General features: G+C 45.0%; 3 protein-coding genes across 6 annotated transcripts; all 3 read left to right on the top strand.

Moving 5' to 3' along the window:
* Positions 1-33952: 33952 nt before the first annotated feature.
* Positions 33953-67110, top strand: syt3 (synaptotagmin III). The gene is made up of 11 exons (XM_038988653.1): positions 33953-34100; positions 45031-45417; positions 45956-46070; positions 49361-49365; positions 50372-50585; positions 53840-53966; positions 54557-54775; positions 57461-57581; positions 58530-58701; positions 66403-66532; positions 67024-67110. The coding sequence occupies exons 1-11, from the start codon at positions 33953-33955 to the stop codon at positions 67108-67110; spliced, it is 1725 nt and encodes a 574-aa protein (XP_038844581.1).
* Positions 67111-73483: 6373 nt separating this feature from the next.
* On the top strand, positions 73484-88613 carry LOC120040330 (mediator of RNA polymerase II transcription subunit 25-like). 4 transcript variants are annotated; one of them, XM_038985531.1, is made up of 19 exons: positions 73484-73627; positions 76264-76391; positions 76484-76529; positions 76646-76770; positions 76871-76969; positions 78536-78656; positions 78787-78943; positions 79034-79161; positions 79271-79346; positions 79633-79907; positions 80037-80135; positions 81152-81234; positions 81358-81415; positions 81514-81621; positions 81955-82128; positions 84595-84708; positions 87067-87231; positions 87458-87578; positions 88084-88613. In XM_038985531.1, exons 2-19 carry the CDS (start codon positions 76267-76269, stop codon positions 88188-88190), a joined length of 2181 nt encoding a protein of 726 aa, XP_038841459.1. In that variant the 5' UTR covers positions 73484-73627; positions 76264-76266; the 3' UTR covers positions 88191-88613. The 4 variants fall into 4 exon arrangements, with proteins under 4 accessions (XP_038841459.1, XP_038841464.1, XP_038841452.1 ...); XM_038985536.1 differs by having other exon boundaries at positions 81149-81234; positions 87461-87578; XM_038985524.1 differs by having other exon boundaries at positions 81149-81234.
* Positions 88614-122245: 33632 nt separating this feature from the next.
* Positions 122246-126113, top strand: LOC120044654 (leucine-rich repeat-containing protein 4B-like). The gene is made up of 2 exons (XM_038989328.1): positions 122246-122491; positions 124158-126113. The coding sequence occupies exons 1-2, from the start codon at positions 122246-122248 to the stop codon at positions 126111-126113; spliced, it is 2202 nt and encodes a 733-aa protein (XP_038845256.1).
* Positions 126114-144179: the final 18066 nt, after the last annotated feature.

Here is a 144179-nt window from a genome sequence, read left to right as displayed (position 1 = left end):
ATGGCTAAATGTACAGTATATGTGTAACGAGCATTACCGAAGGTGGCTCCCCTTCCTGTTCGAGTGGCGCTCGGCGGTCGTCGTCGCCGGTCTACTAGCTGCCACCGATCCCTTTTTCCCTTTTCGTTTGGTTTTGTCTAATTGTTTTCACCTGTTCATTGTTTGGTTGTTAGGGTGGTGCTATTTAAGTTCGTTTAGCCCGCTTCTGTTTGTGCGGGCTTGTCTTTCTGTTTTTGTATGAGGTTGTTCGTATTATTGGGGTTTTCCACTGTCTGGATTTATTTTTTCCAGTGTGTACTGTATTCGAGTGGATTTTACGCCAATGTTTTGACGTTACCAGTTGTACTTCTGGTTGGACATTAAAGTGTGGTTTTTCCCCCATATCTTTGCTCTCTGCGCCTGACTCCTCACACATTTTCCTCATCGATCGTAACAGAAGCCCGCACCTCCCAAATGGAGTCAGCAGGAGCAGCGACCACCCCTCTCCCCACGATGGAGGAGAGAGTCCTTCATCACACGTCCATCCTCCATCGCATCGGATCAGCTATGGATCAAATGATGGAGAGGATGGATCGTTGGGAGAGGAGTGGTCTCCCTACTACCCCACCTACCCTCCCTCCAGCAACTATACCATCTCCTCCAGCGGGATCCGGTGCCAGCGCTTTGCGTATTACGCCTCCGAGTCAGTACGATGGAGCGGCGGCGGGGTGCCAGCGATTCCTGCTACAACTAGATCTGTACCTGGCCACCGTTCGACCAGCTCCCTCGGACGAAGAGAGCGTGAGTGTCCTCGTCTCTTGCCTGACGGGTAGAGCCCTAGAGTGGGCCAATGCGGTCTGGAACGGGCCCGACTCAGCGAGGGGCCACTACCCAGAGTTCACCCGCCGTTTTCGGGCCGTGTTCGATCACCCTCCAGATGGCCGAGCGGCGGGTGAGAGATTGTTCTATCTCCGGCAGGGGACGAGGAGCGCGCAGGACTTCGCGCTGGATTTCCGGACCTTGGCCGCTGGAGCAGGGTGGAACGACAGGGCCCTGATAGACCATTACAGGTGTAGCCTGAGAGAGGACGTCCGCAGGGAGCTGGCTTGTCGGGACACTACGCTCAGCTTGGATGAACTAATAGACATGTCGATCCGGTTAGACCATCTGCTAGCTGCTCGCGGACGTTCTGAAAGGGTCCTGTCAGTTCCACCTCCTGACCCTCCTGCTCCCATCCCGATGGAGCTAGGAGGGGCAGCATCTAGGGAGATCGGAGGAGGAGGCTCCTCCTGTACCAGTTGTGGCCGAAGAGGGCACACTTCCGGTCGGTGCTGGAGGAGTCCATCTGGGAATCGAGAGGGCAGGCAGAACACTCCTCGGTCACCTCAGGTGAGTCAGCACCACACTCTCCCAGAGCTTCCTGTTGGTCACATGTTTTTGTTAATATGTTTCCTTAAATTTTTTCCCTCTCTCCAGCATAAGGCGCTAGTCGATTCAGGCGCAGCTGGGAACTTTATAGATCGCGGACTCGCTCAGAAGTTGAGGATTCCGTTAGTTAAGGTAGAACCCCCTTTCCCTGTGCACTCCTTAGATAGTCGACCATTAGGGTCAGGGCTGGTCAGGGAGGCCACGATTCCTTTGGAGATGATTACGCAGGGGAATCATAAGGAGCGGATTAGTCTGTTCCTTATCGATTCACCTGCGTTTCCGGTGGTGCTGGGGATTCCCTGGCTGGCTATTCACAATCCGAAGATTTCGTGGAAACAGGGAGCTCTACAGGGGTGGTCTGATGAGTGTTCAGGCAGGTGTGTAGGAGTTTCCATCGGTGCGACAACGGTGGAGAGTCCAGACCAGGTTTCCACCGTGCGCATTCCCGCTGAGTATGCCGATTTGGCTATCGCTTTCAGTAAAAAGAAGGCGACCCAATTACCACCCCATAGACAGGGGGATTGCGTGATAAACCTCCAGGTAAACGCTGCACTACCCAGGAGTCATGTGTATCCTTTGTCCCAGGAGGAGACGTTGGCTATGGAGACATATGTCACGGAAGCTCTTGGACAGGGATTCATTCGGCCCTCCATGTCACCCGTCTCCTCGAGTTTCTTTTTTGTGAAGAAAAAGGATGGTGGGTTGCGTCCGTGTATTGATTATCGAGGTCTCAATTCCATCACGGTGGGTTTTAGTTACCCACTACCTCTCATCGCTACGGCGATGGAATCATTCCACGGAGCACGGTTCTTCACGAAACTGGACCTCAGGAGCGCGTATAATCTGGTGCGTATTCGGGGGGGAGATGAGTGGAAAACCGCGTTTAGTACCACATCGGGTCATTATGAGTACCTCGTCATGCCGTACGGGTTAAAGAATGCTCCAGCTGTCTTTCAATCCTTTGTTGACGAGATTCTCAGAGAATCTGCACGGACCTGCACGGACAGGGTGTGGTGGTGTATATTGATGATATTTTGATCTACTCCGCTACACGAGCCGCGCATGTGTCTCTGGTGCGCAAGGTTCTTGGGCGACTGCTGGAGAATGACCTGTACGTGAAGGCGGAGAAATGTGAGTTTTCCAAACAAGCCGTTTCCTTCCTGGGTTATCGCATTTCCAGCTCGGGGGTGGTAATGGAGGGTGACCGCGTAAAAGCCGTGCGTAATTGGCCGACTCCGACCACGGTAAAGGAGGTGCAGCGGTTCTTAGGGTTTGCCAATTACTACCGGAGGTTTATCCGGGGTTTTGGTCAGGTAGCAGCTCCTATTACCTCACTGCTGAAGGGAGTCATCTCGTCGCCGGTCTACTAGCTGCCACCGATCCCTTTTTCCTTTTCGTTTGGTTTTGTCTAATTGTTTTCACCTGTTCATTGTTTGGTTGTTAGGGTGGTGCTATTTAAGTTCGTTTAGCCCGCTTCTGTTTGTGCGGGCTTGTCTTTCTGTTTTTGTATGAGGTTGTTCGTATTATTGGGGTTTTCCACTGTCTGGATTTATTTTTTCCAGTGTGTACTGTATTCGAGTGGATTTTACGCCAATGTTTTGACGTTACCAGTTGTACTTCTGGTTGGACATTAAAGTGTGGTTTTTCCCCCATATCTTTGCTCTCTGCGCCTGACTCCTCACACATTTTCCTCATCGATCGTAACAATATGTGTGTGTGTGTTTGAGTGTGCGTGTGTGAATGTGTGTATACAAGTGCTTGCAGCCGTGTGTGTGTGTGTGTGTGTGTGTGTGTGTGTGAATACCATCGGCCTGGGTGTTGAACAGGGCTCTGGAGCATGTTTATGGTGCCACATCAGTGGAGTTGTCATTCTGAGTGACAGTCAGACACAGACATCTCTGGCTCCCAAGTGTGTATCACAGACTGTCAGAGCAGAGTGGAGTAGAGCAGAGTGGAGTAGAGCAGAGTGGAGTAGAGCGAGGCATCCTGGACCTAGTTCAGGTCAAGCTCTTCTCTTCATCTGCCTGTGATGTCACCTCTCTCAGCCAGATGGGAAGTGACATCACCATATGGTCAGAATTCAAACACACCACCCATGGCTCTGGATGTTGATGATTCTGTATTCAAAGGACTGCACATAGTAAGTGGCACAGCAGTGAAACAAACAGATGGTATCATTGTAATGTGATATGGAATTCAACAGAAATAAAGGTTATGTATTACAGGTAAAACATAAATGGAACGTCTACTGTATATCTAGAACCATGCCATGATTTGTATGCCACATAGTTTAACATCTGTTGATTGGTCAAAATGATACCTCACCTGTATGGGGTCATGTGAGTAGGAAGGATGGCTCAAAATGGCCGTGGTGGTGTGAGGAAACAATTAATTAAATGTGTTTAAAACTTTGAAAGTAAAATAGTTGAGTAATTGTGCTGTAAAAACCTGATCCTTTGAATTATCTTCCTGGGAAAATGTAATCACTGGACTACTCTCATCACCAAGGACTTCCTGATTGTGTTGATTGACTCTCCTGCATTTCCTGTTGGATTTTAATTTCTATTTTTGTGAAATTACTCTCATTTTGGTTTGTGACCTTTGAACTCTGGACTACTGAATTGACAGATGGCTAGATATAGTAGATAGATTGTTGGCCCTCTCCACACTCCCTCACTGTTTCATTATGAAGGCAAGCAAACATGCATTATTAGCTTGTGTGTCGTGATGGTTTAGACTTGCACAAATACAGTGTGATAGAAACACAACCTAATGATGCCACTCTGAGGGGGGAAAGACGCTTAAAGGGATAGTTCATCCAACTGACGAATTCACCTCATCTTACCTCATCTTAAGGGTGCATAGTAGTCCATGGAACCGTAGAGTCAGCTACCCCAAGGTTACCTTCACCTTGTAGGGATTCAGTTTCTAAGTTCCTGGTTGTCCGACACCCTTGCTATCCAATAAGCTTACCTCTGAGTCTTCATTTGGCCAATCAGAGCACAGCTTATTATCAGCTTGGATGCACCTACCTCCTATTCCACAGAGATAGAATTCAGCAATTTATATTCATTAAGAGAGCTAATTTTATACAGTAAGTCTAATGCCAACACATAACAATTAACACTCACTTGTTTGTCACGGCAATTATGATTGGAAACAGCTCATTTACATGCTAATGGTCCCCTGACATCCATTGAAATTGACGCCAGTGAGCTCTCAAAGACAAACCGGCCAATAGTGTCACCCATTTATCTTAGTCAGGTCAACATGTGGCCAACCACTCTTAGTACATAGTCTCTGCCCTCTGTATTTACTATGAAACAGTCATACATCACATCTCCTGCCACTCACAGCAGTCACCACGAAGACAATCAATGGAGAGAGTCAGTTTACAGTGGCTTTACCTCCGGTGTCATATGATTATATAATTTTGCTTAGAAGAGTGATTTGATCCGATCCCGCATGATCTCTTCTGTTTGTGTGGATCCTCCTTCTCTCCGTCTCTCTGTCTCTCCGTTTCTCTCTCTGTCTCGTTCAAATGAAATTCAACTACACTTAATATCCTACACACACCAAGGTAGAAAGATGCACATGCACCCATGCAGACTCATCTGCAGTTCACCAGGCAGCCAACAGAGGGGGCTAAAGGATCAGATTGGCAGCATACAGCAGGCCTTTCTCAAGGAGAAATATGCTCACTGGTGTAGCAGCATATTAGGAAAATGTCTTTATTCCCTCATGTTTCATGTTGTGACAAGCAGAACTTTAGGTTGCCATGGAGAGAGCTGCTGGAAAAAAACATAATTAAAAGCCCTGGAACTGGTGTTAGTCTGACTCAGTGCATGTCTGTCTGCAGATGAATGAGAATGCAAGATGTTTCCTTGAAGGCAAATCGAAAGAATATTGTGTGTATGCATAATGTTCATATAATGCTGAGTGTATGTTAAAGGGAGATGGGAGTATGTCGATTATGCTGTGTTACTCATATGTCTTCTTTGATACAATTCAGTCTAGCAGGGTAAGGTACATAGAAAGTGTGTGCGTGCGTGTGTGTGTGTGGCTGTTGTGTGTCGGTGGGTATCCCTATGTAAACACAGACCGGTGTGTGTAGAAATGACTCACCATCCCTGTTAGAAAGACACAGGGTAGAGGAGCAGATGAGCGTTCTCCCAGCTTGTCAGTCACACAGCACTCCCAGATGGGCTCTCACAACCTCCCCTGGTCTCTCTCAGATACACAAACAACTCCAGGGGAGAACCTCAATCCCCCTTACGGCCCACAGGGAGATGAAACTCCCAATCCCCCCTGCGGCCCACAGGGAGATGAAACCCCCAGACCCTCCTACGGCCCACAGGGAGATGAAACCCCCAATCCCCCCTACGGACCACAGGGAGATGAAACTCCCAATCCCCCCTACGGCCCACAGGGAGATGAAACCCCCAGACCCTCCTACGGCCCACAGGGAGATGAAACCCCCAGACCCCCCTGCGGCCCACAGGGAGATTAAACTCCCAATCCCCCCTACGGCCCACAGGGAGATGAAACCCCCAGACCCCCCTGCGGCCCACAGGGAGATGAAACCCCCAATCCCCCCTGCGGCCCACAGGGAGATTAAACTCCCAATCCCCCCTACGGCCCACAGGGAGATGAAACCCCCAATCCCCCCTACGGACCACAGGGAGATTAAACTCCCAATCCCCCCTACGGCCCACAGGGAGATGAAACCCCCAGACCCCCCTGCGGCCCACAGGGAGATGAAACCCCCAATCCCCCCTACGGCCCACAGGGAGATGAAACTCCCAATCCCCCCTACGGCCCACAGGGAGATGAAACCCCCAGACCCTCCTACGGCCCACAGGGAGATGAAACCCCCAGACCCCCCTGCGGCCCACAGGGAGATGAAACCCCCAATCCCCCCTGCGGACCACAGGGAGATGAAACCCCCAATCCCCCCTGCGGACCACAGGGAGATGAAACCCCCAATCCCCCCTGCGGCCCACAGGGAGATGGGGGAGAACCCCAACTCCCTGTTATAGGCCAAGGGAGGATTAACACCAGGGTTGAACATACAGGGCTTGCTGGTAGCTACAGGAAAGGGCAGGGCTGAGTCAGCCAGCCTCAGGAGGGAGGACTAGGGGGCGGGCGAGAGGACCAGAAGGTGGGGAAGAGGACCAGGGGGCGAGCGAGAGGACCAGAAGGTGGGGAAGAGGACCAGGGGGCGAGCGAGAGGACCAGAAGGTGGGGAAGAGGACCAGGGGGTGAGCGAGAGGACCAGAAGGTGGGGAAGAGGACCAGAAGGTGGGGAAGAGGACCAGGGGGCGGGCGAGAGGACCAGAAGGTGGGGAAGAGGACCAGAAGGTGGGGAAGAGGACCAGTAGGTGGGGATGAGGACCAGAAGGTGGGGAAGAGGACCAGAAGGTGGGGAAGAGGACCAGGGGGCGGGCGAGAGAAGCAGAAGGTGGGGAAGAGGACCAGGGGGCGGGCAAGAGGACCAGAAGGTGGGGAAGAGGACCAGAATGTGGGGAAGAGGGCCTGCTCACACAAGAGGGTCAGCTCAGGAGAAAGGGGGGAGGGCTCTCTGGCTCGCTTGGCCTCTGTGTGCATCAATTTTTCATTTTAAATTGCCCAAAAATAATGAGCAATCAAGAAGATGGTTATTCTAGCATTTCAATTAGCCTAATTAAAGAGAGGGCAGCAGGCCACTGAATAGAATGGCTAACAGTACTGTGTGTGCAGTACGTCTGTGTGTGTGTGTGTGTGTGTGTGTGTGTGTGTGTGTGTGTAGTACGTCTGTGTGTGTGTGTGTGAGTGTGTGTGTGTGTGTGTGTGTGTGTGTCTGTGGACGTGTTTAATTCTACAAGAATAGTAAAATAACAGAAATTGGACCAACTGGGGACATTTTGTTAGTCCCCACAAAGCCAACTGCTATTTATAGGGGGTTAACGTTTAGAATTTGTTATGCTGGTGAATGAGGACCCAAAAGCGACGTAATAGTAACAGAGTCTTTATTCCAGTAATAAACAAATAATGATTCTCCTGGATATTATCAATGGTCAATCCAAAACAGGAACTGAAATCCTCTCGTCAATAGAGAGGAACGACTGGAGACGCGACCACAGACTGCAGGTCGCTTCAGGAAGGCACTGGCCGTAGCTGACATAGACACCTGCTCACACGCAGCATCTGAAGAAGGCAAAGAACACGACAGGGCGGAACAAGGACACAGGAACAGCAAACATCAAACAAGAATCCGACAAGGACAGAAGCGGAAAACAGAGGGAGAAATAGGGACTCTAATCAGAGGGCAAAATAGGGGACAGGTGTGAAAGAGTAAATGAGGTCGTTAGGAGAATGAGAAACAGCTGGGAGCAGGAACGGAACGATAGAGAGAGAGAAAGAGGGAAAGAACCTAATAAGACCAGCAGAGGGAAGCACAGGGACAAGACATGATGAAAGACAAAACATGACAGTACCCCCCCACTCACCGAGCGCCTCCTGGCGCACTCGAGGAGGAACCCTGGCGGCAACGAAGAAAATCATCAATCAACGAACGGTCCAGCACGTCCCGAGATGGAACCCAACTCCTCTCCTCAGGACCGTAACCCTCCCAATCCACTAAGTACTGGTGACCACGTCCCCGAGAACGCATGTCCATGATCTTTCGTACCTTGTAAATAGGAGCGCCCTCGACAAGGACGGGGGGGGGGGGGGGAAGACGAACGGGGGCGCGAAGAAAAGGCTTGACACAAGAGACATGGAAGACAGGGTGGACGCGACGAAGATGTCGCGGAAGAAGCAGTCGCACAGCGACAGGATTGACGACCTGAGAGACACGGAACGGACCAATGAACCGCGGAGTCAACTTGCGAGAAGCTGTCGTAAGGGGAAGGTTACGAGTGGAAAGCCACACTCTCTGACCGCGACAATACCTAGGACTCCTAATCCTACGTCTATTGGCGGCTCTCACAGTCTGCGCCCTGTAACGGCAAAGTGCAGACCTGACCCTCCTCCAGGTGCGCTCACAACGTTGGACAAAAGCCTGAGCGGAGGGAACGCTGGACTCGGCGAGCTGGGACGAGAACAGAGGAGGCTGGTACCCAAGACTACTCTGAAACGGAGATAGCCCGGTAGCAGACGAAGGAAGCGAGTTGTGAGCGTACTCAGCCCAGGGGAGCTGTTCTGCCCAAGACGCAGGGTTTCGAAACGAAAGGCTGCGTAATATGCGACCAATCGACTGATTGGCCCTTTCTGCTTGACCGTTAGACTGGGGATGAAACCCGGAAGAGAGACTGACAGAAGCACCAATCAAACGACAGAACTCCCTCCAAAACTGTGACGTGAATTGCGGACCTCTGTCTGAAACGGCGTCTAACGGGAGGCCATGAATTCTGAACACATTCTCAATGATGATTTGTGCCGTCTCCTTAGCGGAAGGAAGCTTAGCGAGGGGAATGAAATGTGCCGCCTTAGAGAACCTATCGATAACCGTAAGAATCACAGTCTTCCCCGCAGACGAAGGCAGACCGGTAATAAAGTCTAAGGCGATGTGAGACCATGGTCGAGAAGGAATGGGAAGCGGTCTGAGACGACCGGCAGGAGGAGAGTTACCTGACTTAGTCTGCGCGCAGTCCGAACAAGCAGCCACGAAACGGCGCGTGTCCCGCTCCTGAGTAGGCCACCAAAACCGCTGGCGAATAGAAGCAAGCGTACCCCGAACGCCGGGATGGCCAGCTAACTTGGCAGAGTGAGCCCACTGAAGAACAGCCAGACGAGTAGAGACAGGAACGAACAGAAGGTTACTAGGACAAGCGCGCGGCGACGCAGTGTGAGTGAGTGCTTGCTTTACCTGTCTCTCAATTCCCCAGACAGTCAACCCGACAACACGCCCTTCAGGGAGAATCCCCTCGGGGTCGGTAGAAGCCACAGAAGAACTAAAGAGACGGGATAAGGCATCAGGCTTGGTGTTCTTATTTCCCGGACGATAGGAAATCACGAACTCGAAACGAGCGAAAAACAACGCCCAACGAGCCTGACGTGCATTAAGTCGTTTGGCAGAACGGATGTACTCAAGGTTCTTATGGTCAGTCCAAACGACAAAAGGAACGGTCGCCCCCTCCAACCACTGTCGCCATTCGCCTATGGCTAAGCGGATGGCGAGCAGTTCGCGGTTACCCACATCATAGTTGCGTTCCGATGGCGACAGGCGATGAGAAAAGTAAGCGCAAGGATGGACCTTATCGTCAGACTGGAAGCGCTGAGACAGAATGGCTCCCACGCCCACCTCTGAAGCGTCAACCTCGACAATGAATTGTTTAGTGACGTCAGGAGTAACAAGGATAGGGGCGGATGTAAAACGCTTCTTGAGGAGATCAAAAGCTCCCTGGGCGGAACCGGACCACTTAAAGCAAGTCTTGACAGAAGTCAGAGCTGTGAGAGGGGCAGCCACTTGACCGAAATTACGAATGAAACGCCGATAGAAATTAGCGAAACCGAGAAAGCGCTGCAACTCGACACGTGACTTAGGAACGGGCCAATCGCTGACAGCCTGGACCTTAGCGGGATCCATCTGAATGCCTTCAGCGGAAATAACAGAACCGAGAAATGTGACAGAGGAGACATGAAAGGCGCACTTCTCAGCCTTCACGTAGAGACAATTCTCTAAAAGGCGCTGGAGTACACGTCGAACGTGCTGAACATGAATCTCGAGTGACGGTGAAAAAATCAGGATATCGTCAAGGTAAACGAAAACAAAAATGTTCAGCATGTCTCTCAGTACATCATTAACTAATGCCTGAAAGACAGCTGGAGCATTAGCGAGACCGAACGGCAGAACCCGGTATTCAAAATGCCCTAACGGAGTATTAAACGCCGTTTTCCACTCGTCCCCCTCTCTGATGCGTACGAGATGGTAAGCGTTACGAAGGTCCAACTTAGTAAAGAACCTGGCTCCCTGCAAAATCTCGAAGGCCGACGACATAAGGGGAAGCGGATAACGATTCTTAACCGTTATGTCATTCAGCCCTCGATAATCCACGCAGGGGCGCAGAGTACCGTCCTTCTTCTTAACAAAGAAAAATCCCGCTCCGGCGGGAGAGGAAGAAGGCACCACGGTACCGGCGTTGAGAGAAACAGACAGATAATCCTCGAGAGCCTTACGTTCGGGAGCCGACAGAGAGTATAGTCTACCCCGAGGGGGAGTGGTCCCCGGAAGGAGATCAATACAACAATCATACGACCGGTGAGGAGGAAGGGAGCTGGCTCTGGACCGACTGAAGACCGTGCGCAGATCATGATATTCCTCCGGCACTCCTGTCAAATCACCAGGTTCCTCCTGAGTAGAGGGGACAGAAGACACAGGAGGGATAGCAGACATTAAACACTTCACATGACAAGAAACGTTCCAGGATAGGATAGAATTACTAGACCAATCAATAGAAGGATTATGACATACTAGCCAGGGATGACCCAAAACAACAGGTGTAAAAGGTGAACGAAAAATCAAAAAGGAAATGGTCTCACTGTGGTTACCAGATACTGTGAGGGTTAAAGGTAGTGTCTCACATCTGATACTGGGGAGAAGACTACCATCTAAGGCGAACATGGGCGTGGGCTTCCCTAACTGTCTGAGAGGAATGTCATGTTTCCGAGCCCATGCTTCGTCCATAAAACAACCCTCAGCCCCAGAGTCTATCAAGGCACTGCAGGAAGCAGCTGAACCGGTCCAGCGTAGATGGACCGACAAGGTAGTACAGGATCTTGATGGAGAGACAGGAGTAGTAGCGCTCACCAGTAGCCCTCCGCTTACTGATGAGCTCTGGCTTTTACTGGACATGACATGACAAAATGTCCCGCAGAACCGCAATAGAGGCAAAGGCGGTTGGTGATTCTCCGTTCCCTCTCCTTAGTCGAGATGCGAATACCTCCCAGCTGCATGGGCTCAGTCTCTGAGCCGGTGGGAGGAGATGGTTGAGATGCGGAGAGGGGAAACACCGTTAACGCGAGCTCTCTTCCACGAGCTCGGTGACGAAGATCTACCCGTCGTTCTATGCGGATGGCGAGTGCAATCAAAGAGTCCACGCTGGAAGGAACCTCCCGGGAGAGAATCTCATCCTTAACCTCAGCGTGAAGTCCCTCCAGAAAACGAGCGAGCAACGCCGGCTCGTTCCAGTCACTGGAGGCAGCAAGAGTGCGAAACTCTATAGAGTAATCCGTTATGGATCGATCACCTTGACATAGGGAAGCCAGGGCCCTGGAAGCCTCCTTCCCAAAAACTGAACGATCAAAAACCCGTATCATCTCCTCTTTAAAGTTCTGATAATCGTTAGAACACTCAGCCCTTGCCTCCCAGATAGCTGTGCCCCACTCCCGAGCCCGACCAGTAAGGAGTGATATGACGTAAGCGATCCGAGCTCTCTCTCTTGAGTACGTGTTGGGCTGGAGAGAGAACACAATATCACACTGGGTGAGAAAGGAGCGACACTCAGTGGGCTGCCCAGAGTAACATGGTGGGTTATTAACCCTAGGTTCCGGAGACTCGGAAGACCAGGAAGTAGCTGGTGGCACGAGATGAAGACTCTGAAACTGTCCAGAGAGATCGGAAACCTGAGCGGCCAGGGTCTCAACGGCATGACGAGCAGCAAACAATTCCTGCTCGTGTCTGCCGAGCATTGCTCCCTGGAACTCGACGGCGGTGTTGAGAGAATCCATAGTCGCTGGGTCCATCTTGGTCGGATTCTTCTGTTATGCTGGTGAATGAGGACCCAAAAGCGACGTAATAGTAACAGAGTCTTTATTCCAGTAATAAACAAATAATGATTCTCCTGGATATTATCAATGGTCAATCCAAAACAGGAACTGAAATCCTCTCGTCAATAGAGAGGAACGACTGGAGACGCGACCACAGACTGCAGGTCGCTTCAGGAAGGCACTGGCCGTAGCTGACATAGACACCTGCTCACACGCAGCATCTGAAGAAGGCAAAGAACACGACAGGGCGGAACAAGGACACAGGAACAGCAAACATCAAACAAGAATCCGACAAGGACAGAAGCGGAAAACAGAGGGAGAAATAGGGACTCTAATCAGAGGGCAAAATAGGGGACAGGTGTGAAAGAGTAAATGAGGTCGTTAGGAGAATGAGAAACAGCTGGGAGCAGGAACGGAACGATAGAGAGAGAGAAAGAGGGAAAGAACCTAATAAGACCAGCAGAGGGAAGCACAGGGACAAGACATGATGAAAGACAAAACATGACAGAATTAGTGTTAGAATTAGTGTTAGGGTTAGAATTATGTTTAGGAGCTAGGGATAGGATTAGGGTTAGGGTTAACGTTAGGGTTAGGGTAAGGGTATGGGTTAGGGGTTAGGTAAAATTTTGAATGGGACTGAATTGTGCTTCCCCACAAGGTTAGTTATACAAGACTGTGTGTGGGTGTGTGTGTACATATATACACATGTGTGTGTGTGTGTGTGTCTACGTGTGCGTCAGTGTGTTTGAAATACTCTCTGAGGGATTGAATTCCTGCATCACCAGTCAGATTGAGAAATGAACCCCTTTCTCCCCAAATCTCTCCCTCCATTCATAGCCCAGAACGTAAGTTATAACCTCAATACCAACACCAGATTCCAGAACAGATCCTGCCTTCACTCCAGTTTAACAAACACCATTTACCTCAATCTGTTGCTGATCCTAGAACAGTTAGTTGATAACATCCTGTTTCTCTCTACACCAGACTGAGCCCCAGTAAGGCTCAGGCAGCCATGCAGAAGAGGCTGGCAGTGAGAGAGTGAACTGTAACTTCAGCACCTCGTCTGCTCTGACAGTGAGAGAGTGAACTGTAACTTCAGCACCTCGTCTGCTCTGACAGTGAGAGAGTGAACTGTAACTTCAGCACCTCGTCTGCTCTGACAGTGAGAGAGTGAACTGTAACTTCAGCACCTCGTCTGCTCTGACAGTGAGAGAGTGAACTGTAACTTCAGCACCTCGTCTGCTCTGACAGTGAGAGAGTGAACTGTAACTTCAGCATCTCGTCTGCTCTGTCAGTGAGAGAGTGAACTGTAACTTCAGCACCTCGTCTGCTCTGACAGTGAGAGAGTGAACTGTAACTTCAGCACCTCGTCTGCTCTGACAGTGAGAGAGTGAACTGTAACTTCAGCACCTCGTCTGCTCTGACAGTGAGAGAGTGAACTGTAACTTCAGCACCTCGTCTGCTCTGACAGTGAGAGAGTGAACTGTAACTTCAGCACCTCGTCTGCTCTGACAGTGAGAGAGTGAACTGTAACTTCAGCACCTCGTCTGCTCTGACAGTGAGAGAGTGAACTGTAACTTCAGCACCTCGTCTGCTCTGTCAGTGAGAGAGTTAACTGTAACTTCAGCACCTCGTCTGCTCTGACAGTGAGAGAGTGAACTGTAACTTCAGCACCTCGTCTGCTCTGACAGTGAGAGAGTGAACTGTAACTTCAGCACCTCGTCTGCTCTGACAGTGAGAGAGTGAACTGTAACTTCAGCACCTCGTCTGCTCTGACAGTGAGAGAGTGAACTGTAACTTCAGCACCTCGTCTGCTCTGTCAGTGAGAGAGTTAACTGTAACTTCAGCACCTCGTCTGCTCTGACAGTGAGAGCCAGATGGTCATGTAGAACACTCACAGTGACATGAGCGAACACAGCTCCCTCTGCTGGAGCTCCCTCACACACACAGACACACATGAACGCAAGGACTCACACGCGCGTGCGAGAAGCACACACACACGCACGCATGCATGCACACACTCATTAACATAAATGCAAATGGTACACGCACTAACACATTTCCTACAGCTTTCTTTCCACGGTTCCCTGGTCGTTTCTTCTTTCATTAGTCACCCCTTTCATCCTCTCTCTCTCCCTCTCCCTCTCCCTCTCCCTCTCTCCTCATGTCCCTGTGCTCCTCGTTTCAGTCTGCTGGTCAGAGTTAATTGGCTGCTGTCTAATTGCTGCTCATTAGCTTGAGTAACCAAACATTTAAAACAGCAACAAATCCTCCTCTTTCTCTCTCTCTCTCTCTCTCTTTCGCTCTCTCTGAGTGTTTTATTCCCAGTCCCCCAATTCCCCCTCTTTCATTCTGTCTGTCTTCCTCCACATAGCCCCCCGTTTGTTTATGTGTTCATCCCCGGCCTGTTTTTCTGCCACACCCCTCATAGACAAAAACACACACGCACGCCGTGCGCGCACACGCACCCATATTCCCTCTCTTCCGTTCCCTCCCCCTACCCTGTTGGCATTTTGTCAGGGTCTGTTTGTTTCGGTTGCCCTCAGTCTCCCCCACCACCGTATACCCTCTTTAATCTGTTTTAGAAAAACCTCAGAGCAGAGTGCTTTACTGGCATGGCAGTCAAATCCATACAGAAAGAGTGCATAAAATGGACATCTCAACCGCGGAGCAGTTTAGCCAAAGTGACGTGATATATAGAGCATACTGTATCACCGTGGAGGAAAAACACCTCTATCAACAGAAAGACTGCTGCTGCCACTGCTACTGTGGGTGTCTCTAGGGGATGAGACGTGTGTGTAGAGAAATATGATTTTGATTACACAATCTCACAGACACACACACACACACACACACATGCACGCACATGTGCCCAGGCACACACCTACTCACACATGCAAACATCCAGGAATCTGAACCTACGATAATGAGTGTGATAATGAAGTTTGGGCATTGGTTTGGAATGCGCTAAATTACAAGTTAGGAGTCTGTTCTGTCCTAAGGACTGGTCATAGAGCTTCACTGGCCTCTCTCTTGCCAGTCTTCAAACACGTCTGTCAGGGACACGTCACAGACCCACACATGATGAGTCATTTACGTTTCCTTCCATTTAACACCTTCATTTGAAAATGTACATCTATATTTCTAATGTGACTTTAATGATGACATATGGCTTCTAATGACATGAAGGAATGAGAAAGTAAAGACCAGGTACAGAGATGGATAGAATGGAAGGATGAAGGAAGAAAGAGGCAGAGAAAGAAGATAAACAGGGACAGAGATGGATAGAATGGAAGGATGAAGGAAGAAAGAGGCAGAGAAAGAAGATAAACAGGGACAGAGATGGATAGAATGGAAGGATGAAGGAAGAAAGAGGCAGAGAAAGAAGATAAACAGGGACAGAGATAGATAGAATGGAAGGATGAAGGAAGAAAGAGGCAGAGAAAGAAGATAAACAGGGACAGAGATGGATAGAATGGAAGGATGAAGGAAGAAAGAGGCAGAGAAAGAAGATAAACAGGGACAGAGATGGATAGAATGGAAGGATGAAGGAAGAAAGAGGCAGAGAAAGAAGATAAACAGGGACAGAGATGGATAGAATGGAAGGATGAAGGAAGAAAGAGGCAGAGAAAGAAGATAAACAGGGACAGAGATGGATAGAATGGAAGGATGAAGGAAGAAAGAGGCAGAGAAAGAAGATAAACAGGGAGAGAGATGGATAGAATGGAAGGATGAAGGAAGAAAGAGGCAGAGAAAGAAGATAAACAGGGACAGAGATGGATAGAATGGAAGGATGAAGGAAGAAAGAGGCAGAGAAAGAAGATAAACAGGGACAGAGATGGATAGAATGGAAGGATGAAGGAAGAAAGAGGCAGAGAAAGAAGATAAACAGGGACAGAGATGGATAGAATGGAAGGATGAAGGAAGAAAGAGGCAGAGAAAGAAGATAAACAGGTACAGAGATGGATAGAATGGAAGGATGAAGGAAGAAAGAGGCAGAGAGAAAGAAGATAAACAGGGACAGAGATGGATAGAATGGAAGGATGAAGGAAGAAAGAGGCAGAGAAAGAAGATAAACAGGGACAGAGATGGATAGAATGGAAGGATGAAGGAAGAAAGAGGCAGAGAAAGAAGATAAACAGGGACAGAGATGGATAGAATGGAAGGATGAAGGAAGAAAGAGGCAGAGAAAGAAGATAAACAGGGACAGAGATGGATAGAATGGAAGGATGAAGGAAGAAAGAGGCAGAGAAAGAAGATAAACAGGGACAGAGATGGATAGAATGGAAGGATGAAGGAAGAAAGAGGCAGAGAAAGAAGATAAACAGGGACAGAGATGGATAGAATGGAAGGATGAAGGAAGAAAGAGGCAGAGAAAGAAGATAAACAGGGAGAGAGATGGATAGAATGGAAGGATGAAGGAAGAAAGAGGCAGAGAAAGAAGATAAACAGGGACAGAGATGGATAGAATGGAAGGATGAAGGAAGAAAGAGGCAGAGAAAGAAGATAAACAGGGAGAGAGATGGATAGAATGGAAGGATGAAGGAAGAAAGAGGCAGAGAAAGAAGATAAACAGGGAGAGAGATGGATAGAATGGAAGGATGAAGGAAGAAAGAGGCAGGGAAAGAAGATAAACAGGGACAGAGATGGATAGAATGGAAGGATGAAGGAAGAAAGAGGCAGAGAAAGAAGATAAACAGGGACAGAGAGAGTAAAGGGGGTGACGACTAAATAGAGAGAACAGAATAGAGGGAAAGGGAGTAGGAGGCAGAGGGGGGAGTCAAATCAAGGAAATGAAAAGCAAGGGAAGGAGAAAGAGAGGTGTGGGCGACTCGCCCCGAGAGACGGTAGTCATGGTAACATATGAAAATGAAGGGATGAAAGATGAATAGAGACTTTTGGTAAGAGAGGGCAAATACATAAAAACATAGCTGCTAATTAAATGTCACACTAAAAGTAAATGCAGAGCAGTTACTACACGAACACAGATTCAAAGGATGGTGATGACTCTCCCTCTCTCCTATCTCCCTCTCTCCTATCTCTTTATATGGTGGCATGTCTGACCTGTAGTCAGCTGGGGTCCCACACCATCTAGGGTCAAGGGGACAGGGTCAGGGATCAACATGACAGATCCCTCCCAAATCTTGAATATGTCAATAAACAGATCTTGAGAAAAGGAATTAACAGGATAGATCCTTAAAGTCGAGTGTGTATGTGCGGGTGTGAGATCAATAAGGCCAGTATTTCATGGTAAGTGTGTGTTTGTGTGCGTGTGCTCTTAAAGGGGAAGATACAGTAAGTGTCATGTCAGTGCTTGTTCTAAAAGCGACACAGTCTCAGTTTAGACAGTGGCTGCTGCTGTAGGCCAGGCTCTTCTCAATCCCATTTTCCTCCAACATGTTCTCTTCTACTCCACTTGTCCTCTTCCTATCTCACTTTTATATCCACTCTGTCTGTCTGTTTCTGACCTGTCCTTTCACATTCTGTCTCTCTCCTCCCCTCTCTCACACTGTATCATCCCTGTCCTCTTTCATCCTCTCTCAGCCTCTCTCTCGCTCTGTGCTCTGCAGTGACAGTTAACAGAGGCAGCTGTTTACCGTCATTTATACATCAGTCATCCCTCGCTCTGGGGGTTCTCCCCTCGGACACTCTCTCTCTCCATCCACCATCACCCTCTTTTCCTCTCTGTGATCAGATGATCAGGAGAGAAGTAATTATGACTTATTATGACTGTCTGTGATCAGATGATCAGGAGAAGCAATTATGACTTATTATGACTGTCTGTGATCAGATGATCAGGAGGGAAGTAATTATGACTTATTATGACTGTCTGTGATCAGATGATCAGGAGAGAAGTAATTATGACTTATTATGACTGTCTGTGATCAGATGATCAGGAGATAAGTAATTATGACTTATTATGACTGTCTGTGATCAGATGATCAGGAGAAGCAATTATGACTTATTAGGACTGTCTGTGATCAGATGATCAGGAGAGAAGTAATTATGACTTATTATGACTGTCTGTAATCAGATGATCAGGAGAGAAGTATTATGACTTATTATGACTGTCTGTGATCAGATGATCAGGAGAAGTAATGATGACTTATTATGACTGTCTGGGATCAGATGATCAGGAGGGAAGTTATGATGACTTATTATGACTGTCTGTGATCAGATGATCAGGAGAGAAGTAATTATGACTTATTATGACTGTCTGTGATCAGATGATCAGGAGAGAAGTAATTATGACTTATTATGACTGTCTGTGATCACTTGGAAGTATTATTTCCACACATATAATTATGGTAGAAATTTGAGAATTGCCCTGTTAATACTAGAATATTTACTGTACATAACATAGGATATCAGTATGTCCAGTAAGATGCTATTACTCAGCTATTTTCAGCTATAGTGATCAAGGAGGGTTATCATTATCAGTGTTAGTCAAGCCAAAGTCTCTTGTCCCAAAAACAACCATCCTCATTGAGGTGTATCTACATAAAGTCACACAGCATCATATCTCATGTCAGCCCAAGAAGTTGGCATGTTCCTTCAGTCCATCAGCCATGCATGGCTCCTGGCTGAGTATTCAGATTATTTGACCTAAAAAACATTATGTCCCTTGATAGCTTGCAATGCTGAGAAGTGCTTAAAATCCCTATATCGACTGTAGGCTGGGCCATCCTAGATTAAAGCAGACCTTATAAAGCCTGGCCTACACTATATTTCAACTACCTGTATCAATAATGTGTAGATACATGTATTTGAGACAGCAGGCATTGCCATCTAGGCAGCTTCTACGGGCCTAGTCCAGCCAAAGGACAAGGCAGTTGTAATTTTATACAGTAAACACATTTAAACACATAAATGAAATCAAGAGGAAAGGGTAATCATAAATACAATGCAGCCTACAATTAACACGGTAGATAGTAACCCCATAATATGCCTACCATGAATAACTTGCAGATGAGAGAGATGACTTGACTTACTACAGAACTTGAAATGGCCGGTAGCCTACATAATGAGGCGTAGTCACTCACAGCCTCAAATTATGCGACGTCTAAACTCATTCTAGTAAGATCTCATGGGCTGCCCACGGGTTGACAAAGATTAGCAACGCCACATATAGGCTACAATGGAATGCTTCCCACTACAGTTGCCAACATTGCTACAGTTTTCAATTATTTTGGTTTTGGTGTTGTGTCACGTCGTTAGATAGACCTACAGTACACACACGAAGGGAAATTATATTATCACGAAACCATGATTTGATCCTAACGAGGTGCTGCGCGCTATAACTCGTCCGGACACCATGGCACATACGCCGTGCCCCTTTGGCGGTGGGCCGAGCCACAGTGGTCTGTCCCCATCGCACCACGCGTCTCCTCGCCTCCAGCAATACCCCCTCTCCTCCTTACACACTGCCTCTACCTTCCCCTCCCATCCCCGGGCTCTGCTCGGCTCTCTCTCCCCTCTCTACCACACATATACATCAGTATGTCTTTAGCACGGGTAGCGCTATACAGTCAGCGAGCAGAGAGGGAGCCCGTTTAGTATTCCGAGCACAGGGGAAAGAGAGGGAGGGAGGGGAGAGTGAAATAGAAAGAAAAAACGAGGGTGAGAAGACAGAAAACACATTCCAAGACAAGAAAATAGGAAAGAATGAGAGGGGAGCGGAGAGATAGCATATTGTACATTTCTCCCTCTCAGTCTACCCCTCCACCTTATTCTTCCAGCCCAGGTGCAGTATTTGAGCCCATTTTCCTGTCTTGGGGTAGAGGGCGGAATGTTGATTTTTAACGCGTCGCATCTGAAAAATAGGCTTGTGTTTGGATGAAAAGGGCAGGTAGGAGAGAGAGCAGTCTCGGATACAACATAGAGGTATGATGATATTTCATTGTTGTCATATTAATACACGACTATGTGTCGTTATATAGGTTAGGCTACTCACCATAATATCCTGTGTGATCTTGTGTCACGTATGTGTTATAGTCTATACTGTAGCTATGTGCCACCTAACTGACTGTATGTCTGTCCGGTTCAAAGAGACATTTTATGCATATTTTGTGCAGTGATGTGCGAATGTAATCTATTCTAATTTAATGTATAGCCCATTGGTTTGAGCGTTATGGCATGCATATAGTAGCCTATGTATCTAGCCTATGTATCTCTCGCGCAAGTGGGCATAGCATGTGTGGGTTTATATGTCTGTCGGGATGTAAGCCATTGCTCTCAGATAAATCCAACTTTTGAATGCATGTATAGGTGTATAGGGCGAAACACACACACACACACACACACACACACACACACACACACACACACACACACACACACACACACACACACACACACACACACAGCATGAGTAAGACAGGGGAAACATGTAGGAGCTGAAACGAGTGTTATTCCCCTCCATCCACACCCCTTTCACCCCACCCCACCCCTCTCTCCTCTCCCTTCTCCCCTCTGCCCCATCAAATGCACAGTGGCTCTGGCTTTATGAGATAGACTTCCATAATTATGCAAATATGAATACGCTCATATGTAACCAAAGTCACAAGGATAGTCTAGATCAGGGGTGTCAAACTCATTCCACGGAGGGCCTAGTGTCTGCAGGTTTTTGGTTTTTCCTTTCAATAAAGCCCTAGACAACCAGGTGTGGGGAGTTCCTAACTAATTAGTGATGTTAATTCATCAATCAAGTACAAGGGAGGAGCGAAAACCCGCAGACACTCGGCCCCCCGTGGAATGAGTTTGACACCTGTGGTCTAGATGGCTCACTTACTTTGACGTAAATGTAAGTGAAGTATGAAGCGAGGGCTATCCACGTGCTCTGTGTGGGTGATGATAATGTTGCCCATCTGAGTATTGGACGAGTGAGCTGCTCTGCATATATGGATGTGCAGCTTCTTCCACCGGCTCTAGTCTGCACAGGAAGAGAGCGGAACCAGTATCCCAGGGTTCCTCACTGGCCTCTCGCTCAGCTTGGTGCTCGCGCTGCGTTTCCTGTGTGATGTTATAGATAATTTAGACACTCGCGGGAGCAGGCCTGGAGCAGCAGAGAGCCCTGCATGCAGCACAGCAGACTTCAGTGTGTGTGTGTGTGTGTGTGTGTGTGTGTGTGTGTGTGTGTGTGTGTGTGTGTGTGTGTGTGTGTGTGTGTGTGTGTGTGTTTGTGTGTGTGTGTGTGTGTGTGTGTGTGTGTGTGTGTGTGTGTGTGTGTGTATTTATGTGATGATGTATGGACATAAACAGAATATTGAAACCTCCAACGTCGGATAGTTGTACTAAAAGCTTGCCTATGGGCTGTTACAGGCCAGCCCAGTCAACCAGTCAGCCCAGTCAACCAGTCAGCCCAGTCAACTAGTCAATAGACATTAATACAAGGTCTTCAATCTTGGCCTTGTATTTCTAGTGCCATCTCACAGCCAAACATGGGAGGCAGTCCTCTTTTGTAGCGGTAAAGGTATTTGGTAGTATCTATTTACCCTAGTGCATCAGTTTGACACAGTTGGATGAGCAGAGAGCACAGATGATATTGGCCCAGACAGACATGATGCTGTGATGCACTGGCCTCGATAGGTAGGAAGTGATGCAAAGGCCCATGCCAGTGCTAGTGAGCGAAGGTCATGACCTCTGTGTGAGTCATGGAGGGCCCTGCATCCAGTGACTTCATGTCTTAAAGGATGAGTCTTGAGGTCGGAAGTGATAGTGCGCTTATAACACAAGTCCATGGAACACAGTAGAACAGACAGCACAGAACTGAGGAGAGGATGGTAGAGTAGAGGAGAGGATGGTAGAGTAGAGGAGAGGAGAGGATGGTAGAGTAGAGGAGAGGATGGTAGAGTAGAGGATGGTAGAGTAGAGGAGAGTAGAGGATGGTAGAGTAGAGGAGAGGATGGTAGAGGAGAGGAGAGGATGGTAGAGTAGAGGAGAGGATGGTAGAGGAGAGGAGAGGATGGTAGAGTAGAGGAGAGGATGGTAGAGAAGAGGAGAGGATGGTAGAGTAGAGGATGGTAGAGTAGAGGAGAGGATGGTAGAGAAGAGGAGAGGATGGTAGAGGAGAGGAGAGGATGGTAGAGTAGAGGAGAGGATGGTAGAGTAGAGGAGAGGATGGTAGAGTAGAGGAGAGGATGGTAGAGGAGAGGAGAGGATGGTAGAGGAGAGGATGGTAGAGAAGAGGAGAGGATGGTAGAGTAGAGTAGAGGATGGTAGAGGAGAGGAGAGGATGGTAGAGTAGAGGAGAGGATGGTAGAGTAGAGAAGAGGATGGTAGAGGAGAGGAGAGTATGGTAGAGGAGAGGACGATAGAGAAGAGGAGAGGATGGTAGAGGAGAGGAGGATGGTAGAGTAGAGGAGAGGATGGTAGAGTAGAGGAGAGGATGGTAGAGTAGAGGAGAGGATGGTAGAGTAGAGGATGGTAGAGTAGAGAAGAGGATGGTAGAGTAGAGGAGAGGATGGTAGAGGAGAGGAGAGGATGGTAGAGGAGAGGAGAGGATGGTAGAGGAGAGGATGGTAGAGAAGAGGAGAGGATGGTAGAGTAGAGGAGAGGATGGTAGAGGAGAGGATGGTAAGAGAAGAGAGGATGGTAGAGTAGAGGAGAGGATGGTAGAGGAGAGGAGAGGATGGTAGAGGAGAGTAGAGGATGGTAGAGGAGAGGAGAGGATGGTAGAGGAGAGGAGAGGATGGTAGAGGAGAGGAGAGGATGGTAGAGGAGAAAGAGGATGGTAGAGGTAGAGGAAGATGGAAGAGAGAGGATGGTAGAGTAGAGGAGAGGATGGTAGAGTAGAGGATGGTAGAGTAGAGGATGGTAGAGTAGAGTAGAGGATGGTAGAGTAGAGGAGAGGATGGTAGAGTAGAGGAGAGGATGGTAGAGGAGAGGAGAGGATGGTAGAGGAGAGGAGAGGATGGTAGAGTAGAGTAGAGGATGGTAGAGTAGAGTAGAGGATGGTAGAGTAGAGGATGGTAGAGTAGAGTAGAGGATGGTAGAGTAGAGGAGAGGATGGTAGAGTAGAGTAGAGGATAAGAAGAGAGGATGGTAGTAGAGGAGAGGATGGTAGAGTAGAGAAGAGGATGGTAGAGGAGAGGAGAGTATGGTAGAGGAGAGGATGGTAGAGAAGAGGAGAGGATGGTAGAGAAGAGGAGAGGATGGTAGAGAAGAGGAGAGAATGGTAGAGTAGAGGAGAGGATGGTAGAGTAGAGGATGGTAGAGGAGAGGAGAGGATGGTAGAGTAGAGAAGAGGATGGTAGAGTAGAGAAGAGGATGGTAGAGGAGAGGAGAGTATGGTAGAGGAGAGGAGAGTATGGTAGAGGAGAGGAGAGTATGGTAGAGGAGAGGATGGTAGAGAAGAGGAGAGGATGGTAGAGTAGAGGAGAGGATGGTAGAGGAGAGGATGGTAGAGGAGAAGAGAGGATGGTAGAGGAGAGGACGGTAGAGTAGAGTAGAGGATGTAGAGGAGAGAGAGGATGTAGAGTAGAGGAGAGGAGGGTAGAGGGAGGAGAGAAATGGTGAGGAAGGAAGAGGAGATGGTAGAGAGAGGAGAGGATGGTAGGTAGAGGAGAGGATGGTAGAGGGAGGGAGGATGGTAGAGGAAGGAGGGATGTAGAGAGAGGAGAGGATGGTAGAGTAGAGGAGAGGATGTAGAGAGAGGAGGGGATGGTAGGGAGAAGAAGGATGGTAGAGTAAGAGGAGGATGGTAGAGGAGAGGATGGTAGAGGAGAGGAGAGGATGGTAGAGTAGAGGAGAGGATGGTAGAGAAGAGGAGAGGGTGGTAGAGTAGAGGATGGTAGAGGAGAAGAGAGGATGGTAGAGTAGAGGAGAGGAGAGGATGGTAGAGGAGAGGAGAGGATGGTAGAGTAGAGAAGAGGATGGTAGAGTAGAGTAGAGGACGGTAGAGTAGAGGACAGTAGAGTAGAGTAGAGGATGGTAGAGTAGAGGAGAAGATGGTAGAGGAGAGGAGAGGATGGTAGAGTAGAGGATGGTAGAGGAGAAGAGAGGATGGTAGAGGAGAAGAGAGGATGGTAGAGTAGAGGAGAGGATGGTAGATGAGAAGAGAGGATGGTAGAGTAGAGGAGAGGATGGTAGAGGAGAGGAGAGGATGGTAGAGTAGAGGATGGTAGAGAAGAGGAGAGGATGGTAGAGTAGAGGAGAGGATGGTAGAGGAGAGGATGGTAGAGGAGAAGAGAGGATGGTAGAGTAGAGGAGAGGATGGTAGAGGAGAGGAGAGGATGGTAGAGGAGAAGAGAGGATGGTAGAGGAGAGGAGAGGATGGTAGAGGAGAGGAGAGGATGGTAGAGGAGAGGAGAGGATGGTAGAGAGAAGAGAGGATGGTAGAGTAGAGGAGAGGATGGTAGAGGAGAGGATGGTAGAGAAGAGGAGAGGATGGTAGAGTAGAGGATGGTAGAGTAGAGGAGAGGGTGGTAGAGTAGAGGATGGTAGAGTAGAGGAGAGGATGGTAGAGTAGAGGAGAGGATGGTAGAGGAGAGGAGAGGAGAGGATGGTAGAGGAGAGGAGAGGATGGTAGAGTAGAGAAGAGGATGGTAGAGTAGAGTAGAGGACGGTAGAGTAGAGGACGGTAGAGTAGAGTAGAGGATGGTAGAGAAGAGGAGAGGATGGTAGAGAAGAGGAGAGGATGGTAGAGTAGAGGAGAGGATGGTAGGTAAGGAGGGTGGTAAGAGTAGAAGGGATGGTATAGGAGATGAGAAGTATGGTAGAGAGAGGATGGTAGAGAAGAGGAGAGGATGGTAGAGTAGAGGAGAGGATGGTAGAGGAGAGGAATGGATAGAGAGAAGAGAGGATGGTAGAGGAAGGAATGGTAGAGTAGAGTAGGGATGGTAGAGGAGATGGGAGGGGAGAGGGTGGTAGTAGGAGAGGATGGTAGGGAAAGAGAGAATGGTAGAGGAGAAGAGAGGATGGAGAGGAGAGGAGAGGATGGTAGAGTAGAGGAGAGGATGGGAGAGGAGAGGAGAGGATGGTAGAGGAGAGGAGGGTGGTAGAGGATAGGGAAGGAGGTAGAGTAGAGGAGAGGATGGTAGAGGAGGGAGGGGATGGTAGGGAGAAAGAGAGGATGGTAGAGTAGAGGGAGGATGGTAGAAGAGAGGATGGTAAGGAGAGGAGAGGTGGTAGAGTAAGGGAGGATGGTAGAAGAGGAGAGGGTGGTAGAGTAGAGGATGGTAGAAGAGGAGAGAGAGGAGTGTAGAGTAGAGTATAGGGAGAGGATGGTAGAGGAAGGAGAGGTGTGAGTAGAGAAGAGGGAGGGGTTAGAGTGGTAGAGGGGTGGTAGGAATAGAGTAGAGGAGAGGATGGTAGAGTAGAGTAGAAGATGGTAGAGGAGAGGAGAGGATGAGTAGAGTAGAGGATGGTAGAGGAGAGAGAGGTGTAGGGAGGAGAGGATGGTAGAGTAAGAGGAGGATGTAAATGGAGAGAGGGATGGTAGAGTAGAGGAGAGGTGGTAGAGGAGAGGAGAGGTGGTAGTAGAGGATGGTGAGAGAGGAGAGGTGGTAGAGTAGAGGAGAGGAGGTAGAGGAGAGATGGTAGAAGGAGAAGAGAGGAATGGTAGAGTAGGGAAGGATGGTGGGAAGAGGAGAGGATGGTAGGGAGAGGAGGGGATGGTAAAGAGGAGAAGAGAGGATGGTAGAGTAGAGGAGTAGAGTGGTGGGAGAGGATGGTAGGTAGGTAGGGATGGTGAGTAGAGGAGAGGATGGAGAGAAGAGGAGAGGGTGGTAGAGTGGGATGGTAGGGAGAAGGAGGATGGTAGAGTGAGGAGAGAGAGGATGGTAGAGGAGAGGAGGATGGTAGAGTAGAGAAGAGGATGTAGAGTAGAGTATAGGAGGTTAGAGTAGAGGAAGTAGAGTAGAGTAGATGATGGTAGAGTGAGGAGAAGGGGTAGGGAGAGGAGGGGGTAGAGTATAGGTGGTAGAGAGAGGATGGTAGAGAGAGAGAGATGGTAGAGTAGGAAGGATGGTAGAGATGAGAAGAGAGGATGGTAGAGTAGAGGAGAGGATGGTAGAGGGAGGAGAGGATGGTAGAGTAGAGGATGGTATAGAGAGAAGGAAGAGGTGGTAGAGTAGAGGAGAGGATGGTAGAAGGATAGGAGGTAGAGGAGAAGAGAGGATGGTAGAGGAGAGGGAGGATGGTAGAGGAGGGAGAGGATTGTAGAGGAGAAGAGGTGGTAGAGAGAGGAGAGGATGGGTAGAGGAGAGGAGGGATGGTAGAGAGAGAGGTGGTGAGTAGGGAGAAGAGAGGATGGAGAGTAAGGAGGTGGTAAGAGGGGATGGTAGGAAGAGGAGAGGATGGTGAGTGAGGAGGGTAGAGTGGAGAGGGTGTGAGTAGAGTGGTAGAGTAGAGTAGAGGAATGGTAGAGTAGAGGAGAGGATGGTAGAGGAGAGGAGAGGATGGTAGAGGAGAGGAGAGGATGGTAGAGAAGAGGATGGTGTAGAGGTAGAGGAGAGTAGAGGAGGTGAGTGAGTAGAGGATGGTAGAGAAGAGGAGAGATGGTAGAGAAGGAAAGGATGGTATAGTAAGGAGAGGATGGTAGTAGAGGAGAGGATGGTAGAGTGAGAAGAGGATGGTAAGGATAGGAAGAGTATGTAGAGGAAGGATGGTAGAGTAAAGGAGAGGATGGTATAGAAGAGGAGAGGATGGTAGAGTAGAGGATGGTAGAGTAGAGGAGAGGATGGGAGAGTAGAGGATGGTAGAGTGAGAGGAGATGTGGTAGAGTAGAGAAGAGGATGGTAGAGTAAGAGAGGATGGTAGAGGAGAGGAGAGTATGTAGAGGAGAGGAGAGTATGGTAGAGGAGAGGAGAGTAGGGTAGAGGAGAGGATGGTAGAGAAGAGGAGAGGATGGTAGAGTAGAGGAGAGGATGGTAGAGGAGAGGATGGTAGAGGAGAAGAGAGGATGGTAGAGGAGAGGACGGTAGAGTAGAGTAGAGGATGGTAGAGGAGAAGAGAGGGATTGGTAGAGGAGGTAGAGGAGATGGTAGAGTAGAGGAGAGGATGGTAGAGGAGAAGAGAGGATGGTAGAGTAGAGAGGAGAGGATGGTAGAGTAGAGTAGAGGATGTAGAGGAGAGGAAGAGATGTATAGGAGAGGAAGGATGGTAGAGGAGAGTAGAGGAATGTAGAGTAGAGGAGAGGATGGTAGAGGAGGGAGGGATGTAGAGGAGAGGAGAGGATGGTAGAGTAGAGTAGAGGATGGTAGAGTAGAGGATGGTAGAGTAGAGGATGGTAGAGTAGAGTAGAGGATGGTAGAGTAGAGTAGAGGATGGTAGAGTAGAGTAGAAGATGTTAGAGTAGAGTAGAGGATGGTAGAGTAGAGGAGAGGATGGTAGAGTAGAGGAGAGGATGGTAGAATAGAGGATGGTAGAGGAGAAGAGAGGATGGTAGAGTAGAGGAGAGGATGGTAGATGAGAAGAGAGGATGGTAGAGTAGAGGAGAGGATGGTAGAGGAGAGGAGAGGATGGTAGAGTAGAGGATGGTAGAGAAGAGGAGAGGATGGTAGAGTAGAGGAGAGGATGGTAGAGGAGAGGAGAGGATGGTAGAGGAGAGGATGTAGAGTAGAGGAGAGGATGGTAGAGTAGAGGATGGTAGAGTAGAGGATGGTAGAGTAGAGGAGAGGATGGTAGAGGAGAGGATGGTAGAGTAGAGGAGAGGAGAGGATGGTAGAGGAGAGGAGAGGATGGTAGAGTAGAGGAGAGGATGGTAGAGGAGAGGAGAGGATGGTAGAGTAGAGGATGGTAGAGTAGAGGAGAGGATGGTAGAGTAGAGTAGAAGATGGTAGAGTAGAGTAGAGGATGGTAGAGTAGAGGAGTAGAGTAGAGGACGGTAGAGTAGAGTAGAGGATGGTAGAGTAGAGGAGAAGATGGTAGAGGAGAGGAGAGGATGGTAGAGTAGAGTAGAGGACAGTAGAGTAGAGTAGAGTAGAGGATGGTAGAGTAGAGGACGGTAGAGTAGAGTAGAGTAGAGGATGGTAGAGTAGAGTAGAGAAGGACAGTATACCAAAGAGCTCAAGAGAAGAGAACAGAGCTGTGTTTTTTAAAGTGAGCTAGTGAAATAGAAAACTAAACAATCATATTGTTATGAAAATGCATTATATCAAATTAATCAAACACTGCATACGGTGGAATATCCTGTTGCTTTTTAAGATACTAGATGTGTAACATCATAATAGGTCATCTTTCCTCAGGAGAAAGCAAAACGTTACTGAAAAGAATGAGAGGTAGATTTGAGATGACTCTACAGGTAAAAGAAAACAAAAAGAAGAGGGAGCTAATAGAAAATAATCCCATCAGCTTCATTGAGATGCGGCTGAAACATCCCATTAGCTGTACCTCAGGGATTACCTCTCTTTGTCTCTTCTTGCATCGTGCAAATTTTCACACAACCTGTCTTTGCTCATTTACATTTTCTCTCACTCAAACACATAGGTTGTCGTTTTTCAGACAGATCGTTACTTCGAATAGCAAAGGACTTCTGTTAAAAGGTAACAGTTGCTGAGCCTGTAGAGTGAAAGTCAGCCGTGCATATGAGAAGGAGCAGATGAAATCTTCTAAACCCGTCCAAATGTTTGATTGAACTCTGAAATGAATCCAAACTGCTTAGCCCTTTGGTTGAAATTCACTGCTTCTGTTGTGGTGAAAGGAAAAGTGAAGTCCCTCAAGAAAGAGTGACGTCTGATGTGAAATAAAGTGGAATATTTCAAAGGACGTGCTGACGTTACCATAATCTCTGCATAATAGTCTCTACACAGCAGGTAATGTGATATTATACTAGTTTTGACATAATGCAAAGCTGTGATGTTGAACGTATTCTGTATGAGAGACATACTGTGTCAGGCTCAGGTGTGCTGCCTTCCTTTGAAGAGGAAACCCAGTGAATGAACTGAGATTTACGCTCCTCTCCTATGATCCCCTGTGTGTGAAATACCTGCTTTTTGGGTTTCAATGTGTCACAGTTCACACATTCAATCCTCTCCTCCTCTTCTCATCCTCTTCAGCTTTTCTTAACAAACTGGCACAACCTCAGAGATTCATCACACTCTAGAGAGAGAAGGCCCCTGAGAGCATGCCCAGAATCAGTTGTCCCCAAGCAAATACAAGCCTCACACATTATAGGCCCAAAGAAACATCTGGCCTAAAACCAGTGCTTAGGTGCACTTTCAGTCCACATCATTCATCACATGTTAAATCTGTTTAGCTGGAGGGGGTCTCTGATTGGACAGTGACATTACTAACCATCTGTTTCTTGCCATAAGATTGGGCAGTAGCCTTGGTTATCCGTCTCTGACCGTAGTGGGCGCCTGGCTGCTCTCTGCTACATGATTGGACAGTGACCTTACTAGTGCCAGATTAATGTTTTGTGATTGGAACGTGACCTTCCTGGTTCCCCAGTCCATGTTGGGTGTTTGAGCAGTGAATTTACTTGCAATGCAGCCACCATTTTGTGATTGGACAGTGACCTCACACCGCTTACCTATTCTCTGTTGTTTGATTGGACAGTGACCTTCCTGGTTGCCTAGTCTGTCTATTGTGATTGGACAGAGCACGTCCTTGGTTTTCCAGTCGCTGTAGTGCGATTGGACAGTGACCTTACTGGTTGACCGGTCTCTGTTGGTGTATTGGTTGCCTAAGGTTATTGATTTAAAACAGGGCAGCAGTCAATGGAATGTCTGTGGGAGGTTTGTCTTCCTTTGTGGCTGTGAGCGTCTCAGTATAGGGTGTTGTATGGAGGAAGAGATGAGTCTGTACGTGTCTGAAGGCATATTTATCAGTAAATAATGAGGCTCTGTAAATATTTAGCTTCTAGTAAATTGCACAGCCAGACCTTGATTACTATTGTTGCTATGTCACCAACACTGCCTCCTGCTCCACATTTTCCCATTCCTTTCTACTTACCTTTCATCTCCTCTCCCTCCTTTCATCTAATGTCCATATCGCTCCTTTCTCTCCCCTCTTTCTCATACCATCTCATTCTCTCTCACATACACATCCATACACGTTCTCTTTCTCTCCCCTCTTTCTCATACCATCTCATTCTCTCTCACATACACATCCATACACGTTCTCTTTCTCTCCCCTCTTTCTCATACCATCTCATTCTCTCTCACATACACGTTCTCTTTCTCTCCCCTCTTTCTCATACCATCTCATTCTCTCACATACACATCCATACACGTTCTCTTTCTCTCCCCTCTTTCTCATACCATCTCATTCTCTCTCACATACACATCCATACACGTTCTCTTTCTCTCCCCTCTTTCTCATACCATCTCATTCTCTCTCACATACACATCCATACACGTTCTCTTTCTCTCCCCTCTTTCTCATACCATCTCATTCTCTCTCACATACACATCCATACACGTTCTCTTTCTCTCCCCTCTTTCTCATACCATCTCATTCTCTCTCACATACACATCCATACACGTTCTCTTTCTCTCCCCTCTTTCTCATACCATCTCATTCTCTCTCACATACACATCCATACACGTTCTCTTTCTCTCCCCTCTTTCTCATACCATCTCATTCTCTCTCACATACACATTCTCTTTCTCTCCCCTCTCTTTTCCTGCCTCCCCCTGATGTTCTTGCTGGCATTTGAGAGGACCAGTTTGGTGCCAGACAGCCATTCCTCAGATTGAGATATGCTGGGTTTTAAAGTCACACTCAGAAAGATTTACTATCTCAGTCTGGATGGAGGGGAGTGGAGCGGGGATACAGACTGGGGTGTTGGGTTGGGGGTAGCGTTTTAATACGCTAATCTCAGACTCATTTTTTACAATGGAGCGAGCTGAGATGGACAGATAAATGGACCTTGTTTAGTCTGAGTTTCCTTTCTGAACCTGATCCAGACAAATTAACGGGCCTAATATGCCTATCAGAAGTTTTCAGATATAGAGAAAGAGTGTGTTTGAGAGTGAGTGAGAGAGAGAGAGATAGAGAGAGTGAGAGTGAGAGTGAGAGTGAGAGTGAGAGAGAGAGAGAGAGAGAGAGAGAGAGAGATGAGGAAGGAGAAACGGTACCAACATGTCCTGTCCTGAGTCTTGTCCTGATTGAAATGTGTCTCTTCTTAATGCTGTGATGGATTGATGGATTGATGGCCAGGGAGATAGATGGACATATAAGCAACACTTTGCCAGGGAGATAGATGGACATATAAGCAACACTTTGCCAGGGAGATAGATGGACATATAAGCAACACTTTGCCAGGGAGATAGATGGACATATAAGCAACACTTTGCTAGGGAGATAGATGGACATATAAGCAACACTTTGCTAGGGAGATATATGGACATATAAGCAACACTTTGCTAGGGAGATAGATGGACATATAAGCAACACTTTGCTAGGGAGATAGATGGACATATAAGCAACACTTTGCCAGGGAGATAGATGGACATATAAGCAACACTTTGCTAGGGAGATAGATGGACATATAAGCAACACTTTGCTAGGGAGATAGATGGACATATAATCAACACTTTGCTAGGGAGATAGATGGACATATAAGCAACACTTTGCCAGGGAGATAGATGGACATATAAGCAACACTTTGCTAGGGAGGTTGATGGACATATAAGCAACACTTTGCTAGGGAGGTTGATGGACATATAAGCAACACTTTGCTAGGGAGATAGATGGACATATAAGCAACACTTTGCTAGGGAGGTTGATGGACATATAAGCAACACTTTGCTAGGGAGATAGATGGACATATAAGCAACACTTTGCTAGGGAGGTTGATGGACATATAAGCAACACTTTGCTAGGGAGGTTGCCAGTCACTACACAAAGACTGATGCTGACATTTCACAGAACCAGAATCATCAAATGATAAATAGATGTTCCTTTGGCCGAACAGGGTTCTCATTGGACAAGTGGGCCTACCTCTCGCTGATACGAAGTCTCGTTGGACCTTCTGGCAGCAGACCCCTCACTGATGAGAAATCTTATTTGCCAGATGTGATTACAGTATGCCAGCTATTACTGTGAATGTAGACATTCATTAATGTATGTATTTTTAGACATATTTCTACCATATATCCCTGCGGACACACAGACCGTGAGAAAGGGAGAGAGCTATAGAGAAACAGAAAGTTGGGGCATTGACCTGCTTTTTGGAGACAGAATGAGTTCAAAACAAAGGGAGAATGTTAAGGAGCTCTGGAAATAGAGTTCTCTGACAAAAGGACAAAGAGGACAGAACGTCTGTCTGTCTGTGCACTGAAACACTAATAGTCCTGGGATTTGACATTCTGTGTACTACTAAGAGCATCCAAACAACAAGAGACAAATTCAATGTAATACCCTTGTGTAACCATTGTAATACAATCTCTATCACATTCTTGTGTAACCATTGTAATACAATCTCTATCACATTCTCTGTGGATTTTGTCCTTGTCCTCATTCAGTAATGTGTTGTCATTGTCTTTCAGGTGATGTTGGAGCCATTTATAAGACATTCTATGAATCTAGGTTGGAGGAAAACCAGGAAAACTACTGCATTCCATTGAATCCGCTTGGAACTACATTACCCAGAGCTGAACCGTGCTCTAAATGCTGTTAGAGCTATCCCTATCTCTGTGACATTAGAAAAAGAAGAACACAAACTATTATAAGGTTATGCATTTGTTGGAAGCATAACCAAGTGTTGTTCAGCTGTATCTTGGTGGAGAAGACATTTCAAACATGACAGGGACTCCTAGGCTTTACAAACAACTCTAATACAGGTATGTTGACATAAAACAGAAATAAAAATGTACCATAAACCAGGTTTCCATCCAACCATTAAACGCGGATGAATTACCTGACGTATAAAAAAAGTCAAGGCTGATGGAAACAGGAAATGTCCGACAGACAATTTGTTCATTCGACATGTTGGGATCTCTTTGTGTCTGTAAAATGAGTTATCTGAGAAATGGTAACGGGAACGCCTTCATGCGCAAATATTGATATAATAACCATCATATGGAAAATAAACTTGGAGTCACATGATGACCTACCACCACGACATGGAAGAGCAGGAAAGGTTTACAGACAGGTCATGAACTTCACATGGTGGTTAAGTGCACGTTGATCATGCAAATTTCCAAGAAGATAAATATCGAGGGTAGGCTATTATTTGAATTCTGGGGATATGATGATCGGTGCTTGGCTGCCAATTATCATATCAGTGAACTTGTCTAGAGAGCATGCGTCAAAACCAGATTGGCCAAGTTTGCTATTTATCGCAACAGTTTTTGTGACAAAGCCATCGGTACCCCATTTAATGTACATGTTTTATCCGGTACATGGGAACTTAACCACAAAAGTGATTTTTATCACACACAGACTTTTATCCGCAATGGGTTAGTTTGATGGAAACTCACCTCTGGTGGGAAAATGCACATATTGTTTTATGCAGATTTGAGAATATTTGCATGAAAATCTGTCACCAATTGGTACAATGATAACAGTACCTATTTATACATCGTCTTTCATCTTCTTTTTCCTAATCTTTCCCGTTCATTCCTCTCAGGAAAAGACAAAGGGGTGGGTTTGGCTCACACATTTATGGGCGTGTCAGTCATGGAGGGTCTCTGCTAGACTCCGCCTAAGTAGACAGCGCCTGACAGAGCCCCTCCCCTTATTCCTGGATTGGTCCAATCTCCACCGGCCCCACCCATTTCTCCAGACCCTCCAAGGAACGTGGCCGGATCGAACCTCTTCTCACCCAGGTGCCGTCCGTTTGGTGAGGGCGGCGAGGGCTGTGCTGTGATTGGTTGACTGCGGGTGGGAGTGCAATGCGGATTGGAGGATGTCGGGGGACTGGGATGAAGACCACCTGTGTAAGAAGGCACTCACTCTGGTGGAGGAGTTGTGCTTACACTCCTCAGCGAAGGACAGCCATGAAGCCAGCTGCCAAGACTTCGTCTACATGATGAGGGGACAGCAGCACGAAACAGGTAACAACATAGTAACATACAGTAGCATACAGGAATCATTCACATACACTAACATACAGTAACATACAGGAATCATGAACAACACACTAACATACAGTAACATACAGTAACATACAGGAATCATTAACAACACACTAACATACAGTAACATACAGGAATCATTCCCATACAGTAACATACAGGAATCATTAACAACACACTAACATACAGTAACATACAGTAACATACAGGAATCATTCACATACAGTAACATACAGTAACATACAGGAATCATTAACAACACACTAACATACAGTAACATACAGGAACATACAGGAATCATTAACAACACACTAACATACAGTAACATACAGTAACATACAGGAATCATTAACAACACACTAACATACAGTAACATACAGGAATCATTCCCATACACTAACATACAGTAACATACAGTAACATACAGGAATCATTAACAACACACTAACATACAGTAACATACAGTAACATACAGGAATCAGTAACAACACACTAACATACAGTAACATACAGTAACACACAGGAATCATTAACAACACACTAACATACAGGAACATACAGGAATCATTAACAACACACTAACATACAGGAACATACAGGAATCATTAACAACACACTAACATACAGAAACATACAGGAATCATTAACAACACACTAACATACAGTAACATACAGGAACATACAGGAATCATTAACAACACAGTAACATACAGGAACATACAGGAATCATTAACAACACACTAACATACAGTAACATACAGGAACATACAGGAATCATTAACAACACAGTAACATACAGTAACATACAGTAACACACAGGAATCATTAACAACACACTAACATACAGGAACATACAGGAATCATTAACAACACACTAACATACAGGAACATACAGGAATCATTAACAACACACTAACATACAGAAACATACAGGAATCATTAACAACACACTAACATACAGTAACATACAGGAACATACAGGAATCATTAACAACACAGTAACATACAGGAACACACAGGAATCATTAACATACAGTAACATACAGTAACATACATGAAACATTAACAACACAGTAACATACAGTAACATACAGGAATCATTAACAACACACTAACATACAGGAACATACAGGAATCATTAACAACACAGTAACATACAGTAACATACAGGAACATACAGGAATCATTAACAACACAGTAACATACAGGAACATACAGGAATCATTAACAACACACTAACATACAGGAACATACAGGAATCATTAACAACACACTAACATACAGTAACATACAGGAATCATTAACAACACACTAACATACAGTAACATACAGGAACATACAGGAATCATTAACACACTAACATACAGTAACATACATGAAACTTTAACAGCACACTAACATACAGTAACATACAGTAACATACATGAAACATTAACAACACAGTAACATACAGTAACATACAGGAATCATTAACAACACAGTAACATACAGGAACATACAGGAATCATTAACAACACAGTAACTCCAGTAACATACAGAAATCATTAACAACACACTAACATACAGTAACATACAGAAATCATTAACACACAGTAACATACAGTAACATACAGGAATCATTAACACAGTAACATACAGGAACATACAGGAATCATTAACAACACACTACCATACAGGAACATACAGGAATCATTAACAACACAGTAACTCCAGTAACATACAGAAATCATTAACACACAGTAACATACAGTAACATACAGGAATCATTAACAACACAGTAACATACAGGAATCATTAACAACACACTAACATACAGGAACATACAGGAATCATTAACAACACACTAACATACAGGAACATACAGGAATCATTAACAACACACTAACATACAGTAACATACAGGAATCATTAACAACACAGTAACATACAGTAACATACAGAAATCATTAACAACACACTAACATACAGTAACATACAGGAATCATTAACAACACAGTAACATTGTCACGATCATCTTGATGAGGAAGAGTGGACCAAGGCGCAGCGTGATACAAATACATCTTCTTTTATTAGAGAAGACGAAACACGAAACAAACACTTTTACAAATACTTAACAAAACAACAAACGACCGTGAAGCTACAAACGAAAGTGCATACACACGCTACTAACGTTAGACATAGACAATTACCCACAACAGCCTAATGCCTATGGCTGCCTTAAATATGGCTCCCAATCAGAGACAATGAAAGACAGCTGTCTCTGATTGAGAACCACTCAGGCAACCATAGACATACCTAGACACCTACACTGAACACAACCCCATAAACTCTACAAAACCCCCTATACAATACAACCACCCAAGACGAGACAAATACACACAAACATCCCCCCTGTCACACCCTGACCTATCTAAAATAATACAGAAAACAAAGATAACTAAGGCCAGGGCGTGACAAACATACAGGAACATACAGGAATCATTAACAACACACTAACATACACTAACATACAGTAACATACAGGAATCATTAACAACACAGTAACATACAGTAACATACAGTAACATACATGAATCATTAACAACACACTAACATACAGGAACATATAGGAACATACAGGAATCATTAACAACACAGTAACATACAGGAATCATTAACAACACACTAACATACAGTAACATACAGGAATCATTCCCATACACTAACATACAGTAACATACAGGAATCATTAACAACACACTAACATACAGTAACATACAGTAACATACAGGAATCAGTAACAACACACTAACATACAGTAACACACATGAATCATTAACAACACACTAACATACAGTAACATACAGGAACATACAGTAACATACAGTAACACACATGAATCATTAACAACACACTAACATACACTAACATACAGGAACATACAGGAATCATTAACAACACACTAACATACAGGAACATACAGGAATCATTAACAACACACTAACATACAGGAACATACAGGAATCATTAACAACACAGTAACATACAGGAACATACAGGAATCATTAACAACACACTAACATACAGGAACATACAGGAATCATTAACAACACAGTAACTCCAGTAACATACAGAAATCATTAACAACACACTAACATACAGGAACATACAGGAATCATTAACAACACAGGAACATACAGGAACATACAGGAACATACAGGAATCATTAACAACACACTAACATACACTAACATACAGTAACATACAGGAATCATTAACAACACAGTAACATACAGTAACATACAGGAATCATTAACAACACAGTAACATACAGTAACATACAGGAATCATTAACAACACAGTAACCTCCAGAAACATACATGAATCATTAACAACACAGTAACATACAGGAACATATAGGAACATACAGGAATCATTAACAACACAGTAACATACAGGAATCATTAACAACACACTAACATACAGTAACATACAGGAATCATTCCCATACACTAACATACAGTAACATACAGGAATCATTAACAACACACTAACATACAGTAACATACAGTAACATACAGGAATCAGTAACAACACACTAACATACAGTAACACACATGAATCATTAACAACACACTAACATACAGTAACATACAGGAACATACAGTAACATACAGTAACACACATGAATCATTAACAACACACTAACATACAGTAACATACAGGAATCATTAACAACACAGGAACATACAGGAACATACAGGAATCATTAACAACACACTAACATACACTAACATACAGTAACATACAGGAATCATTAACAACACAGTAACATACAGTAACATACAGGAATCATTAACAACACAGTAACATACAGGAACATACAGGAATCATTAACAACACAGTAACCTCCAGAAACATACAGGAATCATTAACAACACAGTAACATACAGGAACATACAGGAATCATTAACAACACACTAACATACAGTAACATACAGGAATCATTAACAACACACTAACATACAGTAACATACAGGAACATACAGGAATCATTAACACACTAACATACAGTAACATACATGAAACTTTAACAGCACACTAACATACAGTAACATACAGTAACATACATGAAACATTAACAACACAGTAACATACAGTAACATACAGGAATCATTAACAACACAGTAACATACAGGAACATACAGGAATCATTAACAACACAGTAACCTCCAGAAACATACAGGAATCATTAACAACACAGTAACATACAGGAACATACAGGAATCATTAACAACACACTAACATACAGTAACATACAGGAATCATTAACAACACACTAACATACAGTAACATACAGGAATCATTAACACACTAACATACAGTAACATACATGAAACTTTAACAGCACACTAACATACAGTAACATACAGTAACATACATGAAACATTAACAACACAGTAACATACAGTAACATACAGGAATCATTAACAACACACTAACATACAGGAACATACAGGAATCATTAACAACACACTAACATACAGTAACATACAGGAATCATTAACAACACACTAACATACAGTAACATACAGGAACATACAGGAATCATTAACACACTAACATACAGTAACATACATGAAACTTTAACAGCACACTAACATACAGTAACATACAGTAACATACATGAAACATTAACAACACAGTAACATACAGTAACATACAGGAATCATTAACAACACACTAACATACAGGAACATACAGGAATCATTAACAACACACTAACATACAGGAACATACAGGAATCATTAACAACACAGTAACATACAGGAACATACAGGAATCATTAACAACACAGTAACTCCAGTAACATACAGAAATCATTAACACACAGTAACATACAGTAACATACAGGAATCATTAACACAGTAACATACAGGAACATACAGGAATCATTAACAACACACTAACATACAGTAACATACAGTAACATACAGGAATCATTAACAACACACTAACATACAGTAACATACAGGAATCATTAACAACACACTAACATACAGTAACATACAGTAACATACAGGAATCATTAACAACACACTAACATACAGTAACATACAGTAACATACAGGAATCATTAACAACACAGTAACATACAGTAACATACAGAAATCATTAACAACACACTAACATACAGTAACATACAGGAATCATTAACAACACAGTAACATTGTCACGATCATCTTGATGAGGAAGAGTGGACCAAGGCGCAGCGTGATACAAATACATCTTCTTTTATTAGAGAAGACGAAACACGAAACAAACACTTTTACAAATACTTAACAAAACAACAAACGACCGTGAAGCTACAGACGAAAGTGCATACACACGCTACTAACGTTAGACATAGACAATTACCCACAACAGCCTAATGCCTATGGCTGCCTTAAATATGGCTCCCAATCAGAGACAATGAAAGACAGCTGTCTCTGATTGAGAACCACTCAGGCAACCATAGACATACCTAGACACCTACACTGAACACAACCTCATAAACTCTACAAAACCCCCTATACAATACAACCACCCAAGACGAGACAAATACACACAAACATCCCCCCTGTCACACCCTGACCTATCTAAAATAATACAGAAAACAAAGATAACTAAGGCCAGGGCGTGACAAACATACAGGAACATACAGGAATCATTAACAACACACTAACATACACTAACATACAGTAACATACAGGAATCATTAACAACACAGTAACATACAGTAACATACAGTAACATACATGAATCATTAACAACACACTAACATACAGGAACATATAGGAACATACAGGAATCATTAACAACACAGTAACATACAGGAATCATTAACAACACACTAACATACAGTAACATACAGGAATCATTCCCATACACTAACATACAGTAACATACAGGAATCATTAACAACACACTAACATACAGTAACATACAGTAACATACAGGAATCAGTAACAACACACTAACATACAGTAACACACATGAATCATTAACAACACACTAACATACAGTAACATACAGGAACATACAGTAACATACAGTAACACACATGAATCATTAACAACACACTAACATACACTAACATACAGGAACATACAGGAATCATTAACAACACACTAACATACAGGAACATACAGGAATCATTAACAACACAGTAACATTGTCACGATCGTCTTGATGAGGAAGAGTGGACCAAGGCGCAGCGTGATACAAATACATCTTCTTTTATTAGAGAAGACGAAACACGAAACGAACACTTTTACAAATACTAAACAAAACAACAAACGACCGTGAAGCTACAAACGAAAGTGCATACACACGCTACTAACGTTAGACATAGACAATTACCCACAACAGCCTAATGCCTATGGCTGCCTTAAATATGGCTCCCAATCAGAGACAATGAAAGACAGCTGTCTCTGATTGAGAACCACTCAGGCAACCATAGACATACCTAGACACCTACACTGAACACAACCCCATAAACTCTACAAAACCCCCTATACAATACAACCACCCAAGACGAGACAAATACACACAAACATCCCCCCTGTCACACCCTGACCTATCTAAAATAATACAGAAAACAAAGATAACTAAGGCCAGGGCGTGACAAACATACAGGAACATACAAGAATCATTAACAACACACTAACATACACTAACATACAGTAACATACAGGAATCATTAACAACACAGTAACATACAGTAACATACAGTAACATACATGAATCATTAACAACACACTAACATACAGGAACATATAGGAACATACAGGAATCATTAACAACACAGTAACATACAGGAATCATTAACAACACACTAACATACAGTAACATACAGGAATCATTCCCATACACTAACATACAGTAACATACAGGAATCATTAACAACACACTAACATACAGTAACATACAGTAACATACAGGAATCAGTAACAACACACTAACATACAGTAACACACATGAATCATTAACAACACACTAACATACAGTAACATACAGGAACATACAGTAACATACAGTAACACACATGAATCATTAACAACACACTAACATACACTAACATACAGGAACATACAGGAATCATTAACAACACACTAACATACAGGAACATACAGGAATCATTAACAACACACTAACATACAGGAACATACAGGAATCATTAACAACACAGTAACATACAGGAACATACAGGAATCATTAACAACACACTAACATACAGGAACATACAGGAATCATTAACAACACAGTAACTCCAGTAACATACAGAAATCATTAACAACACACTAACATACAGGAACATACAGGAATCATTAACAACACAGGAACATACAGGAACATACAGGAACATACAGGAATCATTAACAACACACTAACATACACTAACATACAGTAACATACAGGAATCATTAACAACACAGTAACATACAGTAACATACAGGAATCATTAACAACACAGTAACATACAGTAACATACAGGAATCATTAACAACACAGTAACCTCCAGAAACATACATGAATCATTAACAACACAGTAACATACAGGAACATACAGGAGTCATTAACAACACACTAACATACAGTAACATACAGGAATCATTATTAACATAGTAACATACAGGAATCATTATAAACATAGTAACACACAGTAACATACAGTCACATACTTGAATCATTAACAACACACAGTGATATACAGATACATACAGGAATCATTAACAACACAGTAACATACAGGAATCATTAGCCATGTATAGGACATGGAGGTTTTTCTGTCCAAGTGACATTAGCAGGAAAAAATCCCAGGAAAAACTCCTGGCCATAGTAATGTGTATTGTGGGATAGAGCAGAATATCCTGAAGAAAAGTTATTATCTGGGTTCCGATGCCAGGGTTGCCCTGAGGGGCTGGCTAGCACTCCCACAACTAATCAGGGCACCTCTGGAACACTTTGAAATATTCATGAGACATTTACAAATTGATAACGAAGGTCCAGCCCTCTGTTTATAGGGCAAACCAAAGAGTCCAAGTGCAATCCCAACCTGGCTAATTGTAAATATGGAGCATCGTCACAGATCCCTTTGAATGAATTCTACACAGCAGAGTGGATGAGTGGTGGCGCTAGCTAGCTGCAGTCCCAGCAGCATTGAGAAATGTGCAGTAGTGGAGATTAGAGGGGATGCGTGTGGATCAGTGTGCTGTAGTGTAGATTAGGCTGGATCTGCTGCATGGAGCACCTAGAGATTTGTGTGACACAGTGCAGGATGTCATCATGCAGTGGGTTTGGTGGGAGGCGTTAGCGGCTAGCCTCTGGGTAATGACGTGATAAACCAAAGCAAGGGCCTCTGGGCAGTACAGGATCCGCCATCCGTCGCCTGTCTGTCAATCAATGGCTTGTGTAAGCAGGGTGGGTGTGAGCTGTTTGATGTTCTGCCTGAAAAACTCCCAGTCGGATACATCACTTACTGATTGACAGCCGGTGTCAATCTGTCCCATGCTGGGTTTCTGTCTCAGAAGAACCACCCCCGCATGCCTCCGCCAAGCTACCCCCCTCACACACACACACACACACACACACACACACACACACACACACACACACACACACACACACACACACACACACACACACACACACACACATACACACACATGTTAACGGTTAGGTTGTGTGGATTAGGACTGACCTATGGGGATCAGTATTGAGCACCTGACCTCCTGAAAGACTAATGAATAAGCAACGTTTTCCCGCTGACAGTCCCCCCCCCCCCCCCCCCCCCCACACACGCTTGATCACAGCCCTGTCTTATCTATGCCCCCTGAGCTGCCACACACAAACATGCACAAACACACGCATGCAGAGACACACACACACACTGTTATTCTCTCTCTACCGTCCTAAACCCCTCCCCTCTTTAGTTGTCTCTCTAAATCCTCGTTGCCTTGTTTGTCCTCCATCTCTCTCCATCATTCATTCTCTCGTTCTTTCTCTCTCCATCGTTATCTCTTTTTGTTTTCTTCTGTGGCATGTTGGTAGATGGTGACTATATTAACCTGGCTGTATCCTTCTGGGTGGACTGGAGGTGTAGATGGAGAGGCTGAATGTGACCAGTCAGCCAATATGTCTGTTTCAACATGGTTACCAATCTGTCTCTATCTGGCCCGCCCCTACAGCCTCTCTCCTCTCCTCTCCCCCCTCTCTTCTCTCAGAATCTCCCTCTCTCTCTTATCATGCTCTACACATATTCCCTCTGTCCTTATCTCTTCTTCCCTTTCCCTTTCTCGTTCCCCCGCTCATTTTCTTTCCCACCATCTCTTTCGTTACACCTCTGTTCTCCCCCTTAGGGCTCCTCTCCCCTCTCTCTCTCTCTCTCTCTCTCTCTCTCTCTCTCTCTCTCTCTTTCTCTCTCCATCTGTGTTATGTTCTCCACAGTGATACATCAATGCCCTCCCACCTCTCACTCATTCTTTCTCTCTCTCGCTCTCCCCCTCTCCCTCTTTGTCTCTGATCATATCCTTTGAACAAGTGCTGATTAATGTCATACATAGACTGATGAATAATTCACCACAGTGAGCGAGAGGAGAGAGAGAGAGGCGGAGAGAGAGAGAGGAGAGGGGGAAGAGGAGGGAGAGAGAGAAGGAGAGGAGGGGAAGATTGATGGAGAAAGTGCGGGAGAAGGAGAGAAAAGAAGGGAGAGAGAGAGAGAAGGAGAATAGGGGGAGAGATGGAGGAGAGAGAGGCAAAATAAGACAGCATGGAAAAAGGAGAGCAATGGAGGATGTGAGAGAAGACTAAAGAAAGGGGGAAGAGATGGAGAGAGAGAGACAGAAGGAAGGCGTAGAGAATTCCAGGAGATGCACCCTAGGGGTGGAGGAGTGTCTCGCACTGGCTGCTGTTGTCTCATTTACTCTCAGTCTCGTTGTCAGTGAGTTATAGATATAGTTTCAATATCTTTTGAATGATTGAACAATGTTTGTGTCTTTGTCATGCCCACAAAGCCACTTCGGATTGAACCGAGGAAAGACAGAGCCAGGGAAAGGAAGGGAGAGGGTGAAGGAATGATAGATAAACAGATACACAAAAAAGAGAGACGGAAATAGGAAGAGAGGGAGAGAGAGAGGGGGAAGGAAAGAGAGGGATGGGGAAGGAAAAATAGAGAGATGGACACACAAAAAGAGAGAGAGCGATAGAAAGACAGATAAAGAGAGACATTCTCCAGGTCCAACACTGATCGCTCTACACCCAGACAATGGCCTCAGGTGATTGGCAGGCCTCTGGTCTGTGTATTGGATAGGGCTGGAGGAGCTGTCCACCAGACTGGTGCTGAAACCACCAGGATGGTGTTTTTTTTTTCTCACCAGGATGACTCACCCCCCCCCCCCCCATTTCCCCTCAGACAAAATATTTTAGCCGTCAGTGATTAAAAGCTCATAACCACGAGCACAGGCCTAATCACATCACAGGAAATATCATTGTGGGTGTTAGTGTTTTTATTGTGGTGTTATCAGTCCACCAACGTTTGTTCATGTTTAAGCTGCCATATTCAAAATGGGTATATTAGCATTTGAAGCGGCATATCACATTACGCTCACAGTGTGTTGTCCCTCTGCTCTGATGATGTGGGATTTAGTGGATTTTGGGCTGATAGGGGCTATTTGTGATGAGGAGTGGAAAAAGGAGGCTTCATTGAGAGAATAAACTATGTGAAGGATACTAATTAATGTGACATGAGGCTTTTGGTATTTTAGATGATGAGGTTGAAGTATTGAGTCTTCATCCATCATTGCCTGAAACAAACTCACCCTCTGTCTCTGTCTCTCTGTCTCTCTGTCTCTCTTCTCTCCATCCTTCCCTCTCTCCTCTCGTCCTCCAGAGATCTCTGTCAGCCTGTTGTCGGTGATTGTGACGTTCTGCGGGATCGTCCTTCTCTCAGTCTCTCTCTTTGTCTCCTGGAAGCTCTGTTGGTTGCCATGGCGAGACAAGGAGGGTGGGGGCCTGAGCTTGACATCGGGGCTGATGCCCGGGGGCGTGGGTGGGATGGGCGGCAGTGGGGGGGCCTCCCTCCTACCTCCTGTCATGCAGAGGAAGGCGTCCCACTCCTCACTCTACCCCTCCCTGGCACAGCCCCAGCAGCATCACCCCCACTTCTCTGACCTGGTGGGGGTGGAGAGTGGCCAGGGGGTGGGGGGCGTGGTGGGAGGCCCGGAACAGACCCAGGAACACTCCTACCTGGACATGGACTCCTACCCCAACAACGCTGGTGAGAAGGAACGCCTGATCTCACCCCACTGATACTGATGTGGCTTTATTATAGCATGTGTACAGAGTTTGCGTCATATAATGCCTTGGTCGATGTTTTAAATCTTGTACTATAGCAACATATCATATTTATATCGATAAAATGTTCTGTACTATATTACATTTGAACTCCACTGACGGTGTGTCTAGCCAGAGTATTATTAACACATCTTGAAATGGTGCAGCACATTGCTAAATGCACTACAACCGCCCCATAAACTGAAGAAATAAGACACAACAATCTCTCTACTCTATAGAACCAGCTTCACCTTCTATACAAACACCTCTTTTCTTCTTTCTATCCCCCTTCTAATCTCTGCACTCCTTTTTCTGTATTGTCCTCTCTCTCTCTCTCTCTCTCTCTCTCTCTCTCTCTCTCTCTCTCTCTCTCTCTCTCTGTCTCTCTCTCTCTCTCTCTCTCTCTCTCTCTCTCTCTCTCTCTCTCTCTCTCTCTCTCTCTCTCTCTCTCTCTCTCTCTTTCTCTCTGGTCTGTGGTCTAGGGAATCTTAAATTGAGCCAGACGTCTCCAGAGTTGCCCCCCACCACTGAGGGGGGAGCTGCCCCACCCCACAAAGACATGCCCAACGCCCACTCCCAGCAGCAGGTCACTGCACGGTCAGTACTGTACTGTGTGTGTGTGCTTGTTTGTTTGTGTGTGTTCTCTGTGTCGGTGATTACAAAGAGGTTATGGTATATGTAGTGAATTTGTGTGTAATTGATTAAAATATGCAGGATGTGATATATCTATCTATCTATCTATAAACTCAGCAAAAAGAAACGTCCTCTCACTGTCACCTGCGTTTATTTTCAGCAAACTTAACATGTGTAAATATTTGTATGAACATAACAAGATTCAACAACTGAGACATAAACTGAACAAGTTCCACAGACATGTGATTAACAGAAATGGAATAATGTGTCCCTGAACAAAGGGGGGGGGCAAAATCAAAAGTAACAGTCAGTATCTGGTGTGGCCACCAGCTGCATTAAGTACTGCAGTGCATCCTCCTCATGGACTGCACCAGATTTGCCAGTTCTTGCTGTGAGATGTTACCCCACTCTTCCACCAAGGCACCTGCAAGTTCCCGGACATTTCTGGGGGAATGGCCCTAGCCCTCACCCTCTGATCCAACAGGTCCCAGACGTGCTCAATGTGATTGAGGTCCGGGCTCTTCGCTGGCCATGGCAGAACACTGACATTCCTGTCTTGCAGGAAATCACGCACAGAACGAGCAGTATGGCTGGTGGCATTGTCATGCTGGAGGGTCATATCAGGATGAGCCTGCAGGAAGGGTACCACATGAGGGAGGAGGATGTCTTCCCTGTAACGCACAGCGTTTCCTGCGATGACAACAAGCTCAGTTCGATGATTCTGTGACACACCGCCCCAGACCATGACGGACCCTCAAATCAATCCCGCTCCAGAGTACAGGCCTCGATGTAACGCTCATTCCTTCGACGATAAACGCGAATCCGACTATCACCCCTGGCGAGACTAAACCGCGACTCGTCAGTGAATTGCACTTTTTCCAGTCCTGTCTGGTCCAACGACAGTGGGTTTGCGCCCATAGGCGACGTTGTTGCCGGTGATGTCTGGTGAGGACCTGCCTTACAACAGGCCTACAAGCCCTCAGTCCAGCCTCTCTCAGCCTATTGCGAACAGTCTGAGCACTGATGGAGGGATTGTGCGTTCCTGGTGTAACTCGGGCAGTTGCTGTTGCCATCCTGTACCTGTCCCGCAAGTGTGATGTTCGGATGTACCGATCCTGTGCAGGTGTTGTTACACGTGGTCTGCCACTGCGAGGACGATCAGCTGTTCGTCCTGTCTCCCTGTAGCGCTGTCTTAGGCGTCTCACAGTACGGAAGTTGCAATTTATTGCCCTGGCCACATCTGCAGTCCTCATGCCTCCTTGCAGCATGCCTAAGGCACATTCACGCGGATGAGCAGGGACCCTGGGCATCTTTCTTTTGGTGTTTTTCAGAGTCAGTAGTAAGGCCTCTTTAGTGTCCTAAGTTTTCATAACTGTGACCTTAATTGCCTACCGTCTGTAAGCTGTTAATGTCTTAACGATTGTTCCACAGGTGCATGTTGTTATGTTACATCCTTATTCTAAAATGTATTAAATAATGTTTTTCCCTCATAAATCTAAACACAATACCCCATAATGACAAAGCGAAAACAGGTTTTTAGAAATGTTTGCAAATGTATTCAAAATAATAAACAGAAATACCTTATTTACATAAGTATTCAGACCCTTTGCTATGAGACTCGAAATTGAGCTCAGGTGCATCCTGTTTCCATTGATCATCCTTAAGATGTTTCTACAACTTGATTAGAGTCCACCTGTGGTAAATTCAATTGATTGGACATGATTTGGAAAGGCACACACCTGTCTATATAAGGTCCCACAGTTGACAGTGCATGTCAGAGCAAAAACCAAACCATGAGGTTGAAGGAATTGTCTGTAGAGCTCCGAGAGCTCCGTGTCCAGGCACAGATCTGAGGAATGGTACAAAATAATTTCTGCAGCATTGAAGGTCCTCAAGAACACAGTTTCCTCCATCATTTTTAAATGGAAGAAGTTTGGAACCACCAAGACTCTTCCTAGAGCTGGCCTCCTGGCCAAACTGAGCAATTGGGGAAGAAGGGCCTTGGTCAGGGAGGTGACTAAGAACCCGATGGTCACTTTGATAGAGCTCCAGAGTTCTCCTTTGGAGATGGGAGAACCTTTCAGAAGGAAAACCATCTCTGCAGCACTCCACCAATCCGAGTGGCCAGACGGAAGCCACTCCTCAGTAAAAGGCACATGACTGCCTGCTTGGAGTTTACCAAAAGGCACCTAAAGAGTCTAAGACCATGAGAAACAAGATTTTCTGGTCTGATGAAACCAAGATTTAACTCTTTGGCCTGAATGCCAAGTGTCACGTCTGGAGGAAACCTGGAACCATGTAAAGCATGGTGGTGGCAGCATCATGCTGTGGGAATGTTTTTCAGCAGCAGGGACTGGGAGACTAGTCAGGATCGAGGAAAGGATGAACAGAGCAAAGTACAAAAGTACAGAGAGATCCTTGATGAAAACCTGCTCCAGAGCGCTCAGGACCTCAGACTGGGGCGATGGTTCACCTTCCAACCTTAAGCACACAGTCAAGACAATGCAGGAGTAGCTTCGGGACAAGTTTTTGAATGTCCTTGAGTGGCCCAGTCAGAGCCCAGACTTGAACTCGATCGAACATCTCTGGAGAGACCTGAAAATAGCTGTGCAGCGACGCTCCCCATCCAACCTGACAGAGCTTGAGGATCTGCAGAGAAGAATGGGAGAAACTCACCAAATACAGGTATGCCAAGCTTGTAGCGTCATACCTAGGAAGACTTGAGGCTGTAATCTCTGCCAATGGTGCTTCAACAAAGTATTGAGTAAAGGGTCCACCCCCACCTTGTCACAACACAACTGATTGGCTCAAATGCATTAAGAAGGAAAGAAATTCCACAAATTAACTTTTAACAAGGCAACCCTTTTAATTGAAATGCATTCCAGGTGACTACCTCATGAAGCTGGTTGAGAGAATGCCAAGAGTGTGCAAAGGCAAATGGTGGCTACTTTGACGAATATCAAATATAAAATATATTTTGATTTGTTTAACACTTTTTTGGTTACTACATGATTCCATGTGTGTTATTTCATAGTTGTGATGTCTTCACTATTATTCTACAATGTAGAAAATAGTAAAAATAAAGAAAAACCCTTGAATGAGTAGGTGTGTCCAAATTTTCAACTGGTACTGTATATATTTTTAAGTATGTGATAATTATATTATCTAAGGGTCATCACATTTCTGTGATTGGTTGTCTAGTGTATACATTTTCTGAGTGTTATTCTGAGTATTAACCCTGTCTGTCTCTCCAGTGAATGTATGTCTGTGAATTAACCCTATCGATCTTTTTAGTGTGTGTTAGTTTTCTTTTTTACAACCCTGTTTCTATTTTTTATGTAAATGCCATGTTATAGAAGGGTCCAGACACCTTTTTTGTGATTTCACTTATTTTTTGGAAATTTACCCCAAACATGCAAATCACTTCCTCATCCTGGTTGTGCAGTACGGGGCCCTGAAAAAACATGAAAAAAGGCTCCAAAAACATCCAAATACATCCTTTTAGAAATGGAAAAGCTCTCAGTATAGTGATGCAGGTCTTTAGATGTGGTACACATGAAAATGTGTCATTCCAAACTTTATCCGTAACGTTATATATCATTTTGTTGCGACTCGAGCGATACTACTCCGTCCATTCTACAGGCAACTGCCAAAATAAAGGAAACACTTGAGTAAATGAGGGATACAAGGTATATTGAAAGCATGATTCCATATGTGTTATTTCAGAGTTTTGATGTCTTCACTATTATTCTGCAATGTACTTCCACACAGTAGGTTCCAGGCATTTGTAGATGCCCAGCACCCTATTAAGACACTTTATTATGGAGTTTCCTTTAATTTGGCAGTTACCTATAGCAGCAGTCTAAACAGAGAATGGAACAGCTGGATAGGGGAAATGGCTCGAGTAGCACAAAATGGACTATAACATTGCTGATAAAGTTCGTAATGACACATTTTCATATGTACCACATCTAAAGACCTGCATCACTATACTGAGAGCGTTGCCGTTTCTAAAAGGACGTATTTGGGTGTTTTTGGAGCCTTTGTTCATGTTTTTTCAGGGCCCCCGTACTACACAACGTACTGCACAAGGTACTGCACAACGAGGATGAGGAAGTGCTTTTCTGTTTGGGGTAAGTTTCTCAAAAACAACTGAAATCACAAAAAAGGTGTCTGGACCCTTCTATAACATGCCATTTACTTCAAAAATGTAGATTTGGTTGTAAAAAAGAGAACTTCTCCTTTAACCCTGTCTGTCTCTCCAGTGAGTGTTAATGTGTCTTTCTCTCTCCCCAGGCCCAAGCCCATGACTCACCAGTTGTCCAGCCCTGATTTCCATGGTGAGGAGAAGAGCGAGCAGGTGACCAGCATTGGCCAAATCAAACCGGAACTCTACAGACTGCGTGGGGGCGACCAGGGGGAAGGGAAAACGGGGGACAATTGCGGCAAGATCAGCTTCCTCCTGCGCTACGCCTTCAAGTGAGTGAACCGATTCACTTAATTAATCCTCTTCACACCTCGGTCTGAGTGCACTGTTAAATATACATTACATTAAGGCTTAGACAGAGGATCAACAGCTGCTCTGTCATCACAGCTGAGTTAAGGTACTTGCCCTAGAAATTCTATCATTGCAGTGTCAAGTATCACACAGTGGGCAGTTTTTATCACCCATATATACTTTTACATTATGGACTAAATAGTGTACACAAGATAGATAGATAGATAGATAGATAGATAGATAGATAGATAGATAGATAGATAGATAGATAGATAGATAGATAGATAGATAGATAGATAGATAGATAGATAGATAGATAGATAGATAGATAGATAGATAGATAGATAGATAGATAGATAGATAGATCGATAGATAGACATTGTTATTGTAATTGTCTAATTTTCCATACCTTGAGTGCATTAGTCATGCATGCCCCTTGTTGTAGGTTTTCTGCAGCACTGGCTCTGTTTATGTAAATGGTGGGCGTGCCCCCTTTCGGAGGGTTGAAGATGGGAAGATGGAGGGAGGACAGAGGAGAGGAGGGAGAGAGCAGGGGCAGTGTAGTACAGCCTGCTAGGTCAATCTGTCTCAGTCTATCTGTGGCTCTGTGGCTGCCTGGTGGGGTCCTTTCTTTCTGCCGTCACACAGAGAAACATTACAATGGAGAAAGAAAGTGCTGATGTTCGAAAAACAAGGGAGTGAGAGGCAGTTAGGGTCATGAATTATATATGGTGAGCTACTTTAAACAGCAGACTCTGTCAACACATAATAACACCAGACTGTTATAGCACGAATTACAGACACACAGAATTAGAGGGAGAGGGAACGAGAGGGAGAGGGAACGAGAGGGAGAGGGAACGAGAGGGAGAGGGAACGAGAGAGAGAGGGAACGAGAGAGAGAGAGGGAGGGAGGGAGGGAGGGAGGGAGGGTGTTGGTGTATATCTACCTACATGTATTTCTACCTCACGTCACAAGATCATTTGTTCTGCTCTGCTTTCTGACACACTGTGAATCTTTGTTAGAAAATCTAGAGAGAGAGGAGACAGACAGAGAGAGCGGGAGAGGGAGAGGGAGAGGGAGAGGGAGAGGGAGAGGGAGAGAGATATAATGTGTGTCACCTTCTCTTCACACTGTTAGCACTGTGTGGGATAATTGTAATGTATTTACCATACATCAATGTTAACGTGCTAGACCCCAGCACATTTGGGGAATAGCAGTTAGGAAAACAATGTCAATTTTCCCTCGGGCCCTCTGGGAAATGTATTTTCTATTGACACTGTAGTTAAAAGCTGACACTAGTGCTGTGGGAATAGGGCGGTTTCCAGCCATTGTCTGTGAGGAATAGTATAGCGAATTTCCCTCTGACAGATCAGTAATAGGTGTATTTTCTGCCGAGTGCTTCTGGGACCGTGTTAGTAGGCTGTCATTGTAAATAAGAATTTGTTCTTAACTGACTTGCCTAGTTAAATAAAGGTTAAATATATATATATTTTTAAAGGTTGTCTTTTGTTCCTGCTCTTTGTTGTCTTGATGTTCAAACGGACATGTGAGAGTAGGAACACTACAGTGTTTGTTGTTGTAATGAGGTAATGTTGTTGAATGTGACATGCCATCAGGGCCAGCTTTTTTACAGGACTCACCTGGCATTTTCAATTATGCTTTATAAAACTACACTGCTTATAGTCATACACGTACTGACAGTGTGTATCGACTTCCAAGCGGAGATGATACTGGACTTAAAGTAAGTAGATAGACTTAAGAAATACTAATTGGACATGTTTCTCTGATTAACGTGTTTATCCAATTTAAATATAACTTCCTAATTTACAAATTACGGTATTCATCTTATCCCTGATTTGATGTGATTGTAGGATTGGCATGTTTACCTATTTTCCTTAATTGGACGCGATTGCATGATAAACATGAAACCTGATTGGATGCAATCGTGTCATCAACAGGCTTATCTCAGTCCTGATTGGGCCAGATGATTAAACAGTGTGTTTGTCTGAGCTGCTATTGGCTATAGCCTGGTGGTGCTCTCTTCCCCAGAGTTCACGCTGTGCTCCTAAAGGCCCGTAATGAAGTGGTGACACGCTCGTTAACGCAGAAGGACAGGGTATAATGAGGTCTGATTAAAGGCCTGCCAGCCATCTGCACTCTCTTAATTAAATCCCTCATAAGTAGTTCTGCAGACAGACCACTGGACGTAGGGGGTTTAGACGGACGTCTTCGCGTGTGTGTGTGTATGCATGTGTATATGTGCAAGATTGTGTATGTGTGTGTGCGGGCGTGTGTGTGTGACCCAGACTGACCATAACACAGTGGAATAGCCTCCTATGAGGAGTATTAATGGCTTGGCTTCTCTCTGGCCTCTCTCCTGGGGTGTATATATATATACACTGAGTGTACAAAACATTAGGAACACCTGCTCTTTCCATGACATAGACTGACCAGGTGAATCCAGGTGAATGCTATGATACCTTATTGATGTCACTTGTTAAATCCACTTCAATCAGTGTAGATGAAGGGGAGGAGACAGGGATTTTTAAGCGTTGAGACAATTGAGACATGGATTGTGTATGTGTGCCATTTAGAAGGTGAATGGGCAAGACAAAAGATTTAAGTGCCTTTGAACAATGCTGCTGGATTTGTCACACTCAACAGTTTCCCGTGTGTATCAACAATGGTCCACCCCCCAAAGGGCATCTAGACAACTTGACACAACTGTGGGAAGCATTGGAGTCAACATGGGCCAGCATCCCTGTGGAACGCTTTCGACACCTTGTAGAGTTCATGCCCTGACAAATTGAGGCTGTTCTGAGGGCAAAAAGGTGCAACTCAATATTAGGAAGGTGTTCCTAATGTTTTGTACACTCAGTGTACATATGTGCTTACTGTGGTTACATCTCACTGGAACTGCTGGAGCCGATCTGTAGCTTTGTAGCAATGGATTATGCTACTTGTAGAAGTTGCTCTCATTCACAGATCTACCTTCCTCAAATTCCCCATTAGTAGGGAGTAAACCCTTAAATCAGTGTCAAGGGCTGCTTCATCCTGGATCCCCATCGACCCACTTCATAGATACAACATACTCTCCTAACCACTCCACTGTCTCTCTATCTACTCTGTAGCCCTATGTCTGTCCAGGTAAGTTTGACATATAGATTGTGTTGTGTGTGTGTGTCCCAGACGGTGAGTCTAACATAGATTGTATATGTGTGTCCCCGTCTGCAGTACAGAGCAGCTAGTGGTAAAGATCCTGAAGGCTGTAGACCTGGCTGCCAAGGACGCCAACGGCTTCTCAGACCCCTACGTCAAGATCTACCTACTGCCAGACAGGAAGAAGAAGTTCCAGACCAAGGTAACACATTTATCAAGCCTGATCCCAGATCTGTTTGTGCTGTCTTGCCAATGACCATAAATACCTTGGAAGACAGTGCAAACAGATCTGGGCTCAGGCTGTCATTTATTACACTTGTTAGTTTTCACACAAATTGGGCTGGTCTTCAGTCCAGTTTGAAGGCACAGTAAAATACTAACCTGACAAACGTGTAGTTTCACTCCGATGCCAATTGAGAAATGTGTTCATGCATAACTTGGAGTAATGTGTGAATCATCCATTGATGTCACTCAGAGATTTGTGTATGCATTACCACGAGAGATTTGTGTGGAGTTTCATTGCCGTTTCTCAAGTTGGGATTTTATTCTAAATTACTGTCAGTAATTTATTAGAATTTACAAATGCAAAGTCTACTCCCTTGCACATTGGAATTAGCTGATATTTTGTTCTGAATAAATATGTTAGTCTGTCTAGCAGACTCTCTTGCAGACTCTCTTGTTCTCTCTCCCTCTCCCTCCTTCTCTCCCTCTCCTTCCCCTTTCTCCCACCTATTCCTCTTTACCTCTATCCCGCTTTCCCTCCTCAATTCCCCCCTCTCCTCTCTCCCACAGGTCCACAGAAAGACCCTAAACCCTATCTTCAACGAGACGTTCCAGTTCGGTGTCCCCCTGGCAGAGCTGCACTCCCGGAAGCTACACTTCTCTGTCTACGACTTTGACCGCTTCTCCAGACACGACCTGATTGGCCAAGTGGTTGTGGACAACCTTCTGGACTTCAGCGAGGGCACAGGGGAAAAGCCTGTCTGGAGGGACATCGTGGAGGGCACTGCGGTGAGAGAGAGAGCCCATGCCTGACACCATAATGCCACCGCAATGCCACCACTATGCCACTATAATGCCACCACTATGCCACTATAATGCCAACACTATGCCATTATAATGCCACCGATATGCCACTATAATGCCACCACTATGCCAACACTATGCCACTATAATGCCAACACTATGCCACTATAATGCCAACACTATGCCACTATAATGCTACCACAATACCACCACTATGCCACTATAATGCCAACACCATGCCACTATAATGCTACCACTATGCCACTATAATGCCAACACTATGCCACTATAATGCCACCTCTATGCCACTATAATGCCAACACTATGCCACTATAATGCTACCACTATGCCACTATAATGCCAACACTATGCCACTATAATGCCACCACTATGCCACTATAATGCCAACACTATGCCACTATAATGCCACCACTATGCCACTATAATGTCAACACTATGCCCCTATAATGCTACCACAATACCACCACTATGCCACTATAATGCCACCACTATTCCACTATAATGCCAACACTATGCCACTATAATGCTACCACAATACCACCACTATGCCACTATAATGCCAACACTATGCCACTATAATGCTACCACTATGCCACTATAATGCCAACACTATGCCACTATAATGCCACCACTATGCCACTATAATGCCAACACTATGCCACTATAATGCCACCACTATGCCACTATAATGCCAACACTATGCCACTATAATGCTACCACAATACCACCACTATGCCACTATAATGCCACCACTATGCCACTATAATGCTACCACTATACAGGCACTATAATGCAACCACTATGCCTCTATAATGCCGCCACTATAATGCCACCACTATACCACCACCATACCTCTATAATGCCACCACTATGCCAATATAATGTCACCACTATACCACCACTATGCTACCAATATACCACTATAATGCTACCACTATACCACCAATATGCCACTATAATGCCACCACTATACCACCACTATGCCACTATAATGCCACCACTATACCACCACTATGCCACTATAATGCCACCACTATACCACCACTATGCCACTATTATGCCACCACTATGCCACCATAATGCCACCGCTATGGCACTATAATGCCACCACTATGCCACTATAATGCCGCCGCTATGCCACTATAATGCCACCACTATGCCCCTATAATGCTGCCGCTATACCACTATAATGCCACCGCTATGCCACTGCTATGCTACCATATGCCACTATAATGCCACCGCTATGCCACTGCTATGCCACCATATGCCACTATAATGCCGCCGCTATGGCACTATAATGTCACCGCTATGCCACACCTATGCCACCATATGCCACCTCTATGCCACTATAATGCTGCCGCTATGCCACTGCTATGCCACTATAATGCCGCCGCTATGCCACTGCTACGCCACTATAATGCCACCGCTATGCCACTATAATGCCGCCGCTATGCCACTGCTATGCCACTATAATGCCACCGCTATGCCACTATAATGCCGCCGCTATGCCACCGCTATGCCACTATAATGCCACCGCTATGCCACTATAATGCCACCGCTATGCCACTATAATGCCGCCGCTATGCCACTATAATGCCACCGCTATGCCACTATAATGCCATTGCTATGCCACTGCTATGCCACTATGCCATTGCTATGCCACTATAATGCCACCACTATGCCACTATTATGCCACCACTATGCCACCATAATGCCACCGCTATGGCACTATAATGCCACCACTATGCCACTATAATGCCGCCGCTATGCCACTATAATGCCACCACTATGCCCCTATAATGCTGCCGCTATGCCACTATAATGCCACCGCTATGCCACTGCTATGCTACCATATGCCACTATAATGCCACTGCTATGCCACCATATGCCACTATAATGCTGCCGCTATGGCACTATAATGCCACCGCTATGCCACACCGATGCCACCATATGCCACCTCTATGCCACTATAATGCTGCCGCTATGCCACTGCTATGCCACTATAATGTCGCCGCTATGCCACCGCTATGCCACTATAATGCCACCGCTATGCCACTATAATGCCACCGCTATGCCACTATAATGCCGCCGCTATGCCACTATAATGCCACCGCTATGCCACTATAATGCCATTGCTATGCCACTGCTATGCCACTATGCCACTATAATGCCACCGCTATGCCACTATAATGCCACTGCTATGCCACTATGCCACCACCATGACCACTGGCTGTGCCGAGTTAGGAGGAAGCAGGGGAGAGTGATTAAATAGCCTTTAGATCTAGCGCAATTTAACTTGTATCTTCTTGGGGACATTGAAAGATTGACATTTCATTAATGTACTGTGATGACAGTTGCCTTCAGTTTGAATATGCTGCCTGTTTAGATTGTGACACCTGTCATGTCTCTGTGGCAATTATCAATGATGCCTGCTTCATGGTTTAGCAAACCAAATGCAAGATGGTGGTCTCTTTTACAGACCCTGCTCTCAGCCTGTGGCTTTGGATATTACTGGCTGAGTGTTTACCACATGTTTGCTGGGATCCCTGTTTGAACCTTGATCTCTGTGTGTGTGTGTGTGTGTGTGTGTGTGTGTGTGTGTGTGTGTGTGTGTGTGTGTGTGTGTGTGTGTGTGTGTGTGTTATACAGGAGAAGGCTGACCTGGGGGAGCTGAACTTCTCTCTGTGTTACCTGCCCACGGCAGGCCGGCTCACTGCCACCGTCATCAAGGCCACCAACCTTAAAGCCATGGACCTCACCGGCTTCTCAGGTGACTTACCTACTGACCACAGCACACTGACCGCAGCACTGGGGGTCGTCTCTTCTGTTAGAAACAGCCTGACAAGACTCACAACACAAATTTTGTATTTCAACTATTATTTGATTGCAATTAGGCCTGCATAAACAGATGGAGCAAACACATCAATTAACTGAATTCATGAATATTTGAATGTTGATATGTTACATTCTGTAAATATTGCCCAAATAAATACTGTTCAACTGTTCCAAACGCAATGAAGTGCCAAAAATCTGTTTTGTGGCAATGTTGGAAACACAAGCAAATAGCAAAAATCATAAACGTTGGAGTGCTAAAAACCGCAGCCAACAAACAACCAAATGCTATAAACACAACCATGTCCTGGCCTGACGGATGGCTGGGACTTAGGTAGCTGATGATGATTTCATTCATGAACGCCTAACTAAAGTAATTGAGTTATTAATCCTGCCTGTGAGGATGTGAGGATCCTGCATTACCATGGTAACAGTTACTATACTGACGAAATGACACGCTAAATTATGAGGCCACACCGTTATTATTGCTTTTATGATTAGGAGATTATTAGAATGCCTAACAAAGGTATAAAAAAATCCACCATAAAATCAAATGGTAACTCTCAGTGTTCTGTAAGTGCTACAACGGACTAGAGCGGCAGTTTGTATTCTGTGGTAATTGACGTGAATACACCTGTTTTACTTTGGCCTTAATCCGCCTCGTCCAAGGGGCCTTGATTTGTATGTCTTTTATGTGTTAAAGACAGATGCCTGGACGTGGGAGTATAATGTGTTAATAGCCTGCTCAAGGTTTGTCTCTTATCTTTGTCCCTCTCTTTCTCTTTCTTCCATCCTCTTCCTCTATTTCTTTCTCTCTCACTCTCACTCTTTCTTTCTTTCTCTCTCTCTTTTTCTCTCTCTCCCTCCCTCTTTCTCCTTCTCTCAGACCCGTACGTGAAGGCTTCTCTGATATGTGACGGCCGCAGGCTAAAGAAGAGGAAGACATCCATTAAGAAGAATACATTGAACCCCACCTACAACGAGGCTCTAGTCTTTGACATCCCTCATGAGGACATCGACAGGGTGTCCATCATCATCGCTGTCATGGACTATGACTGGTAAGAAGAGACCTGGGTTGTTATTACTTTATTACTGGACAATGGGAGTTTTATACGTTTGTGTGGGATGTGGATGTAATTGATACCATTATAATACCGACTACATATTTGGATGGATGCTGTTGTTAATTGTTAGATAAGGGCGTGTCTGTTGTTAATTGTTAGATAAGGGTGTGTCTGTTGTTAATTGTTAGATAAGGATGTGTCTGTTGTTAATTGTTATATAAGGGTATGTCTGTTGTTAATTGTTAGATAAGGGTGTGTCTGTTGTTAATTGTTAGATAAGGGCATGTCTGTTGTTAATTGTTAGATAAGGGCATGTCTGTTGTTAATTGTTAGATAAGGGCGTGTCTGTTGTTAATTGTTAGATAAGGGCATGTCTGTTGTTAATTGTTAGATAAGTGCATGTCTGTTGTTAATTGTTAGATAAGGGCGTGTCTGTTGTTAATTGTTAGATAAGGGCATGTCTGTTGTTAATTGTTAGATAAGGGCATGTCTGTTGTTAATTGTTAGATAAGGGTATGTCTGTTAATTATTAGATAAGGGCATGTCTGTTGTTAATTGTTATATAAGGGTATGTCTGTTGTTAATTGTTAGATAAGGGTATGTCTGTTGTTAATTGTTAGATAAGGGCATGTCTGTTGTTAATTGTTATATAAGGGTATGTCTGTTGTTAATTGTTAGATAAGGATGTCTGTTGTTATTTGTTAGATAAGGGTATGTCTGTTGTTATTTGTTAGATAAGGGTATGTCTGTTGTTAATTGTTAGATAAGGGTATGTCTGTTGTTAATTGTTATATAAGGGTATGTCTGTTGTTAATTATTAGATAAGGGTATGTCTGTTGTTAATTGTTAGATAAGGGCATGTCTGTTGTTAATTGTTAGATGAGGGCATGTCTGTTGTTAATTGTTAGATAAGGGTATGTCTGTTGTTAATTGTTAGATAAGGGTATGTCTGTTGTTAATTGTTAGATAAGGGTATGTCTGTTAATTGTTAGATAAGGGTATGTCTGTTGTTAAATGTTAGATAAGGGCGTGTCTGTTGTTAATGGTTAGATAAGGGCATGTCTGTTGTTAATTGTTAGATAAGGGTGTGTCTGTTGATTGTTAGATAAGGGCGTGTCTGTTGTTAATGGTTAGATAAGGGCGTGTCTGTTGTTAATTGTTAGATAAGGGCGTGTCTGTTGATTGTTAGATAAGGGCGTGTCTGTTGTTAATGGTTAGATAAGGGCATGTCTGTTGTTAATTGCTAGATAAGGGCATGTCTGTTGTTAATTGTTAGATAAGGGTGTGTCTGTTGTTAATTGTTAGATAAGGGTGTGTCTGTTGATTGTTAGATAAGGGCGTGTCTGTTGTTAATGGTTAGATAAGGGCATGTCTGTTGTTAATTGCTAGATAAGGGCGTGTCTGTTGTTAATTGCTAGATAAGGGTATGTCTGTTGTTAATTGTTAGATAAGGGCGTGTCTGTTGTTAATTGTTAGATAAGTGTGTGTGTCTGTTGTTAATTGTTAGATAAGGGCATGTCTGTTGTTAATTGTTAGATAAGGGCATGTCTGTTGTTAATTGTTAGATAAGGGCATGTCTGTTGTTAATTGTTAGATAAGGGCATGTCTGTTGTTAATTGTTAGATAAGGGCGTGTCTGTTGTTAATTGTTAGATAAGGGCATGTCTGTTGTTAATTGTTAGATAAGTGCATGTCTGTTGTTAATTGTTAGATAAGGGCATGTCTGTTGTTAATTGTTAGATAAGGGCATGTCTGTTGTTAATTGTTAGATAAGGGCATGTCTGTTGTTAATTGTTAGATAAGGGTATGTCTGTTAATTATTAGATAAGGGCATGTCTGTTGTTAATTGTTATATAAGGGTATGTCTGTTGTTAATTGTTAGATAAGGGTATGTCTGTTGTTAATTGTTAGATAAGGGCATGTCTGTTGTTAATTGTTAGATAAGGGCATGTCTGTTGTTAATTGTTAGATAAGGGCATGTCTGTTGTTAATTGTTAGATAAGGGCATGTCTGTTGTTAATTGTTAGATAAGGGCGTGTCTGTTGTTAATTGTTAGATAAGGGCATGTCTGTTGTTAATTGTTAGATAAGGGCATGTCTGTTGTTAATTGTTAGATAAGGGTGTGTCTGTTGTTAATTGTTAGATAAGGGTGTGTCTGTTGTTAATTGTTAGATAAGGGCATGTCTGTTGTTAATTGTTAGATAAGGGCATGTCTGTTGTTAATTGTTAGATAAGGGTATGTCTGTTAATTATTAGATAAGGGCATGTCTGTTGTTAATTGTTATATAAGGGTATGTCTGTTGTTAATTGTTAGATAAGGGTATGTCTGTTGTTAATTGTTAGATAAGGGCATGTCTGTTGTTAATTGTTAGATAAGGGTATGTCTGTTGTTAATTGTTAGATAAGGGTGTGTCTGTTGATTGTTAGATAAGGGCGTGTCTGTTGTTAATTGTTAGATAAGGATGTCTGTTGTTATTTGTTAGATAAGGGTATGTCTGTTGTTATTTGTTAGATAAGGGTATGTCTGTTGTTAATTGTTAGATAAGGGTATGTCTGTTGTTAATTGTTAGATAAGGGCATGTCTGTTGTTAATTGTTAGATAAGGGCATGTCTGTTGTTAATTGTTAGATAAGGGTATGTCTGTTGTTAATTGTTAGATAAGGGTATGTCTGTTGTTAATTGTTAGATAAGGGTATGTCTGTTGTTAATTGTTAGATAAGGGTATGTCTGTTGTTAAATGTTAGATAAGGGCGTGTCTGTTGTTAATTGTTAGATAAGGGTATGTCTGTTGTTAATTGTTAGATAAGGGTATGTCTGTTGTTAATTGTTAGATAAGGGTATGTCTGTTGTTAATTGTTAGATAAGGGTATGTCTGTTGTTAATGGTTAGATAAGGGCGTGTCTGTTGTTAATTGTTAGATAAGGGTGTGTCTGTTGATTGTTAGATAAGGGCGTGTCTGTTGTTAATGGTTAGATAAGGGCGTGTCTTTTGTTAATTGCTAGATAAGGGCGTGTCTGTTGTTAATTGCTAGATAAGGGCGTGTCTGTTGTTAATTGTTAGATAAGGGCGTGTCTGTTGATTGTTAGATAAGGGCGTGTCTGTTGTTAATGGTTAGATAAGGGCATGTCTGTTGTTAATTGCTAGATAAGGGCATGTCTGTTGTTAATTGTTAGATAAGGGTGTGTCTGTTGATTGTTAGATAAGGGCGTGTCTGTTGTTAATGGTTAGATAAGGGCATGTCTGTTGTTAATTGCTAGATAAGGGCGTGTCTGTTGTTAATTGCTAGATAAGGGTATGTCTGTTGTTAATTGTTAGATAAGGGTATGTCTGTTGTTAATTGTTAGATAAGGGTATGTCTGTTGTTAATTGTTAGATAAGGGTATGTCTGTTGTTAATTGTTAGATAAGGGTGTGTCTGTTGTTAATTGTTAGATAAGGGTGTGTCTGTTGTTGGTAGTTGTTATTTTTATGGTGTGTAGCAAGGTTATTATAGTAAACTGAAACTAAAACAAAAACTAATTATGACGAATCATCACTCAAAACCATTTAGTAAATTTAATTAAAATAATTAACAAACACGTTTGAAATTTTACTGAATTTTACTGACTATACTGTATCTGTACTATACTGACTCCAAAACTAAATAAAATAAAAACCATCATGAATTATGTTTTTGGGGGGCAAAAATCGAACAGTGTTTTCAAGCTAAACTAATGATTGGGTGACAATAGAGCCTCCCACAATGCAGGTGATGACTGCAGGATGAAGTTGGTGAAGAGCAACTGCAGAAATTTGCAGTTTACTACAGTCAAAACTTCATGACCTTTGATCATATGATTTTTGTAAGTTCATGTAATTGACATGTAGGCTCCAGTCTGACAATTTTTATCACCAGAATGCAACACTTTAAAAGGCGGTGACCAACGATGGAACTTCAACGCTCCTGGTTGTTGCAGAAATTGACCCACCGCTACTGTTTACTTTGTGCATCTACGTCATCTCCCTGAGTGTACCTTTAAACCTAACCTAACCTATGACCTGACCCATCACCTTATGCATTACTGCCCCACAGTGGCAAGAAGTGACATTCCAGAAAACACAAAAACTATATGCATGTTTTTATAAAAAGTAAACTAAATAAAAAACAAGGTAAAATAGATCTGAAAACTAACTGAAACAAAACTGAATTTCGAATAAAAATCTTAAAACTAATAGGAATATAAACAATAATAACCTTGAATTTAGCACTCTGTTACGTTGATAGACATTGCTATTGGGTTGGTGTGTAGTTAGTACTGGATCATGTGTAACGTATGTTGATGGTGGTTATTATTGGGTTGGTGTGTAGTTAGTACTGGATCATGTGTAATGTATGTTGATGGTGGTTATTATTGGGTTGGTGTGTAGTTAGTACTGGATCATGTGTAACGTATGTTGATGGTGGTTATTATTGGGTTGGTGTGTAGTTAGTACTGGATCATGTGTAATGTATGTTGATGGTGGTTATTATTGGGTTGGTGTGTAGTTAGTACTGGATCATGTGTAATGTATGTTGATGGTGGTTATTATTGGGTTGGTGTGTAGTTAGTACTGGATCATGTGTAATGTATGTTGATGGTGGTTATTATTGGGTTGGTGTGTAGTTAGTACTGGATCATGTGTAACGTATGTTGATGGTGGTTATTATTGGGTTGGTGTGTAGTTAGTACTGGATCATGTGTAATGTATGTTGATGGTGGTTATTATTGGGTTGGTGTGTAGTTAGTACTGGATCATGTGTAATGTATGTTGATGGTGGTTATTATTGGGTTGGTGTGTAGTTAGTACTGGATCATGTGTAACGTATGTTGATGGTGGTTATTATTGGGTTGGTGTGTAGTTAGTACTGGATCATGTGTAATGTATGTTGATGGTGGTTATTATTGGGTTGGTGTGTAGTTAGTACTGGATCATGTGTAATGTATGTTGATGGTGGTTATTATTGGGTTGGTGTGTAGTTAGTACTGGATCATGTGTAATGTATGTTGATGGTGGTTATTATTGGGTTGGTGTGTAGTTAGTACTGGATCATGTGTAATGTATGTTGATGGTGGTTATTATTGGGTTGGTGTGTAGTTAGTACTGGATCATGTGTAATGTATGTTGATGGTGGTTATTATTGGGTTGGTGTGTAGTTAGTACTGGATCATATGTAATGTATGTTGATGGTGGTTATTATTGGGTTGGTGTGTAGTTAGTACTGGATCATGTGTAATGTATGTTGATGGTGGTTATTATTAGGTTGGTGTGTAGTTAGCACTGTGTGGGTCTATTAAGTTGATAGATGTTGGTGTGTAGTAGGATGAGTCATTCTGTTACCTTAAAATAACTGTCCAGTGTTAAATTTGGCCTATTATTACTTACAATATGAGTGAAATAGTTTTCCTTCCAATTTAAAAAAAATGATGTATGTTAAGAAGCTTTTCTGTGTTGGAATAGTGTGGGCGTACCCCAACAGAATGGTGTGGGCGTACCCCAACAGAATAGTGTGGGCGTACCCCAACAGAATAGTGTGGGCGTACCCCAACAGAATAGTGTGGGCGTACCCCAACAGAATGGTGTGGGCGTACCCCAACAGAATGGTGTGGGCGTACCCCAACAGAATAGTGTGGGCGTACCCCAACAGAATAGTGTGGGCGTACCCCAACAGAATGGTGTGGGCGTACCCCAACAGAATAGTGTGGGCGTACCCCAACAGAATGGTGTGGGCGTACCCCAACAGAATAGTGTGGGCGTACCCCAACAGAATAGTGTGGGCGTACCCCAACAGAATGGTGTGGGCGTACCCCAACAGAATAGTGTGGGCGTACCCCAACAGAATAGTGTGGGCGTACCCCAACAGAATAGTGTGGGCGTACCCCAACAGAATGGTGTGGGCGTACCCCAACAGAATGATGTGGGCGTACCCCAACAGAATGGTGTGGGCGTACCCCAACAGAATGGTGTGGGCGTACCCCAACAGAATAGTGTGGGCGTACCCCAACAGAATAGTGTGGGCGTACCCCAACAGAATAGTGTGGGCGTACCCCAACAGAATAGTGTGGGCGTACCCCAACAGAATGGTGTGGGCGTACCCCAACAGAATAGTGTGGGCGTACCCCAACAGAATGGTGTGGGCGTACCCCAACAGAATGATGTGGGCGTACCCCAACAGAATGGTGTGGGCATACCCCAACAGAATGATGTGGGCGTACCCCAACAGAATGATGTGGGCGTACCCCAACAGAATGGTGTGGGCGTACCCCAACAGAATGATGTGGGCGTACCCCAACAGAATGGTGTGGGCGTACCCCAACAGAATGATGTGGGCGTACCCCAACAGAATGGTGTGGGCGTACCCCAACAGAATGGTGTGGGCGTACCCCAACAGAATGATGTGGGCGTACCCCAACAGAATGGTGTGGGCGTACCCCAACAGAATGGTGTGGGCGTACCCCAACAGAATGATGTGGGCGTACCCCAACAGAATGATGTGGGCGTACCCCAACAGAATAGTGTGGGCGTACCCCAACAGAATAGTGTGGGCGTACCCCAACAGAATGATGTGGGCGTACCCCAACAGAATGATGTGGGCGTACCCCAACAGAATGATGTGGGCGTACCCCAACAGAATGATGTGGGCGTACCCCAACAGAATAGTGTGGGCGTACCCCAACAGAATGATGTGGGCGTATACCGGTCGTTAAAAATATCCTCCTCTAGACCATTGATTGGCCAGCTCATCCTCCTCAGGAGTATGACACCATACTCTCTGAGGAAGTAGCAAGCATTATGAAACGGTCTGTATGAGATACAAGTTTGAGGTGTTTTTTCTCCAATTCATGCTTTGGCCACTAATACGAGTACAGGATGAATAAACACAATTATTTGGGTATGAGTTAGCAGAATATGAACTTTGAAAAGTGTGATTTTCACTGCACAGTTACTTTAATAGACGTTGTTGTGTACTAGCATGGGTCAGTCTAAAACATTGATAGTCGTTATTTGTTTGGTGTGTAGTTAGTACTATGTGGGTCTGTACCGTTGATAGACGTTGTTATTTGGTTGGTGTGGAGCAGTGGTCTGTTGAACACATAGCTGATTGTCCCAGGATTCCTCCTGTTTTACATGAGGATGGGCGCCTCATGAATAAACATGGGTTATGCTAATGCTAATGGAAATAGTGTCTGGTGGTGAGACACTGTGTAACCATGCCAGTGTTTCTCTATCTGGCACTCTCTATCACACCCTCCATCATCACACCATCGCCTGGCTGGTGTGTGTTTGTGTTTTCTTTTTCTATTATTAATAAACCCATGTTGTAGGTTATAGTATCTCTATAGTTGTGTGTGTGTGTGTTATCTTTTATGCATTTAAAACCCAGGTTATAGCATCTCTATAGTTCGATGTTTGTGTGTGTGCATGCATGCGTGTGTTTGTGTATGATATGAATGTGCTCTCCATTGGTATTGAAACCTTTGTAATAGTCTCTATATATTGTGCGCTCACTATTGAATATCCAACCTCTGTGGCCGCATTCATTTTCCCAGCACTCAAGGTGGATAAATGAGTCCTACTTTGCCTGTTCGTCACAGTCTCTCTCCGTCTCCCCCCCCCACCCACCTACCCTCTCTCTCTCTCTCTCTCTCTCTCTCTCTCTCTGGCTGTGTGTTGGTCAGTATTGGTCATAATGAGGTCATAGGAATGTGTCGTGTGGGCAGTGACGCTGAGGGTCCTGGGAGGGAGCACTGGACTGCCATGCTGGCCAACCCCCGCAAGCCCATAGACCACTGGCACCAGCTCGTCGAGGTAATTATGTGCATGATGTGATGTGTGTGTGTGTCTGTGTACCGTTGAGTGTGAGTGCGTGACTACAGTGCATTTTTGTGCAGGCCTGTGCTCTCATTCTATTTTCCTACTTCATGTATGTAATTGTACTTGGCCTTCTTTTCCCCTGTTCTAACTAGTCTTTGTTTTTCTATTCAGTGGTTGTAAGTAACCACACATACATACAGTAGTCTGGGGGCCGTATGTATCAAGCGTCTCAGAGTAGGAGTGCTGATCAGTTTTTCCTTTTAGATCACATTGAATAAGATGACACGGACAGGGGGGACCTGATCCTAGATCAGCACTCCTACTCTGAGATGCTTGATACATACTGTACAACAACTGGTCTGTCTATTCATCCACTCACCATATTTTTCATTAGTAATGAAATATCTATTTTAGCATACATTTACTTTTGTTATGTACAGTGTCTGTGTTGGTGATACTAACTCTGCTTTAATATATTTTTCCAGGAAAAACTTGTGGCCTCATTTGTGTCAAAGAGTCCCGCAGCCTCTCCCAAGCCTCACATCGTGGTGGACAGTCCTCACTCTGAGTAGAACTGTGAGTAGAACTCTTGGTTCAATGCTCTCAAATGCAGTGCCAGGATCAGTGTTGGAGTCCTTTCCATTTCAATTCAGACAAATTAGTTGTATGATTTAGAAAACATCGTCATTACAAAGGACGGGCAATTTCTGCTTCATGAATTAGATTGAATTGATTTCCTGCATTGCCTTTATTGAAGTGGACCCCAACCCTGACACACAATTTTTCAATATTCCATAGCTTTCTGTGGAGGGACCTATATAACCACAGCTTTGTGATTATAACCTTGGTGAATGTGATCCAGCTGAGACTCAGAGGCTGTTAGATTAATGAGCTGTGAGGCAAGAGTATCTGTACCATCTAGATGTTATGTACCCCACCCCCTGACTTACTGTACTCTAAGGCTCTGTTCTCTGTTTATGTTTCTTCTCACCCGCACTGTCTCTCCTACTTTATCTCTCTCTCTCTCCTTTTCTCCCCAGGTTATTATCATCTTTCCAGTTCCAGACTTTCCTTTCATTCTGCTCATCTGTGAATAATTCTCTCCATCAAACAAAGAGAGATAAGGAGACACATCGACTGCTACTGCTGTTCTACTGCTACTGCTGAATATTCCAACTCCTGTCCTGTTGCAACGAAGCACAGGAAAACAGAATCTACATTCTATACAAGCAACACTTAGAACGCTCACACACACACACACACACACACACACACACACACACACACACACACACACACACACACACACACACACACACACACACACACACACACACACACACACACACACACACACACACACACACACACACACTGCTTCAGGTTAGTGCCAGTAATTCATCCAGGAGGAGTGTGATGATGCACATTTCTCCCTCCAATCAAATCTGGGCCTAAGGTTTCTGCACTGTATGGACTTCAAAAGACAAAACCGTGTCAATGCTTTACTTTAGGCCATTAGTATACAAGTGTAGGAGTTAGGAAACATCCATGTAGTGTTTTCAGCAGGACAAACATCAGTTGTGGAGACTCTAGTCTAGTCCATTCTTGAGGCCTGGTTTGGGCCTACCCTCTGGATCTGGGCTTTTCTGGCTTTTAGCTGGAGGAAGGAACGTTTGCCGGTTGTTATTATTGATGTCAGGGGAGGGAGAAATGTGGATGAACCCATCTGCTGAAGCATGTTACGTAACCTTGAAATGTGTCCCTTCGCCTCATTATTTTGTCACCTTCTTCATGGTGCTCATTAATGTGAATTTGCTTTTATTTTTCTATTTGGTTTTGGGGGTTTGTGTAATATAATCATCCAGAAAGAAATTTATCCATACCATTTTTTTACGATCCACTAAGGATGTGACCATGAGTACTTGAAGACCTGAACTATTTGAGCGCCTTGGGATGTTACAGGAATAGTGTTCCACTGTTTGGACATACTGGCAGACTTTACCCCAGAGGACTCTACAGGGGAACTGTGATGAGGACAGACCTGCTCGGCTTGGAGTGCACTTACTGGAAATATATCCTACAGGGAAGGATTTCACCATTATATCTAATTTTTCTATCATTCCAAGATTTTGTTTTTCGGAAAGACATTATTTAATTTTAAAAGATAAAAATTGTCTGCAGTCCATCATGTCTCCGACTGGACGACAACGTTAGAAGGACACACACATTTGTGTTGCTTTGATTTGTGTGTATTTCTGTGTTTGTGTGTGTGTGTTTTGTATTCGTGTGCGTCTGTGTATGCCTGTGTGTCTGTGTGTGTGTCACTGTGACCTTCTGTGTGACATGTTTCTGTGCTCATGCCGTCCCTATCTTCTACCTGTCCTCGCGGCCCCACACCATTCCTAGCATCCACAGACAAACTCCTGTCGTTGAATAAAATGTGTCTTCTGTCCTGTGTGTCTTAGAGGAACCATTTTTGTGTAGGACCCATTGCACTTGGTGGGGAGTGGGATACTTATGATCCCTGATGAACAGTCGGTCTCTCACAGAGATTAGAGTGTATTGTCTGTGTTGTTTCCCAGATCAGCTGTCAGTCACTCAAAAGTTCCCCCCCCCTGCCTGATCTAAGTAACTGTGTTGGTTGTGTACTTCTTTTAGTAAATGTGTACTGTGTGTCTGAAACCAGTTGGCACCGTGATGTTAGATACGTTTTGATTACTTGAGGTAGAATTTTTGGGCTGAGTAATGACTCTTTTATGTCCCCTAGTAGTCCCTCCAAAGGGGAGACAGAGAGGGGGTAGCCATGTCCTTTATCTTTAGTGAAATACGATGACCCCCTGTTGACGCTCTGCACTTCCTCTTTAAGCACCATGTGGCTACTGCCATGAGAGAACCATGTCTACCACCACTTCTGCTACTATAACCTCAACTAACAGCACTACTAATCCTATGGCTGCCATTTCCCCATAAACGCATTCAGGAGGATCCAGTTACTATTCCAACTTCAGGCCAAGGAAGTGCAGGGATGCTTACTGTATGCTTGGTATGTACACAGATTAAAGCCATATATCCCATATCATAGCCAGAAGTTTTCCATCTGGAACTGTATGTCAGCTCAGGTTGTTCTGGGAGGTCATTGATCTGCCTGTATAAGTAGATACTATAGTATTGATCCATTGGCCTATCTCCAGGCTCTGTCTCTATCCCTCACAGTCCACATGATTCTCTGCCCCATAACACTGGTGTTAGCACTCACTCAGCACTGGAGGTTGCTAGTGTGCTCTCAGTATTACCCTCCACCTCTCTCGCTCTCTCTAAATATACCTTTCTCTTGCCCCTTTATCTGTTTCTATACCTGTGTCTCTCTTTCTCTCTCTCTGCCTGCCTCTCGCTCGCTCTCTCTCTCTCTCTCTCTCTCGCTCTCTATATACCTTTCTCTTCCCCCTTTATCTCTTTCTATACCTCTCTCGCTCTCTTTGATTGCTTGTTCTCCCACTCTATTTCTGAAAACTCCCTTTTCCCCACTTCCCTCTCTCTCCACACAGCCATTCACCCCCTCTCTCCGCCTCCCTCCATCTTGCCCGCTCTCTCTGTGTGTAGGACTCCTCTCTCCTCTGTCTCTCTCAGTGTTAGTGCAGTTCTGAATGGACATGGGGAAACGTGTGTGCATGCTTATATTAACATGAATGATGTCAACTTGATGCAATGAAAATTAAATAAGTGATGCTTTAAGCAAAACCTGACAATGAACTTGATATTAATACTACTAATGACGAAATTGGAGACCTAGCAATCGTTATCTCTGTAATCAAAACAATGATGATAAATAACATTGTTTATCCTGTATATCTTCATTAAATAGTTATTCCTGATTTAATTTTTGATTCTTTAAAAAATATATAATTTCTTCAGAAGTTTACTTTTTATATGGGTTAAATGGATAAATAGACGTTTGAACAGAAGTGAGACATTCAGTCAGGATGCTTGTTTCAGCCAGAGAACTAGGGGGAGGAGGGTGAAGAGGAAGATGATGTAGGTGAACGTGTGGGAGATGGTGTGGCTGAAGCAATGATCATGGAAATAAAGGATATGTATCATCCAGCCTCATTCTGTGTGTGTTTGTTTATTAATCACTGTGTGTGAAGTAGGTGTGTGTGCGTGCAAACCTTGTGCATTATGTACGTATACAGTAGCCTACACACACACTGGACCTATATATATATTGAATCTTCTTTGAACATATAGGACCTTCCTCTCTCTCTTTCCTACCGTGCATTATCGTCGTGTGTAATTATTTAGTCACTTTGTCATGAATTCTTTATTGTCCTCACTTTATCTAAATGCAAAGTGGAGTGCTGCTGCCTGCCCTGAGTGTGTCTTTCTCTGGTCTGCCACCTACTGTTGCTTTGTGAGTCTTTTCTAGTAGTCATATAAATGCCAGGGAAGTCATGCAGTGATTATACCCTTATGAACTGAGCATTACAGTCATGCCCACTATCAGCACACTGAAACTCTGCTACACCAACCGAGGGGGAAGTGTGTGTGTGGGCATGCATGCACGTGTGTGTGTGTGTGACACAAAGAGAGAGGAGGAGTAGGAAAGGATTAAGAGAGTGAGGGGGAATGACACAGAGAAAGGGGACGGCAGGGAGTGGATGAGGAGATTAATTAAAAAGACAAGGAATGGAAGTGAAAGAGTGTGTGTGTGAGAGAGTGTGTTTGTGTGTGAGGGAGAGGCGGAGGAGAACAGGTCTGTATATAGACACACTTGTCTAGGGGCGAACGGGGCACCTGCAGCACTTTGACAGTGTGAGCAGCATGAGAACAGTTCAGAACAACACACACACATACACACAGAAGTGCAGAAGCGCCAGTTAGCACTGCTACAACACCATAAACTGCTGGGGGGGGGGGGGGGGGGGGGGTGTGGCTGGAGGTGGGTGAAGGGGCCGGGGGAACTACTGTCTCCATGGCAACGTTCCGACCGTGCAAATTTTTTTATTTAGTCGGAAAGACATTTCACTCAGTTCAGTGAGCTGAAAGAAGCAGAGAGGGAGGGAGGGAGACTGGGGGAGGTGTGTGCAATACAATACATAGAGCTGTTTCTATCACACTGGAGGGATTTATTAGAAAGCTGTCAGCTGCGCGTTATTGCTAATATATTACTCATTACTATATATAATGGTAATGTATTCTGTTATCTCATTAAATATAGATGTCATTGCTGTGGGTGAGCCTTTGGTGTTTTTGAATTTAGCAAGGAAAGAAAGCAACGACACCATATAGATAAAGGGAATGTAAACCTCATATCTATGTGACAAAAATATAAATATTCACTGTGCGGTGTAAGACTCATCATATGCAATATGGCTACACTTTTCAGTCCACTCCCTATACAATTTCACATTTTCAACTTAATGTTATGCCTCCATAAATGTTCATGAATGTCACCCCAGAATTAGAAATAACCTCGTGTGTGTGTGTGCTTATTTGTGTTTTGACCTAATACTGTTTTCCAAAATCAGTGTCTGTTATTTGTCGTAACCCAGTTCTGTCTGTATGTCAGGTGTATCAGTGTGTTGGTGGTGATTACCTGTTGAGGACCAGATGGTCCCCTCTCTCCCAGCTGGAGGAGCCGGTCAAAAGAGGGATCGTCTATACTACACACCACCTGGAACAACCAGACAGGGCAATCAAAGCACCTGATAGAGAAGAATTATCAAACCCCACAGAAAAGTCCCCTAAAGCAATATGCCATTTCTCATCACCAAGAGGAAGTCAAATTACAACAGTGACTAAATTTGTTTTCCGACCACATCAGGAGTTGCAAGCTTTTCTAATTGCAGGAGAACTGCTGGTTCTGCCAATTGAACTTCAAAAGCAGTGATAAACTGCACTTCCCTCAGAGCTACAAAATACATCAAAGTGCCCTAGAAAGGGATGGACACCCGGTCCCTTTCACCAGAATTAATTTGGCCACTGTGCTTAAGTCAGAATGAAAGGCTGTGTGGGTTTAATGAGTTTGGGACCCAAGGATAGCCTTGGGCACACTCCTTGCCCCGCACAAACCCTGCTAAGGTCATTGGGAGCCAGCGCCCATGATGTGGCCCTCATTTGCTGTTTGCCCATGGCCTAAATAGAACCGCTGCCTCTTTACAGCGCCTTACACTGCTTTAAATTGGGTTAAAAGGATTCAGAACATTGTTTCTGTGGGATTGAGTTTGATGAGCTCTGATGCCCTTTGCTGTTCGCTGTGCTGACTGGCTCACAGTGTCACAGGGGAATAGATTCTATTGTTGGACGAGAGAAACACAGTGCCCGTTGCGTTCTGATCACAGGTTTCGCTCGTGGCGCATTGTGTTGATTTGACAAAAGGTTAGCTCGCTGAAGGCCGCCCCAGTAATTATGTGCTTGTTTCAGCACAGAGGATAGGAGGTGATCGAGACATGTCTTAGTTATAAAAAGGTTATGTTGGCAAGGGGGTTAGGCAGAACCTGTAGGCCCATTTAACAACCTATGTTAACGTACAGGACGTATAGGTTTATGCTTGAAGTACTGGGTACATGGACAAGGGGGGCTATAATCACTGATGTATCACTTCCTTGCCTGTTGTCTTTCAAATCATGCAGCTCACTGCATTCAAGGCCTAGTCATTTTCTAAGACTGGCAGACTGTGCTGACCTCTGGTGTAACAAGGCGGTATGGCATATATGGCAAATAAATAATATCTCATGTATATTATACGTCTCTATAATTTCACTGTAAATGTCATCAATTTGGTATAAATGATAGGACTGTCACTGACTGTCAGGACTGTCAGTTACCGCTTAGGTTCCTAATGGCAGCCATAGAGAGGTCAATCAGTTCTTGATCAGTTGCTCGGTTGTTGATTGAGCATCCCTTAAGGTCCATTTTCAAGCCCAACCAGGCCTGAGATGTCGATAACAGAACGTTTGACTAGTGGTTTGTTTTCGGGACGGCCTACTTTGTGTGTCAAAATGACAATGGTTTCGTTTTATTAACTGTAAAATTTAAGTATTTGGCCTCGTCAAAAACACAATTATTTGGCTGACGGCTAAATACCGCCAGGTGAGTAGCCATATAGCTAGCTGAACGCAATTAATGATTTGCTGATGGAGATCCTTTGGCTAGCATTGGCTTGTGGCCACCTCGCTAATGCTATAATGTCTACATGCCCACGATTAATGGAATTTCTACTTCGCTTACTAAAGCTTTAATATTAGTCTATTAAAATTTTTGAAATGTTAACCACATTACCGTTAGCTGGATAACTTCATAGTGAATGTAAGAGTTGCTGGTTATTGAAGTACAAAAGTTAGCGGGAGCTAAGCTAACGTTGGCTGACTATGGGGTGTGTTTATTACGCCGATTCTACAGTTTACTCCAAACGGAAAACGTTTTGCCACGAACAATAGTTTCTATTAGGCAAATTCGGGTAGGACCCCCCCGTTATTATTATTTTTTGCTCCCGTTTGGTTCTTAAACGGTTTCCGTTGCAAGACGTAATGACACACACGTGACTTTAGGATGCTTTGACTTTAGGATTCTTTCTGTGACTGAGCATAATCAGTAGCCGTGGTCCATCGGTATACGTTTATTTATAGTTGTTCAGCTAAAAACGACCAAAGGAGTGTAGCTAATTATGCATTTTACGCCTGTCTAGTTCTAATCTTCTGCCTAACGTACTATGCCTGATTTGGTTATTTTTCAATATGGACAACTGATTCTGGACTGATGGACAACTTTACATCTGCTAATCGTTTTATCAAGATCGAGTGTTCGTGCGAGATATTGTTAAATAGTTAGCTATCATAACGTAAACCCAGGTAACAAATCACAGTATGTTATGCATACCTGTCAAATCAAATCAAGTTTATTTTATATAGCCCTTCGTACATCGGCTAATATCTCGAAGTGCTGTACAGAAACCCAGCCTAAAACCCCAAACAGCAAGCAATGCAGGTGTAGAAGCACGGCGGCTAGGAAAAACTCCCTAGAAAGGCCAAAACCTAGGAAGAAACCGAGAGAGGAACCAGGCTATGAGGGGTGGCCAGTCCTCTTCTGGCTGTGCCGGGTGGAGATTATAACAGAACATGGCCAAGATGTTCAAATGTTCATAAATGTTCACAAATAATAATCAGGAGTAAATGTCAGTTGGCTTTTCATAGCCGATCATTAAGAGTATCTCTACCGCTCCTGCGGTCTCTAGAGAGTTGAAAACAGCAGGTCTGGGACAGGTAGCACGTCCGGTGGACAGGTCAGGGTTCCATAGCCGCAGGCAGAACAGTTGAAACTGGAACAGCAGCAAGGCCAGGTGGACTGGGGACAGCAAGGAGTCATCATGCCCGGTAGTCCTGACGCATGGTCCTAGGGCTCAGGTCCTCCGAGAGAGAAGGAGAGAATTAGAGAGAGCATACTTAAATTCACACAGGACACCGGAGAAGTACTCCAGATATAACCAACTGACCCTAGCCCCCCGACACATAAACTACTGCAGCATAAATACTGGAGGCTGAGACAGGAGGGGTCAGGAGACACTGTGGCCCCATCCGATGATACCCCCGGACAGGGCCAAACAGGAAGGATATAACCCCACCCACTTTGCCAAAGCACAGCCCCCACACCACTAGAGGGATATCTTCAACCACCAACTTACCATCCTGAGACAAGGCCGGGTATAGCCCACAAAGATCTCCACCACAGCACAAACCAAGGGGGTGCGCCAACCCAGACAGGAAGATCACGTCAGTAACTCAACCCACTCAAGTGACGCACCCCTCCTAGGGACGGCATGAAAGAGCACCAGTAAGCCAGTGATTCAGCCCCTGTAATAGGGTTAGAGGCAGAGAATCCCAGTGGAGAGAGGGGAACCGGCCAGGCAGAGACAGCAAGGTCGGTTCGTTGCTCCAGAGCCTTTCCGTTCACCTTGACACTCCTGGGCCAGACTACACTCAATCATATGACATACTGAAGAGATAAGTCTTCAGTAAAGACTTTAAGGTTGAGACCGAGTCTGCGTCTCACATGGGTAGGCAGACCATTCCATAAAAATGGAGATCTATAGGAGAAAGCCCTGCCTCCAGCTGTTTGCTTAGAAATTCTAGGGACAATTAGGAGGCCTGCGTCTTGTGACCGTAGCGTACGTGTAGGTATGTACGGCAGGACCAACTCGGAAAGATAGGTAGGAGCAAGCCCATGTAACGCTTTATAGGTTAACAGTAAAACTTTGAAATCAGCCCTTGCCTTAACAGGAAGCCAGTGTAGGGAAGCTAGCACTGGAGCAATATGATCAAATTTCTTGGTTCTAGTCAGGATTCTAGCAGCCGTATTTAGTACTAACTGAAGTTTATTTAGTGCTTTATCCGGGTAGCCGGAAAGTAGAGCATTGCAGTAGTCTAACCTAGAAGTAACAAAAGCATGGATTAATTTTTCTGCATCATTTTTGGACAGAAAATCTCTGATTTTTGCAATGTTACGTAGATGGAAAAAAGCTGTCCTTGAAACAGTCTTGATATGTTCGTCAAAAGAGAGATCAGGGTCCAGAGTAACGCCGAGGTCCTTCACAGTTTTATTTGAGGCGACTTTACAACCATCAAGATTAATTGTCAGATTTAACAGATTGCACAACCAGTAATCACAGGGAGAGCAACTTTTGTTATGGCCCAGCAACTGATTCAACTAGTCAACTTTTTTTCTCCATCTAGATCATGGACCTGCCTATTAAACCTGGCGCCAATCAAGTGGCAGACGTGGTGTTCGTCATCGAAGGAACTGCAAACCTCGGCCCCTATTTTGAATCCCTCAGAAAACATTACATATTACCTGCAATCGAGTAAGTGGACTTCAAATGTACTTTTTGCTTCATTGGGTATGTACAATATTGCTCTGTGGAGTCCTGACTTGGTCCCTGTCCCATCATCACAGGTACTTCAATGGAGGCCCTCCAGCAGAGACAGACTTTGGAGGAGATGTGAGTCTTAATTCAACTTTGTTTTCTCCTTACGGTTATTACTATTTATTTACTCTTTATTTAAGAAGGTATGAGAACAACAATGCCAATTCTCTTCTCCTCTTCTCTCCTCTCAGTATGGAGGCACACAGTATGGTCTTGTTGTGTTCAACACAGTGGACTGTGCTCCTGAATCCTACGTCCAGTGTCACGCACCAACCAGCTCAGCCTTTGAGTTTGTCTCATGGATTGACAGCATCCAGTAAGATTTGTTTTTGTTTTTGTCATGCCATTTAGAAGGACATGTTAAGATTTGTTAGTATTAATCTTCCTTGATCAATGTGTAACTTTGTCTCTGTCAGGTTCATGGGAGGAGGAGCAGAGAGCTGTAGTCTCATCGCAGAGGGTCTGTCTGTGGCCTTGCAGCTCTTTGATGACTTCAAAAAGATGAGGGAGCAAATGTGAGTTATTTTTTATTACTAAACTCAGCAAAAAAAGAAACGTCCTCTCACTGTCAACTGCGTTTATTTTCAGCGAACTTAACATGTGTAAATATTTGTATGAACATAACAAGATTCAACAACAGACATAAACTGAACAAGTTCCACAGACTTGACTAACAGAAATGGAACAATGTGTCCCTGAACAAAGGGGGGGGCAAAATCAAAAGTAACAGTCAGTATCTGGTGTGGCCACCAGCTGCATTAAGTACTGCAGTGCATCTCCTCATGGACTGCACCAAATTTGCCAGTTCTTGCTGTGAGATCTTACCCCACTCTTCTACCAAGGCACCTGCAAGTTCCCTGACATTTCTGGGGGGAATGGCCCTAGCCCTCACCCTCTGATCCAACAGGTCCCAGATGTGGAACAGGTCCCAGATTGAGATCCAGGCTCTTCGCTGGCCATGGCAGAACACTGACATTCCTGTCTTGCAGGAAATCACGCACAGAACGAGCAGTATGGCTGGTGGCATTGTCATGCTGGAGGGTCATATCAGGATGAGCCTGCAGGAAGGGTACCACATGAGGGAGGAGGATCTCTTCCCTGTAACGCACAGCGTTGAGATTGCCTGCAATGACAACAAGCTCAGTCCGATGATGCTGTGACACACCGCCCCAGACCATGGCGGACCTTCCACGTCCAAATCGATCCCGCTCCAGAGTACAGGCCTCGGTGTAACGCTCATTCCTTCGACGATAAACGCGAATCCGACCATCCCCCCCTGGTGAGACATAACCGTGACTCGTCAGTGAAGAGCACTTTTTGCCAGTCCTGTCTGATCCAGCGACGGTGGGTTTGTGCCCATAGGTGACGTTGTTGCCGGTGATGTCTGGTGAGGACCTGTCTTACAACAGGCCTACAAGCCCTCTGTCTGCAATAGGCTGAGAGAGGCTGGACTGTCTGAGCACTGATGGAGGGATTGTGCGTTCCTGGTGTAACTCGGGCAGTTGTTGTTGCCATACTGTACCTGTCCCACAGGTTTGATGTTCGGATGTACCGATCCTGTGCAGGTGTTACACGTTGTCTGCCACCGCGAGGACGATCAGCTGTCTGTCCTGTCTCCCTGTAGCGCTGTCTTAGGCATCTCACATTACGGACATTGCAATTTATTGCCCTGGCCACATCTGCAGTCCTCATGCCTCCTTGCAGCATGCCTAAGGCACGTGCATGCAGATGAGCAGGGACCCTGGGCATCTTTCTTTTGGTGTTTTTCAGTCAGTAGAAGGGCCTCTTTACTAAGTTTTCATAACTGTGACCTTAATTTCCTAACGTCTGTCTGTAAGCTGTTAGTGTCTTAACGACCGTTCCACAGGTGCATGTTCATGAATTGTTTATGGTTCATTGAACAAGCATGGGAAACAGTGTTTAAACCCTTTACAATGAAGATCTGTGAAGTTATTTGGATTTTTACGAATTATCTTTGAAAGACAGGGTCCTGAAAAAGGGACGTTTCTTTTTTTGCTGAGTTTAGTAGACACACACACACACACACACACTAGCATATGTCTCTTGTCTCTATTAATCAGAGGTCAGACACGCAAAGTCTGTGTGCTGCTGTGTAACTCTCCGCCATACCTGCTCCCTGCCGTGGAGAGTGTCAGCTATACGGGCTGCACTGCAGACAATCTGGTCAAGATCATCAGAGACGTAAGTAACATAGCACCTCTATCAGGTAGCCTGTATAGACTACCCGCTGGGCCATTTTGGGGAATGTTGTGACTTGTGTACTTATTAATGGCTGCTGATACCCCATAATAACCTTGTGCCTTTTCCTCAGAGAGGGATTCATTTTTCTGTGGTGTCGCCACGGAAACTGCCAGCGTTACGGGCGCTGTTCGATAGGGCGTCACCAGTCGGGGGACCAGTCGACCCCCACCCAGACTACAGCCAAGACCCCTTCCACATGATCCTGGTTAGGGGTATCTCACTTCCTGGTGAGGAGCAGCACTCGAAATACTTGACAGTGAACAGATTGATTGAAGTCAGTATTGGCCCATCAAATTCTAAAATGTTTCTTTCTCCAGTGTCATCAGGGGGAGGATCGGGCCCTCTCAAACCAATTCTACCCCCTCAACCCCTGCCTGTCAGTCAGCCTCCTCTTGGTCCCACCTCACAGGCTCCTCCACCAATAAGCACGGCCCATCCATATCAGGTACTGAAGATATGTTTTAACTTGGCAGCTTTTACCAGCCCATCAACATTGGATTGACAGGCTCTTAGCTGACACAGTGTTCTCTCTCCCTCTCTTGCTGCCCTGTCAGCCCCCATCTTCCCTTAACGCGGCTCAGGCAGCTGCACAGATGGCTGTAGAGGCAGCCAACAACCAGAAGAGTCGCTGTGAGTACCAATAGCCTGCATTCTTCTATCCTCTGTCCCCTGTATGGTTGATCATCAGCCCAGGTTGATTGTTAGTCTATTACAGGAGTGTTCACCTCTTACCCTACGAGGTCCGGAGCCTGCAGGTTTTCTGTTCTACCTGAGAATTAAATGCACCGGGTCAAAATCAGTCCCTGATTAGAGGGTTAGAATGTGGGGGGGGGGGGCAGTATGGAACTGGCTTCAAAGTCCAGAGGTGAATATGAGGGGTCTGTTACCTTGTCTTTTTTTGGCATCCCTCATCCAGTCCCAGGCATGGTCAATCCTGGTCCCCCATTCAGTGGTCAGTCAACTCTCCCATCTGTAGCAGGAGTTAAGTTGGCTCCCTCCAGTCAGCCCAGCCTATCCACAGTCACCACAGTTTCCACACCCATGTTGCCTCAGCAACAAGCCCCTCCCCCGCAGCAGCAACAAGTCCAGCCGCCAGGACAACCACAGCCCAATCAGCAGCAGCCGGTGCCCCCTCAGCAGCAGCAGCCCACAGCCAATCAGCAGACGCCCCCATCCTCACAGCCTGGCATGGTGAGGCCTGTCCATATGTTGCATCATCTTCCCACAATACTCCACATCAATATTCAACTTCTCTGCCTCCAGTCAAGTTGTCTTTCTCTCCATCTAACGCTCTCTCTTTCTCTAATTTTCTTCTAATAGCCTGGTGTGTCTGCAGCCCAGGCAAATCCGATTGGGGGGCAGCAGCAAGGCGTTGCCAATAAGATTGTAGCATGGAGTGGGGTGCTGGAGTGGCAAGAGGTGAGGGAAACTAGAACTTGGTATAAACATGCTGCTGAAGAGGTCTATACATCTTCTATTTGTGTGTTTGTCATCCTCTGACCTTGTAAGGAAATGTTATACGGTCTGCAACAAAGCTATGCTTGGAACTGATTGAATCAACTGTCATTGATTGTGACGTGAATAATCATACTATACCTTTGTGATGGATTTCACCTCAGGTCAAAGTGATGGAGTTACTTGACATGATTGAACCTGTTGTAGAGGAACATGCATTTTAATGATCTAAAATACTAAAGAGATGTTTGTGTTTCCAAGCCTTTTGAAAACCTGACTTGGTCAATAATCACTAAGTATTGACTGATTTGGACTACTTCTTCTGTGATACCTGTTGACCATGAAACTCTACCACACAACAATGTGCAGCAAGCCTACACACTGTAACCAACACACAGTTAGACCACAAAATCACCAAACACATAGACAATAGACATAGTATTGCCACAGGTCACTAAAGTGCATCTGAAGTCACGTATCAATAGATGGAGCATTCAGGTTAGATTTGCATATGTTCCTTGTAATGTTCAGGTCAGGATATTGCTGGATCATATCTTAGTCTCCTCTAATCCACGAGAGTCCTCCCAAATGCCTTACAGTACACATATAAAGAACCTATACATCTGGTCTTTAATCCCAACACAATGTAGTAGTAATGGTCAACGGGGACTGCAGCAGAGCTGACCAATCTGGGATTGATTAACTATTGATCCCCTGAAGATGAACGCTGCTGCTTATTTTCCCGTAGGATTGGCGCCATCTATCCTCTTCACAATGTTCCAGTGGCAGCACTATTTTGCATGTTGGGTAATTTCTAACATGGAGTTTTTTTTTCAAACGGTGCCCCTGGGTGTAGGACCAAGCCCCCTGGTCACTGTATGCTAACTTCCAAACCTCTCCTTCTGTTTCTCCAAACATCCCTCCATTCCTCTCCTCCCTCCCTACCTCCCCCACCCTCTCTCCATCCATCACTTCAGAAGCCCAAAGCCTCGTCTATGGATTCCAATACCAAACTCACTCGCTCCCTGCCCTGCCAGGTGCAAGTCAACCAAGGAGAGAACCTGTGAGTGTTTCACTGCAACTATCTTTGATATCATGCCAGTTTCAGCTGCACTGATTGGTCATTGTGTGTATTGCTATATGTATGGAGAGTTCTGATTGGTTTGTTCCCTGTTCTTCATGACAGAAATGCCGACCAGTGGCCACAGAAGCTCATCATGCAATTGATCCCACAACAGCTACTGGTGAGAGAACCCTCTCTGCGTGCGTGCATGTATGTTCAGAAATGACTCGATGACATTGAGAATACAGACATCTAAATAAAGTCTTTCTCCCTCCCCAGACAACACTCGGTCCCCTCTTCAGAAACTCTAGAATGGTTCAGTTTCTCTTCACCAACAAAGATGTGGAGTCACTAAAAGGTCTTTATCGTATCATGGCCACTGGATTTGTAAGTCCAGCTCTTCTGCTTCACATTCTCTATTTTTGCTGCCATCTGTCCCTATCCTTTTCCATCTCAATATTCAATACAGTGGAGTCTCAACAATAGACATCAGCAGTTCCCTCCATTGTGCACTAGATGGACTAGGCAGATATAAATGGGCTGCAGTTACACTCTGAGAACACTAGAGGGGGCACCATGTTGCTCATCATTTAGTAAATGGCTACAGAGGTTTTCAACGCTGTCGGTTGACTGGTTTTGGATCACTTGAACTATGACGAGGGCTGTGACAGACTGACAGACAGTGCTGACCTCTGACCTATGTCCCCCCTCTGGCTGCAGGCGGGGTGCGTTCACTTCCCCCACAGCGCCCCCTGTGAGGTGCGGGTGCTCATGCTGCTCTACTCCTCCAAGAAGAGGATTTTCATGGGCCTCATCCCCAACGACCAGAGCGGCTTCGTCAACGGCATCCGACAGGTCATCACCAACCACAAACAGGTCCAGCAGCACCGCTCGGTGAGTCATACAGACATGGGTCATCAACCACCACAAACACTGCTCGGTACGTCAGACAGACAGGTCCAGCAGCACCGCTCGGTGAGTCATACAGACACGGGTCATCAACCACCACAAACACTGCTCGGTGCGTCAGACAGACAGGTCCAGCAGCACCACTCTGTGAGTTAGGAGGGAATGAAGGGATTAAACCTGGAGAAAAGGGGGTAGTATACACGCTAGTGACTGGAGCTATACTAGGTCAGCACAGTGGAAGGGCTTCCCAAGAGCAGTCTTGGGCCAATGAGGTGGTCAATTTTTTAAACATTTTTTTTAACCTTTTTAACTAGGCAAGTCAGTTAAGAACAAATTCTTATTTTCAATGATGGCCTAGGAACAGTAGGTTAACTGCCTTGTTCAGGGGCAGAACAACAGATTTTTACCTTGTCAGCTCAGGAATTCGATCTTGCAACCTTTCGGTTACTAGTCCAACGCTCGAACCACTAGGCTACCTGCGGAAAATGTAAAGGTATAAAGGTAAAGGTAAAATTAAATATTTGATGCCGCCTGTCTACTCATGCTGCTAATTTTCGAAAAAAAATTCATTTTTGAAAAACATGTTAGACCGTGTGTATTTAGAGAAGACGGAGACCTTGTGTCCCATTACATATTCAAAGCTGCAATGCTAATGGAGAATTGCTATGGCAATCTCAACACAATTAAAATTTCAATTATTTGATCGTTGTTTGGGGTATTTTTTTCCAGACGAGGCTCTGGAATAGTGTTATTGGTGATTTAGATATGATTTTATAACCGTGAAAGACCCAAATTGAATATTTTCCCTGAACCATACAGATGACTTGATGTTAAAGGTCCAATGCAGCTGTTTTTCTCTCAATATCAAATCATTTCTGGGTAACAATTAAGTACCTTACTGTGATTGTATTCAATTATAATTATGGATGGGGGTTAGAAATAATTTCACTATTTGAATAGTATCATGAATATTTGTCAGATATCTGGATATTCTATATACATGTGGTTTTTAAACTTTAACCTGAGCACTGCTGCCTGAAGAAGAGATGCTGGCGCACTATTGCTGCAGCTGCAGAGTGGGCGGTGTATGTGAGAAAGACGGCTATAGTTAGCTAGGCTAACAACAACCTACCTGTTGGTTGCTCGTTGTAGCCTACCCCTTCTCATTTCGCTAACTTTTAATTACATCATTTTATTCCATCTCGCATGTATTAGTAAACTCACTACATTTTCTACACATTGAGCCTCTTCGCAGCTTTGATTGGCCAACATAAATAACAAGCTACACACGTGAAGGATACCTCTTCTTTTTTCTCTTCTGGAGAGCACGTCATAAAAACTACATTGTAAAGTTTGTTTTATTAAAAACTATACAGAAAATGTTTTAATTATTTGAAATGTCACATTTAATTTAGAAAAGGCTTTTTCAGTGTTAAAATAGGCCTATGTTGTTTTTTGTTGATAAAATTAATACTAACAAGTATTTGAATACATGCACATCCCTAGTTAAAATTGTAAAAAATAGCTTCTTAGCAAAGAACATTTTCTTAAGCTGTCTGGGAATGGTCTGAGTGGAGAGGGGAAAACTTAACTAGCTGTTATTGGCAGAGAGGTTTGGAACTCTCATCACCGCCTGGTGATGTCACCAGCTAGGCCAAAACGCCAACCCACCACAACAATCTTTCAGATGGTCTTTTAAAACAGCTCTGACACTGAAAGAGCATTATCATCATTTTCATAGTATTATTCCAACCGCAGTGTGTAAAACACAGTAAAATCACGTTTTGACTGCACTGGGCCTTTAATGTGTGCTCTGGGTGTTTTTAGGCAGGCTGCTGAGTTAAATAGAAAGTCCACAGGGAAGAGAGAGGAGAAAATAGAGGAGACGGACAGCTTTTATCCTGAGAGACTACAGATCCTAGATCAGGGGTGTCAAACTAATTTACCCCGCGGGCCACATTCTGTCTTCACCGAGGTCTGGAGGGCCGCACTTCAAATGGGTAATATTTCCTTGCCGTCAAAATGTGCAAAAATATTCCTCGATCTCTTTTGGAATTTGCTCCCTGACTGTCTAGCTTTCGTTGACTGTTAGCTTTCGATGACTGTTAGCAAACTGGACAGTGAGGAGACTATAAATGTAGGTCAATTATAATTTCTACAGAGTTTTGATTTGGTTTTAGTCATTGCAATGTCAATTGAGATTGGTTTTCCCCCGAAAAAATATTATAGATAAAAAACTACAGGCAGGATTGAATCATCTTGTGGCCTTGAGTTTGACACATGTCGTAGATGATGGTGTTGTCTCATCCAGTGGCAGGATTAGACAGGTTAGGATAGGCAGGAATACCATTATAAGCGATACACTGTACATATGTGTCATAGTTATACGGATGTTGGTAACACATGTAAACCTTACTCTAGAAAAGTAACCTTGTTGGTTCTCTTCTCCAGTTGGGTTCAGGAGGGCCGATGCCAGGGCCACCTGGCCAGGTTCAACCCAATCAGAACTTCCTCAACCGGCCGCAGGGGCCCATCCCTGTCTCCCATGGCAACGTGCAGCAGCAGGTACTGTGATTAATTCTGTGGTGTCTCAGCTTGTGTGCACTCCTCCTTTCCTCCCTCTCCCTTCTCCCCTAACACACTCCTCCTGTCTGCATCTCCTGTTTCTATTGTCCCGCAATGACTGCATGTCCCGCAATGACTTTCATCTCCTCCCCTTCTGCACCTCCTCTTCCTCCTCTTCTCTCTCTCCTCTGTTCAGTCTGTGGTGGTGGGCATGTCCTCTGTTAGTCAGGTCACTCTGATGGAGGAACAGCAGAGACAGGCCAACCTGGTGAGACTCACACACACACATACACAAAAACTCTCACCCAAAATACATTTTTAAAAATGCACTGAACTTTACCAGGCACAAACTCTCCCTGTGCTTGTTTTGGCATCTGCCTGGTTGGTGAGCAGCTCCTCTCCACTCTGCACGTGTTGGCTACTCTCTCACACTGTCTCAATGGGTGCTCACTGCTACCAATATAGCTAGCCCAGCATGTTCTGGGTTCAGTGAGTTACATTGTTACATTCGGCCTGTCTCTTTTTAAAGTGAACCCGGTACACCGTTCCAATGAATCATATGTACAGTGCCTTCAGAAAGTATTCATACCCTTTGACTTATTTCACATTGTGTTGTGTTACAGCCTGAATTCAAAATGGATTAAATACTTTTTTTCTCACCCATCTACACACAAATACCCCATAATGACAAAGTGGAAATGTGTTTAAAAATGTTAGAAATTTTATTGAAAATGAAGTACAGAAATATCTCTAACCTAAGTATTCACACCCCTGACTAATACTTTGTAGAAGCACCTTTGGCAACGATTACAGCTGTGAGTCTTTCTGGGTAAGTTTCTGTATTGTACTATATTTGCCCATTATTCTTCTTAAAATTCTTCAATCTCTGTCAAGTTGATTGTTGATCATTGCTAGACAGCCATTTTCACGTTTTGCCATAGATTTTCAAGCCAATTTAAGTCAAAACTGTAACTAGGCCACTCAGGAACATTCATTGTCGTCTTGGTAAGCAACTCCAGTGTAGATTTGGCCTTGTGTTTTAGGTTATTGTCCTGCTGAAAGATGAATTCCTCGCCCAGTATCTGTTGGAAAGAAGACAACCAGGTTTTCCTTTATGATTTTGTCTGTGCTTATAGCTGTATTCCATTTATTTTTATCCCAAAAAACTCCTTAGTCCTTGCCGATGCAGCCCCACCATGCTTTAAAATATGAAGACTGGTACTCAGTCATGTGTTGTGTTGTATTTGCCCCAAACATAACGCTTTGTTTTCAGGACAAAATGCTTTAAAAAATTGTCACATTTTAAGTGCCTTGTTGCAAACAGGATGCATGTTTTGGAATATATTCTGTTGGACATAAGACTGAAAAAAACACCAGCAAATCAGCTCCAAGTGTTTTTAATTTTTGAAATCTCCAAAGTATTCCCATGTATAATAGATATGTGATTGTGTACAAATGTAAGCAAGGTTTGAAATTATTCTATTTTAGTCAAATATTATATCTGTTTGGGCTTCTTGCAGGCAATTTGAAGTCTACAAATGATTTGTTATTATGTTCCGGCCCCCTGACCATCTGCTGAAGAAAAACTCGTTCTGCGGCTGAATCTAATTTATGATCCCTGCTGTACAGGTTTCCGTTCTCCTATCACAACTATTCAACTTTGTAACTGTTTTAAAGTCACCATTGGCCTCATGGTGATATCCCTGAGCAGTTTCCTTCCTCTCCGGCAACTGAGTTAGGAAGGACGCCCGTAGTGACTGGGTGTATTGATACACCTTCCAAAGCCTATTTAATAACTTCACCATGCTCAAATGGATATTCATGATCTGCGTTTTTACATTTTATTTTACACCTACTAATCTCTGCCCTTCTTTGTGAGGCATTGAACAACCTCCTTGGTCTTTGTGGTTGAATCTGTGCTTGAAATTCACTCCTCGATTGAGGGACCTTACAGATGGTTGTACTGTATGTGTGGGGTACAGAGATGGTCTAGTAATTCATAAATCATGTTAAACACTATTGCACACATTGAGTCCATGCAACTTATGTGATTTGTTAAGCCAAGTTTTACTCCTGAACTTATTTAGGCTTGCCATAAAAAAGGGGTTGAATAATTATTGACTCAATACTTTTCGGTTTAGATATAATTTTTTTCTAAAATATTATACAAACAAAATTCAATTTTGTGTGTAGATAAGTGACACAAAATCTAAATTCAGGCTGTAACACAACAAAATATGGAAAAAGGGAAGGGGTGTGGATACTTTTTGAAGGCACTGTATTTAAAGTCTCTCTACTTAGTCCTCTCATGTCTCCAACCTTCTTCTAAACCTCTTCGACGCTCTGCTTCTCATCCAGATGACGATGAGAGCATCCGGCGCACCTAATCAGCCTGTCACCGGTGCTCCACCCAACCAGGTCACTCAGGGTGGACAGGCCCCACCCCAGGGTGCCATGCTCCGCCTACCAAACCCAGGAGCCAATCCGCAGCTGCGCAGTCTCCTCCTCAGCCAACAGCAGCCAGTAAGAACACAACAGTTAACTCTACCAGCCTTGACCGTCATTCATGAAATACATTTGTTATAGTGCATCGTCTTGTAGCCAGGGCCAGATCACCACTCCACACACTAGAAAGGCTTCTAAATATGTAATACTGTCTCTATTGGTTAATGATAAAGGATATAAGAATGAAGGTCCTACCTACTGTATGATTGATGGTAACCTAGGTGTTGTGTTCCCTGTCTCTCAGCAGGGTGGTGTTGGTCACATGCAGGGCATGATGCCTCACCAGGGGCTGGGAGGGCAGCTGGTCCACCCTACTCCAGGAGCGGGCCCCCAAATGCAGGCCCAGTGGAGACAGCCCCTAGCAGGTTAGCTACAGCCGTGGACCTTTTCACTCACATCACACACTGTAAAGACAGTTTGGAGCTCGACATCAGTGCAAGGATTGGCTTTAGAATGCAATCTGTCATTAGGAAACAATTGTTTCCTAATGATTGACCTTTTGTGTGTAAACTGCTAAATTCAAAAGGGAGGGTGATTGAACATATCTCTCCCATCCGTACCTATGGTTATCAGACTGGGACTGGGCTATATGGCGTTGACACCAGCAGCAGGATGAATTGAGGATGTCACAGATTAGAGTGATGCTGTCTCATAGAGTATGTGCATGGTGCCCTTCACTTTGCTGCAACCTGATAGCTGAGCAGTTTAGACTCGCACTTCACATTCTTGGTTTTTGCTCAAGTCTGCTCGATAATGCTGTTTACTTTGTGCGTCGCTGACTGTAGTTTATTACCACTGTGTTTATGATAATGTCATCAATGCACATGTTTCTGTCCCAGGTTAACTCTCTCCTCTCTCTCTCCCTCTCAGGTCAGATGATGATGGCTGCTGGTCAGAGGGGCCCTGGAGCCCAGCCCCCCGGGATGCCCCAGGTGTCTTCCGTCATGGAGGATGAGATTCTCATGGACCTTATTTGAGTTTGGACCCAAAAAGACTACATCCCCCAGCAACCAGCATTTTCAGTTTCATCATGGGGGCAGACAGGGAGATGTAGTTTTCCTAGTTTCTACTCTGGCTTTTTTTTTTATATATTTTTTTTATATCAAAAGTTTGTACTGTAGAGTTATTGGAGATGATGAGGGGAGGACATGCAAGCACACACTCTCATGCATATGCACACACACACAAACACACACCTTATAACACACCTAATGAAGCCAACCCAATGGGATGACAGTGTTCATTACACTGTTGTGTGCTTGTATGGAAACCTGTTTTACATTCATTTAATTGTTTATATGAAATGTATTTTTTATTGAGATTTAACTTTTCCTGAAGTTGTGTTTTTGAGCTATATTACGTTGTTTTATTGAGATGAAATAGATACATTTTGTCAAGGAGCCAAATGATGTGTAGAGTCCTTTTTAAAAGTGAGTATACACATAGACCAGGGCTCTCCAACCCTGTTCCTGGGGAGCTACCATCCTGTAGGTTTTCACTACAGTCCTGTTCCTGGGGAGCTACCGTCCTGTAGGTTTTCACTACAGTCCTGTTCCTGGGGAGCTACCGTCCTGTAGGTTTTCACTACAGTCCTGTTCCTGGGGAGCTACCGTCCTGTAGGTTTTCACTACAGTCCTGTTCCTGGGGAGCTACCGTCCTGTAGGTTTTCACTACAGTCCTGTTCCTGGGGAGCTACCGTCCTGTAGGTTTTCACTACAGTCCTGTTCCTGGGGAGCTACCGTCCTGTAGGTTTTCACTACAGTCCTGTTCCTGGGGAGCTACCGTCCTGTAGGTTTTCACTACAGTCCTGTTCCTGGGGAGCTACTGTCCTGTAGGTTTTCACTACAGTCCTGTTCCTGGGGAGCTACCGTCCTGTAGGTTTTCACTACAGTCCTGTTCCTGGGGAGCTACCGTCCTGTAGGTTTTCACTACAGTCCTGTTCCTGGGGAGCTACCGTCCTGTAGGTTTTCACTACAGTCCTGTTCCTGGGGAGCTACCGTCCTGTAGGTTTTCACTACAGTCCTAATCTAGTGCCCGAATGCCTGTTATCCAACTCTCTTTCTGACAGTAGTCTGTCTGAATGTGTGTGTATTAACACTACAGCAGTGTGTGAGAATGACTAAAATAGACGCACCGATATATAGTTTGAAGTGTGTTTCTGCCAAATGGTGTCAGTGTTAATTCTAACTACTCCAATATGTTGTGGAACCATACCGAGGCCTCCTGTGCCAAGTAGTTATACCAGATGGCGTCGCTTGGCCATGTTTTCCCTGGCATAATGCACAATCAGGCTGACCGCATGCGCACATGGCAGTGTCCACATATGTGCCCAAAATGAGCTTCACACGGCTAAAAACAGACTAAACACACATACACATTGCAGACACTCACATAACTCAACTCATCCATGAAATATTGTTGGCAATAAATCCTGTAGCGTGTATTATACACAGACACCTGTACTAACTGCACACAGTCCAGTGAGCTGTATACACATGCTGAAAAACAAAACATTATGTACACTTGAACCTTATTACCCCACAGACCAACACATTGTTAGCCCTGTGCAGATGCACAGACGGGAAGTGATGTCAGTCCCTGTCACCAGGGAGACGGAGATGGTTGCTTAGATACCATGACACTGGGTTCTTGTTTCTAAGCTTTTTTCTCCACCTCTCCCTCACGTACTCTCACAGACGAAAAGACAGAGACACTGACTAGTCCCCCAGTGGCTGGCGTTCATCTCTCATCTGCCTCCCTCCTTCCATCACTGGGTGACCCTGTGAGCTGACATTCTCTCTCTCTCTCACTTTCTCTTCTCTGTCTTTCTAATGGGCTGAGTTAATCTCTCTGTATTTTGACATCACTGCGTGTCCTTTAATGCCAGCTACACATCTTTGAAATGTTGCTTCTACCATATGAGCAGGGAAGTAGCAGAATAGTACGCATGAGACTAAAAGTAAAGTATGATGATTTTGTTGTGATATTGAGTTGATAGAGCAGATGTGACCTAGCTCTTTTGCCTATGTTATTGAATGGGACTGTTGACACTGTTTCTCTAGCTGTGGTCTGTCCGTCCTGGTTGTCAAGGGGACAGTGGGCCATTGTGTGAGCCTCGGTGTTTATAGGGCCTGGAGATGGAGTTTATTGGCCTGGTGGCAGAAGTGTTGTTGGGCCTGATGGGGTTTATGGGCCTGGGGGCAGAGTTTGTTTTATGGCATGCTGGAGGAGAGGAGTGTTATCAGGCCTAGCGGTGAGTGGATGTGTTTTTACAGCCTTCTGGTACAGCTACATTTAGCCTGGAGAGGGGATCATATCATACCTTAAATTGGATTGGTCTTTACTTTTTAGGGCCTGGTGGTCGAGGTTTACTGGGCCTGGTGGTTGAGGTACCCCGGGCCAGATGGTAGAGGTACCCCGGGTCTGGTGTTGCAGGTACCCCGGGCCTGGTGTTGCAGGTACCCCGGGCCTGGTCGTGGAGCTACACTGGACCTGGTGGTGGAGGTCAATGCAGCCTAATGGATGTGGGGTGCCAGATGGTGTTTGATGGAGGTCTATCGACTCAGTGGTGGAGATGCAGGCTTGGTTAACTCTGTGTCAGAGTGCAGCTCCTCTTTCAGAGTGTAAAGCTAAGCTTCAGAGCATGGATGGATCCTAGCCTGGCTAGTCACAAGAGATGAATGTTGAATTTGGTATGTATCACAGAGGATAGGTTGTTGTCTACTGCTGGGGTCCATGCTGTTAACCCATCAGATAAAGACCAAAGGTCTCCCAAGGCCTCCAGATGATGCAGAGCTACTGAGCTATTGAGAAGGGAAACAGGGTGCCTCCCGCATGGCCGGTGTGTCTGGATCACTTCATACCCTACAGTCTCCTTGTTGCTGCGGCCCAGCGGAGTGCTAACGTGGCACAGCTCCCAACGCTAACCGCTAACGCAGTTAACGCTAACAGACACTTAACTCACAAACACAGCAACATCCACACCACAGCAGCCATGAGTTCTGAACATTGCAGAGGGAGCTACAGCAGCCAAGCACATCTCAATGTGCTAACACAGCCCAACACAGAGAGGAACTGGAACATCAACCCAGCGTAGCAGGACAGAGCTTTAACCAAAACGCAGAGCTGCAGATACTAGGTTGCAAGTGTTCTACCTTCATATGAACTGCATCCTTCACCGGCTCCCATCTCTATTCATTTAACGGCTTGTGGTGTCCACTCAATCAGTCACTTATAGGCTGCCCTGACGGCCAGAACAGAACCCAGCGCCGGAGAGAGGGAGGGGGGGGGCACTCCTGATCATACAGCCTGAGCAGACACTGCGGTACAGGGACACAAACGGAGAGAGAAAGAGAGGGAAGGAGGAGTGGATGTGTGTGTGGCTCTTTTAAATGATGAGGGTGGAGAGATGAAGAGATTGGAGGTGAAAAGAGAGCGGTCTATATCAAGGGTGAGAGAGATTGAGAGGTTCAAAGTGGAGAAAGAACAGTCAATATCAAGAGGCAGTGATAGAGATCCAGGCAGACAGACAACAGCTCTGTGTGAGAGAGAGAAGAAGAGAGGGAGGGATGTGGTGTGTGTGAGGTAGAGGGAGGGATATCCACTGCACTGTTGTGTGACTGGAAATTTAATAGAGAAAGGGATGGAGGGAGGCATGCAGGGGAGGAGGAGGGGAGAGCGATGCAATGCAAAGCGCTGCACATTGGTATGGAATTCCAGGGGACTTCTATAGGCTGTGAACAATGGCACACCGTTACTGCATAGAGAGATGGAGGGGGTAGGGGACAGGGCGAAGAGGGAGAAAGAAAGCTAATCGTATAGATATGATGTCAGTGGAGTGAGTGCTCTATTGTGTACTGCAGCGAGTGGGACTGGTGGGGTAAACGGAAGAGAGACGGTGGGGGGTAAGGGGTTGGGGGGGCAGCTTAGGCCATGTACATAATGGAGGCATTGAGTGGGCACCATTCCAAACACAGACCTTAGAGGGAGCCCCAATCACATGTAACGTACTGACTTTCATGAAATGGTCCGTTACTCACATGGAATGACAAGGAAGGTATAGGGAGATAGGACATGCCAATGAGGTGAAGCAGGCTGCGTTCGCACAAACAGAAGTTCTGAGTGTGTGTGTGTGTGTGTGTGTGTGTCAGAGAGAGAGAGACTGAGAGAAGAGTGGCTGTGAAAAAGACTGATTCACCATGTCTGAATATAGAACGTTATCAATTCACCACTAATCGCCCATCTGATTATCCACTGCCCCCCCCCCCCCCCCCCCCCTCTCTCCCTCTCTCTCTCTATTGCACGGACACAGTCTCTCATTGCAATGACCTCTCCTTCCTCTCTCAGTCCCCCAATCGCTGTCTCCCACTGACACGCATCCCTGAGTATCACAATATTGATCTCATATTTGAGAGAAATCATACTAAATGGAGAGGACACAGACCCGCTCTGAAAGATTCATAGCAATAAGTGAATGTGTGTGCTGGGGGGTGGGGCTCTAGGTACTGTATGTGCTTGATCGTTGCCAAGGGAACCTGTCAGAGCCAAACAGCAGAGAACGTTCCCTAATAAAAGCACACGTGTGCATCTCTACCTCCCCCCTCTCACACACACACTCTATCCGTCTCTCTCTCTCTCTCTCTCTCACACGTTCTCTCTCCCAATCTCTCTATCCCCTCCTCTCTTTACCTCTCTCACACACACATACACCCAAACACTCTTTTTCTCTCTATCCCCCCTCACTTTCTCTCACACACACTCATATGCTCTCTCTCTATATATATCCCTCTCATTCTATCCCTCTATCTCTCTCCCTCTCTCTCACACTCCCTCTCTCGCTCTCCCTCTCTCCCCCTTTCGCTCTCACTCACTCTCTCCTTCTCCCCCCTCTCTCTCTCTCTCCCTCTCCCTCATCTCCCTCTCTCTCTCCCCCCTCCCCCTCCCTCTCCCTTTCTCCCCCTCTCCCTCCCTCCCCTCCCTCTCTCTCTCTCCCTCTCCCCCTACTCCCCCCCCCTCTCTCTCTACCTACTCAACTTCAAACTCTGAGTATAACCTGTAGAGTAACAACTAAAAACACACAGATGCACATTTATCTTCATCAGCTTTCTGTCAGGATTATATTATATATATATTTCACTGGAGGCTGCTGAGGGGAGGACGGCTCATAATAATGGCTGTAATGGAGTCAATGAAGTGGTATCAACCACATGGAAACCATGCGTTTGATAGCATTCCATTGACTCCATTCCAGCCATTACTATAAGCCGTCCTCCCCTCAGCAGCCTCCACTGTTCACAACAGCACACGCTTTTCGATCCAAATCAAATTGTATTTGTCACATGCGCACAATACAACAGGTGTAGACCTTACAGTGAAATGCTTACTTACAAGTCCTTAACCAACAATTCAGTTTTAAGAAAATACAACAAAAAAAGTAAGAGATAAGAATAACAAATTATTAAAGAGCAGCAGTAAATAACAATAGCGAGGCTATATACAGAGGGTACCGGTACAGAGTCAATGTGTGGGTTCACTGGTATTGAGGTAATATGTTGTACATGCAGGTAGAGTTATTAAAGTGACTATGCATAGATATAACAGACAGTAGCAGCAGCATTTCAGTGGGGTGGGGGGGCAATGCAAATAGTCTGGGTAGCCAATTGATTAGCTGTTCAGGAGTCTTATGGCTTGGGGGTAGAAGCTATTTAGGAGCCTCTTGGACCTAGACTTGGCGCTCCAGTACCACTTGCCATGCGATAGCAGAGAGAACAGTCTATGACTAGGGTGTCTGGAGTCTTTGACAATTTTTAGGGTCTTCCTCTGACACCGCCTGGTATAGAGGTCCTGGATGGCAGGAAGCTTGGCCCCGGTGATGTACTGGGCCGTACGCACTACCATCTGTAGTGCTTTGCGGTCGGAAGCCAAGCAGTTGCCATACCAGGCAGTGATGCAACCCATCAGGATGCTCTCGATGGTGCAGCTGTAAAACCTTTTCAGGATCGGAGGACCCATGCCAAATCGTTTCAGTCTCCTGAGGGGGATAGGTTTTGTCGCGCCCTCTTCGCGACTGTCTTGGTGTGCTTGGACCATGTTAGCTTGTTGGTGATGTGGACGCCAAGGAAATTGAAGCTCTCAACCTGCTCCACTACAACCCCGTTGATGGGAATGGGGGACTGCTCGGTCCTCCTTTTCCTGTAGTCCACAATCATCTCCTTTGTCTTGATCACGTTGAGGGAGAGGTTGTTGTCCTTGCACCACACAGTCAGGTCTCTGACCTCCTCCCTATAGGCTGTCTCATCGTTGTCGGTGATAGGCCTACCACTGTTGTCATCAGCAAACTTAATGATGGTGTTGGAGTCGTGCCTGGCCGTGCAGTCATGAGTGAACAGGGAGTACAGGAGGGGACTGAGCACGGACCCCTGAGGGGCCCCCGTGTTGAGGATCAGCGTGGCGGATGTGTTGTTACCTACCCTTACCACCTGCGGGCGGCCCGTCAGGAAGTCCAAGATCCAGTTGCAGAGGGAGGTGTTTAGTTCCAGGGACCTTAGCTTAGTGATGAGCTTTGAGGGCACTATGGTGTTGAATGCTGAGCGAGTGTAGTCAATGAATAGCATTCTCACATAGGTGTTCCTTTTGTCCAGGTGTGAAAGGGCAGTGTGGAGCACAATAGTGATTGCATCATCTGTGGATCTGTTGGTGCGGTATGCAAATTGGAGTGGGTCTAGGGTTTCTGGGATAATGGTGTTGAGCCATGTCCAGCCTTTCAAAGCATTTCATGGCTACAGACGTGAGTGCTACAGGTTGGTAGTCATTTAGGCAGGTTACCTTAGTGTTCTTGGGCACAAGGACTATGGTGGTCTGCTTAAAACATGTTGGTATTACAGACTCAGACAGGGAGAGGTTGAAAATGTCAGTGAAGACACTTGCCAGTTGGTCAGCTCATGCTCGGAGTACACGTGCTCGTAATCCATCTGGCCTTGTGAATGTTGACCTGTTAAAGGTCTTACTCACATCAGCTGTGGAGAGCATGATCACACAGTCCTCAGGAACAGCTGATGCTCTCATGCATGTTTCAGTGTTACTTGCCTGGAAGCAAGCATAGAAGTTATTTAGCTTGTCTGGTAGGCTCTGTCACTGGGCAGCTCTTGGCTGTGCTTCCCTTTGTCGTCTGTAATAGTTTGCAGGCCCTGCCACATCGGCCGGTCGTCCATTAAACCCAGTGAAGCAGTGAGAATATGGGTCTTGCATGATCTGCTATTTGTGACATGTGACAGATGTGTGTTCACCTTCACAGACCTGCACCATAAAGCTTGGATAATATGGCCACCTTTTCAAATACTCAATTTGTTGCGTCTTGGAGGGTGTGACTTTCATTTGCGCAAAAACTTTGAGATTCATTTAATTATATTGATTGATATTGTTGCCCCAACTTTGAGAAAGTAAACTATTCAGTACAATAACAACACGTGTTTAGGACGCTGCGGGTGTATGAATCTATATAGCAATAGTCATTGCGTCCTGTTACATCGCAATGAGAGGAGTGGGATGTGCACCACCAAAGCGCAATAGGGACAATAGTAAACACCTACGCGTCGGATACAGGGAATGTCAAGGTGCATCTACACAAGAGAGGTGCAGTACTTAATTGTATAACATAATAAGAAAGACTAGCCTACATATTGAATACAGTTATGTAAGTTATTAATCGTCCTGCCTGTCCTGCCTCTGAGACAAGGGGAAAGAATCCTATTCAACCAGACTGGTCTCAATCAATGGGAGAAGGTGCATTTTTTGTAGTCGTTTGTTGTAAATTCTCATCCCTTCCAGCCGTGCGCGCGTGTTTATTAGTGGCCTACGCATGCCTGGAGAAACGGACATGTTTCTATTAGATGTCTATATTTATCCTCAACGATTCGTATTTACACGAAATAGTTTACTAGGCCTATGTTTCGTCATGATTTTTCCATCACCCACTTTCGGTGGTTGTATTTTTCCATCTGACCATGTAAGATGAACGGGCTCTGCTTTCTTAGGTCGGGAAAACACGGCACTGTGGTACAAGCGCCGAAAAAGGGTGAATCAATTTGAGAGAGAGAGAGAGAGAGAGGGCGGATTGGAGAGAGAGAGAAAGGACGAGAGTGAGAGAGGGAGAGGGGAGAGAAGACGCTGACTATAGGCTACGCCTCAGCAGTTTAAGGAATATATTAAAAGGAAAGGTAAGATTCATTAAATGGTATAAGGGACGTTATTCGTGTGTCGCATGTTAAACAAATCCCGTTGTTTGACTTTGGATTCTCAGCTTTCATAAAGCAGCGTTGGTGTATGACCAGCCTATTCTTTATCTGCTGAATAGTTTTCGCTGTTCCAATATATTTCATTTGCGGTTGTCGTTAACGAATTAATGCGGCGGTGTCTGTATGTGTGGATTTGCGTGCGTTTGTGCGCGCGTTCGTCTGTGCGTGCACGCAGCGATGCGCATCAATGTAAAGTGATAAATGTTAAGGCTATTGCTTTAATAAGGACCGCGTTTCAGAATTGATAGGACGGAATATCAACCATGTTTCTGGAAAGAAACAAGCGGATAGCCTACATTATCGTCCTGAAATGTGAGGGGTTTCGGCGCCTTTAACCATGAATTGTGGCGAGACGATACATTTAATTCGGTGAGAGTGCGTACGAATGAAACAGGAAAGTCAAGTGATTCGTGTACTTCATACTTAATTCATAAAACATACGCGCGTCTCGTTAAATTGCCTGTTTCTGACATTGGTGTCGTGTCTTTGGCAAATGGCATTGATAACAATTGATAAATGCACAGGGCAGTAGCCTAATTTGTAAACATAATTATTGCCTATAATTAAAATAATTGTATTGTTATGGCTCGTATTTCACAGTTCTGCTGAGTAGCCTAATGCGTGGCTTATTAAATATTTCCTATTCAATAGGCCAATAGTTCTGAGAAAAAGTTATTAGGCTGTACCCACTGGGTATAGACGTCAAATCAACGTCTATTCCACGTTGGTTCCACGTAAACAACGTTGAGTCAACCAGTGGGTACTATTAAGCCACGTTATTTGCGGTCATCTGTTTCGTTTGGTTATTCTCTCTTGACAATGATTAGTGTCCCCAAATAGTGTAAATAAGCGGAGGCACCGTGCACGGCACATGACTGAGGCATGCAGGTTAAGCCACTATAACTGTGGCCCACAGAGGAGCCCCTCTGATTGAGAACAAGGAGCAGATAGATTAGGCCTGATGAATGAAGATCTACCGCCTCTATCTGCAACACAACGATACGGGTACGAGCGGATTGAAATGCTAATGTTCAGCAGTGTGTTTTGGGTGGGCAGTCTGGCAGAATGAGATTGCTCCCTGGCACAGCAGTCAGTGGGCACAGTTTGATTTCGTGAGTTTATGATAGGGGCTAAGTTATTAATGGGGCGTTAGGGGACAAAGTGGAGCACTGGGCAGGATTAGATTGTGGGTGAAGTGTGTTGTGCGATGGGTGGTTAGGCTAGAATGGGGGAGAGGAGAGTGCTTTAAAAGAGGCCCTTCAAGCACTGGTTCTGGGCCAGTTCTGCCTCTCAGCTGGTGGTGGATGGCTGAAGTTGGATTTCAGCTCCAAGCTAATTTTGGAGCAGTGCTCAGAGGCATTTCTGTTTGAGATATGACTGGGGAAAAGCTGCCATTCTGAGAATGAAAAGTTATTTAATTGTGAATTGTGGAGTTGGACTTAAGGGTTAAATATATGAAATAGAGAGCAATGGACAGAAAAAGTTAATAAACCAATAAATACACAACTTTAGAGAGAATATTTTCCCCAAGAAACGAAGTAGTGAGCAAGATTACACTTTTCTTTCTTTTTTCTACATGTGTCTGACTTTACACTCATCTCTGGTCCACTCAATCGTCCAAACCTCATCCACTGCTGGTCTTGAACATAGACCCAGTCCCATAAACCAGTCTCACTGCTGTTACATCTGTGGAGATGGTGGAAATTGTTTTCATTAAACATTGGCACCATGTCAGATTTGATGCTTGTTAGTACCTAGTGTATCACTGCTTCACTCTTAATTGCTCAGTGAACGACTGTGATGTATGCCATTATAACGACAAGCCCCTGTGCTTATTCTTAACCATTTTGCTTGTAACTACAGATGTAAAAATTTAAGATGACGTTAAGTTAATGTTTCTCTTATAGCAGATGTTTAAAGTGTTCAGATAAAACGGGGCCTGTTAGTACATGTGAGGTGGAGCTGTGCGGGTAATCAAAGTGCACATCCCTCTCCTCTCCACTCATAGGACCAGTACAAGTCACAGAGTGGCCCTGGGAGGAGGAGAAGAATGTCACTTTAAATATCACATTAGAGACAAGGCCTTTTAGCCAAGGGCAGGGTTTTAAAAAGATCAAGACATCTCGTAGCTGTAAAACGAGGATAAATCTAGCTCTTGAAACACACACAAGTGGTTCTTCCCCTTCCTTCATTCATTCCTTCCCTCCCATCCCACCACCAAAGATATTCCCTAAAAATGTCCTTGAGATGAATTGAAATGGATTAAAACCAGACTGGGTCAAAAGATGACCAATAGCAAGCGGTGGACAGTCAGAGGAAAACAAGAACATTATTTATGAAGCATTGCCCTCTATGGATTGAAGGGTTTAGACATAATTTCCCCGGGCTTCACACTCCAAGCAAATCCAGAAACCTGCTACACTGAATTAGTAAAGTCCTTGGAACTGTTAGTGATCTGTCATGTAGCTGTGGCCCAGGCTGCCCCAGAATCCTTTTCAGCCTTGACAGTGCACAGCCATTGGCACCTCTTTACCTAATATGCGTGTTATTAAAATTAAACAATGTCATGATTCACAAGGAAAGGTTAACTCAGATTACTTAATAGCGTGCAAGTGGAATATTTTATTCAAGACATAGTTGACCTGCTGTAGGACATCCCATGAATTTGAACTCTTACCCCATTCACCCAAACTGAGTTGTTGTTGTTAAGGAGGACTGCTCAGAATTTACATAATTTTGCTTGTCCCAGTCAGCTAGCTTTTAATATAGATCTCACTATATTTTAATATAGATCTCACTATATTTTAATATAGATCTCACTAGATATTTATATAGAGCTCACTAGATTTTAATATAGATCTCACTAGATTTTAATATAGAGCTCCCTAGATTTTAATATAGAGCTCACAAGATTTTAATATAGATCTCACAAAATGTTAATATAGAGCTCACTAGATTTTAATATAGAGCTCACTAGATTTAATATAGAGCTCACTAGAATTTAATATAGAGCTCACTAGAATTTAATATAGAGCTCGCTAGAATTTAATATAGAGCTCGCTAGAATTTAATATAGAGCTCGCTAGGATTTAATATAGAGCTCGCTAGATTTGAATTTAGAGCTCGCTAGATTTTAATATAGAGCTCGCTAGATTTTAATATAGAGCTCACTAGATTTTAATATAGGGCTCGCTAGATTTTAATATAGGGCTCGCTAGATTTTAATATAGAGCTCGCTAGATTTTAATATAGAGCTCGCTAGATTTTAATATAGAGCTCGCTAGATTTTAAAATAGAGCTCGCTAGATTTTAATATAGAGCTCGCTAGATTTTAATATAGAGCTCGCTAGATTTTAATATAGAGCTTGCTAGATTTTAATATACAGATTGCTAGATTTTAATATGGCACTCATCTAGATTTGAATATAGATTTGAATATAGAGCTTGCTAGATTTTAATACAGAGTTCACAATATTTTATTATAGAGCTCACTAGATTCTAATATAGAGCTCAATAGATTTTAATATAGAACTCACTAGACTTTAATATAGAGCTTGCTAGATTTTGATATAGAGCTCACTAGATTTTAATATAGAGCTCACTAGATTTTAATATAGAGCTCACTAGAATTTAATATAGAGCTCACAAGATTTTAATATAGATCTCACAAGCTTTTAATATAGAGCTCATTAGATTTTAATATAGAGCTCGCTAGATTTTAATTTGGAGCTTGCAAGATTTTAATTTGGAGCTTGCAAGATTTTAATATAGAGCTCGCTAGATTTTAATATAGAGCTCGCTAGATTTTAATATAGAGCTCGCTGGATTTTAATATAGAGCTCCCTAGATTTGAATATAGAGCTCGCTAGATTTGAATATAGAGCTCGCTAGATTTTAAAATAGAGCTCGCTAGATTTTAATATAGAGCTCGCTAGATTTTAATATAGAGCTCGCTAGATTTTAATATAGAGCTTGCTAGATTTTAATATACAGATTGCTAGATTTTAATATGGCACTCATCTAGATTTGAATATAGATTTGAATATAGAGCTTGCTAGATTTTAATACAGAGTTCACAATATTTTATTATAGAGCTCACTAGATTCTAATATAGAGCTCAATAGATTTTAATATAGAACTCACTAGACTTTAATATAGAGCTTGCTAGATTTTGATATAGAGCTCACTAGATTTTAATATAGAGCTCACTAGATTTTAATATAGAGCTCACTAGAATTTAATATAGAGCTCACAAGATTTTAATATAGATCTCACAAGCTTTTAATATAGAGCTCATTAGATTTTAATATAGAGCTCGCTAGATTTTAATTTGGAGCTTGCAAGATTTTAATTTGGAGCTTGCAAGATTTTAATATAGAGCTCGCTAGATTTTAATATAGAGCTCGCTAGATTTTAATATAGAGCTCGCTGGATTTTAATATAGAGCTCCCTAGATTTGAATATAGAGCTCGCTAGATTTGAATATAGAGCTCGCTAGATTTGAATATAGAGCTTGCTAGATTTTAATATAGAGCTTGCTAGATTTTAATATGGCACTCATCTAGATTTGAATATAGATTTGAATATAGAGCTTGCTAGATTTTAATACAGAGTTCACAATATTTTATTATAGAGCTCACTAGATTCTAATATAGAGCTCAATAGATTTTAATATAGAACTCACTAGACTTTAATATAGAGCTTGCTAGATTTTGATATAGAGCTCACTAGATTTTAATATAGAGCTCACTAGATTTTAATATAGAGCTCACTAGAATTTAATATAGAGCTCACAAGATTTTAATATAGATCTCACAAGCTTTTAATATAGAGCTCATTAGATTTTAATGTAGAGCTCGCTAGATTTTAATATAGAGCTTGCTAGATTTTAATATGGAGTGTGCTAGATTTTAATATAGAGCTCGCTAGATTTTAATATAGAGCTCACTGGAATTTAATATAGATCTCACTAGCTTTTAATATAAATCTCAATAGATTTTAATGTAGAGCACTAGATTTTAATATAGAGCTCCATAGCTTTTAATATAAATCTCACTAGATTTTAATATAAATCTCACTAGATTTTAATATAGAGCTCACTAGATTTTAATATAGGGCTCGCTTGATTTTAATATGGAGCTCGCTAGATTTTAATATAAATCTCACTAGATTTTAATGTAGAGCTCACTAGATTTTAATATAGAGCTTGCTAGATTTTAATATAGAGCTTGCTAGATGTTAATATAGGGCTTGCTAGATTTTAAAATGGAACTTGCTAGATTTTAAAATAGAGCTTGCTAGATTTTAATATAGAGCTTGCTAGATTTTAAAATAGAGCTTGTTAGATGTTAATATAGAGCGTGCTAGATGTTAATATAGATCTTGCTAGATTTTAAAATGGAGCTTGCTAGATTTGAATATAGAGCTTGCTAGATTTTAATACAGAGTTCACAATATTTTATTATAGAGCTCACTAGATTCTAATATAGAGCTCAATAGATTTTAATATAGAACTCACTAGACTTTAATATAGAGCTTGCTAGATTTTGATATAGAGCTCACTAGATTTTAATATAGAGCTCGCTAGATTTTAATATAGAGCTCGCTAGATTTTAATATAGAGCTCGCTAGATTTTAATATAGAGCTTGCTAGATTTTAATATACAGATTGCTAGATTTTAATATGGCACTCATCTAGATTTGAATATAGATTTTAAAATGGAGCTTGCTAGATTTTAAAATAGAGCTTGCTAGATTTTAATATAGAGCTCGCTAGATTTTAATATAGAGCTCGCTAGATTTTAATATAGAGCTCACTAGATTTTGATATAGGGCTCAGCTAGTGTGGGATGGGTGATCTCAGTCATTTGAGAAATCAGGCCAGCCTGCACTTTCATTTCAGAGTCACATCACTGCATAACTGATGAGGCAGATGAAAACAAGCAAACAGGAACAGGAGAGATTACACCTGCACACCTAGCCAAGAGCAAAGCTGTCTGGGACTGGGAGATAATGCCTTACCCTCTCAGGGCTCTTGTCACCTGAATCAAGTGCTTTCAGACTTGAGCATTGTCAATCTGCACAGCTCTGTTCACCATTTTGGAGTGTTACGTTAGAGAGAAAATACCACAGTAAGACGTGTGTCTTTAACTGTATAAATGTGGTTGTGTGTATGTGTGTGGGTGTGTGTGAGAGAGAAACTTTTTGCCTTTTTTAAAAGAAAGCAAGAGGGGGATATAGATGAGACTGGCATTATTCTCAATAGGGCAAGAAGTTGGCTGATCTCTATATAGGCTGGGATTGTCATTGATTGATAGCAGCCCAACTTGCTGGTGTCGACAGGATGGAGGTTGAAGTTGACTGCTAGCATGCTGGAGAGACCCAACTTGCTGAATTTGTGGGAACAACCTAGGGCTGTCAATGAATAATGCAGTGTGATGAACCGCATGGCATTACAGCCTCTGTTATCATGTCACACATATCAGCGTTGTCCCCACATGTGCCTATACATTGTCCCCTCATGTGCCTATACATTGTCCCCTCATGTGCCTATACATTGTCCTAACCACAGGAGGGAAGGACAAAGATCTAGGTTTCCTTTTGCATGATCTGGCATCACTTCAATCTTAATAACCAGAGTCTGGATATTGCATGAGCACTGACTGACCCATTCTCAGCAGAGCTGCTAAGCCACCTGCCACTGATGACAGAGCAGATATAATTAGCTGTGATTGGTTTGATTGAGTGTCCAGCCTAGGCCTGGGTGTCGGCCCTTCTGGGGCCATGATGACTGGCATTAATAATTGAATAATAGTTGGGGAGAATGACAGTGGTTAATGATATCAAATGAATACCATAATCCATTGAGTTGACATCATTAGAAATAGTGGAATTTCCCCTGGGGGGGATGTGCTCATGTCTATGTCCCTTACAGCAGGGGAGTCTGGGTAGGGACTGGGAGCCATAGATGGGTTACCTTGTGTTAATGAAAGGTACTGTGGGAGTGACAGTGGTCGGCTCTACTAGACCGCTGGGTAGGGAACGCTGGGTAAGGACCACCCAGGGACCGCTGGGTAGGGACTGCTGGATAGGGACCGCTGGGTAGGGACCGCTGGGTAGGGACCGCTGGGTAGGGAGCGCTGGGTAGCGACCGCTGGGTAGGGACCGCTGGGTAGGGACTGGGGGCCATAGATGGTTTTCCTTCATGTGCTCCATGGGAGTGAGAGTGGTCGGCTATACTATAAGGTTCGACCATGTGTTAGTAAAGCCGGTCGCATAATGGAACGCGGTCATGCTGCTGCTCACTCATGTGTCACATGGGTGACTGGAAGCAGGAGGGTTACGGTTGGATCGTGTTATTAAAAATTGGTTGGGTAATGAAAGCGATCAGTTTTACATGGTTTGGTCGTATATTGGCTAAGCCGGTTGGGTGATGGTAGTGGGGTGGGGGACTTTGGTTAGATCACGTGTTAGTAAATGTGGTGGGGTAATGAAAGCGGTCAAGCTTTCAGTGACCTCTCTTCTTTGGAGCCATGGCAGCTTGGCTGCATCAAGGCACAATATCTTGAGGGAGTTTGTTTCGGGTCAGTGGCAACATAAGAGCTCAATACAGCCATGCAAAGTCAGACAAACTGAGGCTAGGGGCTTTTCCTCTGTCTGCTTGACTGGCTGTGTGTGATCAGAGAGCACTACAGTTAGCGCCTGCATGCCTACGAGGATGTTGATGATGATGTTTATTACAGTGTAATGGTGATGATGATAATGTTAGTAATGCAGCAACTAGACATTGCAATGATCTTGCCATGATTATGATGACCACAAAGCATCATGGGGTGGCAGGTAGCCTAACGGTTAAGAGCATTGGGCCAGTAACCGAAAGGTCGCTGGTTTGAATCCCTGAGCCAACTAGTTGAAAAATCTGTTGATGTGCTTTTGAACAAGGCACTTAACCCTAATTGCTCTGGATAAGAGCATCTGCTAAATAACTAAAATGTGTGGTATTTTACCAAGTGGTATTTTTGGTAGACTGTTTGATAAGGTCACTGTTTGGTGAGGTCACTGTTTGGTGAGGTCACTGTTTAGTGAGGTCACTGTTTGGTGAGGTCACTGTTTGGTGAGGTCACTGTTTGGTGAGGTCACTGTTTGGTGAGATCACTGTTTGGTGAGGTCACTGTTTGGTAAGGTCACTGTTTGGTGAGGTCACTGTTTGGTGAGATCACTGTTTGGTGAGATCACTGTTTGGTGAGGTCACAATGCTCAACAATCTGAGTGGGAACATGACTGAGGAGGACACATAGGTAGAGGGCTACACATCCAGGTGATGTCACAGGGAGAATGTGACAGTGGGGGAGAGCAGCCCCCAGTGTCTCCTAGTAGAGTTCTCTGAAGGCCAGAGAGGAGCAGGCATGCTGCAGTTAGTGACATCATACATGATTACTGCGATAAATCACGGATTCTGCCCTATGGTTAGGAAGGATGATTATTCTGCCCTATGGTTAGGAAGGATGATTATTCTGCCCTATGGTTAGGAAGGATGATTATTCTGCCCTATGGTTAGGAAGGATGATTATTCTGCCCTATGGTTAGGAAGGATGATTATTCTGCCCTATGGTTAGGAAGGATGATTATTCTGAGTGCCATGGTGAACAATACGCATGCCTTTATTATTTTGTTTTTCCTCTTCTCAGGGGTCTGCTGGATGGGGTTATACGAGACTGTTGACTCAGTTGTACTCGTTTATTTATATATTTTGCTACTCTTGCATTTTTTTCTCTCCTAGTTTTTTACTGGGTGCAGCAGCACCAGTGAGTGAGAGCCCCAGCCCCCAGGCCAGGCCCCAGTCCTCAGTGTGGAGTGATGGAGCTGCCCCGTGTTGGGAACTGCAGAGCCAGGCGACGGACACCCCTACTGCTGATGTGACGGAGACACGCAAGATGGTGAGTGAGCAGGTTACTATGGCAACCCGAGTCTGCGCGAGCACTTCTATTTCGCACAGCGTGGGAGAGAGGGGTGGAGAGAGATCGTGGAGAGGGGAATGGTGTAGAAACCAGCGGAGGAGAGAGGAGAGGTGTGGAAAGAGCAGTCGGACTGAAAGGGGTGAGGAGAGAGAGACACAAGCATTATATGAAGAGAGGATTGAAAGATCACAGAGGAAAAGAAGAGGGATGATAGAGGGAGTGGATGGAGTAAAACGAAGTGAGATGTGAATGATGGGGTGAGACCAAGAAGGCATGATAGAACAGTAAAGCAGAAGGGAGGGATGACAGGGACATGTCCTGTGATAAAGAGGTGCCCTGCTGTCAGGTATACAAGCTTGTTTTTTCCCTGTTTACTCCTCCATATTCTCAGCCAATACCTTTTTCCCTCCATATACAGTACGTTTTCCATGTTTCTCTCTCTCACTGTCCCTCAATTCATCCATCCATCCATCCATCTCTCTCTCTCTCTCTCTCTCTCTCTCTCTCTCTCTCTCTCTCTGTGTGTATCTGTCTCTAACTCTCGTAATGATTTGGTTGGCACGGCACTCTGCTGTGATAAAGACTGACATGGTGTCAGTCTTGGTGACTGGTCTCCATGGAGACGTCCATCAGTCAGTCTGTGTCAGTGTTTCCTAGGCGAATCCTTATCGTGTTTGTCAGTGAGGGTGTTTATCTGTCTGTGTATTAGTCAGTGTGTCAGTCATAGAGCATGCTGGGGCAAGGCCTGGATGGATGGGGGAGTGTTACTTATCACACAAAACATACACACAAATACACACACACACAAATACACACACACTATGCTTATTCGCCAAAAATGCACACAATCTCACACAGCACTGTAGGATCTTAACGCACACACATATGAAATGTGTTATGACACATACACAAACATTCACATGCCACACACTCCCAAACACACACAGTATGCCATCACACATGAGGACATACATTTAAAAATGCACATATAGCACTGTAGACACACATAGAATATTACACACATAGAATGTAGACATAGAATGTTACACACATAGAATGTTACACACATAGAATGTAGACACACATAGAATGTAGACACACATAGAATGTAGACACACATAGAATGTTACACACATGAATGTAGACACACACAGAATGTAGACACACATAGAATGTTACACACATAGAATGTAGACACACATAGAATGTAGACACACATAGAATGTAGACACACATAGAATGTGACACACATAGAACAAGTGAGGATAAATGCACAAACACTCACACAAACACATTCTATGCATTCTGTAAAACACATCATATTTTGACCCCACAAAAACAATCCTACACGCATGCCTGCGTGTCTTTCCCCTGCAATGGAAAAGGCAACTTGAAAAACAAGGTTTGATGGAAAAAATGCTGAAGCAAGTTCTCACAAAAATAGCTTGGAGCAACAAGTAGTGCTGAGCTATGCTGTGTGTGGAGGGGGCTTTGAATGGAGCCGGTGAAAGGGTGCCGTTTACATGGCTCTGTAAATGGCTGAGAGACATTTTGATTAACGGCTGACTCCGGCTTCCCCCTCAGTGCACAGGAATTGAGTGTATCAACATGCTTAACACCCTTAAATACGGATTAATTGTTCACAAAATCGGCATCTCGCAACTAAGGCTCCGGAACAGAGCGGACAGTAATAATTTGAAGAGGAACGTTGGTTCCCCTACAGAGCCTTCAGAAAGTATTCATACCTCTTGATTTATTCCACATTGTGTTGTGTTACAGCCTGAATTCAAAATGGATTCAATGGATTTTTTTCTCATCCATCTACACACAATACCCCATAATGACAAAGTGAAAACATGTTTTTAGAAATGTAAGCAAATTTATTGAAAATGAAATACAGAAATATCTAATTTCAAGCATTCCCACCCCTTTGCTATGATACACCAAATTGAGTTCAGGTGCATCCAATGTCCATTGACCCTCCTTGAGATGTCACTACAACTTGATTGGAGTCCACCTGTGGCCAATTCAATTGTTTGTACATGATTTATAAAGAAACACACCTCTCTAAGATCCCACAGTTGACAGTGCATGTCAGAGCAGAATATATACCATAAAGTCCAAGGAACTGTCTGTACATCTCCAAGATTGTGATGAGGCACATATCTGGGGAAGGTATACAACAATTTGTAGAGTGTTGAAAGTTTCCAAGAGCACAGTGGTCTCCATCATTGGGAGGGGGGCTTCTTATAGCTGGCCGTCTGACCAAACTGAGCAACCGGACCAGAAGGACCTCTCTGACAGAACTACAGAGTTCCTTGGCTGAGATGGAAGAACCTGCCAGAAGGACAACAGTCTTTACAGCACTTCACCAATCTGGGCTTTATGGGAGAGTGGCCAGACGGAAGCCACTTCTGAGATAAAGGCACATGACAGCATGCCTGGATTTGCAAAAAGGCACGTGAAACACTGATAGCATAAGGCAAAAGATTGTGTGGTCTAATAAGAGAAAAACGTAACTCTTTGTCCTGAATACAAAGCGCTATGTCTGGAGAAAGCCAGGCACAGCTCATATAACACTATTCCTACCTTGAAGCATGGTGGTGGCAGCATCATGCTATGGGGATGCTTTTCATCGCCAGGGAGACTGGTAAGGATAGAGGGAACAATGAATGGAGCCAAATACAGGCAAATCCTTAATACCATGAAGTCCAAGGAACTGTCCGTACTTCTCCAAAATAGAATTGTGATGATGTATATATCTGGGGAAGGGTATAAAACAATTTCTAGCGTGCTTCAGAGTGCAAACGACCATAGACTGGGGCGAAGATTTACGTTCCAACAGGAGAAGGACCCCAAGCATACAGCCAAAGCAACACTGGAATGGCTTCAGAACAAGAATCTGATAGTCCTTGAGTGCCCCAGCTGAAATCCAGACTTGAATCCCATTGAAAATCTGTGGAAAGACATCTGCAAGGAAGAATGGGAGAAAATCCCCAAATCCAGATGTGCAAAGCTGATACAGACATACCCAAGATGACTCAAAGCTGATACAGACATAACCAAGATGACTCAAAGCTGATACAGACATACCCAAGATGACTCAAAGCTGATACAGACATACCCAAGATGACTCAAAGCTGATACAGACATACCCAATATGACTCAAAGCTGATACAGACATACCCAAGATGACTCAAAGCTGATACAGACATACCCAAGATGACTCAAAGCTGATACAGACATACCCAAGATGACTCAAAGCTGATACAGACATACCCAAGATGACTCAAAGCTGATACAGACATACCCAAGATGACTCGAACCTTTAATTGCTAAAGGTGCTTCTACATTGACTCAGGGGTATGGACACTTTTGTAAATTAGTTATGTCTGTATTTCATTTTCAATATATTTGCAAACATTTAAAAAAAAACAAGTTTTCACTTTGTCATTATGGATTAGTGTGTGTAGGTGGGTGAGATTTTAGAATTCAGGCAGTAACACAACAGAATGTGTACTAAATGAAGGGGTATGAATACTTTCTGAAGGCATCTAGTGAATGTTAGAGTTAAGATGTTAACATTGAAAGGTCTTTCATCCCGGCATGCAATGATGAGTCGTATGAAGCTTGCAGTGAGGGATTTTAACATGTGGGGAAAGTAATGTGTGCTAATGGGAGTGCTTTAGAAGGGTGATGAACACACTGACTTTTAATCTGCTGCTCATGGCCCTCTCTCTGAAGGGGAGGAGGGCTCTCTCTCTCTCTCTCTCTCTCTCTCTCTCTCTCTCTCTCTCTCTCTCTCTCTCTCTCTCTCTCTCTCTCTCTCTCTCTCTCTCTCTCTCTCTCTCTCTCTCTTTCTCTTTCTCTTTCTCTTTCTTTGTCCTGTATGAGCAATTCTGAATAGATCAGGCCTTCACTTTGCATCCTGAATTTTAATGAAGCCCACAGACTGTGTGTGCATTGAGAGAGACTGCTTGATGTGTCTACGTATAGAGTGAATGTGTGTGTGTAAAGTCCAGTGAATGTGTAGTGCTAAGTCTCAACAAATAAAGTCTTGCTTTACAATTTATCCCGGCTATTTTGAAGGTGTTAAGCTTTGTCTAATAATTTATAAATCGAGAACTCTGCAATATTTATTCAATGACTTATGATACATTATGTTGTATCGTAATTTGCTTAAATATGGATTACCAACCGTCAAAAACAGATGTTGTCTCTGACATACAAAAATGTGCTTTATAGAAACCTGTGTGTGTAAAAAAATGTGGGATGATGTTTGAAATCAATATGTAGCACAATAGTAGTGTTTTCAGCTGAATCTGGTAGCTGACTGGCACAATCCTCCCCTGTCCTCCTGTGCCTTTAGCCCAGGTAGGGTATTGACTGCCACCATTGATTTACCTGTACTAACATCCCCACTCGAACCCTGTGCACAATATTTCAATAACCTGGGGGCTTCCTCCCCTGAGATCCACATAAATCAGGTATTACTGAGCCAACACAAAGCAGGAAGGTAGCACACTATTAGTCAGGCTGCTTACAGCACACCCTGAAATGTGTGTGTGTGTGTGTGTGTGTGTGTGTGTGTGTGTGTGTGTGTGTGTGTGGGCATGTGATGTCAGATGTCATTCAACAACAAGGCCAGTGCTCCTCCTGCGGATTACACTGGAGGATGGGTATCAGGGTAGCGCTAGAGCAGAGTTGAGGTGGAGGTGTATCAGGGTAGGGGTGGAGGAGAGTTGGGGTAGAGGTGGAGGCCTATCAGGGTAGGGGTGGAGGTGTATCAGGGTAGGGTTGGAGGAGAGTTGGGGTGGAGGTGTATCAGGGTAGGGGAGGAGGAGAGTTGGGGTAGGGGTGGAGGAGAGTTAGAGTAGGGGTGGCGGCGTATCAGGGTAGGGTGGAGGTGTATCAGGGTAGGGTTGGAGGAGAGTTGGGGTGGAGGTGTATCAGGGTAGGGGAGGAGGAGAGTTGGGGTGGAGGTGGAGGCATATCAGGGTAGAGGTGGAGGCGTATCAGGGTAGGGGTTGAGGTGTATCAGGGTAGGGTTGGAGGTGTATCAGGGTAGGGGAGAGTGTTGGGGTGGAGGTGTATCAGGGTAGGGGTGGAGGTGTATCAGGGTAGGGGTGGAGGTGTATCAGGGTAGGGGTGGAGGTGTATCAGGGTAGGGGTGGAGGTGTATCAGGGTAGGGGTGGAGGTGTATCAGGGTAGGGGGGGAGGTGTATCAGGGTAGGTGTATCAGAGTAGGGGTGGAGGTGTATCAGAGTAGGGGTGGAGGTGTATCAGGGTAGGGGGGTGGGTGTATCAGGGTAGGGGAGGGAGAGTTGGGGTGGAGGTGTATCAGAGTAGGGGTGGAGGTGTATCAGGGGAGGGGTGGAGGTGGAGGTGCATCAGGGTAGGGTTGGAGGTGTATCAGGGTAGGGTTGGAGGTGTATCAGGGTAGGTGTGGCGGTGTATCAGGGTAGGGGGAGGAGAGTTGGGGTGGAGGTGTATCAGAGTAGGGGTGGAGGTGTATCAGGGTAGGGCTGGAGGTGTATCAGGGTAGGGGGAGGAGAGTAGGGGTGGAGGTGTATCAGGGTAGGGGGAGGAGAGTTGAGGTGGAGGTGTATCAGAGTAGGGGTGGAGGTGTATCAGGGTAGGGGTGGAGGTGTATCAGGGTAGGGGGAGGAGGTGTATCAGAGTAGGGGTGGAGGTGTATCAGGGTAGGGGTGGAGGTGCATCCGGGTAGGGGTGGAGGTGCATCCGGGTAGGGGTGGAGGTGCATCAGGGTAGGGGTGTAGGTATATCAGGGTAGGGATGGAGGTGTATCAGGGGAGGGCTGGAGGAGAGTTGGGGTGGAGTGGAACGATGTACGCTGAGAGTCGGGAAGCAAATTCAGGGAGTGAATACATTTAATTAATAAATGAACAAAACAAGAAACACAAACAGCGCACCGACATGAAACAGCAACAATGACAACTGAGGAAGAAACCAAAGGGAGTGACATATAAAGGGCAGGTAATCAAGGAGGTGATGGAGTCCAGGTGAGTGGCATTATGAGCGTAATGCTGGTGACAGGTATGCGCCCTAACGAGCAGCCTGGTGACCTAGAGGCCGGAGAGGGAGCACACGTGACATGAAGGCATATCAGGGTAAGGGTGGAGAAGGGGTGGAGGGGTGGTAGGGGTGGAGGAGAGTTGGGGTGCAGGTGGAAGCATATCAGGGTAGGGGTGAAGGAGGGTGGAGGAGTGGTATGGTTGGGATGCAGGTGGAGGCGTATCAGGGTAGGGGTGAAGGAGCGGTGCAGGAGTGGTAGGGTTGTGGTGCAGGTGGAGGCGTATCAGGGTAGGGGTGAAGGTGGAGGAGGCTTCCTATAGGCTTCCTCTCAGTGTACATAGGTCAGCAAGGCAGGCAGTGGCATACAGGTGTAGCTTTGTTTTGCCTATTGAAAAGGTGTTCAGTCACACAGACAGTGTGTGTGTCTGTCTGTCTGTCTGTCTGTCTGTCTGTCTGTCTGTCTGTCTGTCTGTGTTTTTTTCAAGTTTGAAGTTGTATTAGTCAGACAGTATGTACAGGATACACATGTATACCGTCCAACAAAATGCTGACTTGCAGGTTCCTTCTGGACAATGCAACAACAATAAGAAATAATAATAGATAGGAATGTGAACATAGAGTAACTGGCTCAGTAGAAAAGAATAGACATTGTGTGTGTGTGTGTGTGTGTGTGTTTTCCGTTGGTTTCCCTCCACTAGTCTGTGCGTGACTGTGTTCCTCCTGCAGAATATTTTTTTTGTTTTGTTTTCCATTAAATCGGGGACTGTGTCATGATGCAGTATTCTCCTTTTCATTTATGTAAAAGCTCCTGGTCTTTGGTCCCAGAGTAAATTTCACATGGCTGTTATTCAAATGCTTTAAACATTTACAAGTGCCTCTGTATAGAGTATGCTTGGGGTCTGGTAGACTACCCAGTGAGTTGTCTACTGTGAGAGTAAAATGAAGTAGGATGAGTACATCAGCCCAACATTTTAGGCTAGATTGTGTGTAGTCATTCTATTGGATTACACAGAAGTTTAATATGTAGAATAACGTGAACCAAGCACCTCTATGGCTGAGTACTACTGTAGAGAGACAACAAGACTGCTGCTAATATCTGCCAACAAATCAGTAGCTTAAAGTTACAGCATTTGAAATGTTCTCTACATAGTTATTTCAAATAAATACTGTATCAAGGGATTTCGTTTTTCTTCGGTGGCATGGTTTTATTTTGGGGTTGGCTTCTGACTATTATCCTGCATGAGCTGCTTTTCCACTAGAAGGGATAAACAGAGAGAGATTGTGGGCTGGGGACTCTTGTAGTTCGGAGAGTAAAAAAACAGCCAATGTTAACCAGCAGACACACGGGGTAATCATGTTAGTGGTGATTTATCATATCTTACAGTCCTCCGCTGTGAGCTGTTCAGTGTAGATCACATGATAACAGAGAGAGGGCTCACTGTGGAAGTTAGGCGGGAGGGCGGGGTAACCATAGACCTCTCTGCACTAACTTTCAACAGTTTCATGATACTCCAGCTCTTGAAAATTTGTTTGTAAACATTAGCAATGAACTTATTGTTGGTAACAGGAGAGGTCAAGAAGAAGAAGGCCTGTGATCTGTCACCATCTTGGGTGTTATGTTCTAACCCTGGCCAGGGACTCTATTCAATCTGTATCGCGGACAGCGTTACAGCGTGATTGAAATGTAAAGGCAATGTTCCCGCGTTAACGGAGACTGCATTCATGGCAAACGCTGCATGTGTCGGCTCAATCAAAATGACCTTAACATTTCTATGGTGCAATCTGTAACGCTTCAGTGATCCGGATTGAACGGAGCCCTAGGTGTCAGTCTGATCAGATAGGGCAGGGGTCTCCTCTCTACATACAGATAGTAGAGTAGATAGGAGCTCTGTCTGTCTACTGGGTGCCTGGGCTCTGTCTACTGAGCTGACATCGTGGTGTCTGCACACTCATTATTGATGGCTGGCTCCCAGTTCCAAACTGTTAGGATGGCAGAGCACCACTGGAGATGTATGTATGTCTGTCTGTCTGTCTACCTGTTTGACTGGCTATCTGTCTAAGTGTTAGTATCTTTCTTTCTGAATATGTGATTATGGGTGTGCCTGTGTATACCTTCAAAAAATGTTGCTTTTTAATGAGTGGCAGAGGGGAGGGGCATGTGGAAAGGGTGGGATACAGCTGAAGAGAAAGAGGGATAAAGGGGCAGAGTGTGGTGAATAGGTAACCATGGTTACTCTCTTGGCTAAGATTTGAATTGAGAGAAAGTGAGAAAACGGGGAGGATTGAAGCGACAGTGGTCTCCTGCGAGGCAGACAGAGAGCCGAGATCAGAGGGTTAATATGTGTCAGTGTAGCAGGTTAATCGTTCATCAAACTGAGAGGTCAATGCAGTATTTCCACAGCCACTGGACACAGCAGCAACACATGGGGAGAGAGAGAGAGAGAGAGAGAGAGCAGAAAGAGAGTGACCTAGAGAGAGATGGAGACAGGCAGAGGCCACTAAAATGTTGATGGTGACAGCGGTTCGACAACAGTGAAGCAGACGCCAACTCCAACTACTTCCAGTTCCTCGATGGACTCCACTCCACTCCCCACTAACCAACCAAACTATCTCAGCCTGCATCTCTCTCAGCCTCACATCTCATCCCATCTCCCTTGGCTCCCTTTGATTTGGATCAGCTGTCGTCTCCCCAAAATAACTGCCGTACTTACATCAGTCCTAATGGTGGCTAAAATAAACATAGAGGTGGCTGTCATTTCAAGGCTAATGCCTGCAGTCTGTTGTTATGTTGCATATGCTGGGATGCACATAATAGCCACGATGGAGAAGAGAAACACCGGGGATTTGTTTTTCAGAACATTAAATGCAGATTTAAATGATTCTTTCCCCCTGTGAGATTGGCACTGAAAGACAATATTTAAATGAAACTGTCATGGGGATAATGTAAATCAAATCAAATCAAATTTTATTTGTCACATACACATGATTAGCAGATGTTAATGCGAGCGTAGCGAAATGCTTGTGCTTCTAGTTCCGACAATGCAGTAATAACCAACAAGTAATCTAACCTAACAATTCCACAACTACTACCTTATACACACAAGTGTAAAGGGATAAAGAATATGTACATAAAGATATATGAATGAGTGATGGTACAGAACGGCATAGGCAAGATGCAGTAGGGGGTATAGAGTACAGTCTATACATATGAGATGAGTAATGTAGGGTATATAAACATAAAGTGGCATAGTTTAAAGTGGCTAGTGATACATGTATTACATAAAGATGGCAAGATGCAGTAGATGATATAGAGTACAGTATATACATATGAGATGAGTAATGTAGGGTATATAAACATAAAGTGGCATAGTTTAAAGTGGCTAGTGATACATGTATTACATAAAGATGGCAAGATGCAGTAGATGATATAGAGTACAGTATATACATATACATATGAGATGAGTAATGTAGGGTATGTAAACATTATATTAAGTGGCATTGTTTAAAGTGGCTAGTGGTACATTTTTACATAATTTCCATCAATTCCCATTATTAAAGTGGCTGGAGTTGAGTCAGTATGTTGGCAGCGGCCACTAAATGTTAGTGGTGGCTGTTTAACAGTCTGATGGCCTTGAGATAGAAGCTGTTTTTCAGTCTCTCGGTCCCTGCTTTGATGCACCTGTACTGACCTCGCCTTCTGGATGATAGCGGGGTGAACAGGCAGTGGCTCGGGTGGTTGTTGTCCTTGATGATCTTTATGGCCTTCCTGTGACATCGGGTGGTGTAGGTGTCCTGGAGGGCAGGTAGTTTGCCCCCGGTGATGCGTTGTGCAGACCTCACTACCCTCTGGAGAGCCTTACGGTTGTGGGCGGAGCAGTTGCCGTACCAGGCGGTGATACAGCCCGACAGGATGCTCTCGATTGTGCATCTGTAGAAGTTTGTGAGTGCTTTTGGTGACAAACCGAATTTCTTCAGCCTCCTGAGGTTGAAGAGGCGCTGCTGCGCCTTCTTCACAACGCTGTCTGTGTGGGTGGACCAATTCAGTTTGTCCGTGATGTGTACACCGAGGAACTTAAAACTTTCCACCTTCTCCACTACTGTCCCGTCGATGTGGATAGGGGGGTGCTCCCTCTGCTGTTTCCTGAAGTCCACAATCATCTCCTTTGTTTTGTTGACGTTGAGTGTGAGGTTATTTTCCTGACACCACACTCCGAGGGCCCTCACCTCCTCCCTGTAGGCCGTCTCATCGTTGTTGGTAATCAAGCCTACCACTGTAGTGTCGTCCGCAAACTTGATGATTGAGTTGGAGGCGTGCATGGCCACGCAGTCGTGGGTGAACAGGGAGTACAGGAGAGGGCTCAGAACGCACCCTTGTGGGGCCCCAGTGTTGAGAATCAGCGGGGTGGAGATGTTGTTACCTACCCTCACCACCTGGGGGCGGCCCGTCAGGAAGTCCAGGACCCAGTTGCACAGGGCGGGGTCGAGACCCAGGGTCTCGAGCTTGATGACGAGTTTGGAGGGTACTATGGTGTTAAATGCTGAGCTGTAGTCGATGAACAGCATTCTCACATAGGTATTCCTCTTGTCCAGATGGGTTAGGGCAGTGTGGTTGCGATTGCGTCGTCTGTGGACCTATTGCGTCGGTAAGCAAATTGGAGTGGGTCTAGGGTGTCAGGTAGGGTGGAGGTGATATGGTCCTTGACTAGTCTCTCAAAGCACTTCATGATGACGGAAGTGAGTGCTACGGGGCGGTAGTCGTTTAGCTCAGTTACCTTAGCTTTCTTGGGAACAGGAACAATGGTGGCCCTCTTGAAGCATGTGGGAACAGCAGACTGGGATAAGGATTGATTGAATATGTCCTTAAACACACCAGCCAGCTGGTCTGCACATGCTCTGAGGACGCGGCTGGGAATGCCGTCTGGGCCTGCAGCCTTGCGAGGTTTAACACGTTTAAATGTTTTACTCACCTCGGCTGCAGTGAAGGAGAGCCCGCAGGTTTTGGTAGCGGGCCGTGTCAGTGGCACTGTATTTTCCTCAAAGCGAGCAAAAAAGTTATTTAGTCTGTCTGGGAGCAAGACATCCTGGTCTGCGACGGGGCTGGTTTTCTTTTTGTAATCTGTGATTGACTGTAGACCCTGCCACATACCTCTTGTGTCTGAGCTGTTGAATTGCGACTCTACTTTGTCTCTATACTGGCACTTAGCTTGTTTGATTGCCTTGCGGAGGGAATAGCTACACTGTTTGTATTCGGTCATGTTTCCGGTCACCTTGCCCTGGTTAAAAGCAGTGGTTCGCGCTTTCAGTTTCATGCGAATGCTGCCATCAATCCACGGTTTCTGGTTTGGGAATGTTTTAATCGTTGCTGTGGGTACGACATCGTCAATGCACTTTCTAATGAACTCGCTCACCGAATCAGCATATTCGTCAATGTTGTTGTTGGACGCAATGCGGAACATATCCCAATCCACGTGATCGAAGCAGTCTTGAAGCGTGAAATCAGATTGGTCGGACCAGCGTTGAACAGACCTGAGCGCGGGAGCTTGCTGTTTTAGTTTCTGTTTGTAGGCTGGAAGCAACAAAATGGAGTCGTGGTCAGCTTTTCCGAAAGGAGGGCGGGGGAGGGCCTTATATGCGTCGCGGAAGTTATTATAACAATGATCCAAGGTTTTACCAGCCCTGGTAGCACAATCGATATGCTGATAGAATTTAGGGAGTTTTGTTTTCAGATTAGCCTTGTTAAAATCCCCAGCTACGATGAATGCAGCCTCAGGGTGTGTGGTTTCCAGTTTACATAGAGTCAGATAAAGTTCGTTCAGGGCCATCGATGTGTCAGCTTGGGGGGGGAATATATACGGCTGTGATTATAATCGAAGAGAATTCCCTTGGTAGATAATGCGGTCGACATTTGATTGTGAGGAATTCTAAATCAGGTGAACAGAATGACTTGAGTTCCTGTATGATGTTATGATCACACCATGTCTCGTTAATCATAAGGCATACACCCCCGCCCCTCTTCTTACCAGAAAGATGTTTGTTTCTGTCGGTGCGATGCGTGAAGAAACCAGCTGGCTGCTAGCGTCTCTCGAGTGAGCCATGTTTCCGTGAAGCAAAGAACGTTACAGTCTCTGATGTCTCTCTGGAATGTTACCCTTGCTCGGATTTCATCAACCTTGTTGTCAAGAGACTGGACATTGGCGAGTAGTATGCTAGGGAGTGGAGCGCGATGTGCCCGTCTCCGAAGCCTGACCAGAAGACCGCTTCGTTTGCCCCTTTTACGGCGTCGTTGTTTAGGGTCGCCGGCTGGGATCAGATCCATTGTACTGGGTGGAAGGCAAAACACAGGATCCGCTTCGGGAGAGTCATATTCCTGGTTGTAATGATGGTGAGTTGACGTTGCTCTTATATTCAGTAGTTCCTCCCGACTGTATGTAATGAAACCAAAGATTACCTGGGGTACCAATGTAAGAAATAACACATAAAAAACAAAATACTGCATAGTTTCCTAGGAACGCGAAGCGAGGCGGCCATCTCTGTCGGCGCCGGAAGTAGAAAGTAGAATGCGGTATATGATGATGTCACAGCATATGATGTGGAGGTATGCTTCTAAGAGATTTGCCTCAAAGTTTCACTCAAACGCAGGGAGGTACCAAATCTGATGTAGCCTGGGTATATCAGTCTGTTTGCGCTAACATCCCACTCCTTGCCATTCCTTGTCATGCCAAAAATGTTTTTGTCATGACAAGGAGTGTCGTTTTATCTGTATTTAACATTGTGAGAAGCTTGCCGTATAAGGGTCCAGTGTTATGTCCATAGTGACTACTGGTTCTGGTCAAGAACTGTGACTGTCCCAGTATCCTACTGGTTCTGGTCTAGAGCTGTGACTGTCCCAGTATCCTACTGGTTCTGGTCTAGAGCCTACTGGTTCTGGTCTAGAGCTGTGACTGTCCCAGTATCCTACTGGTTCTGGTCTAGAGCCTACTGGTTCTGGTCTAGAGCTGTGACTGTCCCAGTGTCCTACTGGTTCTGGTCTAGAGCTGTGAGTGACGGTCCCAGTACCCAGTACCTGGTTCTGGTCTAGAGCTGTGACTGTCCCAGTATCCTACTGGTTCTGGTCTAGAGCTGTGACTGTCCCAGTACCCTACTGGTTCTGGTCTAAATATGTGATGGTCCCAGTATCCTACTGGTTCTGGTCTAGAGTTGTGAGTGACTGTCCCAGTACCCAGTACCTGGTTCTGGTCTAGAGCTGTGACTGTCCCAGTATCCAACTGGTTCTGGTCTAGAGCTGTGACTGTCCCAGTACCCTACTGGTTCTGGTCTAAATCTGTGATGGTCCCAGTATCCTACTGGTTCTGGTCTAGAGTTGTGAGTGACTGTCCCAGTACCCAGTACCTGGTTCTGGTCTAGAGCTGTGACTGTCCCAGTATCCAACTGGTTCTGGTTTAGAGCTGTGCCTGTCCCAGTATCCTACTGGTTCTGGTCTAGAGCTGTGATGGTCCTAGTATCCTACTGGTTCTGGTCTAGTGCTGTGACTGTCCCAGTATCCTACTGGTTCTGGTCTAGAGCTGTGACTGTCCCAGTATCCTACTGGTTCTGGGCTAGAGCTGTGACTGTCCCAGTATCCTACTGGTTCTGGTCTAGATCTGTGACGGTCCCAGTACCCTACTGGTTCTGGTCTAGAGCTGTGAGTGACGGTCCCAGTACCCAGTACCTGGTTCTGGTCTAGATCTGTGACGGTCCCAGGACCCTACTGGTTCTGGTCTAGAGCTGTGAGTGACGGTCCCAGTACCCAGTACCTGGTTCTGGTCTAGATCTGTGACGGTCCCAGTACCCTACTGGTTCTGGTCTAGAGCTGTGAGTGACGGTCCCAGTACCCAGTACCTGGTTCTGGTCTAGATCTGTGACTGTCCCAGTATCCTACTGGTTCTGGTCTAGAGCCTACTGGTTCTGGTCTAGAGCTGTGACTGTCCCAGTACCCTACTGGTTCTGGTCTAGAGCTGTGAGTGACTGTCCCAGTACCCTACTGGTTCTGGTCTAGAGCTGTGAGTGACGGTCTCAGTACCCAGTACCTGGTTCTGGTCTAGATCTGTGACGGTCCCAGTATCCAACTGGTTCTGGTCTAGAGCTGTGACGGTCCCAGCAGCAGCAGGTCAGGACCGGACCTGTGTCCTGTTCACTTCTATCACACAGAGATGGTGCTGGAAATATGATTTATCACGGTGTCCTTGTTTGTGTTTTAATGTCATTGCACTCTGCGTACAAATTATGGATCAATCTCACCCCTCTTTTGCTCCCTCTCTCTTTCTCCTTCTCTCTTTCCCTACTCATCTACCGTTCAGTGAGAGAAATCTCTTCTGTTCACCCATCTCCATCTTTTTAAAATTATTGTCTTTCCCCTCCATCTCTCCATTGCTCTCTCTGTTTTATATGCATCTCTGTGTTGTTGTTCCCCTCCCTCCATCTGTCTGTCTGTGTCTGTCTGTGTCTGTCTGTCTGTCTGTCTGTCTGTCTGTCTGTGTCTGTCTGTGTCTGTCTGTGTCTGTCTGTCTCTGTCTGTCTCTGTCTGTCTCTGTCTGTCTGTCTGTCTGTCTGTCTGTCTGTCTGTCTGTCTGTCTGTCTGTCTGTCTGTCTGTCTGTCTGTCTGTCTGTCTGTCTGTCTGTCTGTCTGTCTGTCTGTCTCTCTGTCTGTCTGCATCCCTCTCACTCCCTCTACTCCATCCATCTATCTTTATCTCCCTCTATCCCCAATATCTTGTTCTTTCTCTACCCCCCCCCCCTCTCCTGCTTCTGTCCCTTTAGCATCCCTCACACTCCCTCTACTCTATCTTTATCTCCCTCTCTTAATCCCTCTATCCCCAATCTCTTGCTCACTCTCTCTCTCATCTCTCTCTCTGTTTCACTATCTCTCTCTCATCTCTCTCTCTGTTTCACTATCTCTCTCTCCCTCTCTCCCCAATCTCTTGTTCTTTCTCTACCCCTCTCTCTCATCTCTCTCTCTGTTTCACTATCTCTCTCTCCCTCTCTCCCCAATCTCTTGTTCTTTCTCTCTCTCCCTCTTTCTCTTCTCTCTCTTTCGCTCTTTCACTTCGCTCTCCCATTGCCTCTCTGCAACTGTTCAGTTTCATCTATTACTGTAGTGTTGATAATTCCCTTCTCTCCCTTCAGCTGTACAGTCATCTATCAGATTAATAATCCCTCTCTCTCCCTTTCTCTCTCTCTCAATCTCTCCTCTTGTTTTTTTCCCTGAGCCAAGTGTGAATGCCAAGCGTGTGAAATGTATTTGCGTGTCAGAGTCCCATCATTACAGCCATCATCATTAATAATAGTGGACTGTATGCCCTTATTTAAGGTTATTCAGGTCTAAATGACCTGCAGAGGGAGAGCAATTCTCCTTCGCTGGCTCCAGGAGCCTGGGTAGAGTTAACCATCTATCAGTGTTAAGGAAGACTGCACCCTTCACCACCATTCTGTGGCCCCTAGAGCATGTAATGCAGAGCCAGTATGGAAATAGAATTAGTACTGTCTACCCAATACCCATGCAATGCTAATAGAGAGAGGATTTGGGTTGAAGTCACAACTCAGTGTTTGAACACTGGGATAGACATGCTCCGGAACTTTGGCGACTACTAAGTATTTTTTAAATCTCCCGCTTTGGGCTGGATGTGTCAATGTGTAGTTCATATATGCATAATATATGAGCAAAATTACTGTCTTACCTCAATTAGCCACGAAATCCCTAGTTTGAAAGCTGTGCTGCCCCCTAGCAATTCGAGTTCTAGCCAATGAGCTTCAGAGAGAGAGAGAGAGAGAGAGAGAGAGAGAGAGAGAGAGAGAGAGAGAGAGAGAGAGAGAGAGAGAGAGAGAGAGAGAGAGAGAGAGAGAGAGAGAGAGAGAGAGAGAGAGAGAGAGAGAGAGACAGAGAGACAGAGAGACAGAGAGACAGAGAGACAGAGAGACAGAGAGACAGAGAGACAGAGAGACAGAGAGCTTGTCTTGAACCGTGAGTGCATATACTGTAGAACCAATTCATGAGTGTTAGGATTACAATATTACTTTTCATTCCTAGGGCGGACAGTAACCTGAAATGTATGATCCAGAGTTGCAATATTGTAAAGATGTCTATTGTATGATGACACTGCTGGTCACTATAGTGATTTGCTGTAAGACTTGACCTTTACTAATGAGCAATGACACACACCTTTTAAGGCTTATCAAGTTATGCACAGGATTCACAGTCCTTTCAGAAAAACTAGAAGAATATTTTATTTTCCATCAGTTCTGCTCAGTGTAAATGTTTCTAAACAATTGGAGGAGCATGATATACTGTACTATTTCTAATATCTGTGTTCTCTCTCTCTCTCTCTCTCTCTCTCTCTCTCTGTCTCTCTCTCTCTCTCTGTCTCTCTCTCTCTTTCTCTCTCTTTCTCTCTCTCTCTCTCTCTCTCTCTCTCTCTCTCTCTCTCTCTCTCTCTCTCTCTCTCTCTCTCAGTAACTTGTGGATTCTTCTCAAAGGCCCCACTCAAATCCCTAGACGACAGAAAAAAAGGAGTAACATCTGTTTATGCACATATTTCTGTTAAACCCCCCTGGAAAAAACAGAGATAGACGGAAGATAAAACACCTTTAAAAATGAAACATTAAAAGGAACAAATTGCCACTGGAGAAACTAAGCAGTCAACCTGGTTGAGGAATCCATCATCTTGGGATCAACATCTTCGGAGAAAGGGCAGGGTCATGTCCCAGTTGCCATGCGCATCACCACGGTGACCTGCCTTCCCTGCCCCTCCCCCCTCCTCCTCCTATTGGTCCACCTGCTAGTGCGGCTTCTCCTCTCTGGGCCAGAATTTGTAGGGGCCGCCTCCCCCTGCCCCACCCATTGCAGCTGCTCCAATCAGGCCAGTCGAGTCATCTGTACGAGACAGAGTCTGGATGGGGTGCCTGAGAGCATATCAGTCAACACACGATACCTCAACCTGCAAGAGAATTCAATAGAGGTAAATATGGACTGTACTGAGCATTATCCACTATGTTCATTTCTTTTGTTTGACTGTGTGTGTCTGTGTGTTTGTGTGCGTGCATGCCCATGCATGAGTGTGTGTGTGTGCTTGTACTGCATGTTGGTAAACATTATGTAAATGCCTGTTTTTATATACTTGTTTCAATGTAATTACCTGTCATTCACTCATAATTACCATGGAATAATGCCTATGTTCTGCAAGTGTTCCCCAACCGTTTTGCAATTGAAATGGAGGTCATGTTAATATGGAAATCAAACAGTAACACAGCAAACAGCACAGAAACAGGAACATGTGTTAGCAGATTGTATGTCAGAACCCCAAGCTAGTTGTTGTGGTTTTACAGCTGCACTGGGACACTCCCTTTAACCCCAGCTTCCCAATGTGAACTTCCTCAGCATGTCAGCCGTGTCATAGAATACATATTCCCGCTGATTTCAGTTTATGTATTTAGGAACTTTGCGCTCAGATATGTGCTGCACTCTAGAAATGTCTAGACAACTTCACAGACACGAGGTTGCTGAATACGCTTAGTCCATTTGTTAATTTGGATACAGAGTGTTTTAGGCTAATGCTCATTTAGTTTTGGCAAAGTTTGTGGCAAATCAGTAAAGTGACTGCAGAGAGAGGAAGTGGGCAAACAGCCATTCTATCTCAGTCAGAAAGGCAGATGATTGAACTGTATACTACAGAAGGAAAAGGGAACATCAACCCTCATGATTTGGTCTTACGAGTTAAAGAGTTGCAGCTTGTTAAAATATAAAATAAGAAATAATAACACTATTCATTACACTTCCCTCTTAGCCAACGGATTCTGATTGGATTTGTTGTATCCCGAAGCCCCACTTGAAATGATTAAAAATCTAAAAATATTGAAACACCTGGAGGCATCCTAGATTCTCTGGCTTATTTTTTTCTCTTCTCCCCAGCAAGTACCCTGAGAGTAAAGCTTTGACAGCTCCCACTCCCCTCTTAAACACCCCCACCCTCCCTATCACCCTCCCCCCTCCTGCTCCACATAAGGAGGATGCAGTGGCCTGGCTCCAGGAGCTTCTCACTGCCTCCCTCACTGAGAGCATTGCCCACACATATCTCACACAGCCATAGATGACTTGCCTAGTTAAATAAAGGTTAAATAAAAAATAAATAAAATAAAAATAGATTTAAAGGGATTTTAGTCCTGCTCACTAGCTGTGTGTCTGATGCCTGGCCAAATGAGCTCCGTTTGGACAGCCCAGATACTGGTGTGGGGTGTCCAGGGGCCCACCCAGTCCAAGTGCACCAGCAAACATCTTCTCTCTGAGAAAAACAACCATGTCTGTTGTCTGTTCATTTACCAAAACGGATATACCACAATTAATAATTTCAGCCTCTCTGTTCATAATTTTTTTGTAGCGTTGTAAATTTTAATTTGGCTCATATCAGTGATTTGACGTTTTTGTTTTCTCTCGCTGTAAGATTTGAGTTGATGTTCATGTCTGTAAAACATTATGGTAATGTTCCGATAGTGTCCCTGCATTCACACCCGTGCTATTGCTTTCACACTCTACCCAGCTGTCACAGCCACTGGAGCTGCACCCTGTTTACACAGTCTAGTCACTCTTCATGTTGTGAGATATTAACATTCTCCCTCTCTCCCCACCAGGTTATCAAGTCAGACACCTTCAAGCACTTGAGGCACCTTGAGATCCTGCAGCTGTCTAAGAACAAAATCAGTCAGATTGAGGTGGGAGCATTCAATGGCCTGCCCAACCTCAATACGCTGGAGCTGTTCGACAACCGCCTCACCCTGGTCCCCTCACAGGCCTTCGAGTACCTCAGCAAGCTGCGGGAGCTGTGGTTACGGAACAACCCCATCGAGACGCTGCCGGGCTACGCCTTCCACCGCGTGCCTTCGCTGCGCCGGCTGGACCTGGGAGAGCTCAAGAAGCTGGACTACATCTCAGACGCCGCCTTCGTGGGCCTGGTCAACCTGCGCTACCTGAACCTGGGCATGTGTGGTCTGAAGGACATCCCCAACCTGACGGCCCTGGTGCGTCTGGAGGAGCTGGAGCTGTCTGGGAACCGTCTGGAGATCATCCGGCCTGGCTCCTTCCAGGGCCTGGTGTCGCTCCGTAAGCTGTGGCTCATGCACTCGCAAGTGAAGGTCATCGAGCGCAATGCCTTCGACGACCTGAAGAACCTGGAGGAGCTCAACCTTTCCCACAACTCCCTGCACTCGCTGCCCCATGACCTCTTCACCCCGCTGCACCAGCTGGAGCGGGTGCACCTCAACCACAACCCCTGGGTGTGCAACTGTGACGTGCTGTGGCTCAGCTGGTGGCTGAAGGAGACGGTGCCCAGTAACACTACGTGCTGCGCCCGCTGCCACGCTCCCCCCGGCCTGAAGGGCAGGTACATCGGGGAGCTGGACCAGAGCCACTTCACCTGCTACGCTCCCGTCATCGTGGAGCCGCCCACCGACCTCAACGTTACCGAGGGCATGGCTGCAGAGCTGAAGTGTCGCACGGGCACCACCATGACCTCGGTCAACTGGCTCACGCCCAACGGCACCCTGATGACCCACGGCTCCTACCGGGTCCGGATCTCCGTGCTGCACGACGGTACGCTCAACTTTACCAACGTCACACTGAGGGACACGGGTCAGTACACCTGCATGGTGACCAACTCGGCTGGCAACACCACGGCAACCGCCGTGCTTAATGTCACTGCCGCCGACGTTGGCGTCAGCTACTTCACTACTGTCACCGTGGAGACGGTGGAGCCCAACGAGGGCCCGACAGTCTACGCGGGCGTCATGAACAGCCACAACGAGTCATACGTCATTACCCCGTCTGGCCACCAGTGGAGGGGGGGGCTCCCTACCACCGCCTCCTCCCTGTCAGCCTGGTCCTTGTCCTCGTCCCGGGCCACCCGACCCACCTTTACTGTGCCCATCACTGCCGAGACGGGCTATTCTGGCCTTGATGACGTGATGAAGACCACCAAGATCATCATTGGCTGCTTCGTGGCCATTACCTTCATGGCAGCCGTGATGCTGGTGGTCTTCTACAAGCTGAGGAAGCAGCACCAGCTGCACAAGCACCACGGCCCCGCCCGCGCCATCGAGATCATCAACGTGGAGGACGAGATTGGCGCCGGTGCCGGTGGACGCGGGAGCGGTATCTCAGGGGGCGGCACCGTCTCTCGGGATGGAGGCGGAGGGGGAGGAGTAGGAGGAGGGCAGAGCCTGAGGATGCATCACCCGGAGATGGTCAACCTGCCCAACCTGGCCAGACAGGAGCACCTCAACCACTACTACAAGGCCCACCACTTCAACAACAACATGATGGGCCTGGGCATGGGCCTCAACAACAACAACAACCCCTCCCTCTCCCCCTGTTCCCAGACCCAGAGCACCCCCAACTCCTGCGCACAGGGGCACACCTCCACCAGCGGTGGCACCCCCACGGGTGGCTCGCTGCCCTCCCCTGTGCCCCTGCCCCAGCTGGGCATCCACAGCTCTCTGAAGGGGCTCATGGGGAAAGGGCAGAACCCTCAGATCGAGCCTCTGCTCTTCAAGAGTGGCTCCAAGGAGAATGTGCAAGAGACTCAGATCTGAGAGAAAGAGAGAGACAGATGGAAAAAGAGAGAGATGAAGAGACAGAAAACAGGGAGATGGAGGGAGAGAGAGGAGTCTGATTGTACTATCCCCATGGCCATATTTCGATAGAAAGTGTAGGCAGGCAGAATATGAAATATTACATAGACACTGCTTTGTATGGTTAGTGCATAGAGAGCGAGAGAGAGAGAGAGAGAGGAGAGATTGTTCTCACACCTCTACTGTGTCTGCTCAACACCCGTCCAAGCATTAACATCTTCTGAGACACTCCAAGACACACACAGACACACACAGCCCGACACAAGGACAGGAACATTCTATCAGCTAACACATACACAGTGCATTATGAGATTGACAACTATGTGCCCAACTTGCGCATATCTGTGCCAAAGTAAAAGCCCTCGCAATCTATATATCCATCAGCAGCATTCCCAGACTGAATCAGGTGACCAGGTTCAATACTCAGACACAATAAGAATCACCACGGTTATAACTAAATACAGATCACCTCGTATATTATCAGATACAATCCAAATCACCATGTATATATAGAGATAAGATCTGAGTCACTCTGTTGAAGTAGGCGGATAAGTGTTTGGGACTGTGTCAGAGCAGTACAGGGCTGCCCAGACGCACTCTGTGGAACAGCACAGAAAGTAAACCATTGAGCAGAACACAGTTTAGTGTCGGACAACAAGCAATGTGTAGGAAGAGGAAACAACATCAACACCGGTTGTGTTTTACTTAGTGGGCTCAATCTCACTTTCTCCCCTCTTTCACACCTGACTGGCTATACTCTCTTTAAAGGAGAGGAAGGTATATGGAGTGAATCGTCGTAAAACAAATAACGTAATAGCAAAAAGGACTACGAAAGATACAAATAAACTGTGAAAGTACATATTATATATAAATATATTTTCATTCAAAGAAATAAATTATGAAGAATCTTTACCAAGTTTCTGACTAAATAGCCACAGCTTCTGAAGAGTATATGAACTGCTGTCATAGCGGTCATCACTATGAAAACTTTGTTTGGCTAGAAACAAGATGGCCGACATTCTGTGCTGGAAAGGGACATACTGTAGTGGAGGCTGTGGATGAGCAAGAGCTCAAATTGGAAACTGGCACAGTGTTTGATTGAATTTATTTTGGCTTCAAGTTTTGTGGCATCACAAAGCGTTCTCTCTCATGCCACATTTACATAAACAGGGTCGTTGGAGAAGGGGGATCTTTACTCTCCATTTAATGAGAACATATGATTACAAAACTTCACCCTTAGATACAAACAATATGGATATTGTAATGATGATAATGGTGATAATTATAATAATTCAGTAAATGCTTATCAACCGTATACTGTAGATAGCTCTTAAAAGCAGATATAGGTTTAGCATGCTCTTGATTCAAGTGGTAATATCTAAAATTGCAATGTGATCCGTTTCAACTTCATGCATTCAGTATATCTGTATGCAATATATCATGATATTGAGAACAAATGATTATTATAATTATCATCATTATTACTATTATTATTATTATTGTTATTATTATCATACACTGAGTGTACAACACATTAGGAACACCTTCCTAATTTTGAGTTGAACCCCATTTTGCCCTCAGAACAGCCTCAATTGGTCGGGGAATGGACTACAAGGTGTTAAAAGCGTTCCACAGGGATGCTGGGCCATGTTGACTCCAATGCATCCCACAGTTGTCAAGTTGGCTGGATGTTCTTTGGGTGGTGGACCATTCTTGAAACACACGGGAAACTGTTGAGCTTGAAGAACCCGGCAGTGTTGCAGCTATTGACACACTCAAACCGGTGCGCCTGGCACCTACTACCATACCACGTTCAAATTCACCCTCTGAATGGCACACATACACAATCCATGTCTCAATTGTCTCGAGGCTTAAAAAACTGTCTTTAACCTGTCTCCTCCCCTTCATCTACACTGATTGAAGTGGATTTAACAGGTGATATCAATAAGGGATCATAGTCTTCACCTGGTCAGTCTATCATGGAAAGAGCAGGTGTTCCTAATGTTTTGTACAGTCAGTGTATAGGTGGCAGAGCAGCCTAGTACATCCTTATGAAAGGGATGTTTATAATTGATCCAGTGGGGAATGATTTGATTACACATGGAACGATGACGATCCCTTCAACCACCATATTTACTCCAACAACAGGGGATGGACTGTGTTCCACCAAACACCAACCTGCAGAAACAGGTGGTATCCTCACAGCCCATGCCTCCTCAGAAACTCCTCTGTTTTGTACAACAACACCAGTCTCAGCCGATCAGGACCTCTCATTTTATTCTGTTGTGTAAAAGACAGGACATGAACCTTTGACGAAGACTGCTCGTTTGCAGAGGATTATATCAGAACTCAGTATTCTCATGTGTGAATGGAATTCATGGCAGCAGGGAGCTAAAGGAGGACAGCATTTTGAAGCGTTTGAAAGGTAAGAGAAACCTATTCAATGAAAGAGACAGAAAGCCTAGATGAATCATATGGTGATGGTTGAATTTTATTTTTAAGGAAAAGGACAAATAAATAAAAAATATAGAAACGTATAGATCTCTTTTAAAAAAGCTATTATAAGTGTTTTTTCATTTTGTTTTTATCTAGTTTGATTATTTCCTTTTTATCTTTTTTTAAATCAAGTGTTATCTCAATTGTAATATTGTTATTGTTATTATAATTCGCTAATTACACTGGTTATAATTCTGAAAGATGTTCTGTCAGCAGAAGTCACATTGAGAAATTAAAATACCTGGCACACAAAATGGCGGTTGAACTCTGTGAAACTTGGTGGCATTAGTTTTTTTGTGTTTTTTTCCATTTAATTGAAATATCACTTTTGGTGTGTATCCCTTTGGCTAATACAGCTGTGCTTGAGATGAGACACACAGAATGTGAAATGGCCGGCGAGGGGTCTTTTCCTGCACAAGGAGGACAGGATAGTTCCTGCTTTGATTTACAAGCTTGCTCACGCTCTCTCTCACTCTGTGATTTTCAGAATGTCATAGCTATCAGTGCTCCGAGTGTGATTTCGCTAAGTCAACACCCTGTTTCCATGACTACCTACCCTCAGAATAATGCGCCAAACAGCGTCACAGCGTGCACCTCATATGGTGCCCGATGCCCCCTGTCAATCATGTTCCTTTAAGACAACATATCTCTCTACAAGCCGGCCAGTGTTCTTCCAACAGTAGCAAATCATCTTTCACAGTGTGCCCATATCCTAACACAATGTCCCTACAGGTTCCTGCCACCAGGTTTCCCTGGCAACTGTTGCAGCTGCGACAGTCCTCATCATAGCATCTTGATTTTGGTTTCTGATGCAAATATGAGGGAACAGGCAGTATAGAAGGCTATTAACATATCCATGGTCCTCACAATAGATATTTCTATTTTTGCACGGCACTTACGCAAGTGATTTACACATTCATGTTGCTCATGGAAATAATGAACATATTCCAGTGACTTACATCCTGTATCTATATCATCTACACACACTTTTGATTTACTTATGATGATTTACATCGTCTATATCACTTCTACATGTCAGTTGCATATTCCTACACCAGTGCTGAACGTATTCATGTACCTTGCACTTGTGATTAACACTCATATCCCATGCACCAGTTATTAACATATGTATTTTCCCAACACCAGGGATCTTTAATCCCCTCACTAGTTATTTACATATTCATGTGTGTGTGTGTGTGTGTGTGTGTGTGTGTGTGTGTGTGTGTGTGTGTGTGTGTGTGTGTGTGTGTGTGTGTGTGTGTGTGTGTGTGTGTGTGTGTGTGTGTGTGTTCAGTGGTTCTGACAACAATTATTCCCCCAGTACTCTGGATGTGACTCCCTGCCTGTCTTGTCACATCAGAAAGCATTATGAAGCCTTATGAAGCTCTTATGAAGTGTTACAGAGAAGAGCTAGAAAGGCTTAGTGGCAGAACAAGTTTTGCCAGTGCCCCACAGTCCCAGTAACATCACTGCAGTGACTGAGTCACACAGCACTGAACACACACTTAACACTAATGGAAACGCTGTGTTTACTGTGCAGGAAGAGACCCGCTCGCTCAACCATTCAGGGAATAAGCCGTGTGTGTGTGTGTGTGTGTGTGTGTGTGTGTGTGTGTGTGTGTGTGTGTGTGTGTGTGTGTGTGTGTGTGTGTGTGTGTGTGTGTGTGTGTGTGTGTGTGTGTGTGTGTGTGTGTGTGTGTGTGTGTGTGTGTGTGTGTTCGTTCAGTTACGGTACCTACAGTAGTATTTTTGATTACTATGGCAACTTGATATTGTTTCCATTATTTAGAATGCAGCTATATCAGTGTGTGTGTGCATGCATGCGCCTGCTAGGTGAGTGTATGTAATGTGTGGGTTGTGTAAAGAGTATGCAGAGAGAGAGAGAGAGAGAGAAGGAGGGAGGGGGCCAGTCAGACCTCCATTTTAAATCCCCAGTTTAAAGCAGTTCTCTGTCTGTTTCCCTCTGCTCCAGGCTGTTCTATGATCCTCTCACTGACACTTTAAGTAAAAATGGGATTTCTAGTTAAGCAGGGTTTCCCCCCCCTCTCCCCTCTGCCTATTGGGATAAGCCCAAGAGATCAAAGGTCTGCTCTATCACGGCCAGTCTCTTTAGCATTCCACTGGCCTCTGCCTCTCTCAACTCGTAGTCAATCTGAAGTTACGAGCTTGTGGCCAAGTTGCGTGTCACACTGCCCTAGTTATCCTCACTGTTAAACCAGCCAATCAAGGCTATAGTGTTTCCTAATTGGACAGGGGCCGATGGCCTCGGTTATCTTGACATGTTTGGCTGTTCTAGCTCAGGTCCTGGTCTAATGAGACAATATTAATCAGGCTTTTTATATATTTAGGATGTGATTTTAATTATCTTAATTGGTAGAACCTGCTGTGTTCTGATCAGAGCAGCTTTTTTTTATGTCACCTTTATTTAACCAGGTAGGCCAGTTGAGAACAAGTTCTCATTTACAACTGCGACCTGGCCAAGATAAAGCAAAGCAGTGCGACACAAAGAGCTAAAGAGTTGGGAGGTGATCTTTGTGTTTTTAGATAGTCATGTTTCAGGGGCCTTATTTGAGCTTGAGGTGAGCATAGCCTTGTTTAGGTGAGACAACACCTTTAGGGAACCAGCCAGGTCCACCATTGGCGCTGGTCCCATATGTGGGTGGTGAACAGATGTAAGCCATAGAATTAGTAAGTTGTTATCTTCCCGCGTAGAGTTTAATTTTATTCTGTCACCCAACCATTTAAAAATAGTTGTGAAACGACAGTGGAGCCGCTACATTATTGATACTCATAGTGTCAATGATGCATACGCTCCAGCGCCAAATGCAAATGCTCCTCCGAGTTGTCAAGGCCAGAAGTGTCAAACCGCTGTAATTTATAAGCATTATTATTGCTATCATATTTTTTAATGGCCATCAGATGGCCTATGAATACAGACCCAGAGAAACCTTGCAGCTTCTATTGTCACACATCATGATGATGATGGCGACAGACGGTGGAACGTTCAGATGCAGATCTGTGTGTCTGTAGTCTCTAGTCTCCTAGTTTAACTTTACGTCATTGTCAGACTAGTAGTCAGTGGGGGATTTTATTACTATGACGCCAGTCGGTCTTTAGATGGGTTTTAAGGAAGTCTACTTCTACGAGGCTGGTGTTTAGATGCTCTCTTGGTTATTCTGGTTGTGCGTGTGGTGCTGGCTCAGAGTATTTCCTGTCCATATTCTCCCTGTGAGGTTTTGTGGAGGTTGAGATCAGATGCTCATGGACGTCAGTCTGCGCCATCCGTGTGATTTGTACAAGAGCCTGCAGCCACTTATCAAACAGGCCTCCCTGTTGCCTACACACATACGTACGTGTGCACACATACACACGCACAAGCACATATAGGCATGAGTGCACACACATTTGCGGATTGACTGACTGACTGACATTGACTGACTGAATGATTGTGAATGATTGATTGAAATGGGCTTTCTTAATGATGTGTGTCTTTGTGCGGTGGGCTTAACACAAACCTCTCGCCAGATCCCAGCAGGGCTGCGGTTCAGAGGCTGGGGCTTTGTGTTCTGTGAAGGTGTCTTTAATTTGAGAACAGAGAGACATTTAACATATGGCTTATTTCATTGTTTCCTTGGCAACCATGTCCTCTGTCACAAGATGTCCGTTTTGGTTGACTTGGGCGGCTGACGTGAGTGTTAGCGTGCTGTGACGCGGGGGAGATTAGCGGTGTCTCATTGTGGATGACTTCATCTTCTGTCGATGACTGTTCTGTGCTAGAGGTCAGGCAACCTCAGGCGGAGAGGTTCATATGAGGGGAAGTTTTATTTTTAACAACCAAATCTACTATTATTTAGATTTCACTTGTTTTTGAGAAACTTACCCCAACCAGTGATTCACTTCCTCATCCCCGTAAGGGGGCTCTGGAAAAACATGAACAAAAACACCCAGATACGTTCTTTTAGGAACGGCAAAGCTCTCAGTATATAACATCTAAAGACCTGCATCACAATTTTGAGAGCTCATCCGTTTCCGCAAACTGGACCCTTCTATAACATGCCATTTACATCAAAAATAGAGATTTGGTTGCAAAAAAGCAAAATTATCCTTTAACAGGGAGCAGCCATCACTGTTACTCCAACACTCTAATGGGACATGCTGAAAAGCCTCTAATTGTGGAGTCCAGCATAATGGATCTGGTCATCAGGCTAGGCCTTCCTGAGCACACCGTAGCTGTGGTATTCAGCTGGGACACTGTTCTTCATGTCTTTGAACACCCTATTCTGAGAAGGAACATTATGGAACACTTCCTTCTGAATGTTCTAGAACATTAAGATCCTTGTTTTTGGAAGTTCTAGATTAGAGAAATTGATTCCTCTAATCCAAAGTGTTCCAGACTTGAGAATTGGAACCGCTTATGACAGATGTTCTAGAACACTCTGACGTCCCCTGCAATGCTCGGGAACCTTCCCTGTTATTCGGGGATGTGTTGTGGAGTTGTTGGATTCATATCGGAATGTCCTGAACCATCGGCGACTATTAAAGGATGTGCTGAGCCAGCAGCTCCTCTCCTCTCAGAGGACAAGCTCGCAGTCAAGTCTCCCAACAGCAACACACATTCACTCCCCTCTGCTACTCTGCTCTCCTCTTCTCCACAGCAACACAGCACACAGATTTACAGTTTATGGGCACCTTGGCTCACCATCATATTCACACTCTGATGTTTGTTTGAAGCTGGGCGGCGGCCATAGCGTACATTACAAAGCTTTGAAGTGCAAATGGCGGTCTGCTGCACTGCATCCTATGGAGGGCCAGTGTAGAATAACCACGGTGTGAGAGGAATACGCAGCCAGGGGATCATGTGTTGATAGTCGTTTCCATGTGTGGGGATAGAGCGGCGTCAGCAACCCAGTGTGATGCAGGGTCAAGTTCAAACCAGACGCCAACACTGGTGGTCAGAACCTCCCTAGTCAGCCAGGCAGCAGAGTAGAGCTGGAGGAGCTCTCCGAGGACCAGGCTGTCTGAGGGCTGACCTGACTAAGTCGCTTAAAAGCGTTTGATAAATGGCATAGAATTGTTCTATTATATTACCTCCAGAATCAATGCAATGAACCAACTTGAAAGGGAGAAGCAGAGTAGCAGTAAACATTCATCAATATGAAATCAAGTTTAATGGGGCAACCCTCAGTTCTAACAAAGCACCTCCCCGCCATTGCCCAATCCCTCAGCCTTTTACTGAAACAATGTAACCACTCTCAAATTCATAGGCAATGTAGCCCCTCTCAAGTTCATAGGCAATGTAACCCCTCTCAAGTTCATAGGCAATGTAACCACTTTCAAATTCATAGGCAATGTAACCCCTCTCAAATTCATAGGCAATGTAATCCCTCTCAAGTTCATAGGCAATGTAACCACTCTCAAATTCATAGGCAATGTAACCACTCTCAAGTTCATAGGCAATGTAACCACTCTCAAATTCATAGGCAATGTAACCACTCTCAAGTTCATAGACAATGTAACCACTCTCAAATTCATAGGCAATGTAACCACTCTCAAATTCATAGACAATGCTATGGATGCAAGTACTGACCTCGCATCCATGATATCAACACTCTAGCTCTAACTATGTTTTAAGGCTATACAGTGTTTGTTTACATTTACTTTGTTTACAAACATTGGAATAAAACAAGCTAACAGTTGAACTAAGCCCATGAGGCATTTAGAAGTTAGATCCTTCAAGAATCAATGCGTACATTGAATGAATATATCTATTGATGCTCATGGACACATCATCAGTGATGCAACCTGAGGTCATTTGGTGTTTGGGGTCTTTCAACATGAATTTATAAGGCCCTTTAACTGGAGATATTGATTTTGTCTTTTAACTTTTACATTTTTTAAAACTCGTTGTCTCCCCCTGTCAGTTTGGGAGGTGTGCTGCTGTCCTCATTGGTGCTGATGTATTTATTCAGGCTGGTCTCCTTCAACCTCTGTCTCTGACACCCCCCTTTGATACTTTATTTTTACCTCGCTCCACACCATCAGCCACCAGCTGGCAGAGTGTGGCTTCTAATGGCCTCAAACCCTGGTGTTACTTAACACGTTTACCTCGTGTTTACCATACATTTACCTCACAGGAGGTTGGTGGCATCTTAAATGGGGAGGACGGGCTCGTGGTAATGGCTGGAGCGGAATCAGGGAATTATCAAATACATCAAACACATGGTTTCCAGGTGTTTGATGCCATTCCATTTGCTCCGTTCCAGACATTATTATGAGTCGTCCTCCCCTCAGCAGCCTCCTGTGCTTTACCTCATATATCCAACATGGTCGCCCACAGTGTATACCTCACTCACCACAGAACAACCCTTTTCCCCTCAGGCAGACAACTCCCTCTCACAGACAGAGAGACAGAGAGACAGAGAGACAGAGAGACAGAGAGACAGAGAGACAGAGAGACAGAGAGACAGAGAGACAGAGAAGCAGGAGGAATGAGCGATGAGGTTGACTGTCAGAGGACACTGAGACGTCCTGTCACTCCTTATCCTGTCTGGGTACTGGCCTGGGTAGGCTACACTGTATCTGTGTGTATATACACTGTATTTGTGTATATCTGTGTGTGTACGAGTGTGTGTGCCTGGCTATATGTGTGCATGCATTCCCATGTGCTTGTGCACAGTTGTGCGTTTGAGTGTGTGCGGTGTGCTTGGGTATAAGAGCATGTATGTGCAGCGTGTGTAAGAGCATGTAACGTGTGTGTGTGTGTGTGTGTGTGTGTGTGTTGTGTGAAGAAGAGAGAGGGACATGAGGGGGAACGCTGCGGTGCTTATATGTCAACCAGTGCTGGAGGGGCCGATGACTCCAATCCTCACCCACGGGAAGCAAAGGATCATGGCTGACTTACCCCCTTTCTCCTTGTCTCCCTTTTATCACCCTGTCCCTCAGAAATGTAGATAAAGCATCAGTCCCTGCCTGTCCCTGCCTCGCTCTGAGTCACACACACACACACACACACACACACACACACACACACACACACACACACACACACACACACACACACACACACACACACACGTTACACACACACACACACACACACACACACACACACACACACACACACACACACACATACACACACACACGTTACTTCAACCCTAACACTCTCTCAGGAAAAAAGGGAAAATTAACACCACAACAAGCCAACACTTGAGATATTTCCTTCCCTCTGTTTAATTAAACATAGACTCCATCTGCTCTTTTGGTTTGCTTCTTCTTTTCTTCTGCAATATTGACTATGGTTGTTCTCATGATTGTTTCTTATGACTCTGTTCTAGCCTGTTCTAACCATGGGTGTGTGTATTAACACTGGAAACATGTCACGTGTGTGTGGAGGAGGGGTCATTTGTTCTGCTTAAAGGTTCCGTGACAAATCTTTTTCAGACCATTCAACCTCTGTTCATGTGCCATACTGAGACATTTATGGAATAAAAATGACGTTGTTTTTTCACATTATCCCCATTGAGATGCTGGTCGTTATTTTGAGTGACAAGTGAAGTTTGAATGTCTCAGAGAGAGTACAGATGAAGTCTGAAGTTTACATACACTTAGGTTGGAGTCATTAAAACCTCGTTTTTCAACCACTCTACAAATTTCTTGTTAACAAACTATAGTGTTGGCAAGTCGGTTAGGACATCTACGTTGTGCATGACATAAGTAATTTGTCCAACAATTGTTGACAGACAGATTATTTAACTTACAATTCACTGTATCACAATTCCAGTGGGTCAGACGTTTACATACACTAAGTTGACTGTGCCTTTAAACAGCTTGGAAAATTCCAGAAAATGATCTCATGGCTTTAGAAGCTTCTGATAGGCTAATTGACATAATTTGAGTCAATTGGAGGTGTACCTGTGGATGTATTTCAAGGCCTACCTTCAAACTCAGTGCCTCTTTGCTTGACATCATGGGAAAATCAAAAGAAATCAACCAAGACCTCAGAAAGAAAATGTAGACCTCTGCAAGTCTGGTTCATCCTTAGTACGCAAGTATAAACACCATGGGACCACGCAGCCGTCATACCGCTCAGGAAGGAGACGTGTTCTGTCTCCTAGAGATGAATGTACTTTGCTGCGAAAAGTGCAAATCAATCCCAGAACAACAGCCAAGGACCTTGTGAAGATGCTGGAGGAAACAGGTACAAAAGTATCTATATCCATAGTAAAACGAGTTCTATATCGACATAACCTGAAAGGCCGCTCAGCAAGGAAGAAGCCACTGCTCCAAAACCGCCATAAAAAAGCCAGACTACGGTTTGCAACTGCACATGGGGACAAATGTCGTACTTTTTGGAGAAATGTCCTCTGGTTTGTTGAAACAAAAATAAAACTGTTTGGCCATAATGACCATCATTATCTTTGGAGGAAAAAGGAGGACGCTTGCAAGCCGAAGAACACCATCCCAACCCTGAAGCACGGGGGTGGCAGCATCATGTTGTGGGGGTGCTTTGCTGCAGGAGGGACTGGTGCACTTCACAAAATAGATGGCATCATGAGGTAGGAAAATTATGTGGATATATTGAAGCAACATCTCAAGACATTAGTCAGGAAGTTAAAGCTTGGTCGCAAATGGGTCTTCCAAATGAACAATGACCCAAAGCATACTTCCAAAGTTGTGGCAAAATGGCTTAAGGACAACAAAGTCAAGGTATTGGAGTGGCCATCACAAAGCCCTGACCTCAATCCTATAGAAAATTTGTGGGCAGAACTGAAAAAGCATGTGCGAGCAAGGAGGTCTACAAACCTTACTCGGTTACACCAGCTCTGTCAGGAGGAATGGGCCAAAATTCACCCAACTTATTGTGGGAAGCTTGTGGAAGGCTACCCAAAACGTTTGACCCTGTCACACCCTGACCTAACCAAATAATAAAGAAACCAAATATAACTAAAGTCAGGGCGTAACAGTACCCCCCCCCCCCCCCCCCCAAAGGTGCGGACTCCCGGCCGCAAACCTAAACCTATATGGGAGGGTCTGGGTGGGCATCTCCCCGCGGTGGCGGCTCTGGTGAGGGATGCAGACCCCGCTCCACCTCTGGCTTTACCCACTTTGGTGGCGCCTCTAGAGCGGGGACCCTCGCCGTGGGCCCCGGGCTGGAGGGAGACTCTGGCAGCTCCGGGCAGGAGGGAGACTCTGGCAGCTCTGGGCAGGAGGGAGGCTCTGGCAGCTCCGGGCAGGAGGGAGGCTCTGGCAGCTCCGGGCAGGAGGGAGGCTCTGGCAGCTCCGGGCAGGAGGGAGGCTCTGGCAGCTCCGGGCAGGAGGGAGGCTCTGGCAGGTCCGGGCAGGAGGGAGGCTCTGGCAGGTCCGGGCAGGAGGGAGGCTCTGGCAGGTCCGGGCAGGAGGGAGGCTCTGGCAGGTCCGGGCAGGAGGGAGGCTCTGGCAGGTCCGGGCAGGAGGGAGGCTCTGGCAGGTCCGGGCAGGAGGGAGGCTCTGGCAGGTCCGGGCAGGAGGGAGGCTCTGGCAGGTCCGGGCAGGAGGGAGGCTCTGGCAGGTCCGGGCAGGAGGGAGGCTCTGGCAGGTCCGGGCAGGAGGGAGGCTCTGGCAGGTCCGGGCAGGAGGGAGGCTCTGGCAGGTCCGGGCAGGAGGGAGGCTCTGGCAGGTCCGGGCAGGAGGGAGGCTCTGGCAGGTCCGGGCAGGCGGGCGGCTCTGGCAGCTCCGGACTGGCGGGCGGCTCTGGCAGCTCCGGACTGGCGGGCGGCTCTGGCAGCTCCGGACTGGCGGGCGGCTCTGGCAGCTCCGGACTGGCGGGCGGCTCTGGCAGCTCCGGACTGGCGGGCGGCTCCTGGCAGCTCCTGACTGACGGGCGGCTCTGGCAGCTCAGGACAGACGGGCGGCTCTGGCAGCTCAGGACAGACGGGCGGCTCTGGCAGCTCAGGACAGACGGGCGGCTCTGGCAGCTCAGGACAGACGGGCGGCTCTGGCAGCTCAGGACAGACGGGCGGCTCTGGCAGCTCAGGACAGACGGGCGGCTCTGGCAGCTCAGGACAGACAGGCGAACCTGGAGGGAGGAGACGGAGAGACAGCCTGGTCCTCGGAGGAGGCACAGGATAGACCGGGCCATGGAGGCGCACTGGAGGTCTCGAACTAAGGACCTGCACAACCCGTCCTGGCTGGATGGTGATTTTACCCTGGCACTTGCGGGGCGCAGGCACAGGACGCACTGGGCTGTGCAGACACACGGGAGACACAGTGCGCAGAGCCGACGCAGGATATCCTGGCCCGAGGAGACGCACTGGCTGTCTGGAGAGCAGGGCTGGCACCAACCGCCCTGGCTGGATCCTCACCCTAGCCCGGCAGATGCGGGGAGCTGGGATGTAGCGCACTGGGAACACCGTACGCTCCACCGCATAAACCGGTGCCTGACCAATACGACGCCCGCCACGGTAAGCACGGGGAGTTGGCTCAGGTCTCCTACCTGACTCAGCCACACTCCCCGTGTGCCCCCCCAAAACATTTTTGGGGTTGCCTCTCGGGCTTCCTTGCCAGCCGTGTTCCCTCGTAACGCCGGTTCCCTTTTCCTGCTGCCTCCGCTCTCCTGGCTGCCTCCACCTGTTCCCATGGGAGGCGATCCCTACCAGCCAGGATCTCCTCCCATGTGTAGGATCCCTTGCCGTCTAGAATGTCCTCCCATGTCCATGAGTCCAGATTGCACTGCTCCTGGTTCCCACGTTGCTTGGTCCTTTTTTGGTGGGTAGTTGTCCTTGTTAGTTGCCTGGATGCACTACGTTGGCTTCACGTGTCGTTTTGATATTTAGTGTTTTTGTTGGCGACATCGGTAAATAAATAAGTATGTACGCTCAAAACGCTGCGCCTTGGTCCACTCCTTTAAACGGCCGTGACATACCCAAGTTAAACAATTTAAAGGTAATGCTACCAAATACTAATTGAGTGTATGTAAACTTCTGACCCACTGGGGATGTGATGAAAGAAATAAAAGCTGAAATATTGTCACGCCCTGGCCTTAGTTATCTTTGTTTTCTTTATTATTTTGGTTAGGTCAGGGTGTGACATGGGGGATTTATGTGTTTTGTCTTGTCTAGGGGTTTTGTATGTTTATGGGGTGTTTTCTAGTCTAGGTGTTTTGTATGTCTATGGTTGCCTAGATTGGTTCTCAATTAGAGGCAGCTGTTTATCATTGTCTCTGATTGGGAACCCTATTTAGGCAGCCATATTCTTTAGGGATTTCGTTGGGTTATTGTCTATGTGTAAGTTGCCTGTGTCTGCACTTTTCGTATATAGCTTCACGTTCGTTTTGTTGTTTTTTGTATAGTTTGTCAAGTGTTCTTCGTTTCGGTAAATAAATAGAAGAATGTATTACTATCACGCTGCGCCTTGGTCCTCCTCTCTTCCACATTACGACGATCGTGACAAATATTATTACTATATTTATACTATACTATATTACTATTAATATTATTACTATTATTCAATTCACATTCTTAAAATAAAGTGGTGATCCTAACTGACCTAAGACAGGGAATTTTTACTAGGATTAAATGTCAGGAATTGTGAGTTTAAATGTATTTGGCTAAGGTGTATGTAAACTTCCGACTTTATCTGTATCTGATTGAGTGTGTATAATCTCAGTGTATAGAAATTAGAATTTGAAATGTAAGATTTAAATATGTGTGGGTTTTTTGTTTGAACTATGTAATTCTTCAATGCATATGTCAAATATTTGTTTTCCTTTTGAGTGCATCTGTTTTTTAGTGTGTACCATAGTGTGTGTGTGTGTGTGTGTGTGTGTGTGTGTGTGTGTGTGTGTGTGTGTGTGTGTACCATAGTGTGTGTGTACCATAGTGTGTGTGTACCATTGTGTGCGTGTGTGTGTGTGTGTGTGTGTGTGTTTAAAAGGCAAGGCGATATGTCAGTGTGTTAAAGCTGATTTGACACTACAGTATGGCTGTGGACTGGCTGGCTGCGGGGTGTGTATTTTGACCCTAATGGCTGACCACCGCCTGCGCCCGCCTGACATCTGTCTGTGTGTGTGTGTGTGTATATGTGAGTCTGTGTGTGTGTGAGTCTGTGTGTGTGTCACAGTTTTTAGCCTGCGGTATACACTGCTCTCGTGCTGGCTGGACTGGAGGTTAGCCAAAGGGTCAGCTTCTGAATGCTACGGACTCAGGGTTACAATTCTTGGCTAACCCAAGGGTGTGTGTTTGTGTGTTTGTGTGAGAAGACAAATAGCTAAAAACCAGTGGCCTGCTTTGCATACCGTATGTGCTGTGCATATCCATATGTGTGTATTTAAGCATATCATTTTAAATTTGTTTGCGGGTTGCTTCTTGTGCATGCGTCTTCAGTATGCCCTTGTGAGTCTGCATGTATTCCTTGTATCTATCTCTGGATCTGTAGATGTGCAGTAATCCAGGTAAGTAAAAAACATTAACAAGCATTTTAATCATGGGAGTCTTGTGTGTGAACATGCCCTTCAAATTGCTGATGCTATACATCACTCCCATAGCATACATCTTACCTACTGTATGGTGCAGTACACGGTCACACTGAATAGATTATGCAAAACAATCCTAACAGTTATAATTTTCAGCTCTCTGATGGTGGGATCTGCATGACTCAAGGGTACAGCAGCGACTACTTATTTAAGATCAAAAACGGACTGTGTGAAATCCAGGTCTTCGTATGTAATAGAACTGAACTTTGCAGTACGTGTTTTACTCATTCCAACCATTAGCTCCTTATTCATTCTGCGGTGAGAATCGGTTCTGTCGGGTTTGAAGGAGTTTTAACCGAGCAGACCGCAAAGGAAAATAGAAACTGATGGAAGATAAGGAGAGAGGAGGTAAGGACACAGAGGAAATGGATAGCGATTTGAGAGGGAGGAGGGGACAGAGAGAAGCAAACAAGTTTCCTTTTTTTTTTTGCTTTTTAAAGGTCAATTCTTGCAGTTGGCTGGAATCTAAGCGTTTTCTCTTGCTCGCTCTTATTGAGGTCTGTCATATCACCCATTTTTCACCATCCCTCTCCTTCCCATCGTTTCTGGTCTGCTGGTCATGGTTAGTGTTAGCCATGTTGAATGTGACGCAGGTATCATGGTGTTTTAGTCTGGAGGTCAGGACCAGCGTTAATCCTCAATGTGAAGGTCAGTATCAGAGGAAGGTGCCTCTGCCTTCTTTAATTCAGTCCCCTGTGATGGACTGTCCATGTCACCCCCTCCTCCCTCCCTCCCTGCTCGCTCTGCGGTGATACAGTTGTAAAGTGTAACCTTGGAGACAGGGGGTAATCATCTATCCCATAACTACCCTTTCAATGTCCCCCTCTTTCTCACCTCTCTCCTGCTCTCCTCCCTTCCTCCGGGGTGGCACGGACAGCTGTTTAGGTATTTTATCAGGTTTACAGTATTTTTGCTAAATTATCCTCTCTCCCTTTCCTCCCTCTCTTTTCACTTTCCTCTGTTTGTCCTGTGGAAGGACGTTTGTTTTCCTGTGGGGGAAGAGGGTAATCGATGTCGAGAGAGGACTTATTGAGCAGGAGAGAGTGAGAGGAGACTGAGAGAGAGAGGGGTGACAAGATGACACACCAAGCACATGACACATACAATGTACAAGCACAATATCTGATGACTGGACATACAGGACAGTATATAACACACACACACTCCTAGAAAAAAAGCTTATACACTCCTAGATAAAAAGGTGCAATTTAGAACTTAAAAGGGCTCTTCGGCTGTCCCCATATGAGAACCCTTTGAAGAAAAATGTTTTGTTCCAGGTAGTACACTTTTGGGTTCCATGTAGAACCCTTTTCACAAAACGGGTTCTATGTGGAACGAAAACAAGTTATGGCGACAGCCGAATAACCCTTTTGGAACCCTTTTTTCTAAGAGTGTACAAACACATTCATATATTCACATCTCAACAAGCTACATGTTTTCTACCCACATGCAGCTCCGACAGGTTCATATATTATAAATATAATTTTGACAGAACGTATACCAGTAAATGTAGAAAAGAGAACACATGACATGCAATATCTATAGGAATTTATCAAGGGACCACATTTCAGGCACAACTATGCATGAAGAGACGTCTTTTATGTGAAGGCAGACATATGTTCACAGTTTGCACTCCACGCCACACAGCCAGAGTCATCAACATAACACAACACCTACCAGCCAACGCGTGTGTGACTGTGACTACGTGGTAAAGAGCCCTTGAAAGTAGGTGGCAGGAAGAGTTGTACGGACTGTTGACTTTCATCACAGTATGACAGAACACACGGCTTCAGCACAGACCCCAGTGACACTGACAGCTACTCATCCACACGTCTGTTTCCATGGCTCCCCAAATCCTGAAGCCGTGTGACAGACAGGGCTCTGACTGAGGAGACCACGGAGGAGTGTTGCCGACAGAGGACTTGACACTGTTGTTATCTGTGTGATAGGATAATTATCTCTCATATTCAGCATTCCAGACTAGAACAGAGAACAACTGGTAAACATCCGAACACACACACCCGGCTATGAACACATTCATTTCTACACTAGACATGCAATCGACAAACGACGGCTTGTCGCACGCCCTGTAGAATTATGGGTACCGGCGCACACAGATTTCCTATACATTAGTGATGATTGACATGGATGAGACGACTTATTGGCTAGATCAACGTAGATACAGCATAAACAAACACACAAATGGTGAATTAACAGTGAGTGGATTGCTGCACACAGTGTAATTTACTGTGGTGATTGACATGCAGATACAGTATACAGTGTGGCTGGGCTGCATTATACACTGTATGTACTGAGGGTAGGCAATCTCTCTGTACACAGCAGATCAAAAGGTTCAGTGTCAACTGGTTGAAAGAGTTGCACCAGTGAGTGACTGAGGCTGTGGAGCCATGGTGAGGTGGAGGTGGAGAGGTGAACCTCTAATCAATACCTTCAATCCATCGATTAGCTGCAGAGTAATGACAGGCAGCAGACAATGTGGTCCTGGAAGACTGTGTGTGTGTGTGTGTGTGTGTGTGTGTGTGTGTGTGTGTGTGTGTGTGTGTGTGTGTGTGTGTGTGTGTGTGTGTGTGTGTGTGTGTGTGCCTGAGTGTGAGAGAACAGCAGGTAGGCTAACTAACTACAGGACGTAAAGCCACTAGTGGAGCCTGCAGCGGTGGACACCTGTGTGAAGCATCCTGAGAGACTGGCTCTTATTTACTTCACTCCACTACCTGGTGTATTGAGTCAGCTTCAGCCCTCTTAGACAGGTTCTGCTGCAGCTGGCTGCCTGTATACCTGCCTTCCTGGCTGTGTGCCTGTAAACCTGCCTGCCTGGCTGCCTGTAAGCCTGCCTGCCTGTATACCTGGCTGTCTGTATACCTGCCTGCCTGGCTGCCTGCATACATGCCTGCCTGGCTCCCTACCTGTATACCTGCCTGCCTGTTTACTTACCTGCTTGACTGGCTGCCTGCCTGTATACCTGCTTGGCTGGCTCCCTACCTGTATACCTGCCTGCCTGG

The sequence above is a fragment of the Salvelinus namaycush genome, chromosome 3 (genome assembly GCF_016432855.1).
Source record: "Salvelinus namaycush isolate Seneca chromosome 3, SaNama_1.0, whole genome shotgun sequence".
NCBI classification, from domain to species: domain Eukaryota; kingdom Metazoa; phylum Chordata; class Actinopteri; order Salmoniformes; family Salmonidae; genus Salvelinus; species Salvelinus namaycush.
Note: the sequence above shows the minus strand (reverse complement) of the source record. Positions and strands in the feature narration are given on the sequence as shown.

Coding starts and splice junctions, on each gene's coding strand:
- syt3 (XM_038988653.1), top strand. CDS start 33,953: ATGTCGGGGGACTGGGATGAAGACCACCTGTGTAAGAAGGCACTCACT. Junction 50,586..53,839: donor CTCCTGCGCTACGCCTTCAA/GTGAGTGAACCG, acceptor CCCCGTCTGCAG/TACAGAGCAGCTAGTGGTAA. Junction 53,967..54,556: donor AGAAGAAGTTCCAGACCAAG/GTAACACATTTA, acceptor TCTCTCCCACAG/GTCCACAGAAAGACCCTAAA.
- LOC120040330 (XM_038985524.1), top strand. CDS start 76,267: ATGGACCTGCCTATTAAACCTGGCGCCAATCAAGTGGCAGACGTGGTG. Junction 84,709..87,066: donor ATGGCAACGTGCAGCAGCAG/GTACTGTGATTA, acceptor CTTCTCATCCAG/ATGACGATGAGAGCATCCGG. Junction 87,579..88,083: donor GTGGAGACAGCCCCTAGCAG/GTTAGCTACAGC, acceptor TCTCCCTCTCAG/GTCAGATGATGATGGCTGCT.
- LOC120044654 (XM_038989328.1), top strand. CDS start 122,246: ATGCGCATCACCACGGTGACCTGCCTTCCCTGCCCCTCCCCCCTCCTC. Junction 122,492..124,157: donor TGCAAGAGAATTCAATAGAG/GTAAATATGGAC, acceptor TCTCCCCACCAG/GTTATCAAGTCAGACACCTT.